Source organism: Ciconia boyciana, chromosome 18, assembly GCF_034638445.1.
Source record: "Ciconia boyciana chromosome 18, ASM3463844v1, whole genome shotgun sequence".
In the NCBI taxonomy this organism is placed as follows: Eukaryota; Metazoa; Chordata; class Aves; order Ciconiiformes; family Ciconiidae; genus Ciconia; species Ciconia boyciana.
In genome coordinates, this window is record NC_132951.1 from 5,644,584 (window position 1) to 5,751,540 (window position 106,957).

The 106,957-nt window shown below is 46.6% G+C and overlaps 3 protein-coding genes across 7 annotated transcripts; 2 read left to right on the top strand and 1 right to left on the bottom strand.

The window, feature by feature from the left end:
* The first annotated feature begins 7,369 nt into the window (after nucleotides 1-7,369).
* On the top strand, nucleotides 7,370-96,831 carry RAPGEF1 (Rap guanine nucleotide exchange factor 1). 3 transcript variants are annotated; one of them, XM_072882804.1, is made up of 25 exons: nucleotides 7,373-7,649; nucleotides 9,247-9,486; nucleotides 42,031-42,170; nucleotides 46,797-46,975; nucleotides 50,199-50,355; nucleotides 54,174-54,262; nucleotides 54,661-54,813; nucleotides 56,251-56,374; nucleotides 57,679-57,862; nucleotides 58,467-58,982; nucleotides 65,446-65,648; nucleotides 79,490-79,582; nucleotides 81,222-81,310; nucleotides 82,655-82,766; nucleotides 84,418-84,493; nucleotides 87,690-87,774; nucleotides 89,120-89,212; nucleotides 89,585-89,770; nucleotides 89,924-90,008; nucleotides 90,239-90,333; nucleotides 90,811-90,889; nucleotides 91,030-91,131; nucleotides 91,566-91,663; nucleotides 92,751-92,879; nucleotides 93,454-96,830. In XM_072882804.1, exons 2-25 carry the CDS (start codon nucleotides 9,468-9,470, stop codon nucleotides 93,602-93,604), a joined length of 3,237 nt encoding a protein of 1,078 aa, XP_072738905.1. In that variant the 5' UTR covers nucleotides 7,373-7,649; nucleotides 9,247-9,467; the 3' UTR covers nucleotides 93,605-96,830. The 3 variants fall into 3 exon arrangements, with proteins under 3 accessions (XP_072738904.1, XP_072738906.1, XP_072738905.1); XM_072882803.1 differs by lacking the exon at nucleotides 9,247-9,486 and having other exon boundaries at nucleotides 7,370-7,649; nucleotides 93,454-96,831; XM_072882805.1 differs by lacking the exons at nucleotides 9,247-9,486; nucleotides 79,490-79,582 and having other exon boundaries at nucleotides 7,370-7,649.
* Nucleotides 96,832-97,693: 862 nt separating this feature from the next.
* On the bottom strand, nucleotides 97,694-100,378 carry PRRT1B (proline rich transmembrane protein 1B). Of its 3 annotated transcripts, none has more exons than XM_072883024.1 (4): nucleotides 100,208-100,378; nucleotides 98,982-99,342; nucleotides 98,652-98,792; nucleotides 97,694-98,543 (listed from the first exon to the last, which is right to left on the bottom strand). In XM_072883024.1, exons 1-4 carry the CDS (start codon nucleotides 100,240-100,242, stop codon nucleotides 98,397-98,399), a joined length of 684 nt encoding a protein of 227 aa, XP_072739125.1. In that variant the 5' UTR covers nucleotides 100,243-100,378; the 3' UTR covers nucleotides 97,694-98,396. The 3 variants fall into 3 exon arrangements, with proteins under 3 accessions (XP_072739125.1, XP_072739127.1, XP_072739126.1); XM_072883026.1 differs by lacking the exon at nucleotides 100,208-100,378 and adding an exon at nucleotides 99,659-99,888; XM_072883025.1 differs by lacking the exon at nucleotides 100,208-100,378 and adding an exon at nucleotides 99,637-99,888.
* A 100-nt stretch (nucleotides 100,379-100,478) lies between these two features.
* On the top strand, nucleotides 100,479-105,463 carry UCK1 (uridine-cytidine kinase 1). The gene is made up of 7 exons (XM_072882815.1): nucleotides 100,479-100,579; nucleotides 100,889-101,048; nucleotides 101,910-102,006; nucleotides 102,128-102,270; nucleotides 102,369-102,463; nucleotides 103,540-103,588; nucleotides 104,010-105,463. The coding sequence occupies exons 1-7, from the start codon at nucleotides 100,493-100,495 to the stop codon at nucleotides 104,195-104,197; spliced, it is 819 nt and encodes a 272-aa protein (XP_072738916.1). The 5' UTR covers nucleotides 100,479-100,492; the 3' UTR covers nucleotides 104,198-105,463.
* Nucleotides 105,464-106,957: the final 1,494 nt, after the last annotated feature.

The window sequence follows — 106,957 nt, forward strand, 5'->3', positions numbered from 1 at the left end:
ATGGAGCTGGAGGTCACCCCGGGCCGGTTGCGGGGGGACAGAGAGCAGCCGCCGCGGTCACCATGGTGCTGGAAATATCGTGTCCAGCCAGAGCATTAGTTTTGTCTTTCCATTGTTCTGCTAAAGAAAGCTTTGTTGGCAAATGGACTTCATGGGAAGTTTATCTCCCTGCTGCTAACTTTGTGCAAAAAAAAAAAAAAAAAAAGGCAAGAATAAAAAGAATCCAACATAAATTTCCAGGCAGAATCAGGAGGTCAAGTTTAAAAAAAAAAAAAAAAAAAGAAGGAAGGAGGAAGAAATGACACTAAACAACCCATCAGTGCTGGCTTGACGACGAAGAGATGTGCTCTGGGCTGAGAAATAATGGTTTGACGTTCGCATCATTATCAAGGCTACGTGCCCCACATTTACAATGCTCTCTGAAATGTACGCAAGCTGGGACTTGTGCGGCCTAATGGAAGCTGCACGGGGGTGGGCCAGTCCCTCCTTCAGGGACAGAACAGCCAAAATAGAGAGTGGCACGAGACATTGCAGCTCATCACCCCGCAGACCCCCTGAGAGGGACCTCGGAGGGGCTGGGTGAGACTCGCCGGTTTATCTTTGTACCGGCTGCCAGACCGGCTGCTGTGCTCACAAATGAGGTCCAGAGGAGTCCGTGCCTTTCTTGTCTAATTGCAAAAGTGAAAGGGCCCTTTTACAAAAGGGGAAACTGAGGCACAGAGAGGCCTGCCTGCCTCAAGTTAGCTTTCTGCACTGAAAGTGATGCCCTTCCGCAAGCAAACACGGCTCCTCTCTCCCATGCACATCCTCTGTGCCGCTGCCACTCACTGCTCAGAGGGAGCGCTGCATTTCCCGAGCCTGGATCCTTTGCTCTCATGCAGTCTTCAGGATTCAGCACATCTCAATCCTGACCTGCCACAGTCTCTTTTATTCAGTGCCGGGCTCCCCAGGCGGGTTTGCCAACACGGCTTGTTCCTGCCCTGCAAGACCTCTGCTATTTCAAACTACGACCCTCTGCATCTCACCCAGCTCCCCCAGGTCCCTCTGCCCCATCCTTCAGGTCTGTGTGTCTGCTGTCAGCTGTACGAACCGTATGGCGCTTCAGTAACGTGGGCAGGTGACACTTTGGCTTGGGCACAAGGTCTCCCCACCCAGGATTGGCAGCAAGAGGAAATCAGAGCTGGGCTGTCACATCTGATTACATTTTTCTCTGGGTGACCTCTGTTTCCATAACACAATTTTTATTATTTGACTTTGGAATATTGATTTTGATTTCCTTTTCTGATTCATTTTGGTTTCACTCTTTCCTGCAGGGAGTGATTTGGGTCACCTTCAACTTCTGCTTGCTCTGTAGCGTGAGGCAGGAAGGGTCACTTGTCCATGGAAAAAGACCTGGAAGAAAAGCAAGGTTTTAAAGAGTGCTTGTGTATGGAGTGGTCACATGGAGGAGGGCTGGGTTTGCATATGATGCTCTGAATTGGGCCCCTCCATCCTGTCCCTCCTGAATACCCCCAGCCTACATGGTGGCTTGTCTCCCTCTCCAGGAGGTCCTTCATGCAGGTGGACGTGAAGTGCACTGCGATGAAGCAGGTCTGGATGTGGAGCTCCTCCGGTCTTTGTGGGCAGCAAGACCAGCTTCTGATCAAAAGGGAGGGTTTGCCACGGAAGTGTGTCCATCTCCTTGTGTCCCGTCTTCAGCAGTGACCTGTAATGATGCTTCAGATGAAGGAAAAATTCAGCTGTACCAGTCTAAAGTAAATTTCCCACAGAGCCGGTGCACCCGGCAGCCTGTGCCATGATACAGCAAACTTCCCTCTCCTCTGCTTGCTCAGCGCACAGAGGCTGGTCGAGGTCTGTAAGAGCTGGTGGCCGCTGGCTGTGGGCAACACACAGGTGCTGCTTTCAGTGGGCTGAGTTACTTCTCTTTCGGTTCTGCTGCCAGCGGACCACTGCGACACGGGGGAATGCCGCCCAGCTCAGCCCCTTTGCAAGAGCAGCAGCTGGTGGTCTGAGAAAAATCTCCACATTTTATTTTCTTTTTTGTTTATTTCATTTAATTCTGTAGCTCCAGCTAACAGTGCCTGTCTACGGGCTCTGTGATGCAGAGTGGCACTTGCTGATGTGCAAGCCATCCTACGGGGATGGACTTGGGACCATCTGTGTCTCTGGGAAGATGCCCTCAGAGTTTGCAAGTGGAAAGGACTGCCCAGGATATACTGTCCCCTGGGCTCTGAAAGCAAAGAGGGCTCTTCCCACCTTTCCTGTCCTCCGCAACACAGTCTCCAGAGCCAAAAGGTAACCCACAGCACACGAGTCAGGACAGGCTCCAGAGTCCCTGCTCAGAGCTGCTTTTTCTTTTCAGGGACAGCAAGGATGGACACATGATTTGGTCAGCGAAGTCAGCAGCTGAGATCCAGCCATGCACAGCAAAGATCTTTATTGAATTACCTGCCACTATCTCAATAAACCCCAAGAGGATGAGCTATCGATGTGAACCTCTGCGTGTGGTGAGGTGAAAGGACAGCCAGGCATCTGACCACTAAGGAAGTGCTGACAGAAACACCTCGGGGTACCAAACGGCTTGTTAGCCTCTCCAGCGTTAGGCGGTATATATTTTGTGGTGATTCGCATGCTTATTTTTCCACTGTGAAATATATTCCCAGTAGAGGGATAAGATTAAGCCAGAGAAAGAACCTTTATAGCCTTTTCTCCTTTCACCCCCACCTTCCTAATTACTTTAAATGTACAAGGGGGCTGTCAAAAGTTGTTAATCTCTCTCTCTCTCTCTGTTTTTCTTTTTAATAATCCCAGGGCCTGAAGTTCTTCTCAAGCCTTCCTCCTCAAATCCACCTCGTCCTCCTTTGGCAGCATGAGGCCAAAAAATTGCTTCCTATTTACTTACTTTCACAAAAAACTAAGAGAGGGACATCAGAAAGCTTCATTTGAAGCTGCTACTTTAAGGCATCTGAAAGTGCAATTTATTTATTTTTTGGTTAAACCACCTAGCCCCAGTGACCAAAGCACCTTTGGGTCTCTGCCCTCCTGCCTGCATGGCTGTCTGCGTTTTACAGGTGGGGAGGCATGAAACAGCGAGCAACACATCTCAAGCAGCCGAAGGATCTGTCGGTCTTGGACTCCTGAAGCCAGCGAGGAGTCCGAGGCAGGGGGTCTGCGGCTGCAGAGCCCTGCCTTGGCAGGGGCAGGAGCTCGCGGGGTTAGGCAGCAGCTGGGGAGCTGGGCTGAGATTTTCCGCGTTTGATTTCGGTGTTTCATTCCTTTTGAAGATTTGTCTAAGGAACAAAAAACAAGCAAACAAAAAACCAAACCAGAAGTCTGTGACCAAGCAGGGAAGGGACCAAGGTGTTTCAGGGCTGGGATGTCCCACTGCAGACAGGGATGAGCCCCCTCACTGCCCACTCCCATGTCTCCCGGTCCCCCTTTCCTGCGCTCAGATGCAGAAAGGACTGGGAGGTCAGCGCCTCTGGTGAGCATCCTCCCGGCTGCTTCCTGGGGATAACGAGTGCCGGGATTTGTCCCTGCTCCTTGCACCGGAGCGTTTGCTTGGCTGGGGCTTGCGGGGGGTGCAGGGGGTGTCAGCGCTGCGGCCCCCCCCAGCCCCATGTGCCGGCATCTGCTGCCCTCTAGAGTCAGCACCCAAACTTCCCTTTTTTTAAAGGAAAAAAGCTGGTAGAGAGCAACTCCTGTCAATCGTGTATTAGACTGAACCAGAGAAAAATTCCCTGCGGGGCTCGGCAGGGTGCGGGTGCAGGGTGAGACCCCCACGGGGGACCAGCCCGCACGGCCGCGGACTGCAGCGGGGGGGGATCCACAGGGGAACCCACGTCTCCGCCTGCCCCATCGGCCCAGACCACCAGCTTTCCAAATGATAGCTTGTCTCTCACTCCAGCACGTAGCACACCAGGGTCCGTCCAGCTGGGCCCACCAGCCAGGTACTGTTACCTGTTGCACCCAAAAAACCCCCTGCAAAACACTGAGGCTGCCTCAGGGATGTGAAAGCGGGGACGTACCCCGAAACCAAGGGCTCCCACTTGTGCTTTTTTGCTCATATGAAGTTTGAGGCAGCCCACAGCACATATGTATTTTTCCAGGGGACTGATACAGAAGCTCTGTCCTTGCCTACTTCAGGTTACAGCTCTGGCCCTTGCTGCATCGCTCCTCTGAGTGTTTCACCCAGAGCCTTCGCCCACGATCATGCTCCTTCCCTGAACAATTCCTTTCCTTCCCCATATACTGGCATCTCACTACTATTTTTTCCACCACTGAAGACCTCAGAGGAGTTGCACCCATTAACAGGAGGTGAGAATCTTGTCCTTGTGCTTTAGTTTGCTTGCACTCAATTTTTTTCACCTCTTCCCAGTTGCAAAGCTTTCCACCCTGAGGGTGGGAGCGTGTGTGGTGGCATCGGGTCACTGGGGTGTATCTGTCACTTGGGGGATCCTCGTGCATATTAAATAAGGTCTTTACAAGGAGCTGGTTGTGTCTTAACCAAATTGCAACCACACTGGCCAGCAACGTTATCAAGGCCAACGCTAGCTCAGAAGCCATCGTGCAAGAAGGTAGTTAGCTAAATTGCATTTCCCTACGTAATCCCAGTTATTCCCTGCTACCGAAACCCACTTGGACAGCTGTGTTTGGGGGTGAACGGCTGCTGTCTCCTGGCATTTCTGCAGGGACAGACACTGCATCCTCCCAGCCCCGGCCCCACAAGCCGGAGGAGAGCAGGAGAGCCAAGGCTGGGCTGGGAGGAAGCCGCCCGGGCGAGGGGAAGGGCACTAGAGGGCAGGAGAGCTCTTTTCTAATTGCACGTCTCAATAGTTTTATAGGCATTTCTTGCACAATTTCCCCTGTTCAGTGGGTCAGTTGTAAAGTTCAGTGACTCATTGCAGGAAATGACCCTGTGGGGCTGCAGTTTATATCTGTTGGCCTTCCCTTGCTGCTGTCAGCACAGGTGGGCAAGGCTGAAGCAGACTCGATCGGAGGGGGTTGCATGTGGAGAGCGACCGCCTGCCGAGTGTTGCGGGCAGGGTTTGCTGCCAGGTAGTGTCTCCCAGCAAAGAAACATTTGGGGAAGGAGGCTCCAGTTGTTGCCCCCCCCCCCCTTGCATGTCTCTTGCTGCAAGGTGAACTTTAGCACTGCACTCTCATCTGATAGCAAAGCAGGTATCCACATCAGTATCAAGAGCCAACATATTCTCCTTTTCTTCTTCCCGACGTAGCATCGGCACGTGAAAAACTGTCTCTTTGCAGGATGCTTCAGTATTGCTCCCTCTTGAAGGCAAGCAGCTACCGTCGTCCCCTGTCTTCTCTCTCCCCAGCCCGCAGCAAGAAACGTCCCTAGAGGATCTCACGCCACTCTGTACCGGCATGAAAATTCATGTCTCTCTTCACAGCCCTCCTCCCGCTCTCCTGGCCTCGGCTCTGTCCATAACAGCACATTCACACTGATGCGATCGGCTCTGTTTTTTTTTTTCCCCCAGCCGACTCAATAGGATATTTAGAAGCATCAGGTTTTCCCAGCGTTGTGAGCTACATCTTAATGCAGAAAGCACAAGAGAAACTCCAGCATCCCCCAAAGGCAACACATCATGGACAGAACGGGGCTTTTTATATCAGACTATGAAAAGACCTTCCAATTTAGTAGCTGTTCTGTTCATATCGCACATTATTGCACACACGCTGCTTCTTCCTTGCCCAAGTCTGAAAACGGAGGGTGTAAGAATAGCAGCTTCTTACTTCATCTGTCTGCTTCCTGTGTGTACTCACAGTCGGCTCTGCTCACATTAGCATCACCCACTACGGCTCCCAGTTACTACTGCTCACTAATATGAGTGAGTCAGCGCAGCTTGGCATGGCTACAAGACAGCCACCTTTTACACCTGTGTAAGCGAGAGAAGAATCTGTCCCCAAATCTTTTTTTTGTTTAGATTTATTAAGCAAATGCACTCAGGAACTCTCCACAAGCCTCTCCTCAAAAAAAAAATAAAAAATTGTGAGAAAAATGCATACTCTCCCTCTTAGAGATTTCCTCCTATAGCTTGTGCGCAGCCCCAGGTGTGTGCGATGTCGAAACAAGCTGATGAAGTCACTTCAAAAAAGTTGTGTGTGAAGCTAACAAAAATAGCAGCCTCGTGAATGATTTATTTGATAGAGGGGGAAGTAAACAGCCTCTGACGGCTCACCAGGCTTCAGAGATTTATTGGCCTGTAGCACAAGGCACTACCTGCAAGTCAAGGTACTGCTGTGACATTTATCCCTAATTAAGTCGTAGAAATGAGTTAATTTTCAAATAGGACCATAATCCTTTTATTGTTGCCTCGGGCCATCCTCGCCGGCTCTGTTGTCGCTTCCCGCTAGAGGGAACCCACTTCTCCCCGGGGGAGCTGCCACCGCTTTCTGGGCTGAAATTAAAACCAGCGCGTAGCTCAGGGTGGCAATCCCAGAGCTGTGGGCGTGCGGCAGCCGGGCGCTGGAGCTCGGGGCCTGTCCGCAGCTCCTGCAGGGCCTCCAGCAGCGGCGGTGGGCGGCCTGGGGTTTGCCTCAGCCCAGCCTGCCGTCAGCGCTGGCGTTGGGATGCTGTGAGGATGCTCCGTGGCAGCAGCACCGGTGTCTGGGCTGAGTGGAAAAAAACACGTCGGGGTTTGCGCAAATTCCACCCTCGTTCCCCTTTGGTTAATTGTAATTTTGCTGCCGACTCCTCTAAGAGAAAGATTCTGCCATAGTAGCAAATTTGGAAAAACGCAGCACGCCTGCGAAGCCTGATGAGTTTCTGAGGGGCCGGGGGCGCCGGCGGGACGGCGGGCCCCTGCTCTTCCCAAACCCGCGTACAGAGGGTCGCATTTTGGGGGGAAAACCGCCCAAGAGGCCCAGGGCTGCCCCCGGGGACGTCTCTTTCTTTCGGGTTTCCCCCATCCCCTCGGTGGAGGCCCGGGGAGAGGAGCTGGGCCCGCAGCAGCCCCCTGGTGCTGAGCGTCCCGCCACGCTGCCCGGCGCTCCACGGCCTCCCGAGTAGCCGCTCCTTGCCCCGCCACGCTGACGGCTCCGGGGACACGGGCGAGGGTTTCCCTGAGGACGCTGCCCGCACCCGCCGCGGCCCTGTCAGCGCTCCCGGGGGGCTCCGCCGAGGGCGCCGCCTGTCCCCAGTGCCACCGCCCGCGAAGCGCCGCCGGTCCCGGACAGGACCCCCTGAGGCGCCGCCGCCCCCCGCCCGAGCCCCCGGCGCGCCCGGCGATACGCGGGGCCCTGCCCGCGGCCCTGCCCGCCCCGCTGCCGGCGCGGCGGCCGGCCCCGCCCGGCGGGCCGTGGCGGCGGTTCCCCGGCGCAGCCGGCAGGCGGCGCTGCGGCCCGGGCCGGCGCGTGTGCGTGTGCGGCGGGAGCCCCCGGGGCGCCTCTTCCCCTCGCGGCCCGGCGGAGCGGGCGGGGGGCGGGCGCTGCCTGCGCCGCCGCCGCCGCCGAGCCCCACAGGCCGCCGCCGCAGCGCCTCTCCCGGATCGCGGCCGGCCGGCCGGCAGCAGGCGGGGAGGCGGCGGCGGCTGGCAGCCCCGCGCCGCGGCCGCTCAGCCGGCTACCTGCGCGGCCGGGCCTGAGCGCCGAGCCCGGCTCCGACATGTCCGGCAAGATCGAGAAAGCAGGTGAGCGGGCCGGGCGCCGCGGGAGGCCCGGGGGGAGCCCGGCGGGGCGGCCGCGCTCGCCGCCCTCCTCTCAGCGCCGCCCCGCCGCCGCCGCGGCCCGCCGGAGCTGCCGGAGCTGCCGGCCGCGGGCCTGGCGCGGCCCGGCGGGGCTGGGGGAGGCGGGCAGGGCCCCCCGCGCCCGGCGGCTTTCGGCGCCCCGGGCCGGCGGGAGGCTCCTGTCAAGACGGCGCGGGGCCCGGGCCGGGGCCGGGCGCGGGGAGCGGCGGGGGGATGCTCTGGCCGGCGCCCCCGCCGCCGCGCTGCCAGGGGCTGGTGCAGGGCTGCCCGGGCGCCGTTTGGGTCAGGCTTTTTGTCTTCTCCTCCGCTTTTTCCTTCCCCCCCCCCCCGCCTTTTTTTTTCCCTTTTTTATTATTTTCCCGCACCCCTGCCGTCCTTTCCGTGTAGCCGAGCATCAGCAAAGCCGGGGCGCTGCAACGCTTTGGGGCCTACACGCAACGATTAATTGCAACTTCTCCAACTTTCCTTTTCTGGTGTTTGTGCAAGATCAGAAAAGATGAGTCCGTGGGCAAATGTCAGAGGGAACTTGCTCATTTTTTCCTCTCTCTTGCAAAGCTCTCCCCTCAGCCTGGGGTGCTCGCCTAGAGCCAGAGCCGGGGGAGGCTGCTGACATCTCTTCTGCTCTCACAAGGAAACGCTCAAGCACGGATCATATTGTCTCTCTGTGCTTCTGGAGTCGTGTCTGGTTCTCAGTTGTCACTTTAGATGGTTGAATGCCCCTGTTTTTCTGTGTAGCGGGAGTAGTATGTTTAAAGATTCAATTAGTGTTTTGCAAATCAAGCAGTGAAGTTATTTAGTTTAATTATGTTGCATTTAATTAGCAGAGAAAAATCAATGCTGTTTTGTATTTTTTATTGTAAGGAATAGCTAGGCAGTTTCCTACTGGGGAACGCAGGGTAGCAGGCTGAGTCAGGATGTGCAAAGTACAGCGTTCAGGCTTTCCAGGACAGCAGCCACCGATTTAAGAAAGATTCCTATTTCAAAGGAGTTAAGTTGGTAGCAGTGCTTTCTGGTTTTGATCACTCGATCCTGGTTTGTTCTGGCTTCTGCGCTGCACTGTATGCGAATATGTTCTCCTGTGATATGGGTTCTGGAGCGGCCTCCAGGGATAAGCAGGCTGGCTGCCTGGCAGCCGGCTTTTAAGTGCAGTATGTAGGCATGTTTCCAGCTCCTAGCGCTAAGTTACTGTCTAACAAGTGTGCATCACATCATGGGACAAATGTTATTCCAGAAATATCATAGGTTAATCTGATGCACGATCCCTTACATAGAATCGCAACATAACGCTTTGCTTTGGGATTCTGGCTATGTCTTTTCAATGCTTACTGGTATATCGCTGCAACTGTTTGTCTGGGAAGCGGGTAACTGAGTAAGGAAGGTGTTAAGAACATATATAGACCTGGGGCCAGCTCTAAAATAATTGCCACTTCTTTATGCTAGAGGTGAATTTGGCTTGGGATTTTAGTAACTGCTGATAGCGCTATAGACAGTAATTACAGATGTATAAATAAGTGATCACGTTTTGTTTATTCGCGTGCAGTAAATAACCCTGTGAGAATAGTAAATATAACTCCACACCAGCGAAGCAGCGTGAAGAGTTCAAACGCGGGAAGATGACTCTCTAGACACACACAAACGCAGTGCGGTTCCATAAACAATAGAACAGAAAGGCCAAAAATACCATACAAAAATCATACGCTGCGCAACCTAGAGACCCGACCTTGCAACACACTGAACTCCCATTGAAGAACTCAAGACATCATGCAGGATCCATCCCCAGGTCAGTGCTGTAAATGTACAGTTTTGAAGATGCAATGGGTGAAGCCTTGATGTGGAGGCATTCTTTCTAGTGGGTGTGTATCATAGTGATGATTTGCTGAACAAGAGAAACTGTAAATCTGGGAAACTGTCCTCTTTCAACTGCTTGTACTTTCATTTCTTTAAGAAGGGTATTTAAAAAAAAAATTAAATCCAGTCCAAGTATAAACTGGAGGAGAAGAGACAGGGAAGGGGAGGGAAGGAGGGCTGGAAGCCAGCTGTTTCAGTGCAGTACAGTCTTGATCACTGTTTCTGAGTGTTTGAACTTCTGATTGACACAAACAGTTCGGTTAATAGCGTCACCGAATAAACACAGTCTGTAATACCGCAGAAATTCTGGGATAATATTTGTCAAAATGTATACAGGAGCAGAACAAAGGATACAGAGTCATGAAACAAACGCTGTGAGGTCTAAGGACTGCGTATTTGTGTACGTTTGGATTTGTTTTTTTCTTATGGGAACGGAAATACATGCAAAACCCATTATGTTGTAAATAAAATAGGCTGTTGCCTGATAACAAGCCATCTTGACAAACTTTGGAATTGGCTTGGGCTTTGGTTTGACTCTCATGTTCATCTAGTCAGGCTGCTGGGAAAAGAAGTGTTACCTTGTAGGGTTAGATCCCTAGAGATCTTACACACATCTGCTCCCTGGATCCTTAAATGAAACACCTTGTCAGCACTTAATAAAAAACAATAATAAATGATTAGAGATAACAGCTACCATGCTGTCCACCAAGAAGAGCGGACAATGCTCCCTCTGGAGCCTCTCTGTACTCTTGTTTAATCAACAGAAGGGTCACTGTAGAGCGATTCAGAGCACTGCTTTGGAGTGAAGGGGAGCCATCTGGTAATGTAGAACAAGACGGTATATTTTGTTTTCGCTAGTATTAGAACGCCTGTTTCGTTAGGCTCCAGCCAGGAGACTTACAAATACTTTTTGGAAGCAGAATCCCCATTGACTTGAAGAGAAGGAATGGCAGCCAGTGTTGGTTTTTTGTTACTGTAGAACTGTGACTTTTTGTCTTCACTTTCAGGAGATATTTGCTCTCACCCTAGTTAGTCTTATAGTTTTGATCTAAAATCCAAAATAGGGATGCCACGAAAAGAGTTGAAGAAGGTCACAGATTCTGCTTGGGTTTCCTGTTACCATGGCAATACACGAATTCCTGTATTTATTTACCTGCTGGATTACATGCTCCAGGGAGTTGAACTATTCTACATCATTCAGGGAGAATAAGGGAGCAGTTAGACACCATCAGGTCTAAACCCAAAAGCTCTTCCATGAAGCAGGTCCATTCAAGAATGCCCTTTATTAAAACCAAAGAACATATGGGTGCCATACTTGGAAGGTTTATTCTACTTGATGTTTTCAGTCTTAATCTTGTAATTTCTTGCAGGGTTTTCATGTCCCATGTAAGCTTGCTTTTTCAATAGCTGTCTGCTAAAGGTTGTTTGAGATAACTGTTTCAAGCATTAGCTACCTGGAGTGCAGTCAGTTATTTCTATTCTGCTCAGGACTCAACTGGATCTCTTTATTCCCAGCAGACTGAAAATGCTGTTGTCTTCACCTTTTACTCATATGCATTCGCCTGATAAGCAAATTCATCTCTGAAGTCTCCTCCTTTAGTGTTGGTGGTATAAACATCTAGGGGTAATCCCAGGAGAACTCTGTTCCTAAGGAAAATGGCAAAAGAGAAGAAACCATTCAGGAGGCCAGATTATTCCCATTTTTATAGGAACTTAATGCTTGTTCAGAGTCCTCCACGCCTATTTCCATGATTCTGAATTGTGCATCTGTGAATGTTGTTGTATTAACGTGAAGTTTCCCAGGGATCTTACTTTTGGGGAGGATATATTTTGAACTGTAATAATCTCTGGGATCATTCTGTGGAAATTATCCTGCATATTTTTTACACCTGTACAGTTTTCTGCAGTTTCTCTTTGTCTAAAGTATGCTTAGGTGAGTTACTTGGCAGAACTCTTTCTCGGTTCGGCTGTGCGTTCACCGCTGTACCATGTTCTTCAGTGTAAGTGAGGGCTTTCAAGTTAGAAGTTTTGCAGTTGACCAGTGTAAGTGCTGCTCTACTGGTGGTTTTCAAGCAAAGTAAAAATTCTCTGTGAAATGTCTTGTCCTGGAATCTGAAAATTAAACCCTTCTAAAGACTCACTTCACAACCCTAAAGGGAATTTGGTTCCAATTCTTCCTTACTTGGGCTTTTAGCACCTACTGCATTTCCTACTATAAGCCCCTCGGATAGTGGCATTGCATGTGTGTATTATTGTAACTTGTTTAAAAAGCATCAACAATTCAGTCTAGTTTTGTGTAGAGGCAAAATAGAGATACGAGATGATCGCTATTTAGTGTTTCCTACAAAATGGCACAAAGAGCAGAATTTTGCATTTTTTATAAGTCGGCGTAGGCTTGACAGGTGTTCTGTTGCATGGCTTCAAGATTGGAGTGTTCAGAAATGTAGCCTGTGGGAGAACTGCTGCACGATTGAGATGGTCATAGCAGTTGTAAGAAGGAAGTGGACAAGGAGTGGAGAAAAAAGACAGCTGAAGTCTACTGGAATGTGAAGCAGCTGGGTTGTGCCTTAGTCAGTGAAAAAGCGGAAACTGGAAACAATTGCTAAATTTATTTTCAGTGCAAGCAATCATTTTCCTTGAACCGCAATGACTAAATATATCTATTGGTGTGATTTTTATGTGGTGGTAACTCTTACTGGCTCTTGCTAACCTCCTGGCAAGCAGAGAGATGAGTGGAAGTTCACTGTCAGTCAAGATCATGACACAAATGTCCCTCATCCAGGTCCATTGCTTCACTTGCAGAGAACATTTCCTATTTGTAAGGGACCCATAGTCTATCAGCATGGCTTTACTTGTTGCAATGTATTGCGTGAGTGGAAGGAACATGGTATCTGTTCCTAGGGAAGGGAGTATATCTCTAACCGCTTTTTAAGGTTTCCTCGGGGTTTTGTTCATCTTTTTGGAAGTTTTGAATTGCAGTTGATACCTCAGCTGATACTCTAGTAACTCTATCTGTAAGTGCATCTGTGCTATATTAGAAAGACTCTGATGCAAAGGTGTGGGTCTTTTTTAAAAAAAGTACGTTAACTCCTTATTTATTCCAAAGTTGAAAGCCTGTGGGTAGAATTGGCAAAATGAGCTTTGCCATTGACTTACAAATCCATTGAACGGAGAGTGTTCAATTCCGAAGCTTATAGCGTCTTAAGTGCAAGTGGAGGAACATGAAGTGTTAACTTTCTAGACTTTATTTTAAAGAAACGGGAGAGATGTTATACCTTTCCCTGGCAGAGGCATTTGATGGGTAATCAGATGTAGTTCAAGCACTCAATCATTATGTGTGTTACAGGAGATGTCTAGATAGTTCTCATTGGGCTACTGAGAGGTGACAGCTGGAATTGTTAGTTATCGTAGCATCTAATTTGGAAGATCCTTGTACCCCAGCAAAGGTAAGATGATAGAGAGCATCTCCTGTCTTTGTGCCAGATAAAACTCCAGAAACGTTATAGTATATTAAAAACAACAAATTACATGTCGGAGCTACAGGTAAGGTGATTTAATAGCCGCCTTCCTCTCTCCTGCTCCTCACCACACCCATCATTTTGCATAGTTTGGATTGCTCCATTGTTCCATTTTCCAAGGCAAATCATCCCAGCATTTTTCTGCTGAAACTAGAGATCTGGAGTTTTGAGGTCTTTTGCCGGTTTGCAAAGCTATTGACCTCTGAGTACTGTTGCTTAGCAGTGAAATTAATCCTTCCAGTCTGTATTCTTCCTGTGGAGACTTTACATTATCTGGAGAAAAACCTGTGCATGGAGAGGGATCCTTCAGCTTCTCAAATTTGTGACAGAATAGGCTTTTCTCTCTGAAAACAACTGAAAATTTATTGTTCTGTAAGCACGTGAATATTTGGGAAATTCTGCTTTGGTGTTACATCTGTCTTTTTTTCTTTATTAAAGTTAGCAAACAATAGGATTCAGCCATTGTCATGGAAGCAGTATGGAAGGAGTATTAAAATCACGTAGCTATTGCAAGAATATTAGCTTTGTTATTTGTCAGTTTTGTCTAAATAACTAAAGCTTGGCTTTCGTGGTGTACGGTTGAGAAATATTGGAGAACGTAATGGGATGAGAGGATGGTAACAGAGAACAGTGTGTCATTCTCAGTGCTTTAGTAGAGATTAGAGGAAAAGGGAGAGCTGGCTGGAGGAAAACTAGATTTATTCACCTTTGCAAGTTTGAATTTGCAGCCCCAGAACTCCAAGGTGTATAGAAAGGTGGCCAGAGAAGGAAAGAGGGACATCACAAGTGGAGGTGTTGATGGAATGGTTGGAAAGACCAGAAAAGGAGTGAGAGGACGTGCAAGCCCTGGTTGTTAGAAGAGGAGGGAGTGGTGGGCTAAGTTGCGTGCAAGTAGAGCAGGTAGCAAAAGACAGATGGATGACAAAAAGGGAAAGCGGACAAAGAGGAGGCTCCCAGCAGCTTTCACGGGAGTCTGTTCCAAGGCAAAGAGACAGAAGATGAATTTCAGCAATCCGGAAAAGCTGCAGGAATCCTGCAGGTTGGGACGTGCTGCCAAAAGGAATGTTCTACAATTCTGCTATTCACGTTACTGCAGCTTGACAAATTCACAGCTATGTTACCTGACCCATAGCATCCACTCTCAAAAATACACTTCCGATCTCTTCTTGCGGTGCGTGACATTGATGCTGATAGAGGAAACAATTTCATCTATGTGAGAGAGAAATGATGTCCAAACATATTCTGTGAAGCAACCTGAGAAAGTTGATGGATCAGATTATTGGTCTACTTTTATTTGCATTGCATATTTCAGTTAAAGCTCTTCAGCTTTGAAACACTCTCTTGATGTTAAATCTGTTTGCTGTTTTAGTTGCTACCATAGCTCACCTTCTCTGGAGTTTGTAAGATAAAATTTTCATGTTGAGAGCAAGGAAGAAGTGAGTAGAAACAAGTATAAGAAAAAGATGGTCTGTATCAGAGCGTTCACTTACTCAGTGTTGTGGGAGATATGATATCGATGGTATTTGGGAGAATCGGTTCTCCTACACTTGCTTTCTATTTTATCATATTTAGGAAAGTAATCTAAAAGATTTGAGAATTGACAAGAGCTGTATGGAGATTCTAAGCCTTCGCTAGCATTTTGGTTTCACGTTTCCTTCATTTTTTTCAGTTCCCCTTTCATACCACTGAGAGGGTCGATTGAGCATGGGTGGCACCCAAATAAGAGATTTCTTAATTATGGGGCTGAGGCTCTTTGAATTAAGCAAATGCATGTTTTGCATTAGCTTACTTTACCTGAGTGACGGTCTCTGCTGCTTTGTGTAGAGCTTTTCCGGTGTCATGAAAATAACTGTGCGTTTTGTGATTCGAGTTAACATCTTGGTATGGCCATCAGTGCCTCTAAGGAAATATTAATTCATTATTCTGCTGAGGGAGAAAGGTTAAAGCTTGCTCGCACTCTCATGCTCTCATTCTTTCCCTCTGAAGGCTTCATGTGGGGATGCCCTTTGTTGCGTACTTAACATATTCACTGAACCAGTCCCATTTATATTCTAAACAAGATCTTTAATTTCATCCCTCACATGTACAAAAATCTTGGGTTTTGAAAGAAAATAGATGAGAATTTTCTTTTTAGGCTTCTGGAAAGAATGGAAAAAATCAGTAAAGGTTAAAATCAAAGAATAATTACCCGTAGCTGGTAAAGTTGGCGTAAGGAGATGCTGCAACTTGGCTGGTTGATTAAACCTTGATATAATTTTACCAAGAGACTGAGTATGCAGTTCTATATCTGTTAAACTGTAGTTTGCAGGTAGTCTTTAGTAATTAAAATGGGAGCAAAAGGAGTGTGTTCACAATGTACAGCACATGTTGTTTTATCCCCTACCTTTTGAGGTTTTTATTGTGCTTCGCAGTCTGCCAATCTGTCCTGTCCATACTGCCCAAGAGGTGGTAAAATAGCCTCAGGAATTAATTCCATATTTAGAAAGTTTCCTTTACGAGCCAAACATCATGTAATAAAGGGCACCCAGGGAAGTCAATATTTTAGTTCTGGTTATATAGTACATTCCAGCCAATTCTAGATCGCAGTGCTCGGTGAATCCGTCCGACGGTGGGCTTCAATTAGCAGGACAATACTGTTTAAAACACAGTTTTGCTTGGGTGATACACTACCCTTTCATTTTGTGCTCTAACTATATTAACTTAAATTTGTCAATTTGAGTATGGGGAACAAAGTGCAGGTGGTTCCCATCCACTTTTTGCTTAACAATGCAACCTTGCATTTCATTGCTGGGGGCGATGATGTGCTGCAACTTGCATATACAAAGAAATTAAATATCCCTATCTGGGTATATTTTTTCCGTGTTAATTTTTTTAAGTGTATGTTTTCTGCTTTTCTAATTAGAAGAAGCTTTAAGCTGAATTACATACAAGAATAATAAGTTTAGAGGAACTAGGGAGGTCTACCAACAGGTTTAGTTAGAGCTCATCTATGAATTTACAGGGACTTGCAGAAAACGTAGAGCATTGATTTGTGCAGGAGGTGGTTTCTTCGTATAAACATCCTTGCAAAGGTCACATGAAATTGTATGTTAAGTCTGATGCCAGATTTTTGATGGAGCATGGTAAGAGTGGTGCAGGGGTTGTTTACCCTTTTACTGCTTGGAATTGCTTCTGTGGGGCTACTATATGGGAGACATTTGCAGTACCCAGAAAACATTATGCATCTGAAAGTCACATGACTTAAAAAAACCCCAAATCTTGTCTCTTTATGAGCAATACCTAGGAGAACATAACTGACAGAAACTGAGGTGGGGAGTTTCTGTGTTTTCAGCTTAGTTTTTCTGTTTGCTCTGTGAATAGCTGTTTGCTCTTTATCACTGGAAACAGTGGCACTTCTGTCTCCTGCTCTGCCAGTCTGGTCTGGTGTAGTTTACAGGAGAGACACTTCAGAAATTTGTAGAACCACCCTATGAAAACGTTCTAATGAATATAAGAAATGCCGTTTAAAGTACATTGTTTACATTGAGCTGGCTCTCTCAAATATGGCCAATTTTGTGATATTCAGGTGTACAATATCCCTTTAAAGAAGAACCACTGAGTCTTGACGTGTAACTTGGCACGTCTGCTCAGAGGTAAGCTTGCTTCTTATGTCTGTACCTCTCTTAACTGTAGCATCTTTTCATAAGGAAGTAGTGATGGCTTAGCCATCCTCTGTTAGAACTCTTGGACCTTTTGGCCAATTTCAGTCAAACTTTGCAGAGGAATCAATATTAGGAATTAATTTAAATTTCTGCACATTTTCTGTAGAAGATGAGTAGAATGAAGAGACCACAAATAGTGCCTTCATTATGGCCAAAGGGAAAATGTAGCTGTCCCATACTCCGTTTGGCCATCTGGTGTCAACTGGTACACATGTCATTTCAGAATCTTTAACACACGTGGTGCTTCCTCTTCAGAGGGCTGCCAAGGGAGATGCGAGGAAGCTAGATTTCTTGTGTTGGAAGAAAAATAGATAGAGTTTCACTAGTTTTGCTGCTCATAGAAAAAGACTTTTTTTTTTTTTTTTTAAATAAGACCTGGATGATGTAGTTTGCTGTTTGGTGATTTAACTAAGGTTATGATCTTATGCTCATTCAGTTGCATAAGCATTTTGTCAGTCTAAACTTGTCTCATTAGTTTATCTTGCACTGTAAAATTCACAGGCAGGAGATAAATCTGACTGTATTTTGAAAAAAATATGAGAAAATTGTGCAGTGAGCTACTCTAGTTTAACCTCAGCTGGATTAATTGATGCAACCTTCATGTATAGGCAAGGTATAAGAATGAACAATATAAATTCTTTATTGCCTAGAAACTTCTCCTCATTCTCCACTAAACTCCTTGCACCAGCACACTTGTATTAATTAAAAACTGATTGCGTCATTTAAGCTTTTGCCTCTGAATTTATGAAAGTCAGATACATAAAAGGGAGATTTATGGTGATTTGAGAATATCCTTGCTCAGAATTAGCCAAGTTTGTGAAGCTGGCTCAAAATTGCACCTATACTGAAATAGGTGCAATTTTGTGTATAAAAAGTCTAAAATATTTTTTATTTATGTGTCATTTTTGTTCTAATAATTTCTAGTCCCTTGTGGATTCCAGCAGTTGTCAAAAGGATTTAATAATAATTATATTGGTTTGGAAATGCCCATCTTTCACCATCTTTTCACAGGAAAAGCCTGACCGTGACTAGCATAGACCATAACGCCTAGCATTTACCCAGCTAAGTTTGGGGGGATTAATCCCAGCCCTGGGCAGATTTCCGTCCTGTTGGGAAGCTGTTCAAAGAGATTTGAGATATTGCTTGATGCTATAGTTATGTGAAGCTGAATGCATTGATTTAGCCAACTGCTTGCTGCATCTTTGGTTGAGGCGGAGCTGGGGAAGGCATTCCTTCACTGCCACCCTTGCTTTGGCACGCCTGTTTCGGTGCTAAAGCAAACATGCTGTTTGACCATGGTGTTCACGCCTCAGACTGCATGACTCTCTGGGGAGGAAACCAGGGTTAGGAGAAGACCCCTTGCCTCCAAAAAAATCCCATCTCACATGCAAGTCACTGCTGAGAGAACTAATGGAAGAACCTACATACTGCAAAGGGGATGCCTGCAAGAGCTCACTTAATATTAACCCCACTGCTGGTGGCGGGTCTGTGAGCTGGCAACATCTTTATCTAATTTGCTGTTAGTTTGCAAAGATGAAACAGACACTAGACCTTTTAAAGATGAATTTCTTTGCTTTCCCTTGTGCTGCTCAGCCCAGGGAGATGGAAGGCATTGCGTTACATCAGCCGATGATTTGGCATCAGGCTGAAAGGTAAAAACACTGATAAAAAATATGTTTTCCTTTGCTGCTAGAACAAAGACTACTTGAATTATGAACTGGTTGGCCTGGAATGGGGAATGCCAAGGAAAAGCAAAATCCTTTGGAACAAAGCAAATATGTGGGTCTTCTGGGGACAGCTCAGAGGAGGCAATCGAGGGCAGGGAAGGGTGCGTTGCTCTTAAAAACCAAAGTATCATAGTAAAAATAGCAGGGCAAATGAACCCTTAAAAACTGTGTAAAGAGAAAATTTGATTCTCATTACTGTCTGTGTATATTTCCAGGTAGACTTTAAACAAAGATGGTTTTGCTCCTGTCTGTCTTGGGTAAAAGCACTTGTATAAATTCTTTAAATATGCATTGGCAGCTCTTCCTCTTAGGTTTTATCCTGAATTACAGCCTTGTTCATTAGACCTCAAATCTGAGGTGTACATTTCACTGTAATACTTCCAGGGCTCCCTGGAGACATCAGGTATACCGCAACTGATACACAGGAGAACTTCTCTGAGCTTCCATTTGGCTGGCAGCCTGGGGAGCGCCAGGGTCCAAGGGATCAAAACCATCGTTCGGACCAGGCATTGGTGTGACTCATGTCATTGCCTGGGGTTGTCGGGATTGTTGCGGCTTTTTACTATGTGCGTAAGGAAAAAATGCTTACCTGGCAGTTGACCACACTTATCTGTGTTCAAGGTTACCACCCAAATGTGTATTTTACACTTTTTGTTCTGGCTGAAGTTAACGTGATAGAGAAGGGAGAACTAAGGAAACATCGGACAGATTATTTCTGGCAGCTGGGCAGATGAGTTTATGTATAAATCCTGAGAGTCTCTGGCAACAAGGTGTGGAAGAGTGTTAGTAACAACAAAAATGATGTTGGAAGGCTGTTGATTGCTTATGTCGTTGTTTTCATATTTCTCAAGTTCTGTAAGTACTTAGGGCTGGTATAAATAATAGCATCTACGGTTACAGCCATTGGTCATCCAGTCTGTTGGAGCTCCACTGGCAATATAAAAAAAAAAAATTCCCCCATCAAGGGAAAGCATAACTGATTCTGAAATCATTCCCAGCATGCATGTGCTGTTAACATGGCTGTTGCTCGAGGTCCTGATCTGAGTCTGGCATCCAAAGTTGGTAACTTGTGCAAAACGCCGTTCTCAGCAACGTTACCAGTGCTGTCGCTTGTCCTGTGGGGAGAACAGGCTGTGGGTTTTATTATTACTATTATTTTCATTTGTTTTTATCATTTAATACTTCCTAGATGAGTACTTCACATCTAAAAGCTTTGGCAACATAGTATACTAAGTTTCAAATATTATCATAATGGAGAAAAAATTATGGTAGAAATACTAGTACTCAGTAGTATACATTTAACAAAATTGTTATTCAAAGCTCTTATATCCAGAAAAGTAACACTGGTTTGTGTTGATGCTGCACACTATGATTTTAACCTTTGGGATAACAAAGCACAAGAACTGGCTCCTCCTGCAATCCTGTGCCCTTGAAGGAGTCATGTAGTTAAATTCCTTAATATTTTTGCAGCTGTGGTTGTGGTTTATTAACTGATGCTGCCTTGAAGAAGAGCCCGTGTCTGCAGCAGCGTTTTCATTACTCATCTGTCAATACTTGCAGAGTAAAACAAATGGGTCTGGGTAGAGAGATTCCTCCTCTTCTGTGTAAATGGTTTCTTTTTCTCCATCCCTGCTATTTTACCCGAGGAGAGGATATAGAACAGTTTTGATGCGGTACATGGTTATACTGGATTGGATAGGAAAGTCTGGATTGGATAGGAAGGTCTGGCCTGCTTTGTCGGTCAGGATTATTTTAAGCTACGATGTTTAGATTTTATTAAATGAACCAGAGGGAATTAAAAACATCTCTCTTTCCCAAAATATTCTCACTTGTACAGCTGTAAAATGCCCTTTATCCTGAATCATACCAGCTGAAGAATCTCCAAAATTTCTCTTTTGCAGTGGGTAAAATATGATTTTTGGCCAGTTCAACAATTTGCTTGTCAGGAGAAATCCAGCTGAGTTTTGTTTGGTTTTGGATTTGTTTTTACATAGTCCTCAAAATTGAAAATTAGATAAACCAAAATTATTATGTTGCTGTGTTTACTGATGCAAACTGCAGGTTTTGCGGTAATTGCCTTGGCTTCTGGGTGAAATGCAGGAGGCAACTTATCTGCCTGTATTTTTGCTTTTTTGCATGATAATTGCAAATGAAGGACATCTTATTTTGAAGCCCCTGCAGAACAGGGACGTCCGCTTTGAGGGTTGGAGATGTAAATTAATTTCATGCTGGTACATAGTATGGGCGAGTGAATGGAACTGACTGCTTCTGTAGCAAATGAGCAGTCGATACAAAATGCTTTGCCAGAACAGGGCAGGGCTGTAGCAAAAAGATGAGATGTAATAAGTAGGGGAGAAGGACTTGCAGAACCCAGGGTATTGACTCACTTGGCCACATGCTCCTCTTGAGTTTCACTGTGACAAGTATCGAACAGAATAGCAGCAGGCAGGCTAGTGAGCAAGCGTGCTTAAGAGCCAAAAGTCAGTGCTGACCTCTTTCTGCTTATGTGTGTTCTGGGGGAAATACTGGAGTCCTAATGCCCTTTTCCTGTTGTGCCTTCTGGTTTTGCTTTGTTTTTATCCTACTTTATAAAATCATGGTGGGGAAGAACCACACACAGCGGTTCCTGGTGCAGGAAGATGTAAAGAACTAAGGCCCAGCCCAGTGAAGGGGATTCATAACTTGAAGCCTGGCTTTGTGCCTCTGTACCTTGGCTACGTGAGGTGCTGGCAGGTAAACTGGTGCCAGTTTCCTTAGCGCAGACCTGCCTTTTGTCATGGAGTTGCAATCAAACATATTTTTGAGACTGTTCTGTGTTACCGTGGCCTCCGGTGAGAGCGGAGGGAACCAAGATCTTTGCCAGCCTGAGCTCTTGACTAGCTGCAAGCATGAGGACCTAGTTTGGAGATAAAAACTGATTAGTGGATAATTCCCCTGGAATGAATAATCTCAGCCTTAATAGATGAATTGCAGATGGTTTTGGATGAGAGAGATATCGGGTTTAAAATGTCATTCTTTCAGTAACCTGAATCTACTGACCTTACACGGCATCACAGAAATCATTTCAGCCGAGTGAGAATGAAGGAGAGGCTTGCCTGTGGTGTGCGGCCAGTGCTTCCTGCGTTGGTCTGAACCCCGAGCCCCCAGTGTTATATTCTGCTGTTGGTTTGAAAGGTCTTTCACTCCTCAAGGTCAAGGAAAGCTTCCAAAATGCGGAGGAGAGCCATTGTAAACTGCCCAAGTGAGAAGGATTAGTATCCAATACGACTTTTTAAACAATTTTCAGATTGGTTACACATCTTTACCCATCTTTCACCTTTGCAAAGGTAACAGTATATGTGTGTTTGCCCAGCTTTGACTGGAAAGCTTGCAAAAAACAAGACTGAAACATAAAACCAAGTTGAGGACTATATGAGCAAGCTGTGTCAATGAAGACCATCATTTTGTGTAGCTGAGCAGCTTATCAAATTACTCCAGTGAGAGTCTCCTTACAAATGCTTTGGTATTTTATCTGTTGACTCATCCATCTCAACACTTACAGTAACATTTCAGTACTGTCTTATAAAGCCTGTGACTGAAAGAAGGCTGTTCTTGGGCTGGTTAATCAACAGATGCAATTAATACAATGATGTTTGTCTTGACGCCCTGTCTCACTGTGGTGGCATTGTAAGCAGCATTGCTAGGCGAGGAGATCTCTGTGGTTGGGAACTCACTGTACAGGCAGATCACTCAACATTTGTATTCGGCGTAAAGTCAACACTGAAAGAGTTTCAGACTTCTCCTTAGCTGACAAACGGTCTCACTGGTGCTACAAATGATGTTAACAAAAGGTTAAATCATAATGTGCAGCACTGCTAGTTTATTTAACAGTTTTATAAAATGCTGGGATTTTGTTCTGTTACAGAGCACCAGAATCATAAAAGCAACGCTCGGATGGATTTTCTTCTTGTGCAAGTCTGGGAAGGTGGTGAAGGAAATACGATTTGGACTCAGATATTTATTCTTTTAGTAGAACAATGTCGGTCCCAGACCAGTGCTTCTCAGATGTGTTTTACCCTGGGAACTTGTATAAAACGTCTTCCCTTTCAGCTATTTCATTTTTAGCTGTATAGAGGGTGTAACCATTGTTTAAGGGAGTGTCGGTGGCATGTAGCCAGTTGGTATCCAAACCCTATCATGAATTGTTTTAAAGAGAGTATGATTTTCTGTACTGAGATATATTGATGACTTTTTTCAAGGCAGGAAGTACATGCTGACTCCAGCAGTTGCTAGAGCAGCTGTTCATTATGAGTAAGCTGTATGAAAAATCTTGTGAAAACCTTAATATCAGTAGGAAGCAACGTGAGCTTAAATGATCAGCACCAAAGTGTGGTTAAGCTGTATCAAGAACTGCTTTCATATTTTCACTTGCTCAGAATTTTATATTGGAAAAAGTTTCTGGTTCTTATGGAATCAAAGTCTGTAGCATAGTTTACAGAGAGGTATTTAACTTCAGGCTAGTTAATATTTGTAAAGGCTTGTCTGGACACTCCCCAGACTCTTGCTCCAAAAAACCCAAATTAATTTGATTTATCCCATGTCAAGTTGATGTTGCAGTTTCTGTCTCTGTAAGTAGGCATCTCAACTGGCTCCATGGCTTTTAGCATTTCCTAGCATTGTAGCACCAGTGCTACTTAGACTGGGTTTCTACCAAGGCCTGTATTAGACATACTTGAAATACAGTCTTCTCCCTGTCCTGAGTATCCTAATCAGTAACTTGGGGCTTTTTTGTTACAATCTGTCTCTGTTTTTAATCACAGAGCTGACTTTTGTCAAGTCTGATACATAGATTTCCATAGCTTTCCATCAAAAAGTTTGTTTTGAATTAATGGACATTTCAGTGAATTTCTGTAGTCGACATTTTCTGGAAAAAGAAATTATTATTTTGGTCCAAAAACCTCTGAGCCATGCCAGCTGTGAGCAGCGGAGGAGGCACTGGGCTCCAGTGGGCTCTTCCTGGGTCTGGGTGGCCATAGCAGAACTGCTGACCTTTGATGCAAAAACAAAAACAAAACCAAAAAGAGTAACCAAGAAGTATTGTGCTCTAAACATGAACCTGTCGGGAAGCTGAGTATGCAGAGATAAGCCGCTGAAGGGGAAAACCCTTTCACGCATAGCTGAGGCATTGTACAAGTGAACCCAATGTAAGAGTTTCCTAGCTCAGCTTCTGAGATACTTCCAACCCAAGTTCAGTTACTTCCTTCGTTCTACATTTGAGCTCTGCATTTGAATTGCTTTTCATTTTTTATTGTTCCTTGTTGTCTTTGATACCAGGATACGACTTCTTCTTTGTCACCTCTCACTGCCCTTTGTTTCTCTTAGTTCACAATTTTTTTGATGCGTACACTCATGTTGCTTGTACTGCATCCTGAGAGCCTGTGTCACAAGGTTTTGATTCAGCGGGGTTGTCCTGGAGATATATAGGTATGTGCCAGCAAATAGTGGTACGTATGTCACAGCAAAGGAACACACATCCTGCCCAAGCAGTAGAGCTTCTTTTGCTGCTGAATGTGGTTTGCAGCCCATGGCTCATGAGGGTGGTAGCAAGGGGAAACGTGCAATGTTCTGACTTATTTGGAGAACAAAATTAAATTTTCCTTGATGCAATAATTTCATGAATCAAAAAGGAAAATGTGTAATGCTTAGTGTTTATCTAGAGCGTTACATTTTTAGAGCATTGTGCAAGCATTTATTCTGTATTTTTGACTTCATGATGGGTGGTGATGGAAAATGCTGTCTCTAGCGAGGTGAAAATAGTGAGTACAACTCCTGCCCTTGTTTCATTTACTGGTATGATTTAACTTGTTACTTTGGTCAGATGATGTGTACTTCTCCGTAAGCTTCTGTAGGCTTTTCAGTTTATCGCTAGAGCTGTATACCCTGTGAGTGGGTTGTTCATGTTTTTAAGGCATTTGAGATCTCATGGGGTAGTGAGAGTGGAAGACTGAGTGCTGTGTAGTTGTGGCATCTCTCTATCTGTGGGAAGATGCAGGTAATATTGTGTGCACAGAGCATGCCACCTAGAGGAATGGAGCAGGCCAACAAGGCTGTAGCCATGATTTGCTGGCAAAATTTAGGTGGCTGTGTGAATGGCTATGTTGAGACCTTCTCCAAGCAGTGCCCTTTGTGGCCCTGCCTCTAGTACCTTCACCAAGTCAAGTGTGAGAAGGTCCATGCACAGCTAGCTTTCCATCAACTCTTCTCAACAAACATTTCTTAACTTTTTACATGAGACTACTGTTCATGATTTAGCCTCCTGGTTACGTTGATCCTAATCTTTCACGGAGGCTCAAGAATCTGAAATTAAGTTGCGGATCTCACCTTATATTCTTCGGGAATTAGGGTGAGGAATCAAGTACAAGGTGTGATTTGATGGGCTAACGCTCTCCAAGCTCTGTGCTTTTTTTGGCTTGTATGTTGCAATTTCTTTTGCGGGAGACTAATAAATTTCCCAGAAGATTATCCTAATTTCCAGAGTCTCAAAGTCTGAGTTGTAATTAAGCACTTAATTTGATGAGGGTTTTTAAATGTGTTGCTAGTCTACTGGCAGCTTGGGGAAACGCTTCCATCTTCAGCCCAGCTTCCCTTGTGTAGGTTCAAGCTCAGAAAGCTGGTATATATTTAGAACTGGCAGAACTGCAGCCTGCCAGACAGGCCTCAGAAAATTGCTCCAAATCTATGCTTTCTGGGTAGGTTAAAGATAAATTTGAAAGAAGCCTGGCTTTTTTGAAGAAGTTGAAGTTAGGGTGATGGCAATTTGTCGTTAACAAATAGGCAGTGGGAAATTTTAATAATAATTTTATTGCTTACAGTTGCATTGAGTTCCCCCATTGCCGCAAATGACAGTAATTAGTATGTCCAACAGGGAAGCTATTATTTTATTTCTTGATCTTCCAGAGACTCATGATCATCCAGAGAGTCGGGGAGTTGTGTTGTCAGATAAGCACATGGCTTGACCAGAGGGTATTACCTCTTTAGGACAGAAATTCTATTTTGATCCACATTAGTCTAATATGTGGCACAGTAAGGTCATAACCAATGACTTGGGCTCGTAGGATTTAATACACAAATAATAATGGCTGAGTAGAGTTTTTTTCTTTCATGCTATTTGAGGTTATGGCTTCTAGTTTCCTCTGATTAAGTTTGTATCTTCTGCTAAAGTTTCTCTCTGCTGTTTAAGTAAAACATCTTTTCTACCCCTCTCTCCTGTGCTTCAACTTTTATGCTTAAAACCTCGGGAACAGTCTTGAAGACTTTATTACACTGTGCCTTTGAATTGACCCCCATGTATTTCCATCAAGACATTAGGATGGCCTTCCCATTTCCTTCTATTCTCAGTTTAAATTTTCCTGTTATGGGAATACTAAAACAAACAAACAAACAAACAAAATTGAATTGCAATTAGTCATATGTTAAAACAACCAGACTAAAGCCAGCAGGAAGAGTATCCTCTCAGTGTCAGTGTCCGAGGCCCTGTGTTAGTATGCCATTTCGGCTGCGGCTGGATCCCTCGCGTGTATTGACCACTCGTGCATTTAACAGACCCGTTCCGTGGCTGTCCCCATGTCTCTCTCCTTAACTCGTGTCCCTTTTTGCTGATAACTTTCTGGCCTCCAGGCTACTGACAGCTGTTGTCCACTTGCTGCTAATTAAGAAAGCAGCATGAGCGATGGGAGTGTGGATTGGAGAGATTGAACCCCCCTCTTCGCAGCAAAGCGTTTCAACCTGATTAAAAAGAGTCTGACTGACGACTGGTCGGCCTCTTTTTTCCTTCTCTGTCTGTTGAGCCTCTCTGTATATAGCCTGTTTGCTATCAAAACTCGCATGTTAGGCGCTCTCTGTGTCTCCGTATTTTTTTTAGATCCTGTAACAATAAGCAATGTCAGAACAGATTTACCATTGAAATAGTGGGCATGTGTGAAATTTAAGCCACTATAAAGCCACACATTTAACATGCAAAGCTTTGTGTACATCTGTGCTCTTATGTAGAAATTCACATGTAGGTTGTATTTTTTAAATAACACACACTTCATTGAAAATTTAGAACTAGCTATAAGAATCAAGATCATCATGAATTAACAGCACTTAAGTGGATGGACTGATGATTTCAAAGATTTTCCTTCTTTGTTTAAGGATTTTCCTTGTTCGTTTGGTTTCCTTGTTTGGTTTCCTTGTTTTGTTTTTCCTTGCTTTGCATCAGTTCCCAGTGGGTGACCTTTTGTATGATATGGTTACGCTGTGATTTTTCTGATCCAGCAAGAGAATGAGCTTCAACTCTGGAATTCCCTTTCTGGCCTGTGCTTCTGTGGAGGTAAAATGATAGACTGAGGTTAAGATAATACAAGATTGTTGTGTTAATACACAACCAGAAGATGTGAATTCAAGTGAGAGTGATGGTAATTTGCTAGAAGCAGCGTCCTCCTGTAACACTGATGCTCTCTGGAGCTGCTTACCCCCAGGAATATTGTGACTCTCTGTATTTCAGATTAGACCTCCAAAATTCAATCTGAATTCTTATCTGCAATCAGTGGGCTCTTCATAGCCCCTAGCATGCTTTGAAAGCAGTGTGGTTTGCTCTCATATCTGGAATATAATTTCTCTTCTTCCTGTTGTGATTTTTCTCATGCTTGGCTATTACCTTTTACCTTGGAGATTATTGTTTCTTGATACAGTAATTCAGCACAATCAGATCTTCTCTTTAAAAGCAGTATGTATATATAGGAGTAAAATGTTTATTTAAATATATTAAAAAAAAAATCACTGCCAGACTTGGCTCCTTAGGCATGTGAAAATCCTTTAACAAACCATGTCTACCACAGTGTAATTGAACAGTAGGAACATGTCGAGGGAGAGGAGGGTGTACTTTTGACTGTATTTACTGGTGTTCACCTTGTATGCACATTGTTTTGCCGCATGATCATTTTCTGAAAGAAGCCTTGGAGCATTTGACTTCAGCTTTTCAAATAAAGAAGCATTTTATATTTGTTTGAAGTTGAACAAGAGCTACTCTACCAGTCAGTGTTACCATATATTCAGCTAAACACTTTCAATACTAACATGGTAGGAAATGCAGAATGTAATGTGCTTGTAACTAACTGAACTAGGCAGACTCTTTGGGATATGGGTGGTTCAGGGTGTGAAAGTGCTACAATGTCCTTGGGCAGCTTTTTATTTTCACATGAAGAGAGCAGATGCTGACATGGTGCAAAGAGAAGAGAAATCCTATCACTAGATTGGCCCTGAGTCTCCAAGCTGTACTCTGCAAATAAAGTGATTTATGGGTATTATAGATGACAACAGTGTTTCTTTTTTCCCTCCAAGCAAAATATTATTTTCAAATAGATCATCTCATTATTGGACTCTGGTTTGGCTAGTAATTTTATAAAATAAGCCTGGTAGACTTAATGTTAGAAAATTAATGGGATGATTTCTCTACTAGTCAGAATTTATGGAGACTCCAAATCCCCGTCTGTCTTGCTGTGGGAGGCAGTTAAGAATACGAGGGAGTGGTTTCTTGGTTTGAAATGTTGAAAGCGACTGTAAGCATTTGTACTGTTACATCTGGAGAGCTTGTTAGGGATGGTGAGATTGGTTATGCTGGGTCATTTGCTGTGAGTATTGGTCATTTCTTTCACAGTAACCTGATTACTGCTTGGATAGCTTTGCCAAACTGTTTACTCTCTGCTGCCTGTTGACTGGCAATACGTTTCAAGCCGATTATAGGAATATTATGTGGCTTCAGGATCATGGTTAGTCCATTTGTCCTCTAATGCCACTCACGGTCACATCAAGAATTGCGCTGCCGCCATCCAGGTAGGTCCTCCAGCAATACTGACATGTTTTTGTGTCTGTTCTGCATTAGCTTTTCATGTGACTGATGTCAAGTGTCACTTGCTCTGAATCCCCACCTCTTATCCATTTGTGCCATGAATTTCTGGCTGTGTAAAATGAAAAACCGTCACACAGTCATTTCAGAGACACAGAGGTGGCAGTTTTGGCATTAAAGGGGCAAAAGAAACATTCTGCAAATTCCTGTGTAAAAACTAGATGCCTGTTTGGTGCTAGGTTAGGCTTTGTTTAGACTATTGTCTAAATGTAAGCCTAGAGCTTTGCTACTAGGTCTACAGTTGACTTCCCTTCCACTGGGTTCGTGAATGACAAAGTATTTCAGTGGAGCTGGCACTTCTTTGTTGGGTTGTTTTGCAAATGCAGGCCCCATTCTTAACAGGAGAACACAAAACAGGAATTTCTGCTTTACAATGGAAAGTGTTGGGTTTATGTCGTTGGAGGACCAGGTTTAGTTCCTCTGCTTTCCTGATTCCTTATAGTACCACAGGAGTGTCCTTTAAAGAAATAAAAAAAGACAAAATAAAACCACTCCTACCAACTGGGAAGAAAATACATGCAAACAATTTTGAGAACAGGCTGCTGGATTGTAGGGAGAGTGACTACAAGAAGTATCTCCTTCTTGGAGGTTTGTCGTCTACTTCTGTTTGACAAAGCTGCACTTTATCTGAGAAACAGCTTCCCATATGTATGAGAATTATCCCTAAATATTTCCCTTTATTGTGAATTTGGTTTCTAATTAGCTAAATCGACTTTGCAAGTGGACAGTGTTATTCCGAAGTAAAACCGTGTAGGGAATTAACTGGGAATATTGTGTGTGAGTTTCCAGCCTTCACCTTGGTTTTGATTAACTTTCCTGGATGGAAAAGCCCTCTCATTTATAAAGTCTGAGCTATAAGGTTGTTGTGGCTTTGAGTATTGGTATGTTTTATCATGATGTATTACTGGTGTATTATAGTTTCACGTGATCTCCCTAAAAGTATAGATTCGTACAGCTGCCAGAAAACCATCTCAGCTCTTCACCTGCTCTGTTCTCTACCAACGAATGGCAAATTAACTTGACTGTGCTTGAAGTATTGAAGTATTTTCTCTCTCTATTTTTTAATTCTCTTTTATAAGTGATTTGAATCCCTGTTGAAAATGTCTTCTGTGAGGGGCATCTTTCAAAGTTTCCATATGAGTGGGTTCAGTTTCATAATTTAACATTGTGACTGCTATATACAGTGTTGGTTTTTTATCAAGTAGCAGCAATCAAGCCATTATGGGTGTTTTGTACCTACGGCTTGTGTGTAATACCAGGATAAACACGGAAATGGCATTGTTTAAAGCCATATAGACTGTAGGAGCTTTCTGCGGAGGAACTCAGGTCTCTCCACACATTTTAATGAAGCAGGTTTTCCCAAGTCAAAGGCCTTTTCCAAAATTTGTTTGAGGCATCTTCGTGTTTTGAACTCTTTGCAATAGATACATAGCTGGTTTTCAGGTTACCAAAGAATGATGCCACATTTAGTGTATTCAGACTTTCCTGACTGCAGAGTTGCCAAAAATGAAGCAGGAGAGATATCTTCCATCTGTCATTCTTCTACAGAAATCAGCAGTTTAGAAGTAGATGTAGCTGAGAGTTTGTTTGCTGAGCTTCAGAGTAAAGTTCATGAGTACACAGAGGAGAAAAAAGGCAAAATTTATTTGTTTGGGAAGGGAGACAAATTGATTTTGTTGTGTAAATTTGTAAATAGGGTAGAAAGGAAAGGGAAGTTTCCCCAAAACACATGGTAAAATAAATGAAGTCCAAGCTCAGATTGGAAATCTCCTTGTGAAGTCGTGCAGGGTGTCACGGCAGAATGCTCCTTGTGGGGAGCAGATGTTTGCGGAGGTCCTGCAGTCAATGGCTGCAGTGTTCAACTCCTCTCAACCCCCTCCCACAACTCATGGCTATTTCTGCCCAGCAGCACCCCATCTCCTCTTCTTCCTCCTTTTTTTCCTCCCACACACCCCCCCATGAGTTTTCAGATAAGAATAGAGAGAATTGAAAGGTCTGTGGGGCCACTAGGCTGCCCTCCCCCCCCTTTTTTTTCCTGTTATTGAAGAGTTTCAAGACTCATACTCTCCTAGGCATGAGTATTTTTTAGCTCATGTGATATTGGATAGCAATTACAAAGCTATGGTTTTTAACTAGGCTGCCACAAGGCTTAGTCCTAGATGCTTCTTGTACTGCAAAATAATATTAATAAACATGGATTATATGTACAAAGTCAATTCTGTGTTTGCAACATTATAGGTGGTTGTTTATCAGTTGAAAGATGGTTTACAGCGTTTCTTGTTGCCTTACTGCACTGTAATTTTTTTGCCTCATTAGCTGGACCCAGTTGAGGACTCAAAATCCAGCAGGGATGAAGCTTGTGCAGGGCGGTTGTACATTACCAGTTGATAATATTAAGCACGGAAGGTCTGGGAGGCATTTACCCTTCTAATAATGGCACCAAAAGTATTTTTATAAACACGTCTTTATGTCGTTCTGAACCCAACTGCTATGACATACTAAATCCGCTGCAGAAATCAGTCGGTTATTGAATGTTTTTCACGGTGAAAGAGCATAAAGTTAATCACGCTGAAGCTCTGACGAAGCATCAGGCTTAGCCTGACCGAAGAGGCAATGCTCTCTGGACGTGATGGAGCGTAGCCTGACCCGACCCAGAGCCCTCCCGGGGCTGCCAGACCCAGTGTCGTGCGTCTTGAGGCTTCATGGAGCTGCATTTTCTCGTTACAGACTAGCTGCTGTTTTCCAAACGGACCTCCTAAGCTCCCAAAGTATTGCTCAACGTACCAGGAGCTGCAATTAGTATTGATTCACCTTTCAGGGCTGGACGGCAGGATCGCCACACAATCGCATATTGTGTTGCAGGGACTTAAATAGCTTTGGCAGTTGTGGTTTTGCTGCTCTGTCAAAACAAAATTAAATATAAATACTGTACAAAATTATTTGTTATTTATAGAATCCTAAGGTCTCTCTGCCACAGAGTCTGGGCACGGTGTTTTAAAACACGCTTTTTCACATGGATTGGATTGTGGTCTTTGAATGCATTCATGTGGCACCCTGTACCTCCCTGGCAGGTATGGCTCTTGGGCAAGACCTCACTTTTGAAACCTGATGCCATGCTCTGCATGGGATGGGATATGGTAAGGGAATGGGCTGTTAGTAAAAACCTCACTCAAGTAGCTGTTAATTCACCAAGATTTATTCGGTGATAAAAGAATTGTTTCAGCAGGATTGTAAAGAGATGCTGAGATAAGGTTCACTTTGTTTTTGGTAAAATATAGTCTCAACTTAGTTCCCTTCAGCTATCGCCCCGTTGTTGTATGTTAGTGTTGAAGGTGTTTCTTCTTGAAATGCAGGCCAGCTTCCTGTATCAGTAAACTGGAAGCTCATTACAAAATAGAAACTGATTCTTAGTAGGGCCCACTTTTGGTAATTTCCATAAAAGATAACAGTAACTGTTTAAATACAGATAGCCAGGGTGATGCAAGACATAATGTTGCACGCCAGCAAAGAAATAAGCTCCAAAGAAATCAGGCTCAGCTATCCCCTTAAGTGGGTTTCCAAACTTGTCACTGCATTAGGCTACATAATATTCCGAAATAGCTGGGGAATAGCTGCTTTTTCTTCAGCATTAAATTAACAAGTAAAATTCTAGTGACTTCCCATGCTACTGAAGCCTCAAGTCTTCAGTAGGCTTGGTTGTGTTACACAGCATGGATTCCTTCAGATTCCCTTCATGTTTCTGGTGACGCTTGTACAGATCTGCTAGGATTTGCTTCTGTAGAAGTTTCTTGTTCTATATATTTTTAAAGATTTTTTGTTTGTTTTAAAGTTTGGATTTGCTGAGGAGATTGGGGAGAACTGCAGGTGTTTGTAGTGGTATGCCTTCTCCTTGAAACCTGTTGTCTGTAGGAGCGATGTAACCAGGCGATTTCAATTTGGGCATGAGGAGATAGGATAAAGTAGAGAGCTGTCACAAATAATTGTTTACTCCTAAAGTAACTTTTAATGTTTATGTGCAGTAGAGTGAAAGGTAGACGTCCCACTTAGACTTCCTAAGCTAGCTTATGTTTCCTGCCATGATGGTCTAGGGATGTGCTAATCCTACAGCTAACAAAGACGAGGGCTTGTATTTCCTCTCTCTCCTGGGCTGTTCAGTTCAATTAACATCTCATTTTCCCCTTGCTGGAGGCACTGATGTTTCAAATTGTGCTTATAGAAGACTAAAATTTCCTACTGCCTGTAGGCAGGCAATAAAACTGGTGGTTTGGTTGCAGATCCTATCAGGTATAGAATACGGTATGGAATTGAGGATATGGCCTGCAGCTTCTTAACCCTTTACGCAAGCAGCACAACAATAATGTAAAAGCAGCTTCTAACCCGATTACATCAGAAATTTCACACCTGCGGTGCTGCCGTACCACTTTGCACACATGCTTGTCTGTGTATGTGGAGATAGAGAGCTGGCCCTTTGGGGCAACAGCGTAGTAGTACTTCAAAGTTTAGTGATTTGCATAGCCCTCCTGTGATGCCTTGTTTTATTGAGTAAGCAATATTAGGGAAGTTTACACTGGTATTGCAATGCCTCTCTAGGAGATTGTGCTGGCCTCGTTCCTGAAATTCATTTTTCTTTCTCTTGCAGAGTTGTGAGCCCCCAGCATGTTGCACTGGAATTGTGCAGGCATGTTTAATCTTACCAAACCGAATATCTGCTTTTCAGCATCTGAGCCCCGAGGATACAGTGCTAGTCAGAACAGTGAGAAATGAGGCTTCCTTGCAGATAAGTTAGCTCATCTCTTAACATGCATGGAAAAGAGCTTACATCACACTCTCACCTGGACTGTTGCCCTTAATCTATGGCACTTGCTAAAGAAGGAAATAAAATGGAGCATGTTTAAGCAAATGCTTTCCATGTTTTGATCTTATTTCTTGTGCTCAGCTCAGATGAGTGTGGGCGGTGGCTTTTGGGCCAGGGTATAAGGTTCCTCCCAAGCCTACTAGAAAAGAGGGGTTAGCTTTGCCATTCAGTCTGAATGTGCAAAGAGTCTGTAATCAGAGGTCAAAAATAAAGATGACTATAATTAGTAATGTCCAAAGCAACTGGAAATTGTGTCAGGCAGATCTGAGCCAGCTTCTCTTTTTTCCCATCGCCTAATGGATGAGAGCTGAGGCTGGTCTCCGAGGATGAAAGAAGGCTGAGTTTTTCCCGTTCAAAACTGGTGCTGTGGGGCAGATGCAAAGTCAAGACTCTCATTTACAGCCTTATTTTTCAGCTATTGAACCTTAGGCAGGTTGTGAGCAATTAGGCTTTTCCCTAAAGCATCTAAAATAATGCGTTTCTGCTTGCCGTCCTGCAGAGTGCCAGTGACGACATTCTGTCACCTTGGAGATGGATAAACAGCTTCAGCAACATCAGGTTATAATCTTTCAGGTCTGAGTTTCAAAGCTGGCAGCCGTACAACTGAAACCCAAGTCTAGCAAAGATTTTGCAATGTGGAAAGAGTCTAAATGTGCTCGCATAAAATGAGAGGAGGGGAGAAAGAGTTTAAGCGGAGCTCAGTGACAAGGGTTTTTACTTGGCCATGGCAGCAGTGTGAATGAAATGAATTAGCTTTGGCTCACATGCTCCCTACAGCCTGGAGTGACTCAGGTAGTGCGCAAGCATACTTGTGCCTGCAGGGCTTTATTTTTAGATGTCTGAATCACTGTCATGACTATAGCCTCATAAAGCCGCTAGACGAGTGGGGATGCCCACGGACCCCATATTAAGGCATGTTTAGTGAACAGAGAAGTTCAACAGATTCCCTCGCAGCCAGTGCAATTTCTGTGCTCAGAGCTGTTTGCTGAAGTAATAGAGAGGCTATGCCTTGTAGATGGATTATTTCTTTCCATTTAAAATTAAATGTTTAGTTAACAACCTTGGTGGTTTTCATGTGTAGAGCAGGGTGAGCATGGACCACAGCAGTCATGTTGATGTTGGAGGTTACTTGACTCTCTTGTTGTTTTAGTGTTGCTGGCACGGGGGAAGTTACGAGTCATGTTACCAGTGTTGTAATCCCATTAGTTCTCTTGGGCTTGCAGGGCTGTGCAAAATCAGTACGTAAATGGGAAATTACCAGAGACTCACCAGATGCCGCACAAAGGTTTGCTGGTGATTCGGTAAACGGCAACACTTCTGCTTGTGAGTTGATACGGGGCCAGTCTGCTGGAGCGGCTTTCTTTCAGATAAAACAGAGCAAAAGTCCTGTCTGCTCCTTATCAATAAATTACAGTATCTTTTTCAAAAGAAGTCTCAAAGCCAACTTTGGTGTGCTGGAGGAAACGGAATGTGGGAAGTGAAGTTCTACTCCCTTAAATCCCTCCTTGTTCAATTGATTGTACCTCTTTCCTTCTCCCCCCCCCCCCAAAATCGGTTGGGTGGCATTGCTGCAGTTTTCAGCAGCTAAAGGATTCCTGGTTTATGTGTCTGCGTGCAAGGAGATTTCTCTCTTCTGAAATACTTCAGGCTAAAAGAGGACTAGGAGGGAACCTGGCCAGCTGCTCTGAGCTTGCTGCTTGGTCTGGTGCATCTTCTCTTCCTCACAGCCTGAAGATTTGCTTCCGAACATGAAGCTCAAAGGAAGAAGAGCTGTAGTACTAATGCACCATAAAATTAACGTTGTTGACTGACCCAATCCTTTTCGCTGCAGTCGGGAGACGTGGCTGAATTGATAAGTTGCCCTCTGTGCCTCCCAGTTCCCTTGCAAACACTGTGAGCTCTTTCCACATGAGGTTGCTGCAGCTGGAGATGCCTCATTCATGGTTGCTTAGAAAGGGGGGGAAAAAAAAATCAAAATAAAAATGTGCTCTCTGACAAATAAAAATGTTTTGCTTCCTCTGGAGGCCCCGGAGGGCGGCATAAAAAATAATGAAGCCTGTGAGTCAGTGAGCACTGCCTGGCCAGCTGAGAGGGAACTGAGCCTCCCTTTTCCATAGAAGTTTGTGTGCTGTCATTGCACATCATTAATGCTCGCTGGTTTATGCTCATTCACTGTAATGTTGCCAAAAAAGAAAAAGGGCAGTCGGTCTTTCCGCTCCCAAAAGCTGGCTGCTTCGAAGGTGACGTGATGTTAAAGGAAAAGTTTCTTTAGCGCTCAAGAATGATTGTTTGATTCTCGAGCTGCCCTTCCTCCACCGTTTTCCTCTAAAACCTGGCGGCTCTCCTAGCCATCGGATTCCCCGGAGAAGGACTTGGAGCAGCTTACAAACAGCTCCACCTAAGGTACAAAGGTTAGGGTGGGCAAACTTCCTGATTGACACCGGTCCCTCCCTTTTTTTTTTTCCTTTCTGGATCCCCTACCGGGTCTTTTTTTGTTTCTGAATAAATTCTATTTGCTTCAGTCTCTGGGGGTAATGCCAAAGCTGAGAAAAGTAAACTCCCGGAGATGGAAGTGGTAGGTCTGAGGCTTCTGTAGCACCCATGATGCAGCAGTGATACGCTCAGACATTTAAAAAGACTATTTTAATTTTGTTCTGTCTCTTCTGTATTCAGGATCCCAGTTCATCCTTTTGGGAACATACAGCATCGCACAAGTGCTGCATAGCAGCATTTTTAGGCTTCTGAACATCCCCAGGACTTGTGGAGAAAGAGGGCGTGAAATGTAGCAGAAGGCTGTTTGCTGCGTAATGCGAGACCCGAGTTACACATTGCGGGTGTGAAAGGGCCAAAAACATAGCTGGGGTTCTCCTCATCTGTTTCTTCAACCCTCATTGAAAGCCTAGTGCTTCGTCTCCATCCTCATAGCTACACACGGGCATTGAACATTTTGTTCAAGACAGAGATGCCCTCCACCACAAAATTATTAAAAATTATTTTTAAAACTGCCCTGCGGTAGCTTTCTGTTGCCCACAGCCCACTGGTGAGCTTCACGTCGTTCCTCCTGCATCGGCTCTGCCAGCTCCTCTGCGGAGGAACTCGGCTGTTGGGAGAGGCTGTTTGAGTTTCAGGTTAGAGCAACATTTCTGCAAAGCTCAAAGGCTTCATTTTTCTGTCAATCACTATTATTTTAATGTTTGCATTACAGGAGAGCCCAAAAGCTGTAGCCAGGGCAAAGGCCCCACAGATCTGTGTTCTTACAAGTATGTAGTAGATAACAGCCCTTGCCTTAAGACGAAGGGAGAGGGTGGAAGGAAGATGGTTGGGAATTGTAGTAATATACATATAAAATCTTGAAAGATCTGTGCTTTGCAGCATGCTTCATGACTACTGTGGGAAGCTCTCATGTGCCCATCTGTCCGTCCTGAATTGCCTGTTCTCCTGTGTTTCTGACAGCAGACCTGGGTCTAGAGGAGCCAGAGCCATAGCCCCAGCCCCGTAGCCTCTTGCTGGGTAGCACATCGCAGCACCAAACAGAGAGCCTCAGTGGAAAGGTTGTTTTGAACTATAGCTCATTATTTTTTCCTTTTGCTTCAGAACTCTTAAAGTCCCTGTCAGCTAGGGTTTAGCTGAAGCCTTGCAACTTGCCTTTTGTCTTCCACAAATGATGGAGCTGAGCCCAAGGGAACAAATGCCGTTTTAATGGGCATCGTTGTGTAACTCATTACATAAGTCACCTCTGCCTTCAAAGGACTCGTGGCATAAATGGCAGGAGCGGTTGATTAAAAATGTGCACAATAGCTTCATTATGACATGGGGAGAGATGTCCGCTGTTATTTTTAATCTGATAGCTTTTAAATATGTGCATCCAGCAGAGACCCAAATGGCCTTTGAAAAGGGAACCATTTGTGGGATAAGATTTTTAGACTCCACTTCGTTCTTTCTAACGAGCCACAAGAGTCACTTCAAGCTGGAAAATGAACTATAACCCTTTTTTAAGGCTTTGTCTCCTCTAAAGCTGCAGGGTTTTGGTGGGTGAACACATACAGAGTGAGAGAAGATGGAGGGTTTAGGTTTTCAGGTGAAGGAAAGAAAAGGTACTGTATTCTAAAGTTTGGTTTTTTTAATTAAAAAAAAGTCTATCTTCAAATTGTTTACTATGATCCAAGCACTAGACAAGTTGAACAGTTAAATTGCCCATCCCTGCTGCTGGAGCCTGCCTACCACGGAGCTGTGCCGTAGTGACAAAAACATGACCAGGAGGTCCAGAAGCAGACGGGGCATTATTTCCCATCTCTGAAGCCTCCTGTGTGCTGGTTACGCGCAGCCGGCGTGGGAGGCGGCCGGCGGGGAGGACCCGGCAGCTGGAAAGTCTGCTGTGACTGAGCTCTGTAAAAGGCTGAACTTTCACTTTGACTTTAATTTGCTGCTGGGTTAGGTTGGTGGAATTCACCAGCGTGCACGTTTCGACTTAAATTTCTGGCGTTCGTTTGAACCCGAGTGGAAAGTGACCATTCGACTATGGCAGCGGTGGACGTTGGGCTTTGACTTGCCAGCTTTCTCCTAAGCAGCCTAGCTTCTTTGCCCACAAGCAGATAAGCTGATTTATCTGCCTTCCCTTGTGTCTCTTAATCCACTGTTGTTTAAAATCTGCAGTTCTTTCCTCACCAGATGTAGCTTTCTGTCAGCAAACTGGCAGGCAGCACCGCTTTGCTGGAGCTGGTGGAGCTGCCGGGGGATGAGGTGTCTCCTGACCGGCCATGGCCTCCCGGGGCTCGAGGGGTGCCGAAAAAACCCTCCGGCCACACCCGGCAGTGGAGCAGTGAAGCAGCCCGCTTGGAGCAGGATGATCTCGTGTTGTGTGTGTGGTCGGACCCCAGACGCGTGCCGTTCAGGGGGAGATGAGCCTGAGAGCTGAGCAGGGCTGTGACTCAACAGCTGGAGCGCGTTCAAGCACAACGGAGTGGGAGCCTCATTAATAGGGGGATGGAATTAGCAATGAAAAGAGTGATGTATTAAGACTTCCAGTCAGAAAGCAAGAAACTCAAATCCTTAGTAAAGTAATTTTGAAGGGATTTTTTTTCCAGTTGTGTGCAGCAGCAGAGCATCCAGACAGATGAAATACGAGGGGACGGAAAGTCAGCAGTTCCTTTGAGACAGAAACACTTCAATACAACAATTTATTTTTTTTTTCCCCTTCCAGTTGAAATCACTCCATTGAGTTTATTACCCTGTCTTTTCCCATTCATCTTACAAATACTTGGACACTGCACAAAAGTCAGTACGGGGTGTCATCCTCCTGCGCACCAGAAAGGAGAAAGAGAAGTTGAGAAAGCCGGTGCTGAGACTCCAGTTAAACACTGCCAGTTATTCATCAGTAAGAGGCGAGGGTAATACGATAGAACAGTTTCCAGCGGGCAGACTACCAAGCTCAGGAACAATCTCAATGCTGCATTAAGGGGTTTGGTTACTGTAGACAGGCAGGAAGGAGCAGAGGGACAGGAGAAGTGGTTTGAGCACTGCCATGGCTCTGTTCTCTGCTTCTCTCTGTACGTTATCAAATTATTTGATCTGTAAAGGCATGCTGTGCTGTTTGAACTTTTTAACTGGACAGACATAGGACATGTTAGATATTTAAATTAGAATATAGCGTAAAGAAAATGACTTTCTCAAAGCAGACCAGTGCTATGGTAACCAGTCTAGGAAGTCTTGCTCAGCTGTGCTTTTTGCAGGAGAGTTTCAGTCTCATCTACACCTTTGAGCTAGAACACTTTCCTATTTAGGTGTAACTTCTCTTTTATACCACTTCATCTGGATTCATTAAAATGCAAATTCTGTTTATAATGCTTGAATGATGTATCTGCTTGAAAACCGTAAAGCCCATCATGCCAAATATCTGTTGGCATTCACTAAATGTAATCACGATAGCTCCACGGCTTGATTGATGAATATGGGGAGAGGGATGAGGGCCTGCAGTCTGATGGAGATGCTGTACTGGAGTCACTGACTCACCCTCTGCTCTGTTTAGACAAGTTACTGCACCTTTGTGCCTGCTTCCCATCTGCAGAATAAGGTTAAGACCTAACTGTTCAAGGATGAGAAAGATACGTTTGTAATGTGCTTGGAACAACAAAAGCACTATTTTAAGTGCTAAGTGTAATTGAGTGTAAGAGAATATTGGTTTGTGACTCATTTGTTTAACTGCAAATGCATCAGAAACTTATGAGCAGATGAGCTCTGGAAAATGCTTGTTGTAGATGGAAAGACATGGTAGTAAAAAGCTGCATTAATTTGTGATCTTCAAAGCAGGGCTTAGCAGGGCTGTTCAAACAATAATGTTTATTAGTTTTTGCAAATGTCAGCTGGTTTACTTCATTAGTACTATTTTAAGAAGTTCCTATTCTGCTCTAGCCACTTGCTCCTGTCCTCCCTCTGTAGGTCTGTGTCCCCTCGGAGCGTGGCGTGCAAATGACTCAGTGTTTGATGTGACGGAAGGGTAAAGAGAGCGAAGGGCAATGGTTAGGCTGGTGGTGGTGGTGAAGGGAATCTGCTGTCAGCAGAAGAGAAACTTTCTCTGCTGACAAGACATCTCCTTTTGGAGGTTCCTGACCATGCATACGCATTGGTTCAGTTGTTTGTGTGCTTGCCCCATAAAGGTGGGTAAGGATGTCTGGTGGGAAGGAGAAAAGGAAATTGTAGTCTTCTGAAATCTTGCTCCCTTCCAAATTTCTTGTCCCTACAAGGCAAAATTATCACCATAAGCAAGCGTTTTGTAGGTATTGAACATTTTCTTACTCAGACTAGCAGCTTGGATCTCACTGCAGCCCGTGGAGGAGCCAGGCGCAATTTGTTGCTGCTACCATTATTTCCCTGTAGATTAATTATTGTAATTGTTTGCCAGGTCTTGAAAAATAAATTCAGAGCCGTGACTTCTCTTGGCAAGCGTGCATGCATGTGCATGTGTAGAAATTCTCATATGGTGTACAAAATAAATACGAATTATTTTTTGGGAGGGAGTGCAAAAGCATTATCACAGCAGCCAGGAGCTGTTTTCAGTGGTGACCTTCAGCACCCTGTGGAGCCAGAAAGGTTTTAAAGGTTTGGAGATCTCCTTGTGGATGTAAAGCAATGACGTAAATTGTTGCTAAGTTAGGGTGCCAGCTGCTGCAAGTGATTCTTCAGAGGCCAACTGATACGTCTGGATTTATCTGCAGTGACCAAGGTTCTTAGTGCCTTCCTCCTCAGTGCATTAAACAGGACTTTACGATACAAAGAAAACTTTGAAAAACATTTACTTCTGTAAAGAGAGAACAGGTCTGCAGCCAGACTAGATTAGAATCGGTGCTGAGGCAGCTTCCATTAATAGGATGCCTGCAAAATTTTGATCTAGAGGACGTAACTAACCAGAGTTTTGGCTCTGGTGAAGATGTTAATAGCAGTGTCTTAACACACTACCAGGAAACCAAGTTTAAAGGGAGACAGCCCTTATGGGGAGACAAGCACAGGTTCCTTCCCTTGAGTTGTGGTTAGGTAATTTCTGAGTATGAGGAGCGGTATTTGCACTGCAGTGTGGTATTTAGCTTCTGGGTGCTAGATTTGACTCAGCAGCCTTTTTTGTTTGCAGTCTGCATGCTAACAAGGTGGTGCAGTGCTGCATGCATGGGACTGTGTCGTTTTGACTCATTTGCCAGTGCAGTCAATTCCCAAATAATCTAAAAGAAAAATGAAACATATAGCAAAACTGCTTACTTTTCTTGATAATGTTCGGTATCTTCTGCTGAATTATCTGGGTCACTAAAGAGCAATTCAGACCTTCATTTATTAAAGTGCTCTTTGCTCAAAATACATTCTAAATTGCTCTCTACAAGGCAGCTTAGTTTTATTTAGCTTCATGGCTAAACAGATAAAAATACATTTCGACAGTAAGTCTACATATGGCATGATTGCAAACCTTTGAGACTTCTGCTTTTAGATATTAAAAACCCCATGAAAATACCATTTTTAAAGGGCTGAGCTGTTCTGTAATTAAGCTTCTTCAAGGATGCCCCAGTATTGAAGTGGTTCCTCTGTTCTCTGGTTTGTCTGGTACATTTGAAGTGAAACCCATTGCGAATTACAAGGGCTGGCATTTTTGTTCAGATTATCCATGGAGCCACATTCAAAGCACATTCAAAGGTGATGCTACCAAGTGGATAGAGGTAGGGATCAGCAGCCTGGGAAGGGCATTACATCCGAGTGTGTTTTCCTTTCCGGAAGCAGCCACCAGTCCTGGGTACGAGGCAGAGCCCTGCCCACACACCCACGGTGGCTACTGACCACCAGCCAAGGCACGGGCAGGAGCTCTGCTCTGCCAGCGGTCTGTGAACAAGTCACTTCATCCCCTTGACTTAGTTGCTCATCTGCAAAAGAGGGACGATGATTACCTCCTTTGTAAAGTACTTTGGGATCTGCTGGAGAGAAGTGCTTTCAAGAGAGGCATTTTTCCTTTTCTCTCCAAGGCACAGAGCAGTAGCAATCCCACTGTTCCTGCCTTAGCACTGCAGCCTTGCTGCCTCCGAGGGGAAGCAGGAAATGATGGTGATATTGTGGTTGGGAACATAATAGCCACAATTTTTTTTATCCTGTTCCACTCAGTAAATTTACATGGTTGCAAAGTTTGTCGTGGGCTGGTCTTCCAGATAGTGCTGTAACACAACTTCCCTGGTTTCAACAAATTTACCCTAATCCAGTAACACATTTCTGTGTCTTTCTAGATTCTGAGCGTTCCCATCTCTCCTCGTTCACTATGAAGTTGAAGGGCAAGTTTCATTCACCAAAAATAAAGAGAACCCCTTCAAAGAAAGGAAAGCAAGCTGACCTGACAGTGAAAACACCAGAGAAGTCAGCGAACAAAGTAAGCAGACGAAGGACATGTTCTGTTAGTCTTGCTGGTTTCTTGCTTGCTGGTACTCAGTTTATCAAAATCCACAGCCCTGCTTTCAGTGTGTGACTTTGTCCTCTGCAGAATTCTGCGGATTTTTCAGGGATTCTCAGGGTTACTTTATGGTTAGTTATAAACTGCGCTGTGTAGTATAAAATAAGAGCAACCAAGGCATGTACTTCCCTTTGGAGAGCCTGATGAGACCTCCTTCCATAAATGTTTAAATATCTCATTATGGAATGTAGTTTATGGCCTGACACATCCTCCCCACATGCACACCCTATGGTTATGCTTACAGCTTCCAAATAACTGCCTGGTTTTGGGGTGTGATCCTTTTAAAAACCCCAAAACCCAAGCGAGCAAATCCTTGAAGCTGGTCCAAAGATGTGCTCAATCTCTGATGACATCAGTGGGAAGAGTCAAACAGATGCGTTCGAGCAGCTGCTGATTCCGGCACACCGTTCCTCAGACCCAACATCCTTCAAGTCCTCCAAGAGCTGAGGTCACCACTCTTTCCCAGCACAAACCTATCAAAGTGTTATCTCCTCTGCTGTTGTGACCTGATTATATCTCTGTAACAGCACTGATGCAGTCAGTTTTCAAGTATAAATCTAAGCCAAAAGTTAAGAACAGTTGAGGTTGTTTATGATAATTCAAAACCTTTCCCAGTTGTTGTTGAAAGTCTCATCCAATGTGCAGCACCAGACATGCAAACTTTTTTAGGTTATCTCTGGTGAGGATTGTTGTAGCGTTATTGAGAGCAGTCAGCAAGATACAGTTATCTTCCGCTGTGTGATGTGCTTAACACCCAGAGAAGTCGCTGCAGGGCCTCCTAGCCCTATTCTGCACCATCAGGTGGAAGATGATGAGGCTTTTATTTCCCAGGCTGTAGATTTTTTTTCCCTGGGAGGCTATGGATATGCTTTCTAGGGAGCCGAGCCCCTTTTATTGCTGACTGCTACTAAAAAATAAAAATTAAAAAAAAAAATCTGGGACTACTCCTTGAGGGCTTTTAATTCCAATGTTGTTTCAGGATGGTATATTGAGATAATTTAGAGACCTTCCTTTAAACTGATATGTGACCACATATAAAATAAATTAGAAAACGAAGAGCCCTTTTCAAAATGCTATTCTATAGCAAATATGTATTAGTATGTTAATAATAGGTGAAGTTCTTGCTTTTCTTTCTTTTCTCTAAAAAACAATGCAAGAGGACTTACTGATAAGGCATGCTGAACATGTAAAACCTTTTTTTATGTACAGATTAGGATTTTTTTATTGGGAAACAAAACACTTGCAATAATTTTTATTATTGTACATGATTATTTAAGTTGTATACATTTTTATACTGTGAAATATTGTTGATTTCTGGCTCATTCCTCACCTATTTTAATAGCTACTGTCCAACTAATCAATTATTTGGATGTAGTCAGCTCATTAGCTTTGTGGGGAGGGAGCGGAGAAGAGGATATGCCTGGGTTGTCACCACGTTCTCACTGGAATACAGATATCAGTTGACAAACAGGAGATTTTCAGTCAGAAGACACACTTGATAAACCAAATATCCTCTTTTCCTCCCTCTTAAGTACTCAAGATGCTATTTTTGTATTCTTGAAGTAGATAATCACTGTAGAGCAGAAATAGCAATACCAAAAATTAACATAAAATCACTATGTGTAACCTGAAGGTTATGCTCAACCCATGCAGACATCTTCTTCCCCTTCCCCTTTATATCTAGATGTGGGCAACATAGGGGGAGTTTTTTTCAGAGCCTCCTTTTGTCCCCTGGACCCTGTCTTTGATTCTTATCATAGGGCATATTGTAGGAACAGTAGTGTCCTTCAACACTATATGCAAAGTTGTAATAGGTTTTTCACTGCCAAAATGCAGGAAAAAAGGGACTGTTCCAGCTTTTGTAATCGGGTGTATTCTATACAGCTCACTGTAACCCTTTCTGGGTAAGGTGTATCTCATGCATGATGCATTTGTAATTATTATTTAAGGGAAAACTTCAAAAATCATGCAAAAATATCTATATGTGTCAGGCAGGCGGGGGAGTGGAGAGGAGATGCTGTTTTGCCTGAATGTTAAGTTTATCTCTTTTAATGCCCAAAAGGGCAATGGGTGAATTGAGTGGTCCTGCCACTCTAGCAGCTCCCGCAGTTACCGATCTGCTCTCTCGCTGGGGTAAGGTGCTGCTGGGGCAAGTTCACCTCTACTGAGGCATGAAATGAGAGATTAGTTCAAGTCCTCTCTGCCAGACCAGAGGGGTACCACTGCATGTTTACTTTGGCTTTTGGAGCACACTAAAATGTTTGGTGGAAGAGCTTAATATCATTAGTCTTATGAGATGAAGACACTGGAATGTATTAATGTCCATCCATCCCACCAGGTTATTATTCCTTTCTCTAGATTTATTGCTGTTGTTCTCAGGCCTGAGTGAATAAAACACTGAACACCAGAAACTTCAGCCTCATAGCAACAACTGACATTTCTATATCTGAGCTCTGTAGCAGAACCTGCAATCCTGTGTAGGATGTATAGGCTTTCTTTGGGTGTGTTTGTGTGCATGTGTATACACACATATATATGATACCTCTAGACCTCAAAAATGGATTCATAAAAAATGCTCTTATGGGATTGTTACTCAAACAGGTAATAGGGAAGTTGCAAAAAAAGGGCTGTGTCCCAAATAGTGTCCGGTGTCTGGATTTGCATGCGTTGATGTGCTCAGCGAAAGGATTTGTGTTTCTACTTGTCATTCTCAGCCCTGAAGTCTCAGACTGAAGCCCATCCCTCCTCTGCACTAGGAGAGTGTTTAAGCTATTAAGTCGCAAGCTTTTCTACAGGAAACAGTTATTGAATGAAATACATAAACAGCCATCAGAGCAGGAACTGCAATCCACATTTTTTCACTTCTGTTTGAGAGCTCTGACCGCTGGGCCATAGTCATACTCGCTCGGGGAATATACAGGCTCTCTCATCCCTGAAATGTGTGATCATTTCATATGAAGTGCAAAACCTTCATGGGAAGGACTGAGCCTCTCCGTATCCTGGAATAAACTGTGCAGTGGTGAGGGCACATGCCTGACAAATGGGAAATGTCATTTTTGACATCAGCAAGTTGCCAGGACGCTCCTCAGCAAGGGAGTTTGGGGCACTGTGGGCTGCAGAGCAGAACTTGAGGTGCCTGGCAAGCAATATTGTCAAAAGTGGAAGCAGCAGTAGAGTTTGGGCACTTCCCAGATGAGATGGAAAATGACAGGGTGGTTTCCAGATCTTGGATTGGGACTTCTAAAGTTGGACCTAGATGGGACTTGGGACTCTAATCCTTTTATGCAGCTGGCCCCAAATTACTAACCAGTGCTGCCTATATATTGTTCTTCCTAAAACCTTTTGGGCTGCTGGCCTGATTTTGCAGAAAAGCAGCAGTTTAACAGCTGACAAGAGTATGGGGAGCACACAATGCCCCATAGGTCATTAATTCTTGAAGCTGAATTTACTGAAGAGATAATGGATGAAACCTGACTCTGCTAAGCTCTCGGCTTCTTTTCTAGCAGTGTTCAGTAGTTAATTTAAATCTCACTTAGGAACTACTTGTGGCACTAAAAGTCCTCCAGGCATACTCTGGTAAACTTTAAAAAAATATCCTTGTCCAGAATGCCATTAAGATATCATGTATCACTTCTGAATTTCCTCTTCTAGTGTTGGTGGTGGCACGGAAGTTGGTGACCACAACTCAGCTTTATTCCAATGAATTGTTCCCTTCTGCAACATTCATTCACTGATGCCAAAACTTAGCTTTCACAGTCTGTCCCCATGGAAGGCGTGTGAGTTCCCTTGTTGCAGCAGCATCACAAAATGACTTAGGTTGGAGGCTGATCAGAATGGAGTTTTTTATTTGGGAATGGAGAGACAAGACTATCACCCACTTTCATACAAGTAGGCATATTGGATTCAGCAGAATTACTCAGAATAATAAGGGTGAACACCGCATATGTCATTGAAACTATCAGGGATGGGTACAAAAATGGAGGCATCTTGTTTGGATTGTTCTGGAGTCTGGAAGTTTTTCTGATTGTGGTTTGTTTTTTTCTTTCCCTTTGGCTGATCCACTGCATTTGCTGATTGAAAAGATCTTTTGATAGCGAGATGTGCTTAAGGTAAAAGGATTTTGGTTGCATCAGAGGGACAACTCCATTTAAAACCAGTAGTTGTTGCTTCCTTTCTTGCATTATCATTACTATCTGCAGCTGGTATATTTTTTTTCTTTCACCCACCCAGTTTAGCTTGTGGGTTTCAAAGCAGTGCCCTTCACGTCATCAGTAGTGTTAATCTTGGCCTAAAACTGATCAAGATTAGCCTTCAGTTTGGAATGCACATAATTCAGAAAGTTAAAGCGTGGGTGCAATTTTGCACTGACTATTCTTTTGAAAGAGTAGTAATTCAATTTAAAACTGTTTGTGGTAGAAGGGGTTTTCTCCAGTCCTCTTGGAATGTACCTCATTCAGTGTCGCCATACTTCAGGTAAGTTAAAGTAACCTTGCCCTTAAAAATCCTGAGGTTTTAACATACCTCTCCTTTTTTCCTCCTCTTTAGAATGTATCATGGCTAGAGGAGAAGGAGAAGGAGGTCGTCAGTGCATTGCGCTACTTTAAGACTATTGTGGACAAAATGGCAATTGATAAGAAAGTATTAGAGATGCTGCCAGGCTCAGCGAGTAAAGTGCTGGAAGCCATCCTGCCCTTGGTGCAAACCGATCCACGCATCCAGCAAAGGTAGGTTTCCTTCTTGGGTTTTGGGACTAGGACAGACCAGCAGGCTCCCAGCGTCTTCCCTTCTTGTGTCTGAAGAATCACAACACGCAGGAGACAGGAAATGCTGCAGTGGCTAATGAAGTGACTGCTATTTTTACTAATTATGTGGTAGTTTTCAAACATAATTTAAAAGCAGATTCCCTGCTGCGAAGAAGCCTGTGCTGTGGAAAGATAAAGCAAATCAGAACGGTTTCAGAGAGGAGGAAGGGCTGATCCTTAGCATAAACTTGGAAATTCATCATTTACTAGTGGGAGATTCTCCTCAGATGCTGTAGTGTTTCTGCAGTCCATGATGGTATCCTAAAAGCTAACAAATCCAATAGCTTTTACCTGAAAAAGAGTTTATCTTCAGAGCCATCCCTCTGTGTTCAGTTTATCCACCCTGATACCAGAGAAGTCTGAGCCTGCACTCTTAACTGCGTTTTTTGATTTTACTGGATCACATACAGAACAGAAGTAAGCAGATGTACTTCAGTAGATTAACCAGTCCAAGTTCCTTCCTGTGCCCTCTCAACAGATTATTTATTTCATGTTTTAACAGATTATGTGTATTATGTTTTAACCAGTTAGACAGTGGGGTTTGAAGCCAGAAAAGAAGTAGAAATTTGCCACAGCAAAGCTCAGCATGGGTTATAAGAATTTGTGGAGTTGCCAAACCATAGAGATATAGCTGCTGTTCATCCCGTAAATGCTGGAGCAATTGATCTACACAGAACAAGCAAACGTCGTTGAATAATACAGAAAGAACAAAATAAGCACAGGCAGAGAAAAGCACAAAACTAGGCAGAGAAATGCAGGTATTTGGTTCCTGAAATCCTGCCAGTTTTTGTGCTGTTCCTTTTTGTTTTCCCATTAAGTATCTCCAAAATTTTTGTTTCAAGATGCTTATTTTAGTTCTGGTGCAAGAAAGGTTTATAGTGTGGTTGAGACAGCAGTAGGGTGCCAAATATTTTGCAAACAGAGATGCTTAGCTGTGTTTGGCCCTAATGCATAGGCCAGGGTTATAGCTGACAGTACAAAAGGAAGGAGGCAATGGGTGAGTATCAGAGCTGTGTCTGGGACAGGAGAGATTCAGTTTAGGTTAGATCTGTAGAACTACAAAAGCAATAGCTGTTAGCATGGGAACATTCATCAGGCTTCTGGATACAGACACAAAAGTTTCTTCAGTTGCTATCAGGTTTCCCACAGCCATTAAATTCCTGACAAGCACCTGCTTTCACTTAATAAAAGAAAGAATGAACTTTCCCCTTACACCAGGAGAACATGTAAAATGTCAGCAAATATTTTTAGGATAGAACATGTCATCTTTATAGTCGCTTGCTTTGATTTGTGTATCCACTGGGTGTTCGCTGGGTGATCTTTCCTTCCAAGGATATATTTGGAAATAAATATCAACTAAGTGGTCTTCAGCAGCAGCAGTATTTCAGACAGTTCTATTCTTCAAATTCCTTATACGCTCTCTCTTAGTAGTGAACTAATGCAACCTTGACAGTTGGATATCCATATTTACCCATATAAGCAGCATTTTCATAGTCAGTAGTCAATGGAGTCCTCGACACAGTGATAAGTCTCTCTTTCTGGAAATGGTATGTATTACAGCACAGATCCCGTATGTATGTTCTGCCTTGTTTAGTCTCACATAAAAAAAGGGGATCTGGCATTCTCAAAAAGCCAGAAGGCTCTCAAAAAGCACAAAAGGACACCTTTCGTGCCTACCTGTGCACTTTATTTCTTTTGAGTAGTGGCAGGACACAAAGGGGTGATTTTGATAGCAAATCTCCCTCAAGAAAAGTGAGCAAGACTTGTGTCAGTGTGGAAGAAAGCCTACAATTATTGTTGGACTTCTTTTTGCTTTAGGGGAAGCATTTGCATCAAGGAAAAAAGTAATTAAATCTAGCACAAAATGGGCTTTCAATTACTGCCTCCTTAGAAGGAAGCAGACTGAAGATTAATGGCAAAGAAATCAAAGCCTTAGAAAGAGATGGGGGAGGGCCCTATTTAGGAAATATCTCCTACCAAGCTAATTTCATTTGAAATGAGAACAAATGGCAAGCAGCATGCTTTAAAAAAAAAAAAGCCAGTCAAACAAAAAAGTACTTGCCGTTGTTTGTATCCCCCTGGTTGTAACTTGACAATAGTTCTTTCCCCAGTCCTGCAAACTTCATTCGCCTAAATAATCTCATTGAAGCTTGTGGGCTTGATTCTCTTCTCACAGATAATGAAATTACTGGAGTTCAGCCAGTGTAAAATGGGTACCAAAGAGAAATGGGAGATTCGGAACAGTCGTATCAGTAATGATTGCAAGATTACACCTTCTCTTATCTGTTTATGGTTTTGATGCAGTTTGGAACTGATTTAACTTTAGGAAGAATTGTTGAAGCCTTGCCATCAGCAGTACTGTTAACACACCTTGTTTAGTAATGAAGTAAGTGTTTTCAGAATGGCCAGGAAAATGCCTGCGAGCACTGTTGTTACAGTTAACTTTTATTTAGACTTGTCATCCTTCCAAAATTCTTTTTTTTTCCCCTGTCAGAACAATAGCTTCAATTCTGTTTCTCATTAAAAACAAAACAAAGCAACACCCTTCCTCTTCCAAACCTGACATTCATTCAGTTCAATTTCTGTAAAGAAGCAGGTTTTAATTACATGTTTTCAGGCATTATAAACAGTGAGGAAATGATTTGTAAAGGAATGAATACAGTCAGCTTGCAATTATCCAAGACATTTTGGGGGAGAGTTAATAAGGAAGAAGGAAAGCATAGATAAAACTGAAATAATATAATTTAGACTTAAATACAGGACTTAAGTATTTTGCCTTTGAAGTTAAGGCATAGGATGGAGCTGTAAATTAAAATGGAAAGCACGTTCTTTTTAGCATTGCTGTGTTAACCTGCAGCCCAGATAATTCATTCTGTTAACTGAGAATGAACTGTTGATTGTTTGTACCTTCATACTGTCGTCCCATTTGGTGCTGGAGAATGGGAGAGCAACTGCAGCGGAGGAGAAACGCAGGCTTTGTCACCTGCTAAACACAAATTCTGAATGTCAGAGAGAAAAGGAGAACAATCACATTTTTAACAGTGTGAAATGCACTTTAAATCAAGCACTCTCGTAACATTTGATAGTATCTCCGTAATTTCATTTTGCTCTTTTTTTCTCAACTATTTCCTCCCCTGCCGTCCAGTTCTGCCATCTCGTCCTGCTATAGCCGTGTGTACCAGAGCCTGGCCAATCTAATTCGCTGGTCTGATCAAGTGATGCTGGAAGGTGTGAATTCAGAAGACAAGGAGATGGTGACAACAGTGAAGGGTGTCATAAAAGCTGTTCTGGATGGAGTCAAGGTACATGAGACAAATATTGTAAATTATGTTGTATATAATAATGTATTTTAGAAGAGACCTAGTTGAAAGAGGTTTTTAAGTGCAGGTAAAATATAAAGATGATATTCTTGCCTTCAGTAAACTATCTCTTAAATCATCTGCTCCATAGGTGAAATGATCCTGCTCAGCACGCTGGTTAAAGACTAGCACAAATGGTTTGGCTACTAGTGTGCACTTCTGAAATGCTCACCCTGGCATTTGGATGAATTGGAAGACACAATAAATCTTTATTGAGCATTGCATTAAATTTTCAGCAAGTCATTCCCAGTCTCCCAGTCTCCCATGCAGATTACCAGACAGAGTTTGCATATTTTCTGTCTAGGCAGAATATAATGGAAATGCTTCCTGTCAATGCCCACAGAGGATCAAAGACTCCAGCTCCATCTTTTAACATAAATTTCAAGGGATTCGTCAGTGATACATCACCTCTTTCAGCAGTCGGATTAGGGTGTGGAACAGGTGATGAGCTAAGCTCAGTTTTCTGGAGATTAATTTTACGTAACTAATGGAAACGTTTAACAGAAACCTTTGTATCCTTTGTGAGACCTGTTTATAGCATTCCCTCCTTGCCCCACCCAGGGAAAGCTGTTGGCTTTCCTTCTGCTTCCCAGTAAGCTTCTGGTACCCATTATTTCTGTTTCCCAGGCTTGTCTCTGGGCTGATGGCCGCAGAGACTGTTCATTCAGCTGTCCTAGTACTGCAGTTAAATGTTTGCTTGACCTGGGCTCAGGGCACCAGCGGAGAGACCATCATATCTCCTGGGAACCTTATTTTGCAAACTGTAGAGAAAGTTAAGCCTCTTTCAACAGCAGGGCTGAATCTAAAGGGGAATATTTAGATCAAGTGCAGAAGGAAAGCTGGGGTAGAGTTTTAAGAACCGCAGCAGCTGTTTCACCTGGATTAGTGTATCAGGAACAGGCGTCTTTCACTGTACTCAAACTCAGCTTAGTTTTTATTAACTGGAGCCGAATGCAAAAATGAAGTGGATCACCCATGGTTTGACTGTCACATTTTCAGGAGTCTCGGTGTGGTGTTTGCATGCTCTGAATATCTCTTTAATATTGCTCAAACACAGATACTAAAATCTACTATTACTTATCGAGCCTTTTAAACAAAGTATCTTTGAAATAAAACATTCCCATCACCTAAAGAAGACAGATTTTCCAGGATTATTTTGCACAATATGCCCTTTAACTTTAAGCTCCAGATTTGAAAAGTAAAGCCGATCTTAAATTTACACAGCAGGAAGGAGAAAAAGAGGTTAGGGTAAAGTCTCAGCTGCTGTTAGTGTTGGAATTCAGCAGCAATTTACAGGACGTGAAAATCTGCACTGTGGTATCTGAACTGTAATACCCCAGCAAATAGCGAGACCGTTCATTCTGTTGTCACTTAATGAATCTGCACAATCCCGTGGAGAGCTGTGTTATCCCCAGATCCAGGATACACTTGTGTGGTCTCATTGCATGAGACTTCGACACCCACTGTCCTTTCACCTCAAGTAATATTTCAACCCTCGGTACCTGCTGCTTTCCAGCCAAAGTAGCGTGCCTGTGCGGATGGGTGGAAGGTCTCGGATGCCTGCTCTGCCCGCGCTGCGAGCCAGCCTAGACTGGAAGCGATGCAGGCATGTCCATACAGTGCTAAGCCTGAGCTATTAAGCCCCACTGAGCGATATGGCTATATCGGTCTCTGCTTTGTTGTTAGACTAAAAGTTATTTTGGCCTTCCAGTTGGAGCTGGCTTATGTCTGGTCAGCTCGGAGCATGGTTAGAGCAGATGTGTGGCTGTCTGGGTAGATGTGAATGTGTCTGCCCATCAACAGGTCAGCATTTGGAAGCGGTGTGCACTCATCTCCTACTGCATAGTGAGGAACAAGGTTTATTTTAGAAGGGCCAAGCAAGCTTTCAGATCTGGAAGCAGAACTGAGAAGTTGGACACTTCTCTGCTGTGGAGAGCCTTTTTTGGTTTTCTGGCAGATCACACAAGATCCACTTCCACATTTCAGTGCTTACTTCCCCCTTTATTTTCCGAATTGAGCATAAAGGAGTTGCTTGTTCACTTGTGTTACTTGCTGTTTTGATCTCAGGTTTTAGTGCCTTGCTAGGCATATATAAAATGGAAAAAAAAATAATCCTTGTTATGATTACATAACTTTGTAAAAATCCATCTCATTTTGGAACTTCCAGCTTGCTGAAGTAGCATAAGTTTGTAGAGAGGCTTTAATTATCTCTAATTACTGCTGCAGGAATCTCTCTACTTGCTGATAAGGAATAGCATAATGTGCATCTGGCTCAGTTGCGTGCTGATTACCTTTGTGTGTACACTGAAGATCTTGGCTTGATTTTCAAACACTAGTTCTCATTCTGGGGTTAGAAGAGAGGAGAAAAAGTTAGGGTCCAAGGAATCTGGTGGTATTTGTCAAATTTTAGAGGAAAAGGGATTCTCATGTATTGTCAATCATATGTTGTCTCAGCGTCTCTGGTGGGAGGTGCTGTGTTTTGGGGTTTTTTTCCACAGCAGCAATGGTTTGAATCATTCTAAAGATACTTTTGAGCCAAATTCGATTGCTTTTCTCCCCTGTTGTGACCTACACTCCCATATGGTGGACAAGCATGTGTCCATTAGGACTGGCAAAATAGGGAAACTGAGCGCTGCAGCCCCGAGTGTCAGGGGCTCATCAGCGCTGCTGCGGCACAGCTGCCACCACCGCAGTCTGCAACCCTGGCCTTGCTTTGGTTTAAGGTGTTAAACGTGGTGAAGAAAGGTGAAGAAAAGGAGACGTTACTTTTTTCCTTTGACAGTTGTTTCCAAGCTCAAAAGACACGGATGTGAAGATAATACTGGAATGATGATGCTGTACTTCAGGCTGCTTTAAAAAAAAATTTAAAAATTGATCCCATATAGTTTCCTTTGCATAATATACTGGGAAGCCAATACTGTCAGGAAGCAGTGCCAGTTTTCCAGCCTGCCTGTAAGAGGGCATGTGTTTGTATCTGTGAGCAGTAGATCTATTTGTCGGCCTCAGACATCCATAAAATGTTCTCTCCATCTTTCTGGCGTGAATGATTGTTGTTTTGACTGCTGGCAGACTTGTAGTTCAGGATTATCATGCCCTTATCTCTTTATCCAGAGCCTTATCTGCCTACAACAGATACACTACAGTAGTTCCTTGAACGATTAAGACTTCCATTGCTAACATGTTAAAAGATGGCTTCAGGGGAAGCAGGCCTTTTAATAAAGGTGTTCACTATTTAATTTGTTGTTGGGCGTCTTACAGAAAACTTGCTTTTTGAAACAAATACATACTTGTTTATAAAATACAAAGTAATTATTTAATTCTTCTACTGGCTAGGTGAAGTACTCCACTGTGTCAGATTTTTCTGTACTTATATTCATGTATATGAAGTCAGTTTCCCATTATGTAGGGTGTTGTGGGGACCGGAACATGTTTGTGACAATAGAGGAAAGAGGAAGCACAGCAAAAAGACATATATGTGGGTTTGTGCAGAATCCCCACAGGGCCAGGGTTTATGAACTTAACTCAAATATGGCTAAACTACTGCTGGGTGCAGGCTGTCCCTTAGAAGCAGTGCTGCATCATTTGTACACTCTGTGCCAGACTTACACCCAGCTCAGCTTGCTCTGTGTCCGTGCCATCGTTAATCCATAACCTGGGTAACCAAGAGTTTACTGCAGTAGCATCCCTCTCTGTCCTAGGGTGTTTGAGTGCAGCGTTCAGCAAATAATGATTATTCTCTTTTTCTTGTCTCCATCCATCAGGAGCTGGTCAGACTCACGATTGAAAAGCAGGAGCATCCCTCTCCCACAAGCCCAGTTAAACCCAGTTTACCAGCATGTAAATCTGACAGGTGGGTCACTGACAAGGACTTCCTCTGTGTGCAGGACTAATATAGATAGAAGGGATAATTTCTGGCTACTGATAGTTGAATTAAAGCATTCAGTTGTTCTTCACAGAGGGTAGCGTAGTGTTCTTTATGTAGCCTCAGCCATTACACTAGGACCACTTAAAGAGAACAATATGCTATGACAGGGAAGATACCAAAATCTGGTAATGAAACATCGCTTGGCCATGACACATGCCCATTGTATTCTGCATATACATGGAATTCCACCTGCAGATGCAAATTCTGCCTTCTGCTGTAGGTGCCTCTCTTATTGCATATGATTTAAAATATGCATTAATCAGTCAGCATGCTGCATTCCAGCTGTGTTTTATGATCTACAATCTGTATTTTGCTTGTTGCAGCCCATCAGAACTTCCCCTTACAGACCGGGAAATGGAGATCCTCAACAAAACAACTAATATGACTCAATCCAACGAGCTACTGACTGACTCCATGGATGAAGAAGTTGCACCTCCTAAACCCCCTCTGCCTAGCATTCGTGTGGCAGAAAACAGGTAATACTGGCCAGCCAGCTGACCGAAGAATACCAGTGGCTCTTACCAGCTTCTTGTTTTTTAAACAATCTTGCAAAATGTGCACGAGAGGTCATGAGGAGGGCTAGTGATGCCCCTGAATTTCCAGTCCTCCAGAGTAATTCTTCCCTGCTCCTGGACTCTGTTTATGACTTTGTGTTCTCTCTGTCTTGTTTTGAGCAATACCCTTCATCATCTGTGTTTTCCTTTCCTTCTTTTTATGTGAGGATAGTGCCTTGCCCTGAGATCTGTGCATGAGAGGCATCACATAAATGCATAAGAACCTTATTTAAAACTGGGTGAATACCACACTGTACAACAGTGTCTTGTGCTGTTGTATGCAATGGGAAATGTTCTGTTAACCTCAGCTGGCAGTTATCAATCTGTCCTGCACATCCAGGTTGTTCTGCATTGCTTATCAGCTTAAGAGTGAAAGGAGCCAATAGTGCTTGAAAAAAAGCTTTTACTTGGTGTTCTTACCCTGTTCTACGAGTAACCACATGAAAGTTTCTATGTTCTATTTTGAGAAGGAAGAGAAAACCCCCAATCTGCAGGTTTTTGATCTGTGTGTATGATATTGTTCTTCTCTAGTACTGGTGCTAATGGATGGTGTGAAAAATACATGTTGTGCTAATTTGAAAATGCGGCATCAAGGGTTGTGGCTGGCAAAAAGAATCACACCTCTATGTATATGAATTCTCATGGTTTATATAAAAATTTCCTGGTATGTTCCAGGAACAGAATATATGTGCTCTTGGGAACCTTGCAGGCTTGACGATTACCAGAATTATGTGTCATTAGAAGCAAAAACTAAAAGTACAGTGGCTAAAATCTCACTAGTTACTGCTAATGTGTGTATCTGAAACAGATTCATGCCAAAACGTGGGCCCTCACAGTATACATGGTGAGAGCAACACTGACCGTCTTGTTCCCTGAAGTTCACCAGGAGGATAAAAGGGCAGAAAAAGAATTTTCCTGTCCTGTAAATTTTTGAAACTTTGAACATTTTTCAAACCTGGAAGGTTTGAGGAGGAGGGACTTCTGTGAATGGAAACAATATTCGGATCAACCAAAACATTTAATTTGGATTTTCACCACTTTTATTAAGAAATAATTACCGTGCTAATTAGCTCCATTAAAATAATTTTTAACACAGCAATTGTTTTTGTTTGAGAAATACTAACTCTTTTCCAACCTTAAAAAATAAATCCCTGAACAGGACCTTACGTGTGAGAGTATTCTTAAATTGATGTTTGTTAGTAGATACACTTTGCTGAATAGCTCCTGGCCAGCTTTGGACAAGAACCTGTGAGCCTGAGCCTGGCAAGTCAAAGGCTTTCTGGAAAACAAGCTCGTGAAGCCTCTACAAGTCTTTTTGCTGGAAGTAATGGAAGCGTCAATGCCTGTTGTGTCTTGCAGCCCTCCACCAGCATTGCCCCCTAAAAAACGGCAGTCGGCACCTTCCCCAACCAGAGTGGCAGTTGTGGCCCCCATGAGTCGAGCCACCAGTGGGTCCAGTTTACCTGTTGGAATCAACAGACAGGTAATGGCATAACCCCTTTGTGAAAGCCAAGGGAAACGTGCTGTGAACTGTAGCAAAAGCTCAGAGAGATGTTGTGACCTGCAGCCGTGCAATTCCCTGCACGCCTGTGCTCATCCCTGTACAGGAGAGCTCTGGAATGGGAGTTTTAGTGGCAGGAACATCAGTATAATAAATAATGTGAACAGCTTAATTTTTTTTACAGTGCTGTTGGAGTTAATTAACAAATTGCTACAAACTTTGTTGCCTTGAGCTGTAGCAGAGTGTGAAGATGTGAGCGGCTGAGTGTTGCCGTGTTGAATAGATCAGGGTACTGAGCGGCTGGCTGAGCTTACTGAGATCTCACCGAGGTTTACTTACAGGCCAGGGGAGCATGTGGCATATTGAGATCAGACGTCTGTCTTCATCCAGTCACAATTTAAAACATCTTTTAACCCAAGCAGTAGTTTGAGCAACTGCTCTGACCACTGCTGGTGCTTTGGGGAAATTTGTAAATTTTCTGGTCCAAAAATGGAAAATTTGGGACTGTGTGTGTTAATCATATTCCGTCGCTTGTGCTAGTCTGGGGTTTATGAGGTTGTAAATGGCTGGGTTTGCTTTACACATTCAGGAACTTACTAACTCAGCAGTGAGGACCTGAATCATATTAAATTGCACCAAAATCAAATCTTGTCCTCATCCCCAAGCCTCAGCTCTGGCTTAGGGAGCCTCTGCAGTCATTTGACTGACCCAGATAAAGCTGTGGCAGTTCTTCAGTTACTAGTACAATCACACTTAGGTTGTTTTGCAGGAGTGGGAATATTTGAGGGGTTCACTCACAGATTGATAAACTTGAGGTAATTTCCAAAATAGAAATGTAGCCATAGGCACAGAAAGTTGTATCTCACTATAGCTTATTTTCCCTTTGCATGCACCTGAGCTAACCAAATACCTGCTGAAGCCCCAGTTATTTAATGAGAAATCTCGCAGTCTGGTTACCTAGTATCAGTGTCTTGATGAGCGGTCATCAGATGTGTGTAGCAGTGAGGAACTCGGTCATCTTCTCACCATCTTGTGAAGTCCACTGTGGGTCACAGCATGCCCTGCCTGGAAGCAAGAACACACAGAGCTCCCTGGCACGGGCTCTTTACCAAATCAGAGGTTTTCTGTGGTCCTGACGAGCTTGTCTAACTAGAGAGGGCTACTAGCACTGATCCTCTCCCCTCCTGGCTTGCTTAATGCAGCTGTGAGGTGTTTGCTCCTCGAGCTGCATCTTACTTGCCAGCGAGCTGCCAAGAATGATGCTGATTTCGTTTTTTTTGCTTAAGGATTTTGATGTTGACTGCTATGCCCAGAGAAGGCTGTCAGGTGGAAGCCACTCCTATGGGGGGGAATCTCCTCGCCTCTCGCCATGCAGTAGCATCGGCAAACTCAGCAAGTCTGACGAGCAGCTCTCTTCTCTGGACCGCGACAGTGGTCAGTGCTCCCGCAACACAAGCTGTGAAACGTTAGGTAAGCGAGGGGTTGTCCGGGGCCACTGGAGGAGCCTCCATCGCTCTCGTTTGGGAGCTGTCATAGCTGTGATGCAGAAGTAAATGGATTGCGCTTGCAACTGTCATCTTGTAGTTGCTGCAGGCAGTTCTATGCAGAATTATATTCTGTCGGATAGGAAAAAGCCCAGGGGAATGTGTTTCCCTAGCTATAGATGATTGTGTTCAAACTCAATTCAGCTCTCAAGTGGAATGTTTTGTTGACTTCAGCCTTGTCTGCAGACATCAGTAGGAAATGACAGTCCTGATAGACTAAAGCGATGTTGTTTCTATGTACTAGGGAAGAAAATAAAAGTATAAATATGAATTTTAAATAATCTCTGCAATGGTCTACCTATTGAATTTTTGTTATTTGTTTGCTAGTGTAAAGAAATAATGATAAGAGTTTTATTAAGGCTGGACTTTACAGAAGGTGTAGCAAGATGATCCCTGCTGCAAGGAAGTACCACTCTGATTAAATGAACTGATTAATTAACTGATGGAATGGGAGAAGCAGAACTGAGAAGGGCTGAACAGTGAAAGAGAGGAACTAATGCATGATTCTTCTGTCCTCTCTGTTTAACTAGATCAATCAGATCACTATGATCCGGACTATGAATTTCTGCAGCAGGACCTCTCCAACGCTGATCAGATACCTCAGCAGGTACCAGGTATCCTCAGCCCATTGCCAGAGTCCTTGGGTGAGTCTGGCTCCCCTTTCCATGGACATGCTTTCCAGCTCCCACAGGGCAGCTCTCCTCCACTGGAATTCTGCAGCCTCACAGGAGCAGCACAGCCAACAGAGACTCCTCCAGCTTTACCAGAAAAGAAGAGGAGGAGCGCAGCCTCTCAGACTTCAGATAACTTAGGCTGCAGGGTGTCCTATGAGAGGCACCCTTCCCAATACGATAACATCTCGGAGGATGACATGCAGAATGCAGCATCTGTCCCATCAGTACCCTTCACGCCGTTTGCTGCTGTTTTGCCTTTCCAGCAAGGAAACTCTTCAGCACCAGTTGAATTCATTGCTGACTTTGCTACTCCAGATTCTAACAGTGACCCAGAGAAGCCACCACCTCTGCCAGAGAAGAAAAACAAACACAGTAAGCAAGTTCTTGTGTTTGGGTTTTACTTTTACCTTTCCCTTTCCTTGCAGTTGTACTTCTGATGACTACTAAGTAATGGTGACCCCAGGGTAATGCCCTTGCTTATGTGAGGCTGTGCCAAAATCGGTTAGTCAGTGTCAAAGGCATGGAAGGGAAGTGTCAGTCCTTTGGCAGGCAGGGAGTGACTCTTGGAGCCAGGGACAATCCAGGCCCAGGGGAGCTGGCATCACGCAGCATCTTCATTACTATAGTGAGACCATTTTACTTCTCTGTTTACCTGACTGCGAATCTTTAAGAACTCTGCCTTGCAGATCTTCCAGGTTTATCCTCCCTTTTTATGTCCACTCTTTCCCCCCTGCCCCCATTTTATAAATGTTTTCCCACTGCAGAAAAGAATTGGGTACTCTCCAAGAGCTCGGAGAAAGGGTTGCTTTTCTGTCCAAAATCGAGCATTGCCAGAGCAGTTATTTGGCAATAGGAACATAGTCACCCACATAGCTGTGCAAGACAACACTATTAACCGATGTCCAGTTCTGCTGTTTTGCTATGGGATCTCATTTCCTTTGGATGCCTAAGAATTTCCCACATCGTTAAAATGAGCAGCCTCTAAATGCGAAGGCTCGCCATCCCCAGCCAGACTCCTGGCACACCAGTACTGACTGCGACTCAAGCTCACAACCTTATTCTGATTTCCTTCATGTTCATGGCTGAAAACATATGAAACCTCTTGCCAAAAAAGCAGCCATACTGATCTGCCAAGGAAGGCTGTGGACTACATAGTGAGATCCAGCAGATGTTAGTTTACTAGTCACTGGCTTGCTTTGCAGTTGTACCTTGCGTGAGGAGGTAGCATATACAAGATCTGGATCACCAGTGTTACACTGTGTGGCTGGCAGCCCAAGTGAAGAGCTGATTTGAAAGTGCTGAGTTGGCCTTCTGACTCATTTCTGCATTTACAGTCTTTTCACTGAGAATAAGGTGGAAGCGAGATCGGTGTGTCGTGCGGCAGGGTCAGTATTCTGTCCATTTCTATGATAGTTTACTGTGCCAGTCACTTTTTTTTGAAAGTGCATTGGCTAAAAGCATTTCTGTTATCCCTGAGTGACCAGTCCACATTTGTAACCCTTGGGATTTTAATCGGACCACAAGGCTTGACCCACCTGAAAGTGAGGGTCGTCTTGTAGTTCAGTGTCCCCATACACAGGAAATCACTTTTGTCCCTCTCTGGTAAGCAAGCAGTTAAAAGATACTGAAAGCAGCTAAAAAGGAGCTTAGATGTTTGCTTGTAGACAACAGAAAGGAAATAAATGCTGGCACAGGGCATAGCCAGGGTTGTTTGTTGTGGCTCGTGCTGTTCAAAATACTTGCCTGCAGTACCAGCTGCAAGGGGATGTGATACAGAGCCTCCTTACTGTAGGATCAGGTCCTTGTGGGCTCTGCATATTAATAACGAGGGCTGGGTCCAGGTGGTTTTACACCATGCAGACGGGGATGGATGCAGGGAAATGCGCCTCTGTACACGTAGGCAGCTTTAGTAGGGGGAGATGCCTGCATGGATCTTGGGTAAGAGGCAATTTGACAGTTGAAAGAGACACCTTTGTTTTCTGTTACCATATGAGATGTCAAGGAGTTACTTAAAAACAATTTTAAAAGTTGCCCATGCACACTTTTAACCTCAATACCAAGGCCTTGTTTGTGAATTTTCTTTGATGTTAGAATAGAGTTAATTGTCATCTGGCACTACCAGAAATTCTTGGAGTATTGATCAGATTGCATTGTTAGAAAAGGTAGAAGCTGTTATCTAATGTGGTGTCAGCTCCGGTGGTTTGATAAAGCATCCTTGCTGCGAAGCTTGTAGTAGTATTTGGGCTGTTACTTGACTGCTGCGGATATTTTAATTGCATTCATGTGACACTGACAACTTGTTTTAGATTGCCTTTACTCCACACTATATCACACCACAGATCTGTGGTTGTTAGTTTTACTTGTATTTTCAACATTAAAAGGGCAGTAAAACATTACTCAGGCTGTGTGATAGCACCCAGGATTTTTTTGCCTGGAGGCTGATGCATGTAGATATTCTTGTGTAATCACATAGGTGAGGCAGTGCTGCTTCCACAACCCCAACAAGCTCCTGGGATCCAGAGGAGTTGCATGAATTTATTAAAAAGATCTAGAGCTCTCACAGATGGGACTTGGTTGTAGTCCCTTTGTTGTGGGTCATCTTTTGGTAGTTGGCAAGAAATGTTGCAGCAGAGACTTTAATGGTCTTTTATGGATGGGTACAGCAAATCCTGCTAGGGTTAACCATGTGTATTGCTGTGAGCTGTGCTCAGAGGGACCTCCAAGAGTTGACTTCTGTATAATTTAAACAGAGGAGTGGTAAACCTTTTAGTCTGGCATGAATTATTGTTATTTTACTGTGCTGTAAGAGTACATGTTACTGTGCTAAGGGCAAATTACTCCAGACTTCTCCATGAGCACCAGCATCGTGCTCCTGCTGTACAAGACGCAAACACAGAGCAGCTTCTGCCATGAAGAGCCCAGAGTCAGAAATAACAAGATCCTCCCCCCAAACAGCTTGCAAACTAGAAGTGAGGCACTTATTCATGTTTCCCTCCCTGTCAGTGAGAACAAAATGCAGCCTGGTGCCCTGTAAGCAGCTGGTATTTAACTGCAGGAACCATGCTGAGGGCAGCCTGGGCTTAGCCAGCGGATAATGCAAGCTCTTTGAAAAACAGCTCTCCTCCCAGAGGTGACAGCAAAGACTGGCTTATTTGACCTTGACTTCTCCAGTGAGTTGATGTGCGGTATAGCTTAAGAATTTCCATTATTTTGGCTCTTGCCCATGCACGCAAATCTGTTGCGCTTGTTCGAGGCCAGTTGGAACACAGGCTGCTGACACAGCGCCAGGAGTTGGGCTAGACCTTCAGGGAGTCCTCCTCATCGGGTGCTACTATGCCTTACCTATACTGCAGATATGCCTTATTGCTGATAATCTTCTAGCAATTCCTTGCAGCTTCCAGGCGGCTGGCGAGCTGGCTCAGGTGCTGCTGGTGCACTCTGAGCAATACCTGTGACTTCTACCATGTGGGCAGAACTGGTGTGTGATAGAAATCCCTGAGCAGCTTTAGCTCCTTCAGAAATGACAGCCAAGGCACTGCAAGCAGATTGCTGGGATGATGTTCCTAGCCTCAGTCTGAGATTGGATTTTTTTTTTTATTTCAAATATTTTCTGTCTGGGTTCAGAACTGACATAATCTGGGCATGGTACTGTGATGGGAGAGGTTTCTCTCTCCCGGGGTGCTGCCTTGGGACTGTGTCACTCCACCCTGGCTGCTCACCGTGGAGGTTGCAGCCCCCACCCCTCCCTCTGCACAGAGTCGCTGCAGGGCGTGCAGCCCGATCAGAGCTGGTGATGTAATTTCCCATCTGCTTTTTAAATTTCTGCCTTGTTAAATACCACAGCGGAGAGGGGAAGGGATGGAGGGAGAGGGGGGAGAGAAGACCCTTTGCAAACAGCAGTCTCAGGAGTGGTTCTGCTCCCTTACTCTCCTGTTCAAGATTGGCAGCATTTTAATGATGCCCATTTTAATTTGTGCTCTGCAGTCTCTACTCCTGAGCCAGGTTTGTATTTCACCATCCCAACTGTTTTTTGCTTCACCTAAAAACAGAGAAGACGACAAAGTAGAAGCAGGGACGTGTTCACCCGCCCTGGACCAGTTGTAACAAGCAAGGCAGGGGAGCTGCCATGGTGATGGGATGCATTAGCCTCATAAAGAGCTGAGATAAAAGAGCTCTTCATTATTCCCTTGCAGATTGAGTTAAGGCTCTCAACAGCATTCAGGCTTACTACCTTGAGTTACAGTAATTTAATTTTACACAAGTGTCTAACGTGATACCCTTTTCACCAACACTTCCCGAGTTATAGTGTCATACAGACATCTGAACCCAGAAACTCACAGCTATCGATCCCGAGTATTGTCTTCAGATCTGGATGTTCAGTGAAGCACTGTTTTTGTAGGTAACTCCACATGAAGGGTTGGTCTGAATTTACCAGTCAGCTGCATTATACCAGGACTGCTGAGCCTGAATTCTTGGCTTTTGTCCTGCTCAGTTGATGAGCTCTCAAAATGTGGTCTTTTCCCTCAAGCTCTTGTCCTCTACACTTCTCCAAGGAGTCTTGATCCTGAGTTCACTCCTGCTGCTAGAGAAGTATCTTTCATAAGCCTTCTTTAGATCTTATCCTCTGAAGTTGTTGTATGATACCAAGGCTTTTTTCAGGGCACAGGTATTAATAGGAGTACATTAGTCAACTGAATCACTGATATTTGAAAACAGTATTTTAGCAATTCTGTATTTTCTACACCAAGACTCCTTCCCTATGATGTCAAATAAGACAATATTGCCACAATATGCTGCTTCTCACTGTTAGGCCTTAGGCTGAAATTCATGTGCGTGAGCAAATTTGATCTTGGCTTTAACACGAGTGCCAACACCAGCAGATGAGGGGGCACAAACACACACCAACACACACACCTGTGCAGTTTGAAACCTCTGTCACACTCCCTTCAAAATGGAGAGGCCGGAACCACCGAGGGTGGTGACTTCCATCGGTGAAGTGGTGCTGGGAAGGCAGGAGGGCATCTGAGGGAGGAAGCGGAGCAAGGCTTCGGTAGAAGGGGGTATTGGGGGTCATAATTTCAGCAGCCTTGGCAGGGCTGTGCAGGAGCTGGCAGTACTGCAGGACACGAACAGGTTGTCCACTGGCAGCACCGTGTGGGGTCACAGGATGGGGACAGCAGGTGTTACCGGTCGGGATTGAAATCCATCAGCTGAGGTTTCCTGCGCTCCGATTGCCATGCGCTTTTTTGTTTTTTCTCTCTTTATTCTGTTTTTTTGGAGGAGGGATATCATTCTGTGGGCAGGGGCAGCTGTGTTAGCTCCATTTCTAAATGGAGTTTAAAATATTAGAGGAAATCTGAAAAAAGGTGCAAAAGACAGGTGTGAAGCAACTCCTTCCTGCCGACACATTTGCACGGCTGCATCCTGTTTGAAATAGGCTTGCCTGTAGATCTGCACTGGCAGGTGAACAGAGGGCTTTGCCTTGTAGCTAGTGTGGGAACCAGCTTTACGATGTGCAAATACTGCATTGTGGTCGTTGTATTTATAGCTTTCACTGAAGTCATCCATTCATTTCAGCTGTACAACTGAAATGCCAGCAGAAGCTGAATAATTGCCACCTAATGACCAGATTTACAAAACCTGACAACTGCTTGTTTATCAGGAAGAAGGGAGGAATGATCACAGAGTATCTTGTGCATGACAGCATATTTACAAAAAGGCCTTGGTTAGTCCTTTTTATGGCACGTAAATACATCTCTTGCTCCTGTTCTCAGGCATATAGAAGAGTGTTCTTTATTTATTTTGTATTTATTAAGTACACTTCTGATCCTTAATAATTCTGGGGGTTTGTAGTCTTTCTGTGACACTGGGTGTCATTCTCCCCCTCCAACACTAAAATATTGCAGCAGTAACTAATCCTCTGTCAGAGCTGCATAGGCAGACCTATGTGGGTTTTTTCGTAGATTTTGGAAGGATATTGTACAGATGCAAAGGTCCTCTACATGAGATTTGATCCCATTTAATATTTCCATTGAACCACATCTCAGAAAAGCTTTTGGATCGGATTCAAGAATTGGAGATGATAAGATGCTTTAAAAAGGAATGGGAGCGAAGGGTGTTGGATTTGAGCTAAGGAGGTAGGAAGGCACGGTCAGTGGCACTTTTAAAAGGTAAGTCTCTTGTGCCAGCATTGGCAGTGGCATATAAATAGCTGAGGGAGAGGTACATCCTACACTCGGTAGGTGTTTTCCGGTAACAGTTTTATTAGCTTACTAGAATGGAGAAAGGTTGTAAGTCTCCTTGTTCTAGAAATCTTGCTGACTACAGATATGAAACTTGTAGGCACAAGAATTATTATAGATTTATTGTCAAGGCTGCATCTTTGTACAAGATGATTTGTGCCTCTAGAAAGCAGACTGAAGTTATTCTGTTTTTTTGGTCACTTTGGGCATTAGCTATTGAGGAATATTCTCAAAATTGCCATGGGTTACATGAGGAAGGGATTTGGGCTAAGAGTTAGTGAATCAGAGTTCTCAGGTAGCTGTTTGGAGACCTCACTCATTCCTTAAACTGTTGTCAGATGTGTTTGTGGCCTGTGATTATGTTTGTTGTGTGCTGGCTTGCAGGACGGGATATTCAGATCCTTTCCTGCAAGGTAGACGGCAACTGACCGTGTGAGCTACCTGTGAACAGGGCACGGATGCCTTGCTGCTCCCGGCCTGCAGCAAAGCTGACTAAGAGCAGCATGGCCTTACTCTTACTTTACTTTGAGAATGCCTGCTTGTTGCAGCTGCAGCATGCGGACCAGGAGCAGTGATGTGACCTTTTTTTGCAGTGACGGCATATATGCAGTTTGTGGAAGACTACTCAGAGCCACAGCCATCCATGTTCTACCAGACCCCTCAGAACGAGCACATCTACCAGCAGAAGAACAAGCACCTCATGGAAGTCTATGGGTTCAATGACTCCTTTATCAGCTTAGACCCTTCTCAAGATCTGGCACCTCCTCCTGCTCTCCCACCGAAACAGCGGCAGCTGGTGAGTGACATCGGCAGTGCCCTCCCTGGCGGGGCACGCCAGCCTCCCAGGAGCAGCTCTATGCTTGCTGCTCCTGTTTCTGACAGGCTACAGTGGTGGGAGGATGTCTCGTTGGTGTTACCACATCATGCCCCTTGTTGTCTTGTTAACATGTTTTTAGGCATTTTGCATCATCTACTTTGAGCTCCTTTCTAACCCCACGTTCAGACTACCCCATAAGCTCTGAAAGTCCTAAAATGCCCTAGAAATGAAACGTTAGTCTTCCACATGGCATGGCTGAATCTATGCCAGACTACAAACTTGTGTAATGACAACTGCTTTGAAGATTTTGACACGCTGGGCAACACGATTTTCAAGAGATTGCTGCACTGTTGTTCCCAATGCTGTTTTGAAACTGTTGTCAAGGATGCCACTAATAATAACCATTTAAACATAATAACTGCTTTTATGGCTCAGTCTTTGCCAGAGACACAGAACTTTGGTATAGCCATTATTTAACTCGTGCATGTTTTCTCCACATCAGTCCCCTTGTGTGATTCAGGATTTTACCTGTTTTTCAGTGTTCTGCTGGCCCTCCCAGACTCCCAGCACAAAAAGGCACATCCACATGTGTATGTGTGGTGGGTTTAACAGTACCGTGAGTGCCATTTTCCACGTGAGGGATGAAATCCTGGCCTCAGTGATGGCAGCAGCAGTTTTGTTTCCAGCCTCAGTGGAGCTGGGATTTTGTCCTATTTCTTTTTAAGGGTCTTCCTTTCTTTTCTCTATTTTTTTAACTCCAACCTTAGGGGGTTTGTTTGTATTAATTATCTGATTTGCTCCATTTAAAAAAAAACAAACATCTTTTGTGCTGATGTAGCTAACTTAAATTGGCAATGGCTTTAACAAAACAAGAGGAAATGTGGGAAGAGAGCCATAGTCTTACCATCATGAGGGCGATTGTTGCAGTATTTCTTCATGTTATCTATGCTAAAGTTTGACTGTCCCAGGGTGTTACTTTTTAATCAAATGGGAAAAGCAACTGAGAACTCTAATTTTGGGATTTGCATAACTACATTCCTGTGATGCAGGTAGGAGTCCTAAAAAGATAAAGTAACATTTCCAGCTAAGCTAAACTGAGTATTATGCATTATTGCTGTGTGGGAATGAGACCTTAAACGCCCATGTCCCATCTGGTTTGCAGGGATGCTGAAGAGTCTACAGGACTCCTCGCTGAAGGATCAGGCAGTTCTCCAGAGTCTGTGGTCCCCTTGTCAGCGTGATCCTTGCGCTGTCACTTGTACCTTGTAGTCCCTTGCCCTACCTCTTCCTCCTAGAGGTGGCTACACTCTAGTGATAGTTCCCAGTGGTGACTTGGTTTACATGGTCATGAGAGAGGGTGTGTAAAGCACAGATTTACTGTAGCCATTGTGCAGGAGGGGAATTCTGCTCCTTCTCTGAATTTGTCAGCTGAAGCAAAGCATTTCTTTGCTGCCCTTTAATCATTATCTGGGCAGCCAAGTTGTCACTGGTTTGCCTGCTAGGCATTCTTGTAGTCTTGCAAGCTGGTACCATCAAGGTGTTGCTTGCAGTTCCCCTGAAGCAAAGGTGTCTTTGAGTGCAGCCTCCCACCCTTACCTTCATCTCTCTGTTGGGAAAGTGGAGCAAGCAGACGATGGCTTATTCAACAATCATTGTAAAAGCCACCAGACTCTTGTTCCTCTGCTCCTGCTGCCGTGAGAGTTTCTGAAACAGCAAATCACATGGGCAGCAGCTGCTCTAGCAGTAGGCTCCCTTTGCTGGATGGACTCCTCTATAAAATAGTAATTAGGAAGTCCTTTCTTGTGAGCTTCGGATCTTATTTATGAGACAGTTGTACGTTATATTCAACAAGTCAGAGCTGAGAAAACCTAGATATACCTTAGCCTCCCTCACACTCCTTACTATAGTGGAATTCAGGAGAAATTCCTTAATGGTATTTGTTACTCACAGTCTAATACCTCCCTCTTGTGCAAATGATATATCATTTTGGATTGGACTGAAAAATGGCTGGACATCACTGTTACCCAGTATCTCAGCAATACCAGTGAGGGCCCATAGATCACACTGGAAAGACCAAATTCCCAGTCTGCAGGTTGCCCCAGAAAAATAGTAATCTGCAAGAGTCGGCTGCTTAACAGCTAGAAGTGAGAGCCAGTTCCTCCTTTGGGCATCTGCCCCCCACACCATGGGGAAAAAAGGGCAGTGAGGAACAGCTTGCCTCTCCCCGCAGCAGCTGTCCATGGGTGAACTGGAAGGGGGAGGCGGGAGTTTATTTTTAAGGGATTTGTGAAACAAAGAAGATTTGAACTGTGATTTTTGTCATGCCTCTTGAGCTCAAGAAAGGCATATTGGTGTGTCTGGCTCTGATGAACTGTATGAATAGCTGTTTGTTTAGCAAGCCATTATATGCATTGTTTTACAGTTAGCATTTCTTATCCTTTATTCATAGCCTTTTCTGTGCTCTCTTTCTTTGTGTCTTCTGTCTCTTGCTTTCTTCCCCCTCTTCAGCAGGCCTCCTATGCTGCCTCTTCTTTCTCTTCTGTCTCCTACTGTGTCCAGCAAACTAAAGTGCCCTTCACCCCCGAGGACACCGGTGCCACTCAGGGCCTCACTATGTCAGTCTCTAACTCCTTTCTCAACCGGCACAGCTCCTTTCCTGTGCATTCGGTGAGTTGCTCTCCGCACTTTAACACGTGTGCGTATTTGTGTCGGTGAAACGCTTGTGTGCAAATTCTGTGCTTACGCTCTCAGTTGCAGGTAAAGGTGAAGGTTCTTTTGGGGGGCTTTTGAACTCATGTGGTAATCAGCTAGGTGAGAAGAACTGTGTGTAAATCCTACCAAATGAAGCACAGGAGAGGTGTGGCTTTCATTACTTTATATACACGTCGGTATTGACATTTGTGGCAAGGGACTGACGAAGGAGAGCTGGCCTGTGTGCCCAGGCACACTCCTCTGACCTACATGTTCCCCAGCCTGCACGTTGGAGCTGCAAAGTCGTCTTGTTCCGTTGCATAATGTCAGCGATGTGGATGAGTCGATTAAAGGCTGCTGTGTGAGTCTGGCCTTTGGAGAAATAACAAGATGCCGTCCCCAAAATACATGGATTTAGTCAAACGTATGGAACAGTGGCTGCAGCTCCTTAATTTTTTTTCTAGACGATGGCCTCTGCCAGATCTTCCATCTCATATTTGCTTGTCTGCTTCCCTTCACGTCTCTGTGGTCCCAAACAAGCTCAGTAGGCTTGTATGGTTTGCTGACGAATGAGCAGGGTTTTCTCTCCTACAGCACTTGTGAGCAATCTGAAGAGAGAACGGCAGGAGGAGCTGAGAAAGATTTAAATCAAAATGAGAATAATCCTAGAGCACTGCTTAAATCTGTGATCAGCTGCTTAAATTAAATGGTAGTAATAACAAAGTGTTAATATAATGAAATTAAATCTAACCATGGGATTCCACCAGCTCATCCGTATGGGGCTCGTTTGCATGTAAAACTGTGTGGTTATGCTCTGATTGCCGTGTGATGACACCTGAGAATACACTATTTTTTAACAGTGACCTGGATGTTTAGTAAATTAGACCTCTTCTGGAGAAGAAATTATCAGACAAGACTTGAGACAATTCGAAGTGTTCAATTAGTTTAATATTAAATGTTTGAAAACTGTATCCTCCCACTGTGCCACTGCTATCTTCCCATTTCAACACTTACTCATTCCCTAAAAATTAGCAATAATCATTGGTCCGAAGAAGAAGAAAGTATGCAAGTACTTTACAAGTAGTGCTACTTCACAAGCAATTAATTAAAGCTTTTGGCTTCCACTTGTGTGAGAGAGAGCAGTACCATAGTTTTGCTGCACAGATGAAAAGGCTGGGGTGTGGAAAGGTTAGTGCTTGCATAAATTTGTGGTAAACAGTTTTAAAATTGGAAGTAATGCAAAAGTTCTGAATTGTACAGCTCTCTTGTTTGATAGTGATCCTTGCAAGCAAACCACAGAACTGTAAGACTAGGTAAAAGCACTTGACTATTTTTGTTTTAATTGAGAGGCTACAAGTATGATACTATAATGTTCTAAAAATATGTGGGCACTTTCATTTAAAAAAGCATCCTGGTTGGATTAAATGGTTACTACCTACTTAGTTGTTCTGACCTGTTCTCATCTTGCTTTGGACTACATTAGTGTTAATATATTATTTTATGAAATGTTAAAACTTCATTAAAAAAATCTTTACTCATTTTTGCAAGGATTTGGTGAGGGGAAAATAAATGGCTGGAGCATGAGGAACAATGAGAACAATTAGGCAGTACACTGTCAAATGCACAAAGGAAATAAGCTGAATTTAAAAATGGTGATTTTTCCATTAATGCCTTTAAATTATGATAATCTCATAGTTGCTCATGACTCTAGCTGGGCTATTTTTTCACAGGCAAAAATGAGATTTTTCACTATGACAGTGTCTCTTTGTCTCCGAGCTGCAAAACACCAATGTCCTTACATGCATTGTAGCTGACCCACGTAATACCATAACCGTGGTTTATCCCATTTTCCCTATCCCTAATAAGACAGAGATGTGAAACAGCTGTCAAGGTTTGGATCATTCCCAGGGTGACACCCTGCATTTCAGCACTAAGAAGGACCAGGGCCCCTCTTGCAATCTGCTCCCGAGCATTGGCTGGGAAGACCGTCCATTTTCACGCAAGGGATGCTGTGAGAGCTGCACCAGTAACACTTTAAGCACATAGCTCTGCTCCTCTTAGTCTCGTGTCTTCATTTTTAACTCTCTCACCAAAGAAAGGCCACTCAAGTGAGCACTGTGGTGAACAATAAACCTGTGAAAAAATAAGCTGTAGCTTTCCAGCAGCTCCAGCAAGGGAGTTAATGCTAGGGAGAGCACACCTTTCGCATACCAGCCAACTGAGGAGTTGGCCTCCTGTGTACCCAAGTATCAGTGGTGATTATCAAATCTCTTAAAATGATATGTCTCCTACATTAATCATTATCCATTCTGTACAGGAAGCAAAAACCTCCTTAGATCAATACCAGGAAGTCAGAGCTGATAAAGGAAATGGCTGTCTGTTGACCCAACGTGAGCAATGCATTGCAGGTTTGCCAAGCTTAGCCAATTTTCAGAAAGTGCCCTGTGCTTTTTTCCTTCCCTGGAGACTGGCCTGGGGTGGACAGCAGGAGTCAATCCCAGAGGGAAGACCTGGCCCTGGCCCCATCTGTTCACGTGCAGGCAGCAGGAAAGCTGAGCCTACACCACGTTTTGCATGTTAGTCCATTAGCTCTGTGCTCCAGGTGAAGGACTAGTGCCTTACGGGGCTTAAAAAGTAAATCCCTTACTAGTGATTTACGGGGCTTAAAAAGACTGTTTTCAGACAGTGTTTTGAAGCAAAAAAAGAGATGAAGTTGTTCAGAGCATCTTTACTCTTAATTTTTAATGTATAAATTTATTTTGTAGAACCCTGACTTTCTTCTTTCCAATCAGCACTGCAGACACTGCTGCAGTCCAGAAGCCACCACTGCTCTGTCAACCCACTAATCGCGCTTTTCCCTTCTTTGCAGGAAATTGTGTCAGAGGTAATAGCTTTTACTGGATAGAGGCAGATCTTGAGCAACTGGATCAAACCTCATAGGTTTGGCAAGTCGAGCGTGTTTTTTAACCGGGTCTGATTCGCGTCTAGCTTCTGTGCCAGCAAGGGTCGTGTTTGTAGTGTGGGCTGATATTTTAAGGAACTGCAGCATCATATTCCCCATCCCATGCACAGCTAAGCTGTTAAATGTCACATCATGGGGACAACTGGATTGTACTGTCAAGAGTCATGTTAGGGATTCCCGTCTCTCCTGAAAGTAATTTCTGTTGCTAAACACTGGAAAATGAGAGATGCAATAAGAAATCACCCTCCTTGGTAATTGTTGGCAGTAGTTTTTCTCTAGCTGGTCACCTCCCTCCCTTCTTCTTGTGAAGACAGAGATACTGTCCTTTGGTTTATTAACTCCTCGTGCTGTTTGACTGGAAATGGGTGGGCAGGTATCCGAATGGCAGGAATCAAATCTTGAAGTCTCCTTACTTCCTGGCAGCTGGGGAACTCTGCACTGCTAGAGGAAATCAGTCTGGTGACAAGCTCTACTGCTATCCATCCACATATTTTCCACCAAAGACTGCAGGAAGTCTTGCATTCGGTTACAGCTAGGAAGCTTTTCCTCGCTGAAACAAGGAACGCAGTTTTTTCTCTGAGGCATGTACATGCCATTAGTGGAAATTTGCTGCATCCTCCACTATGGAGAAATAACTTGCCTTTCTCAAAATGCTGTTTATTCTTATGTTTTCTTTGTAATTAAGAAACATTTCCAGTAATTTTTCAGAAATCAAATTGTCTGTTGGATTCCAGCAAAAGGCGCAAGTGGTTTCCTTATGAAAGCTCCAGTTCAGCGTTTCTGTTCTCACTTGTTCCCACTGTTCTTGAGCAAATTGAGCAAGCGCACAGAAAATTCACAGCAACTGTTTTTCTTTCTTGTGTGTGTGCTAATGTATGTTCAGGAAAAGGAGGGTCAGATAAGTGTTTAAAGATGCGCGCGATGCAGACATGTGCTTCGCATGTTTTCCCCGCCTCACTCCGGTTCATGTAGCTCACTTCCAGTCTGCAACACACGCCGCAGCTCTGGCCCTCAGCAGAGACTGAGCTGTTTTGATTCATTTGGTGGTCCGATGGTGGGAGCCACGATCAAACCAGGACTGGGAGATCATAGTGTGTGAGTTCGTTTCTGTCCTAAGCAGGGTTTGGCTCCTTAGTTTGGAGCAGAAGGAAGGGAAAAAAAAGATTTGCACCCATTTAAGCAGCTGCTGAGGTCTAGGTATTGTTTTGCCTTTCCTGTTTAGCATTCCTTCTGCGCTTGTGTCCGTTTCTACTGCCCACAGCAGGCCTGGACAGTGTTATTAATAGTGCTGTTGCATGCTGGCATCACTGAATCCTGCTTCTGACAACCACTTCCTCCAGTGTTTTATACATTTTTCTTGCAGTTGAAGCACTACCTGTCTCTGTGCAGGTCTCTCTAAACGGTCTCCTTTGACTTCACAGGTCACGGTTTTTGTGTGACTGACTTTTTAGGAGCCTTGTCTTTGTCTCCAGGCTCTGCCTTTTAAAGGTCTGCTTGCTAGACATGGTGGTATTGTCTACAAGCTAAACAAGAGTTGACGCTGTAGATGGGATCAGATTGAATTCTCCTGGTAGTTTCAAGACAGAGATGCATGATACCATGGTTAATAAATCTTACAAATGTTTTCTTCCCCCCCTGCCCCCTTATTTGTTTTGTTGCAAAGGTGTACAAGGATCCCTCTCACTTAAGGAGAAGTTTGGATTTTGTGTTTTCTCATGCAGAAGCCGGGAGACGCTTTCCCAAGGGAACAGCAAGGCCCATCCATCCATCTGCTATGCTAACCATCGCTTAAAAAACAGGGAGGTCAGCTGTGCAGCCAGGTCAGAAGCTTTGCTGAGAAACATTCAAGCATGAGGAGTTGCTGCCTTTCCTGTGGCAGTGCTTGAAGCCATTCTGTTGGCAGCTTGTGTTTCCAGCCATTCATTGTAGGAGCATTTCCTTCCTCATTAGCAAAAGTACCTGGAAGCCCAGCATTGTGTCATGAGATAGGAAGTCTTTTCCAATAGTTGTCTATGCAATTACATTCTTAGGGTGTAGCAGTTTTGTACAACACCCAGTATTTTGTGAACATAGCTCTCTACTGTTAGAATTTGGGCATCCAGTTCTGGCACGTTGCCCACATCGCTCTCTTAATAGCATTAGCAGAGGAGATCTAAAAGATTGATCCTTTCCTCTGATAGCTTCATGTTTTGGAAATCTGATGCTCTATCTGATCTGGGAGTGTCTGGCAGGATCGCAGATTAATTTGGCAGAAGTCCTTAGGGTAACTGAGAAGGTTGTGCTTAAAAGGTAAAGACTGTGTCTGCTGATGCTGCAGATGCTCTGACAGCCATATAATTGAATTCAACTTTGAATTTAGGATGGAGACTGCTGTAACTCACAACCAGTGACTCCCTGCATATAAACACCCTGTCTCCCTGTTACTTGTGGTCAGCCATGCCTAGTGAATGTAAAGGAGCGTCACTCTTGAAATTAGTTTTCTATTAGAGTGCTTATCTCCTGCCATCTAATCCAAATAAACGGTCGTAATGTCATTGACCTTTGGGACATCCTGTAACACCGCTGCCAATGATGGAAAGCTGTTCTAAAATATTGACCATTACAAAAAATCAAAGGCAGCAAATTGAAAATCTTGAAAGATGCCATCTCTGGAAGACCTCTGTGTGTCAGGGTGTGTGGTAAACATGCAGGTCCAGGCATGTTAGCTTACCCAGGAGACGAGATTGCTCTGAGCTCAAAGCACACTCTGTGGAAGTACTTCCCAAGTGGCAGATAGGGTTTTTTAAAAATCCACTTTACTGGTGAGAGGAGAGGGGTCTCTCTTTTCTCCCCGTGTTGGCCATTTGCCGTCACAGGTCAGGTTCGCTCGTGCTGGGAGACCATCTTCTGGTCCTGTGGTGGGAGCCTGGCAGCTTGGCCGGAGTTTGGAAAGAGGAAAGCATCCTTTCTCAAAGGATCTGGTTGCACCCTGCTTTTTAGCTTTCCCAGAGATTATTTTGAAGTACTTTACTTAAAGCAAAGCCATGGAGTAGGAGGCCTTGCTGACCTCCTACCGAGGCCTGACCTGCACAACCGAGGCCTTGCTGACCCTGCAAGAAACCTCGAAGAAGCAGATTAAAACAAGCGCTGATTTGTTTCCAAGATAAACTGTTGCCTGTGATTTCTTGGGGGCAGGACCAGAGGACAACTGGTTTGCTTGTGACAGTTCTGTTGAGTGGACTGTCCCCTCCCAAAAAAAGTATGTCTTTTAAAGGATGACAGGGCTTCCAAGAGATGTACAACACCCAAACCCCATGGAAGCCATTGCCGCAATTCCTGCTGCAGCTGCTGGCTGGGCTGGGCTGGGTCGGACTGGGGAGCAGCAGGAATGGGTGCCATATGGACATCATCTCCACCGCAGGGTGTTTTTTTCCCCCTTTAAAAGTATGCTTCATTCTTGGCTCTTGTCCTAGCACGGCTGCATAGCTAGAATTCCAGAGCTGCTTACAGGCTCCGGAGGAAGGAGGGGGCTCCCTGGCTCGCTTTCTACAAGATGCAACTTTACAACAAGATTGGAAGTCGAGAGCAGCCTGGCTAATTAATGCCAGCGCACCAAAGGCTTCTCTGCACTGTTCCCTTTGTTAACAGCATGCTGAGAGCATGTCTGCGTTGTTAAATGATTCTTTGCAGATCACATAATGAAGATTAATGCATTTTCCTGGGTACCTGGGCCTTAAACCGGCATTTTCAACACATCTCATGCTAAGATACTGTTTTGAAAGGTGTATTGATGAGGCCAAGGAGAGATGAATGTATAGAGATTTTCAGTAGTAACATACCTGCATTCAAATTTTTAGAATTGATGCAACGTTCTGCTATATTGAGGTCTAAATTGCCTTTGAATTGGGATTAATGTCTCTGAAACTATGCAAGGCAGAAGCTGTGCAAATTTTGCTGCCCCAGAAGCAGAAATTCATCTCCCCGAGCTGCTAGCTCAGCCTGCAGGCAGTGCACCAGGCAGCGTCTCAGCTGCTGAGCCTCCCGGCCGGCGTTTGGCCTGAACTAACCCTGCCAGCACCATCACGCAGCGTGGGAGCTTCGCAGGGTGCTGCTTGTCCCAGAGTGACTTGATTGAGGACAGTGATTTCCTTTTACTCGTGCCCTGCATGAGCTCCACTGCTGCTTTGCAAAAGCCTGGCTTTTTCTCTGGGTTCAGCAGGTCAGAGACAAAAACCCTTGGGACTCCTTGGTGGAAGATGTCCATCAACTACAAAGTGAAGGGCAGCGTGTGCTGCCTGTCTCACGTGGGTGCAGGAAGCCCAGCTCTAGGGGAGCTGGCACATAGGTTCTGTTTGAGCAAATTATTTCCTTTACTGGAGCAGAGGATCTCGTTATCGGGACAGGAGTTTGTTGAGTACCTTCTTGAGCCATTGCAGCAGCGGTTGGTGGGAATACACGTTCTCCATCCGCTTTGCTGCTATTCTTTTTCTGGGGTCTAGCCTGGGACTTGGGGTGGTAGTTGGCATATTGGCGCCGATGAGATCATGAAATACCAGGGAGACGGGGCAGGCATAATGAATCTGCTGAGCCAAGATGATGTCATGAGCCTGGCGTCTTACGAGGGATTTAGTGTTTTGTGCCATGCAAGTGAAAATGAATAAATGTAGAGCATTTATCCAGGCAGAAAGTAAATACAGAGATTAGACTTGTCATTGTTACTGAGGCAGCACCAAAAGCTGACAGTGTCCCTGGAGCCAGGGCTGCTCATCCGGAAAGAAACGGGCAGGAAGAGAGAGGAGCCTGTCCTAGAGCCAGTCTCCTTTTAGCCACAGGCATGTGGTAGGGATTTGCATTTTAATTATTTTTCAGTAGTCTTTTAAGCTCTCTTTCCAAAGCATCTCCCTCTATTCCTCTGTATTATGGCCTGCAATTTGTTTTGGGCCCTGAGAATACACCCAGAGCGCTGCCGGACTCCACGCACAGCGGAGGGCAACCACTCGAGGATTAAGGTGGTGGAAGGTAAAGTCTAGCCATTGACCTTTACATTTCCTTTCCTTTGTAGTGGAAAAGCTTTTTTGCCCAGGCTTCTGGCCTGAGGCTGTTCTCAGTTTAGATTTTTAAGCTCACGTCTTTCCTAGGTAGAAAAAAAAATGCCAGTGTTGAACTGGATGCTGCTGCCGTGGCTCAGGTTTGCTTTTTATCACCCGCTCAACCCTCCTGAGAAAATGTAGCCTGAATTCTCCGATTCATGCCTTTGTTTCCCCTTCTCCTTTTTACATCACAGCGGTGTCACTTTTCAGCCTGGTTTGAGCAAGTTGTGTCCATGCTTCTTGAGAGCTCTGTAACGCACCAGCCTTCTGCAGCAGATCTCTCAAACGAGCAACTGCCACAGCTTCATTTCAGCGTGGGTTTTTTTGGGTGATGTGATTCTTCCTTCGGTCCACTTGGCTACGACACAGACTTCACTAGTGGTTGAGCTCGACAGGTTTTAAAATAAACTCCTCTCCAGCAGATTTAGCATTATTGTCTTTTTTTTTCTTTTTTTTTTTTGGTGGGTGTTAGCTTTGTTTTGGACTTACCCTGATGGCAAACCTTACTAGCACCAGATGTTAAAAGACAGAGGGTTGCTCATGTTTTTCTTGGCACAATATATTCCCACTGCACCCTGTTTAATATTATCTGAACAGTAATCTGATGATTAGGAGAGATAGTGAAATAAAGCTTTACGCAGATGATCTATTTTCATCTCTTCAGCTGACTCTTCGAGGCACTGCATTAAAGGATTGGTTTGATAAGGAATTCATTGCTCCTGAGGGCAATTATCATTTTTGCTCCCGATGTTTCTCAAATGGGAAGGAGTAGCAGCATAATCTCCTTTATCCTTCAGTGTAACTTTGAAGACAGTATCCAGCCACTCCTCCCTGGGAGCTGTGTGTTCTGGAACAGACTTGACACAGTAGCTGTTAAATTACAGGGCTGGAGCAAACGGCATCTTAAATTTGGATTCTGTGGAAAATCCCAGAAAAGCAATAAGCACTCAGAGTACTTTTCTCTATCTAGATATTTCCAGCATGCTCGCAGTCATGGCTTCTGTATGCCTTTGCATCCTTTCATCCACTCAAGTGATTTTCAGGGTTGCTGTCATTAGCAGTACTGAGATATCCAGGCTTTCCCCCTGCCTAGCGAAGGCTGGATACCTGCAGGTAAACACCCTGGTGCCCACTTTCCCTCTGTGAGATGAGCAGCCCGGTTGCTGTCTGTGCAAGAACATGCCTCTCTGTGAAAAAAACTGGCTGCCGTGTCCCAGGTAGCAATTCCTGCTCTAGCGTGTGGATGATAAAATGGTGCTGCCTCTGTCAGAGAGGTGCCTGTGTTAGAAATGCCTTGTGCTGTCACTGCTACGCTACTGCCGATCTAATTACTTTTTCTTTTGTCTGTCTCTTTCCTTTCCCCATCTTCCTTGTTTTTGTGTTGTACATCTCCGCGTCCTGTAGTACAAATCTGTGTTTAGGTCCTACTCCCAGGACTTTGTGCCTCACAACCAAGTCTCCATACCTCCTTTCCTCTCTTCTACCTCCTCCTCCTGCTCCACCCCACCTTTTCCGCCCGTCCATCCATCTCAGAGCTCTGACCTAGCGGTGCCTGCTGCAGCCAGCCAGTCACCCAGCACTGTGGATGTGCCAAACTCCTCTTCTCAGGAGAGCAGCTTTAACGGGAATGCTCCTGTCTGCCTTCCTTCTGAAACCTCTTTCACTGATTCTCTCCAGACGCCTTCGGTGAGACTATCCAAAGAGATAATGCACCTTAACACAAGGCTGGGTTTTGTTTTTTTTTTTAAAGAAAGTGTCTCTTGTGTTATACATGCTTAATGTGATCTGGTTTCCAAATGTGTGTGAATCGCAGAGAGGTAATTCCATATAAAAACGGTGGCTAGAAAAAATTAACAACCTCAGCAGGTTTGAGAAAACGTTAGCACATATGTAGGAAACATAAAATGTCAAATGCTGGTGAAGGGGAGAGGAGAAGTTGCTGTAGCTTCCTGCAATTGTAATACAAAGCTGAGGAAGGTACAGGAGCGTTTTGTGAGGTTGGTTGTTTCTAAACACGGGCTCCTAACAGTGGTTTGCATCCTGCAGTTGCTGCCATGGCAGGATTTGGTGATTGCTGCCATGGCAGGATTTGGTGATTGCTGCCCTGCTCCCTCCTAAGTCAGTGGTGAGCCCCAGGAGCAGTGGGTGCAGTCCAGCTCTGTCTCTCCTCCGCATAAACCTGTTGCTCTCTCCAGGCTCCTGCTCTTTCCATTTACCAGCAGCCCTAGCTGTGCGCTTGGTGGCAGTGCACGTTGGTGGAAAGCATCGCGTGTTGGTGAAGTTAGACTAACGCAGTTCCCACACTGATACGGCACTACTAGTTTAAGGTCCCAGATCGGTTTTGCAGATCGCTTGACAGGTTTGTGCATTACAGCTACTTGTTTAAACACCTTTTCAAGGTGTTTTTGAGGCAGTTCCTCTTTTGTTTGCTGCAAAGCCTAGAGTTGATGGGATTAGAGCTGTCAGCACGGTGCATGGCAGTGCTCTTCACAAAGTTTGGAAGAGGGACACAGATTGCAGAGTAAATGACCAGGTTTTCATACTTTGGACCTGACCTTGCTGTTGCATCTTCCTCACGTCAGGTCCTTGTTACAGCCCAGAAGCCCTTGAATTTGGTTGAGTTGGGCATGATGGCTCTAGTCTGTGCTTGTAGCATGGTTTGGGAGACACATTTGATACCCTCTGGCCTGCAGGGCTGATCGGTGTTCAGCGGCAGGACTACAGCGTGGGTCGAACAGGCGCTTGTGCGTCAAGCTCTGAATGCTCAGCTTCCGTAACCTTGAAATCCGCACATGCATATCGCACTTTCGCAGTCTCACGTGGAGTCCATGGCAGCTCTTGCAAAGCAGTGCCTGCTGCTGTCCTGCTGCAGCTCGGGGCCTTCAGGGTAGTCCTCAAGAACCAGAAAATAATTACCTCCAAGAAGGTACAGCCTCGGTGGCCAGTGTTGGCCGCTGAGCTGGAGGCAGGGCTCCCAGTTAGGTGACAGCAGCCGCCAAGAGCACTTCTCCTCCCAGCCCGTGGGCACGTTCACTCACTAACATTAAGTGCTGGCGGCGGGCACCATCACGTATTTCCTTTCATCCTGTCTCCCTTAGAGTGAAAACGCCAGTGAGGAGGCTGGTGAGGGTGAATACGTCAATCTGTATTCCTCTGGCCAGAGCAACGGGGAACTCCCTCGCTCTGAAGGAGTAAGTAACCTGGAGAGGGCCGGACACCGGGAAGGGGCTGCCTGGTGCATGCTGAGTTCACACCGGGGCTGACGCGCTTGGCACCGGCCTCTTCTGCACACCGTGGAGCTCCTGTGTCCATCCTGCTGCCCTGGCTCCCTTGCTGGCAGTCCCTCTGCTTGCCCCTTCCTGGCTTGCAGGCTTGAGTGGCCTCCTGGTCCGGGTGGAGAGCAGGCGATGCTTTCAGGGTCGCGGTGAGCCCCGGCAGGAGGTAGGGACGGCTTTTCCTGCCGCGCTGTTTCGTTTGTGCTTTGCTGCCTGTTTGGAGCTGCTTGCGCGAGGTTCCCTTCCAGAAAGCTGCACCCTGACCAGCGCCGTCCTGGGGCCGTGTCTATTCTTGTAACTGCTTTGGCTTCCCTTTTTTAATACAGAAAGCCTTGTGCTCTAAATTTTTTTTTCCTTCACCATTTGGATACAAAGTAAGTGATTGATTTAGCATTGTAGTCGCACGCTGTTTCTTCCTTTACTCAAGCCTCGTATCTTAGATATTTCCTAGAGGAGACAGGGCGTTTTCCATTGCAGGGAGGTACCGCCTTCCTGTTGGGTCATAGGAAACAGCGGCAGAGGTCTGTGGCGATCTTTTTGCCTGTCCTCATCTTGGAAGGCACATCTCCTGCAGGATGTCTCTGAGACCTTTATCCATGCTGGTCTTAAATACGCCAAGAGATAGCGCTCCCATCACTTCCCTTCAAGAGACACATCTAGGCAGGCCCAGCCTTTTGGGCAGCTGCGAGCTGGTTCTCAACTTTGAAGCAAAGGGCTTTACAGATATAGTCTGGAAAAAATCTGTAGACACCAAGAAATCTAAACTCACCAGTGTGTTTTCCAGGCCGAATGGATAGTGTGTAGGTGGTTTCAGTCCAGCCTGTTCAGTAGGTTGAATTTCCAAGTTTCGGTCTGCATGGTATTAAATAACAACACTGTTAGATTAGTATTCCCATTTGCCGTTCATGCGTATTTTTCTCCTTAATAAATGGCTAATTTAAAATGCTGTATCTTTGCTTTGAGCTCTCTACCTGCTGTTCCATGCCGCAGGTTCAGATGGTTCTGCTTTTTTGCATTAGCCTCATTTCCACAGCCGTGAATTGTGAAGTGAAAACGTTGCATCATTGCGTAACCTCTTCTGATGGGAGAGAAGGGAGGTAGGAACAGCAGTGTGCATCCACCCCTTACGACAGGCTGGTTTTGGGAGCTGTGACTGGGAGGGGAACTGAAACTGGAGAGCTTAGAGCTGGCTGTGTCCATTTTGATTAAAGCAGAAGCCCAAGTGTATTTCAACAGTAGGGGCTGGAGGAAAAACAAAAGTTGTGAGAGGGTTAAAATCCAAGACAACAGCTGACCTGTGTTGTAACTTTCAGCATCATTTCACAATGCTAAAAGCAAACAGTACTAATTACACTAGTCTCCAGAGAAGGTCCCAAATTTCCTGTCTAATTAACTTCTGTGTTTTCCTGGCATTTGGCATTAACTTGCATCAATCTTTAACCGCTTCGTAGGAATTTACAGTAAAGGGCCATTTAGAGGCAGTCAGACTGTAAATGCAAGGCTAGCTGTGGTGTAGGACCCCACATAATAACGAAAAACTTCCTTCTCTTTGCAGGAATCTCCCTCTGTCAAAGACGGCCACTCCAAAGATTCCACTTTGAACAGCGGTGCCATGGGGAAGGAAGGCAAAGATGGTGCTGAAAGGTAAGCCCGACTCCCCTGGTACTCCTGCTTCCCAGCCTCGAAGGGTACAGAGTCTCACCAACGTCCCGGTAGCCCTGCCCTCTACCAAACCGTCCTTGGGGCTGCCTGTTCCGCCCTCAACCTTCTCGATGTTCTCTAAACTTTAAGCCCGCTTTTTTTGCACAACTGGTGAGCGGTGGGATCCTGCTGAACAAGGAGGATCCTGGCAAGATGTCGTCACTTAACTCAGGGAGCCCGTAGGGGTTTATGCAGCCTGTGTTAGCCATCCTAAGTCCATCTAATTGGCAGTCCTGTCATTGACACTGGCTGCTCCCTCCTGCTTCCAGGGAAACGTGCAAAAAAAGTCTGTATTGCTGTTGGGAAATAGTCTTCCAGAGGGGAATTTCTTTCTAACCCTGCTAGTTAGAGGCTGGCTGAGGCCCCGAAGCAGGAGGCTTTATATCCCTTCTAATGCTCTTAGCTATCATTTGTCTATGTAAATGAAGAGGTGCAGGCTGTAACAGATGGGCTTCAGGAGGAGTGGAGTGAGTGCTTCCCTGCTGCTTGAGATTGCTCTTCAATTGCATTTCTAAAGCAAAAATAGAGAACAGCATTGTTTTGTGTGTGACAGTCCACTTCCCTCCCCCATTTTCCTGCAGTTGGTTTGAGGGTTTTAATCCCTGCAGTGAAGGAGACAATGCAAGACTGCTCTGCAAAGCTCACTATCTGCTGCATGGGATTTTGGCCTGTGCCTGGGGAAAGCTGTAAAGAACATGTATACTTTTTTTTTTTTTTTTTTTTTTTTTTTTGGAATACAGGCACAGAGAGCATGTGTCCAGGCACAAGAGTACCAGCCTTTGGGGGCAGGACTACTAGAGTTGTGGATGTACACCAAAAAAGTGGTCAGAGCTTTCTGCTCTATCTTCCTGCAAAAAGAGAGCCTGTCATCTCCCCTTGTAGCAGCACAGTGGGTCATGAGCTGACTGAGATGTATACATGTAGAGTACGCTCAGTCTCTATACATTTGAGGAAGAGCTTAGATTTGTGTGCACTAGAAATTTGGTGGATTAAGGAGACATGGAAGCGTGTACTTATGCAGGGCATATTAAAATCCTGTCTGCCAGAAATGCAGGCAGACAAGTGTTCAGGTCCTAAAGGTTCATCTTTCTCTTTTTCAAGAGATGCACAAAGCAACAGAATTAGAGCTGGACATTTGGGCTTGTTTGCAAAAGATTTACCTCCAGACTGTCTGTGTACTTACTGTCATTTGATGAAGGTTTGTACACTGAGAGCTCGGGTGGACCCAGCATCTCTTCCCCGGGATGGGCAATGACACTGATGGGTATTTGCCTTCTTTTTTTACAGGCAGCAGCAGTCACCAGATGCTTTGGAATCGTCACAGTTGGAGGAAGAGGTAGATGAGCTATCCCTTATCGACCACAGTGAAATTATGGCTAGGTTAACACTGAAGCAAGAGGTAGGTGCATTCCGGGTTTGCTTTCATACTCTTCGGTTTATGCTGTACTGCAATCTGATTCTCTGTGTGCACAAGCAAGGCATCAGGTTTTATTTGATAGGAAAAACTAGGTTGCAGCAGAAGTGGTATGCAGCTTTATGTGTGCAGGCTGTTGTGAAAGTGTTGAGATGCTGGTACAGGCAGGGAGCATCAGCAACGAATGAGGGTTTAACAAAATGTGAGATGTCTCTCTAAAAACCAGCGCATCTTGTCCCCTTTTCCCAGTCTGCTCCTTCCCACCTCTTCAGCCTGCGACAGTCTGAAATGAAGCACCTGAGAACCTGAGCACAATAAATCCAGGTGCAGGTTTATGGTGTTCGTCTTTCAGTCTGAAGGCAGGTTTAGCAGATTTCCCGAGCAGGACGTTACATTACTGATGTGAAAGAGCAGCCAAAGTAACTGTTTCTGTATTTGAGAAATGGCTTTTTTTCTAGCCTTGGGTGCGCTCCCAGACAGCTTTGCTCACTATGCTCTTGAACCAAGCTGTCTTTGACATGCAGCTTGAGGGAATATGCAGGCTTTTGAAGCTTTCAGACTGTCAGGCGGCTAGTCTGAAAAAAAGAGAGAATGTATCATTTACTGGCACTTTAGGAGTGTTCTTTGGTCAGCCGAGATGTGCAGGAGAGAGTGAGAAGCTATTACTCATTTCTTAAGTAGTATTTCATGAGTCTTGCCAGAGGGTCACCTGAAAAATTCACATCTTAGACATAGCTGCTCCATGGCTGTAATCCATGGGTTTTTCAGTGTTTTGCGTATTGAAATGACAAAGACATTGCTAAGGGAAGCCAGACATGGCTCCAGTCTCCTCTGCAGGAATATTTCCTTTAAAAAACAATTAAAAATCAGTGATTTCTGAACATTTGGGACTAGCAGATCTGTGTCAACCCTTAACTTATTTTTTCTTCCATTTCTTTACGGTCTACAAGTTTGAAAAGGTATAGAACTGCCACTGGGAGCCATTGCCTGCAGCGTGGGAACCACTGGCTGAGTGATAGATCAGTTTTGCATATTTTTAGTTGTGAATTGCAGTAGCTAGAAGAAAGATGGTTTTAGAGAGTGGTAAGGCAGGGGTCAAGCAGTTTAGCAGGGCTGTTTTCTGCTCCCAGTTACTGGATCGCTTCAGGTGACCTCCAGCCAAATAGTTCCAGATTAGGGAATTAACTTGCTATGTTTTGATGTTCCAGGAACATGGAAGTTGAATGCATGACCTCTCACTCCACAGCCACTGTGGTACGTGATCCCGCACTTTGAGACAGTTCACACAGTGTTACTGCTCTGTTAATGGTCTTCTGGGAGCGTTTGGGAGTCTGGGACATTTCTGTTCATTCTTCTGTGGACAGAAGGTTCAGCTTTCACTGAGCTTCACAGCCTGGCCTTAAGGAGTCAGAGACCCTGAGTGAGGATCAGCCCAGATCCTCATCTGGGACACCGAATGCTTTGTTCAAATTCCAGGATTAGCCCAGCACTGAAGACCGTGTCCCAGCTTGCGCTGTGAGCAGTGCCAGGAACATTGCGTACTCTGCCAGTTGTTGCTGAGCTTGAACCCCAGAGATGGTAAACCAGGCCGAAGGGAGCTTGGGCCATGCCTAACATGTTTCTGTTCTTGTTGCAGGGGGATGATGGGCCAGATGTTCGTGGTGGATCCGGAGACATTTTGTTAGTACATGCAACAGAGACCGACAGGAAAGGTACAGTGGATGCAGGGCTGAGGAGCGCAGTCTGGCGTGGCCTTTTCCTGCTCATCTTTTGCCTCTCTGCAGTGTGCGCAGTCGTGATGTGGTTGCAGACTGCATGCGTGATCCTCCGAGTTGCGGGGGGGGGGGATTGTGCTTATCTTTGGTGAAACGGAGGTAAGCTGGATAAGCGCCTGTTTGTTCCATTTAGCAGCAGGGATGGTATTAACTCCTCGTAGCCCTTGCCCAGGTCTGGAAGGCGAGGCGCACCAGCGGTGTGGGTGACAGTGCTGTGTTGGTGTCTCCATGCCTGCTGAGGTAGGCCACTGCCTTCTGCGAGTGCAGGTGTGACCAGCCTGTTGTGGCATGGATCCTGTTTTCAGAGGTGCTCCTTGCCCTTGGAACTTCAGGGCAGTGGTGATGAGTTGCTGGAGTGACTGTTGCATCAAAGTAGGAGAGGAGGGATGTTGGTATGGGTCTAATGCAGTACCCATGGGCATCGGGCAAGCTGTCCAGGTGCTGGTCTGCTGACACCCACCCCTTATTTTCAACTTACTGTGTCACTTCCTAGTCCCACTCTGTACCGCTTGCATGCTGGTAGCCACCCAGACCAGTTCAGAGAGGGAATCCACAGTACAAAAAAGGAGATGTGGGGGAGGAAAAGGGAGGTTTGCAGCCCTTAGCTCTAGATTTGTTAAAATCCCACTTTATCTCTCCAAACCCAGTCACCACCCACATTGAAGCAGCTCCTTTCCAAGACCTGTGGCAAAGACAGCCTTTGCAATGCTTCCAGAGAGTGATTCTGAACCTGCCAAACACATTTGTGCTGATGGCCTTAACCAGAATTGATCTCCTTATCTCCTGGGATGCAAGGCAAAATGCACTAACCCGCTGAACCACTCAGCGCTCATATTTTAGAGGTTTGATAGTCAAAGGGGAAATGTCTTTCATGTGCATTTTTAAATGGCAGAGCTTTTACTCTAGCATAAGGTGTTTGCAATTACTTACCAGCACCATTCAGCTAGCAAGAAAATCCTTCCCCTGACAGCTATGTTTCCCTGTTTACATTGGGCATCGAATCCAGGCAGAAAGGACCAAAGTTAGGAATATACTAGAGAACAGGAGGCAATTGATTGTGCCAAAGCTAGATATGTATATTTTTAAAAAAATAGTCTAAATGAGATGGTGGAAATACCCCTTATAAAAATGCTGAAACTGGAATAGAGAACTCCTGCTGATCTCCAGAACAAGCATCCCATTGGAAGAACTTCGCTACTGTTTCTGTTGAAAGACAGCTACTTGGTAAAGGGATGTGTGCGAAACTTCCAGTTCATGAACGGGGAGCTCTGAGGGTGCTGCAGGCAGTGAGGTGAAAGCCGTGGAGAACCTCTCAAGACTAGGAAAAACTGGAGCAGGATCTTAAATGCGCGGTGGTGCGGACGGGAGAGCGGCTGGGTGGAGGGCGCTCTGGGCGGCACGTTTCTCAGAATAGTCACAGAGCTTAGCCTCACGGGCTCTGCCAAGCCACTGAGCTGAATGGAGCACGGAGGAATTTGTGCTATGCTAACCCAGTGTTTGGGTGACTGAGAGGGTTAATGAATTAAGCTTACAATGAGAAGAATTCAGGGCTTGTAAATCAATCAGCCAAACGGCACAGAGGGGTATAGTTAAGAGGCTTTCCTTTAAAGATGAATTTCTTGGCAGCTTCAAGTGCCAGAGCAGACCAGCTGTATTACCTCACGTTGCCTTTTGGGCAGATGGGAACCCAGAATAAATGTAACTCCACGCCCTGTTGCATGATGCTTCTTGTCCATTTGAGTTTTCTAAAAAAGCTAAATGGAATAAGGGATAAAGAGAGACTTGTGGCCTTTAGGAATAAAATCCATGGTCAGTTAAGTGCTCAGAGCCATACGCGCTTGCTGTGAGTGCAGGATGACAGCTGGACGAGGCCTAGGACTCACCCCTGACGTGACCACCCAGCCTCCGGCTTTAGAGCTTATTTCTGATTCTCTTTAACCAAAAGGCAGCAGCGCACTCTGATTTAAGAGCAGGAGGAAGCGGCGTCTCTGCCAGGCTCCTGCCAAGAGGCACACCGCAGGCAGAGAGGCACAGCTAGCACGCCGTGCCCTGCTCTTTCCCACCCTCCACGTGCAACGGATGGATGTTACGGCACGTGGGTGTGGGGTGATCCCTGTCCTGGCTGAAACAAGCTTTAGATGTACAGCCTAGCCTGGGCAGGCACGGCAGAAGCTTTTTCTCCCTGTCTGTGCTAACAAGGCTCTGCCAGCGGTTGCAGTGCACCGGGCAGCAGCAGCGTGCCGTCCCACTGCACGTGCTGCCTGCAGTGCTGTGTGGTTTTATACTGGGGCTGATAAGTTTCCGTTTTGACCGCTGCTGTCCGCAGTGACCAAGCCTTGCCTGGAACTGCGAGTGTACTGCAGTCTTGACCTGAAATCTTCTTTCCCATTTGCAGTTTCTGCTTTTTCAAATTCTGTCCTGAGTGTCCATGACGATGGCCAAAGCCTTCGCGGTCCCGGGGCCTGTAGCACCCACTGCTACAGATTAATAAATAGAGGTTGACTGCGTGCACCGTGTCAGCATCTGTGTTGTGGCAGGGTCACGGTCGTGGTAGCATCAGTTTTTGCAGTGCAATTTACTCTTCTTTTGGCAAAAAATAATCTTATATTTACACTGCCCTGGGGCAGATTTCCTGGAACATAGCAAGGGCAGAGGGTCTGCAGCACTGTATCATCATGTTGAAACACTGCGTTCCTGACCAGGAGGGAAGAGTGACCATGTCTTTCTGCAGGGCTCTATGCTGCCTAAGCAGTAAAGACAGAGAATAGCCATCAGATCTTTTCTTTAACGTATCCCCAAGGTGTAAACCACATTTTTCCCTGACCCATTATTGAAAGTTCCTGTCCCACAAACAGGTGTTTTTCACTGACCCCTTTGGTGGTTGCGTAAGCGAAGCAGCAAGCCTGAGCGCTGCAAATGGGAGCCAGGCCAGGGGGGACAGGGTGGTTTCACTGTTGCTCTTGTGCCATAGGGTCCATCTGCTGGTAAGAAACAACAGCACAGCATTTCTGTAAAGTCCATTCGTGTCAAAATGTGTCCGTGTCTTCTTCCTGTAAGACTGGATTCAACCTTGCAAGAAGCTTCCTTTTTCTGAAAGCAGCGTTGACTGAGGCTTTCTTGTCTTTCTCTGTAGATCTGGTGCTGTACTGTGAAGCCTTTCTGACTACATACAGGACATTTATTACCCCTGAAGAGCTCATCAAGAAGCTGCAGTACAGATATCCTTTGTGGCAGTGTGGCAGTTCACCCCCACCAGGAATCAGAGCCGAGCAGCCATTGTGGAGGGAGTTGGTGGCAAGTTGTTTGGTCAAAAGCCTGCTGACAATGCGGTCAGTGATGTGCTTGCCCTGGAGGTGTCCCCAGCAGGACTTCCTTCACCTCTGCACACTGCAAATGGGAAATGCTGCTGGGCAGGTCCAGGCAGGGTAGAGTACTGGACCTGAGAGTAGTCTCCTGAGGGCCCTGGCAGGGGGGAAGAGCAGCTCAGATTTTCTGTACATCACTGGGGAATTGGTCAGTTGTTTGGGACATCTCGTTTGTAGAATGGGGATCACGCAGCCTTCTGCCTTCCGGAGGGGCCGTGGGGATTGCCTGCTTGGGCAGGTGTAGTTTAATACTAGAGATGAGTAAACCATCAAGACCTGTTCTCTCTCTTATTACAAGAAGCGCAGAACAGAAGATAATGTCCTCTTGGCCTCCCAGTTCTGAACTGAGCTTGTAACTGCTAACGAGGCGAGGGCCCTACGTGGCAGGGTGAGCATTAGCATTTCTGGCAGAGTATGGAGAAGGCTTCTTGTTGAGCACAGCGCCTGCAGTTCCTTCCCCTTGGCTCTGTTCCCGTGGCTCCCTTCGCCGTCAGCTGAGCGGGTCAGTGTCTCGGTTCAGGCAGTGCAAAGGCCTCGTGGGCTTTGGTCCTGTACATGCACGTCAAAGGGAGCCTGACGTCACCCTGTCCTGCGTCGCAGCTCATCACTGCCATCTGCAGCAGAGCCGCTGCTCCCCTTGCTCCTGCTGGGATCAGCGCGGCCAAGGGCACAACAAACCTCACTGCAGAGTGGTTGTCAGTGAAAATACTGGCTGGCGCATTCCTGCGGGCCCTTGTGAATACTTGACTTACCGATAACCTTTTTCTCTTTCCCTTTGTCCACCTGGCAGAAGCTTTTTCAACCTGTGCTCTCTCCCCTGCCACCATTCTCCTTGCAGCAAATTGGGCAGTGAGGAAGGTAGAGGTGACATCTGAGATCTGCTGAGGCCAGATGTCACAGACCAGTGGGGGAGATGACAGTAGAGGGGTGCTGCTCATTAACAGTTTCAGGGTACACCTGCTCTTCTAGCATCAGTTCTTTGAGGCGTAAGTACCTCCTCACACCCCTGCTACCTGCAGCTGGTGGCAGCTTAATACCATGTTAATTAGAGCCATATCGGTGTCCCTTATCTCCTGGAAATCGAACACCAGTTTCAGTCAAGACAGAATAGTAGCTATTCTAATGTTCCTCAAGGCAGCTGTTAGTTGCACTGATGCTCGTCTGACCACTCTAAGTTGATTCTTTAATTTGCCACCACATATGAGAAGTTTTGCCACTTCCCAGACACATTTAAGAAGCGAGTCAGTAAGAACACCTTCTTCGTGCTGGTGAGAGTGGTGGATGAGCTGTGGTGAGTTGCCTTCTTCGTTTCGGGATGGGAGCTGCGGTGTCAGTAACGATACAGAAGTCTGGCAGTTATGAAGATGTGTTGTTTAATCCTCATCTATGATGACAGCTGAAATCCCCTACCCTGACCACTGAGACACCTATAGTGCTGAACCCTCTTGTTCAGCAGGTTCTCGGTGTGTCCTATCTCTGTCAGTGATGTTAAAATAACTAGTAAAAGGGGAATCTGTAAGAAGGGAAGAGCTGGGAAGGGGAGGAATTTCAGCCACTCGGTTCTGCTTGTGGGAAAGAGCAACAAGACTCAGTACAGATACAAACTCTTTAGCCTAGGCGTCTCTCTCTGATGCCTTCCCCGGGTTTTTCATCTTTCTCTCAGCTTAGTGGAGTTGACGGAGGAAATTCTCAAGCTGCTGATGGACCTGGTCTTCCGACTGGTTTGCAATGGGGAGCTGAGCCTCGCCAGAGTGTTACGCAAGAATATCCTTGATAAAGTGGATCAGAAGAAAATGCTGAGCTATGCCAATTCCATCAAACCTCTTGCAGCCCGTGGGGTGGCAGCCAGGTGAGGAAAGTTGCCTGTAATCATATCTTGGTCCTTTAAGAGACAGGGCATCCCTTTCTTGTGGACACGAGAGTTTTCTTAGTCCAAAACATAAGAAAGAAGAAAACAGGTCACATTTTCTGAGCCTTTATATTTCATCCTTGTTTTCTACAGGCCAGGGACCCTGCATGATTTCCACAGTCATGAAATAGCCGAGCAGCTGACCCTCCTAGATGCCGAACTCTTCTATAAAATTGAGGTACAGAGATGAGGATGGGGTAAGGGCGGCGGGAGGGATTCGGACACATACCCTCTGCAATCTCTGGTATTCCCTGCCAGCTCTCCAGGCACGCCTGTTGCATTGTAGGAGACAGCTGAACTTGTGTCAGCAAGCGGCTGTGACCACAGACTGTGACTGGGAATCTTGAGGCAGAAATGCCATTTTAATGTGTGGTATTTTCCCACCCCTCTCCTCTTCTTCCTCGGCAGATCCCAGAAGTTTTGCTTTGGGCAAAGGAGCAAAATGAAGAGAAGAGCCCCAACCTGACACAGTTCACAGAGCACTTTAATAACATGTCCTACTGGTAAGGAGCTCAGAACAACCGTGGCACTGAACTGTGCTTAACCTCCAGTGCCCTACAAATACTCAAAATACTCCTTGCAGAGTTGGGTTCCCTTGTTACAAGTGGGATAACATATATTTTTGGCCAGGAAGTAGATGCAGAGCACTCATCAAAGACCCCAGAGCACATGAGTAAGAAAATCAGGGGGGTTGTGGAGGGCACTGTGACCTGGAGGAATTATTGTCAGTACCACTGAGCCCTTCAAACAAACATTCGCCTTGCAAATAAATGCACTCTGTGAAGGGTGGTTGTGGTCATCCTTGAAATGATTCTGTCTTTGTTGTGAATTAGAGTGCTCCATTTAAGTTGGAGGTATCATGAACCTTTGAGTATTGTTGGCCCATCCTTATCAGTTACCAGTGTTTTAAATGAAACAAGAGGAAATCTGAGATCTGCTTAAGTGGGTTTATCTTTTTTTTTTTCTGTCTGTTCTTCCAGGGTCCGTTCAATAATTATGCTACAAGAGAAAGCCCAAGACCGAGAGAGGCTGTTACTTAAATTTATAAAGATTATGAAGGTATCAGCTACCAAGCTGTGAATCACACACACTGCTCCTTAAAGGAGCTGGGGAGTGGGAGCTTCTGGTTGGTAGAGCTGTTTGATGCTAGACGGCTTTTCAGATGTCTAGAATAACTGGAATATTTTCTCCCTTCACAGCACTTACGAAAGCTGAATAATTTTAATTCCTATCTGGCCATTCTTTCTGCACTGGATTCTGCACCCATCCGAAGGCTGGAGTGGCAGAAACAAACCTCGGAGGTGAGGAGCAACAAGGGCTGTCATCTTCAGGGGAAAAAGATAACTGTGGTTACGGTGTGAAACAGCTGGGTGGTTTTAACAGCTCAGCAACGTCCCAGGGTGGAGGGATGGCAGATAACTGCTCTCCAGTGGGTATAATGCCACAGCGCTGGAAGCCTGCAGCGTGGCTGGGCATTCTGACAGCTGCAGGAGTGCCAGCGCAGTCATGGGTGAAAACAGCCTCCTCCTCCTCCTTCTCCCTGCAAACTGAAGGCTCGGTGAGGCTGAAGGCAGCGAGGCTCTGTGTATACACCCTCGGGGTCAGGCTGAGTAAATCAGTTGGAGGTGTTTGCAGGATGGCATTAACTCCCTGGCCTGCGTGGCTTTCTGGGGAGAGGTTACAAAGAAAACGGGTTTGCAGCAGTGGTGTCACCGTGGGCTTTGTGTTCTGCCAGGGCCTGGCTGAGTACTGCACACTGATTGACAGCTCCTCGTCCTTCCGCGCCTACCGAGCAGCTCTGGCTGATGTGGAGCCTCCCTGCATACCTTACCTGTGAGCTGATAAGTTTCTTTCCTCTGCCGTTACTTCTGCACGTTCAAATGGTTCCTTCAAGGATTTCTCAGCAGCTTCTGCTCAGCCCAGCACTTGCCTTTTGCCCTACATCTAGAATAAGACGGCAATGTGCCACAGCAACCCACGCACCCTCTCTGGAGCAATTTGTCCTGTAGCAGAGGAAAGCAGGGTGGCAGCTGTCTTGTAAAGAAAGCTTTTGTGAGTTGACTATGGCAAAGGAAAGGTCAAGTGCCTGGATCTTTAGTTGATGCTTTCTAACTATATTTTCTTTGGGGTCTGTGTGCAGAAAGACAAATTTTCCCATGAGGTGCAATGGATCCCACAGCTTCAAGCTGCTGCTTGCTCCTCTGTGACAGCTCTGGTTCTGCTGACTGCAAGAGCTGATAAATGAGGACTCTGCCTTGTCAAACATGCTGCTTCATCCTGTTCTAGCTGAAAGGTTGAAGCCATTGCCCTTCTCCATAAGGGCCTTCTGCTCTAGATACCAGATTTGCTCTGGGTTTACACCAGTAAAACTTCTCCTGGTCTTGCTTTCTTCCCTGGAAAGAGTTCTGTAGGAGGAGGTTGCATAGGTACATGGCATCTCATCTGGCAGGGGACCACAGCAGGACTGTGCAGAGGCATGGCTGAGCAGGGGAGGCAGAGGGAGGAAGGGAGCGCTGACCCTCTTGCTAGTGAATCCTCAACGTGAGGGAAACCCTCGTGCATAAAACTGGAAGGAAGGTTTAACCCCTGCAGGCACTTCCCATTGCGACCTTCTTCCAGCCTGGCCCTCCTTTCCATGGAAGGTGAAAGAGCCACCTCAGCACCCTTAGTGTGACCATGAGTGCCTCGCCTCACAGGTCCCTCGGCTCTGCATGGTGCGCGCCTTGCACCTAAATACCTTTGGATCTGCTGCTGGGGGAGCGTTTCCCTCCAGTTTAAAGTTGCCATGCTGATGGTGGCAGCAGCGGGAGGCTGTTCGATTGCGTCTGGCTGCCTTTTGGCTGGCCGTCCTGCCCCTGTGTGACTAACTTCTGTACTTGTTTGCCTACTCCCTGGCCTGCTGCCCCTTTCTCTCTTTCAGAGGCCTAATTCTGCAGGACCTGACCTTTGTTCATCTGGGAAACCCTGATTACATTGACAGCAAAGTGAACTTTTCCAAGCGCTGGCAGCAGTTTAACATCCTGGACAGCATGAGGTGCTTCCAACAAGTGTAAGTGCAGCAACAGGGGGGTCAGAGCTGGCTTCGAGGCACCACCGTGGGGACTGGGGGGGTCGTGGCTGGGGCACGGGAGCCCCCGTGGAAGGGGAAGGGAGTCTAAGGTCACAGCATCGCGATGGAGATGAAAGGAGACCTGGGAACGACAGGGCTCTGGTCACAGTCTCCTTCCCGCTCTAGGTTAGATACAACTAAAAGTTGTGAAGACATTTTCCTATATTAGTTTTGAGATCCAGTGCAATAAAGTTTTGCCGCTACTCTCTTTCACACAACGGTTTTTCCTCCGGGTTTTGCTGTTGCTGGTTCATGGGTTCTCTAGGTCATGGTGGGTTTCCCAAATATTGTCTTGCAGCAGAGGCACCAGATCTAACTGCTGATTTCAGTGTGATTAGGGTCTTTTTTTTCCCGGTTCAGCGATGGGCATGATGGTTTTTCCCCTCTTTGGTGTCACACCACCGTCATGAGTATTGGGCATAGACCTCAGCGCTGGATGTCCTTAGAGCAGGGTGGGGGAGAGGTCCCCAGGTAGCCCCTCGCTTAACTGCAGCCCTCTTCTGTGGTCTTCCAGACATTACGACATCAAAAGAAACGACGACATAGTGTCATTCTTCAACGATTTCAGCGACCACCTGGCTGAGGAGGCCTTGTGGGAACTGTCCCTCAAAATCAAACCTCGGAACATTACGAGGCGGAAAACAGACCGAGAAGAGAAAACCTAGGAGGAGGGGTTGTGCGAGCGAGGAGAATTGCTCCGCAGACGCACCGAGGGCAGCTATGAGACTGGAGTTCAATGTTTGTACCTGTTACTGGATGACGCACCCTCCCTCCCAGCTGGCAGCGATCTCTGGGTGTGTGAATGTCGGGCTCTCGCAGCAGGCGAGAAGTAACCGTGCGCGTCAGCCGCCAAGGGCAGAGATCAGCCGGTGCTCGCTGCACTCGCCCTCCTCCTCCCGTCCCTCTGTGCCACGAATCAGCTTTAAACCCGGGGAGAGGGCTTTGTGGAAGGGGGGTCCCAGGCAAGCGTGTTACTGGTTTGCTGGCCAATTGCATCTGGAAATACCCGGGCTTTTGTTTTCGTCCACGAAGGAGGGTCAGCAAGAGCTCCGCACCCACAAACTTGTCTCCGGAGTGGTGTTCAGCAGGCAGCAGCCGTGGAAGCCAAGGGTTTGAGTCTCCCCTGCAATGCCACCTCGAAACGTGTTCATCCCTAGGAGATGAGGATGGAAGAGTCTCCCGCTGCCTGCCAGAGGAGCTCTGCTTTCACAGAGCTGCTTGTGTTTACAGGGGTCTTCAGTTTACCCCAGATTTCTGGCGCCTTCTTCATGGGAGGAAGGCACCGGTCATAGATACGGAAGAGGCACTGAAATTGTGGGCAGGGACCCGCCATCTCCAGTCATCGTATTCCCCTCCTCCTCTCAGATCTCGTTATTTAAGCAACGGTAATCCCTCCAAACCCTGGAAACATTGACTACTCGAGGTACTGCGGTTCACTTGTCCTGTGAACCCGTATCTTTTAGTGATGGTACTAGCTTTTGCACAGTAAATGCTGTAGTATATGAGACTGTAAATATTAGTATTTAGAATTCATTTGGGACTTTTTTGATGCATGTCTGAATACCAATGTGTTTATAGGAAAGAAAGTGCAAAACTATGTATAAAATTCACAACCAGTGACAATGTTGTTCCAAGTGCTGGAAGAAAGGAGGCTCGGGGCGGCCGTGTGGGCGCTGGCTGCAGAGCGGGCACAGGAGCCAGGCAAAGGAGCCAGCGGGTCCATTTCTGGGGTTGGAAATGGGCATCGGGAAGGAGCCCTGTGCCCAGCCGAGCTGCCCTGTCCCCTCCGCCCCCTTCCCCTCTCTTCTCACTGTTGCCAAATGGTTTTTTCAGGGGGTGCCCGTCTGACTGACCTTTGGTGCTGTGCTTCGTGATCCACGCTTTGGCAGGAGCCCCAGCAGGTCCCCGTCCCCAGTCCTGCCGTGCCGGAGCCAGCAGGGCAGGGGCAGCCCGGCATGGAGGAGCGAGGGGGGGGTCTCATTTCCCACACACGCAGCGTTGACCCCAATCTGTTTGGTGTGCCTTATTCAGCCCCTCTCTCCCCTCTCTGTGTCCCCCCCGGGGCATCCCCTCCAGCGCAGCCCCAGCCGGACCATTTCACGTCCCTCTTCTCTGTCCTCATCCGATGGTTTACAGCATGGAGCGTGGGTTTGAGCGTATGCTGCACGTTTTAGCAGCCTTGCGAGGCCTTTCTCAGCACCGTGTCGCTTGGTCACAGGTTTTTTACAGAGTTTTGTCTAACAAAATCCTGCAGTTTTAGGGCAGCGGCTCACAAGGAATACAGACGGGGTGTTTCACAGAGCATCCTTAACTTATTTCTCAATAGCAGCTCTGTGTTTGCTAAAGCCTCTGTTTATTCTGGGTGAATCAAAGTTGCAAGCACTTCCTTCTACAGATTGCAGAGTCTTAGCCAGCTCCCTGCAGACGGCAGCTCTGCCTGACGGCAGCAGGAGGGAGCGACAGCAGCATTGCCCCGTTCGTAGGATGGTACCCAGCTGGGTTATTTTCCTGAAGCTGTAGGCACAGGACTCGCGCAGCAGCCAAATGGTGAAGTGCAGAGAGACCCCCCCCACCCATGAGGGCATCTTCTTGGGGAGGAGAGCATAGGGTCCAACACTGGTTTGTGCTGTGCAGCCCCAGAGCGGGAGGAGCGGGGATCTTCCTGTGCTGAAACACGGCATCTGAGCCAGTACACTTCAAAACCAGTTTATTTTTATGGCGCTAAGGGCATTGGAGCCATGTGTCATGTCCAGCGAGGCTCTGCAATCCCCAAAGGCTTCCCAGCCTTCCATGCAGGCAGCAATTTCTTGAGTTTTCCTTTATAAATAAGATTTTTTAAAAAGCCCAACATGGAGAGACTCTGAAGAAGCAAATACACCCCATGTCTGGTGCAGGCTTCCCCCCGGCCGGCTCCGAGCACCTCCCTCGGATGGCGTGCTGTGGCACGGGCTGTTTCTAGGAGTGTCGTGTGTGGCGGTAGCACTAAAACCACAGCCCGTCGCTCCGCTTTCCCCGTGCGGGGGCCTTGGGGGTGCAGTGTTCATGGCTGGGGCTTGATGCCATGGAGGGGCAGGAGGGTGCACCTTGTCTTCAGCCCTGCCGGGGTGCTCACTTCCTCTCTCGCTGGCGAGCGGGAGCTGTTTCCAGATTCTTCCCTGCACTTAAAACCATGAGCCCTCTTCGTGCCAAAGGGGGGTCTCGCTCTCCACCCTCCACCAGCCCCCCCCAAATCCGGAGGCTCAGCCCACGGCGTGGGGATGGGAGGGCTGCACGGCCGCAGCACCTCGTCCAGCACGGTGGGGCCGAGCCCCCAGGTTTTCCTCCCCCCCCTTCTCTCCTTTGCTCTGCGGCCATCCCCAGCCGAGCGGGCTGTCCCGACCACAGCTCCTGGCTCGTGTCCCAACCTCGAGCCAGGCTCACGGGGCTGGAGGGACCCTAAAGAAGGGTCTCCTTGCCCAGAGCAGCTTCAGGTTTGCTGAGCAGGGACCCCCCCTCTCCAAGAGCAGCACCCCTGGGGAGCAGAAGCCCAGAACAGCAGCCGTTTGCAAGACTGGCCATGAGCACGTTCACATGTCTTGCAGGCAGCATCCTTGAGGCCGTCACCTCTCGTTTTGGGGGGAGGGAGAGGCCTCAGTCCCCTCTCCGCGCGGGGCAGGGAGCCGGGAAGAGCGATGCCCCCGGTCCGCAGCCCCCTGTCCTGCTCCCAGGCCTCTCCCCACGCCCAGCTATTTAGTTGTATTATATATTTACCACTAACGCAGACCTGATGGTGGCATTTTCCTGCAAACATTTCGGACCTGTAACTTTTATATTAAAGACAAATAAACACCAATAACAAACCCGCCTGATGATCCTGTTTACAGTGCATGCAGCAGTCTGTGGATTAAAGTGACAATCGAATCCACTTCTGGTGCTGGTGTGGCCTCATGTTTTCTCATGTGCCCCTCCGAGTTCTCCTCTGCCCTTGGCCCTTTTCCCTTTTACTTTTCCCCCATAAATCCCTTCCTTACCTCCCAGCAAGACGGTCTCACCCCAGTACGAGCCCAACACTTGGGGGGGGATATCCACTCCTGTCCCCTTCCTCCGGGCACTGGTGTCCCCCGTGTCAGGGGGGTTCCGCCACCCAAAACACACGTTGGCAGGCACGTGCCCGGCCACAGCCCAGCTCGTGCAGCAGCCGTGTGCCGGGCGGCTGAGGGCTATAAATAACCCCTGCGGCGGCCGAGCACGCTCCCACGCTATTTCAGTCCTGGATGGGGTTCAAAATTCCTCTGGAAATAATCTGCATCGGCCAGCTCGGGAGGAGGATGCCCAGACACTGACCGAGCACATACCACCCGCTCGCTCGCTGGGGCTGGACCACAGTGCCACATCCCACCGGCCCGGCAGAGCGCGAGGGGGTGCGGGGTCCATCACCCCCCCCCCCCGCCCCAAGACGCAGACCTGAGCGCGGCTGCGAGCAGAGCCGGGGCCTGGCACGGGGCACGCTTACCTCCCTGCTCGGCTCACCGGAGCAGCCTCTGAAGAGCCAGCGGCTTGTCCTCCCCTTCCCCGCAGCAGCTCTGCGAGTGGCACCCCCGGACGCCCCTTCCCCGGGGTCCGGCTTGTGCTGGAGCTCCAGCACCCACCTGCTTTTGGAGGAAACCCTCATTCGACCGATTGCAGGACAACTTACCCTGAATTTCGTGGTGGACAAAAGCCACGGGGCGGGGGGAAGGTCCTTGGTGTGCAGAGAAAACAGAAGCTTTGGCTACACCTGTGTTTTATTTCAGTCTGGAAGCAGCAAGAAGGTGGAGATACAGCGCGTGTGTATGTGTGTGTGCAAAATTACCGTAGAAGCTAAATACGTGGTTTTGTATTTTCTCACATTATCAATTACTGGTGAGGGCTTCTCGCACGGCCAGAGCAGCAGCTGCCGGCGGAGCGGCTGCACGCTTTGGCCTCTCTGTTACGCCTTGGCCCTTTGCTCTGTCTCCAGCCCCCGCTCTGCGAGATGCTCCCTGCGACAGAGTCCCGTTTTGCATCTCCAAGTGACAGTCTGCGGTACCGGGATTCAACCTCCCGCAGCAGTGCCCGATCCCGTACGTGGTGCCGCTGCTCCGACAAGGCTCCTTGCCCAGAGCTGGCTCTGGCAAGGCATGCATGGCACCGGCATCGCTTCCGTCTGGGTTCGTCCTGCCCGTGCCACAGCTCTCGGGGCTGAGAGCAGGCGGGCGACGGCGCGTGTGGCTCCAGAGCGGCTCCTCACCCCCCCAGGAAGGACAGACGCTGCCCCTCGGCCCCGATAACGCTTCGTGGTCACCCATCGGTAACGCTTTGGGGTCGCCCATTTCCCACGGCAGCCCCGGCGATGCCGTGCGGGGGCTACGGCCGCTCCACCTGCCCATGCCCCCCGGGCCGTGGTGAGCCGCAAGGAGCCCCCGGCACGCACCGTGTCCCTGGGGCTCGGGGCCCCTGTCATAGGTACAGGGCCACCAGGACGTAGATGACCCAACTGATGGAGGCGAACAACCCGAAGAGCAGGCTGAAGAGGACCAGCGACTGGGCCTTTTTGGATGCCACATTCGCCTGGGCCACGTCCCCACGGCTGAGCGCAGCCCGGGTCTGGCACAGGAGGAGAAGGGGAGAGGTTAGAAGTGACCTGCAGCAGCGGGAGGGGGGATCCGAGGCACCAGGCGGGTTCAGTGCAAATCAGGACCGCGCCGTCCTTACCTCATGGGAGTAGACGAGGGCGATGACCCCAGTCAGCAGGCAGCAGAAGACGGTCACCAGCACCGACTCCACCATGTAGTCCTTGGGCAGGCGCTGCCCGCGGCCGGCGGGCGATGGCCCGGTGCTCTGCTGCCCATCGTACTGCGACGGGGAGGGGGGGGGGTGGGGGGTGGTTAGCGCTGCACGACCCCGCCCCCCGTGCCCCCCCGGGTTGTGGAGCTCGAGCATTGCTCGAGGCACCGCTTGGGACCCCACAAACCCGGGAGGGGGGGTAAGGGGTGACCCCGCCGCAGAGCTGGGCAGGGACAGGTCGGGGTGGGGGACACGTACGGTGGGGTAGGGCAGGGGTGCAGCCGGGATGCCCTGGGGCGGGAAGGGCCCCGGCCCCGGGCCCGGCTGGTAGACGACGGGCGCTGGCTGGGAGAAGCTGGCCGGGAACGGCGGGTAGAGGAGATGAACGCTCTTGGGGTCCGGGGGCGAGTAGGGCGGCGGGTCCCCCTCGAAGGCCGCGTTGCTGACCGCCGCCACCACCACGGACCCGTCCCCGCGGCCCGCGGGGGGGTCCCGGCGGGTGCCGGAGCCGGGCTGCCCCCCGGCCGCCCCGCCGCCACCCCCCCGCTCCGCTCCCTCGGCTGCGGGGCCGCAGCCCCGGGCCCCGGCCGGCGCGTCGCCCTCCATCCCGCGGAGAGGCCTGCGGGGACAGGGAGGCCCTGGGCTGCCCCGCTGCCCCCCAACCCCGCCAGCGATGGCCGGCGGCGGGGCCGCGACCGGCCGGGACGGGACGGGCACGGCCCCGGCCCCGCCGCCCCCACCCCCCGCGGTTCGGGTCGAGAGCGGGGTGGGGCCGGGCCGGGCCGCCCGCGGCAGCCGGGTGAGCGCAGCCCCTCTGCCGGGCCCCGCCACGGCGGGAGCCCCGTCCCCGGCGCCACCCCCACGGGTCCGTCCCCCCCCCGCCGCCGCCGCCGCCCTCGCCGTCCCCACTCACGTCGGTGCCCGCGGGGTCCCACCTGCCGGACGCTCGGGCCTGGCCCCCCGCTACGGCCCCGCCGCGGCCCCCGGCCCCCGCATGGCCCCGCGCCGGCGGCCGGGAGCGCAGCGCAGCGCAGCGCCGGCGGGACGGGCGCGGGGCCGGGCGGGTTAATCATTGACCGGCTGTTTGCCCAGGGCCCTGCGCGGGCGAGGGCCGCACCCGGCACGGCCACCCCGGCCCCGCCGCCCCGGGGCGGCCTCGGAAGGGGGCGGGGCGGCCTCACCCCCCCCGGGCCCGGGGCGGCGGGGCCGGGGACCGGGGCGGGGGCGGCGGCGCGCGCGCTCGGGTGCGCGTCCACGTCAACGGCTTTTTCACGTATGAACGTGCGGCCCCTCGGCGGCGTGAAGCACCGTGCACGCGTGGGGAGCGCGCGCCCCGTGCTCCCGCGCCTGACGCCAAAGGCACGCGCACGGTGCGTCCCGTAGCTGCGGCCGGTGTTTAATGTGCGCGTGTACATGTACGTATATGCCCGCGCGCACGGGGCGTGCGCGCGCTGCCGCACGTGTCCTGCCCCGCCCGTGCTCACGTGTCCCGGTCCCTCGCACGTTCCCGGTCCCGCATCCACGTGCGCTCGCGCGAACAGGCACACGCGCACGAGGGTGTACACGCGCAGTGTGCGCATGCGCCCCTGCCCGCGCGCCGCGCGGACCGGCGGCGCCGCCCCGCCCGCGGCTGAGGCCGGACGCGCTCAGCGCACGTGGCCCCGCCCCCACCGGCCCCGCCCTCGCCCCGCGGCCCCGCCCCGCGGACTACACCTCCCGTCAGCCCCCGCGGCAGCGCCTCCCCCCACCCCCCCCCTCGCCGCCCCGCCATGGCCTCCGCCGGCGGCGCCGAGCCCGAGCGGCCGCACCCCAAGCCCTTCCTCATCGGCGTCAGCGGCGGCACCGCCAGCGGCAAGGTGAGACGCCGGGCGCCGCCGGCTCTGCCCGGGCCGCGGCCGCTGCCCAGCGGGGCGGGGGAAGCTGCGCGGGGCCCGCCGGGGCATCGCCGGTGCCGGCCTCGGCCCCCGCGTCCCGGGGCAGCCGGCGGAGCGGGCTCGGGCTCGGGCTCGGGCTCCAGCGGCGAGCGCCGCTTCCTTCCTCCGCGGCGGCAGCGGGCGCCGGTGGGGGGGCGGGTCGCGGCCCCGCTGCCCGGCGGGAAAGGGCTCGGCTGGGTGCCGCGGCGGGGGGCGGCGGTTCCCCCGCCCGGCCTGAGCCCCCCCGCTCAGTCCACAGTCTGCGAGAAGATCATGGAGCTGCTGGGGCAGAACGAGGTGGACCGCCGGCAGCGGAAGGTGCTGATCCTCAGCCAGGACAGCTTCTACAAGGTGCTGACCGCCGAGCAGAAGGGCAAGGCGCTGAGGGGACAGTACAACTTCGACCACCCGGGTGAGGCTCGCCCGCGTGGGACAGGCCCTGCAGCCTTTCTCCCGTCTTGAACGTGGCTGAGGTGGTGGCCGGAGAGCAGCTGGGGCTTACGGAAAGGGCTTGTAGAAAATGAGAGGTACTGGGTAGCAGAAATGCTCGTTCCCCCACCGAAACGTCTGTTTCTCTGCGTGTACGCATCGCTGCCGTGGAAGCTGCGCTGCTGCGGGCGGTGACGGCCGTGTTTGTTAGCACACCTCGGCAGAGCGCGATGCTGGGGAGTCGGAGAGCACCCCGGCTTGCACGGAGCTCTGTCTCCTCGTTCTCAGCTGCTGAGAGGATCCGTAATAAACTACGTCATTCCCTAAATCCTTTCCTGATGTTTCTTGTCCACATAAACAGCCGCTCCCCTCGCTCGGGGCAGCGCGGTGGGTTGCAAACGGGACAATGATCTGCCCTTGGCTGAAGCAGAGCCTGCTGTCGGTTCACCAGGGCGGATAATGAAAAGCATTAAAGATGCCTGAGGTTTTCTAAATTACTCTTAGCTAACAGACTAAAAGAGTTGCACAAAATTATACAATTACCAAGCAGTTTGGTAAAATTATACAATTACTAACTTCACAGCTGGGTTCTTAATGTCATTGTATTGTAGTTGCTTATAAACAGCAAATTCTCCCTTCCTTGTCTCTGTAACCAAGTATAGCAGTTCTCGTTTGGGCGGGAGCATTGGGTTGCTGCTGGTAGGAAAGAATAAGCCGTAAGTTCCTTTTCTCCTGGCATAATACTGGACAGAGATTGTTTTTTCCTTCAGGTCTAGAAAATCTGAGCAGAACACTGGATATAGCAGCACCTGAACTTCTTCCTCTTTAAACCTTCCTCTTGCAGACGCTTTTGATAATGACTTGATGCATACAACCCTGAAAAATATTGTTGAGGGCAAAACAGTTGAGGTACCGAGCTACGACTTTGTGACCCATTCTAGGTAGGTTTCCGGTTTGTGGGAAGCCTTGGGGTGTGTATGTGGATGTCTCCAGCTGGGCCTGGGGACGGACTGTGGTGCGAGACCCATTTAGCAACGTGCTCTGGGTGTTTTTTCCTGGCAGGCTGGCAGAGACGACGGTGGTCTATCCCGCAGACGTTGTTCTCTTTGAGGGGATCTTGGTTTTCTACAATCAAGATATTCGGGACATGTTCCATCTCCGGCTCTTTGTCGACACGGATTCCGACGTCCGGCTGTCCCGCAGAGGTAATGCTCTGCCGTCACGGGCAGCGTCGGCCAGCTCGCGTTCCTCATCCATCCTCTGCCACCTGGTGAAACTCATGGGTTTTATCTTCCCGTCCTAGTTCTGCGAGATATGAAACGCGGGAGGGACCTTGAGCAGATCCTCACCCAGTACACCACGTTCGTCAAGCCTGCCTTTGAGGAGTTCTGCTTACCGGTACGAAATGTTTCCCTAATTTGATTTGTGGTTTTTGGGGGACGAGAAGGAGCAGGGTCGCCTGGGGATTAGCTGCACTGTAGATGCAGCAGTGGTGGCTTTTGATACTCGTATTTCACGACTCCCACGCTGTCCCCTCTGCCTCGTCTATTTAACCATTACAGGCTGCTTGTTTAAGGAACTTAAATGGTTGGTCCCTTCTGCTTGCAAAGCACTGTGGAAATCCCTAGAGCCTGCACATGTTTTCTCGCTGCCATGGCTATTTTAGCATGGGTCCCTTTGACTGAAACACTCCCACTCTGCGTTTATTCTTAAGTCTTGCAGGAAGAAAGAAGAGCTTGGTTTTCAAGAGACTCTCAACAGCGAACACTGGTGAAAACCTGGGGCAGACCATTATAGTGTCTGCTTGCTATGCCATATAATGTGGGGCCAGTTCAGGTGCTCACATAATCAAATTAATTTGTAAAAAAAACCCTTTGAGAACAAAATCCTGTATGTGGATTAAATAAGATGGAAAAGCTCTAGATCAAAGCAATTCTGAGATTGTAAAAGTACTCATTAGAAATGCTGAATTTGCTAGCCTTTTTATAAGTAGGAGGGGAAAAAAAAAGCAGGGGCTCTATGGTGGTAAAGATCAATAAAATGTTATCAGAGGCAGGAAGGAATTTCACATGCACATGGGGTACCTTGGCTCTCGGCAGAGATTTAGCAATGGCTTGTGAAATGCTGATTAGAACCAGCTCTTAGCAAACAGACCTCAGCCTTGAAGCGGGCAACCCATTTGAAGGCAGCGTACTCTTCAGAAGTGTAGAAGCAAGTACTCCAAGCTTGACCTACTGCTTCTACCTGGTGATTCACTGCAAAGGGACAGTAAGAACAAGCCCTGACCGGTGTGGGTTAGCCAGTATGACTTCTCAATTCATTTAGGTGTTACCATGACTGAGAGCTTTTAACTTGCAGCCCTAGAGCACAGAAACCCCTCCATCTTTGCCCCCAGCTTTCTGGCGTTTGGTAGCTTCTTGCTAGAATAAAGCTGACTTTTCCCTTTAACAGTCTCCACCACTGTTGTTTTGCAGACAAAGAAGTATGCAGATGTGATCATCCCCCGAGGAGTTGACAACATGGGTAAAAGGGAGCTCAGTTCTCTGCCTGATTTCTCTGGGGAGACCACCTTTGGGGTTGGGAAGAGAGCGGCTGGCACACCGCTGCCTTGTTTGCATGCTTCTAAGGAAAGGTGTTTTGCTGGAAGGCTGTAGGGGAGGGAGCTGTGCAGAGCCTGACCGGGAGGGATGACCAGCTGCTCAGCCTGCGGAGGGCTGGAAAAAGTGACGTGGGATTGGAGATGCAGAGCAGGACACCGGTGTTAAAGCTGGTGCTGCAGTGGCTGGTTTCTGTTGAGGTCCGACCTCACTGCAGAGGGCAGGCATAGTTTCATTTAAGGGATTGTTGTTAAAACTTGAGCTGAACAGGGGTGGGTGCTCCGCATTTTCTAGATAGCTCGGCCAAGAAAGCCCTCATGTCCTGTATTTCCCGTTCCTCTCTGCAGTTGCTATAAACCTCATAGTGCAGCACATTCAAGACATCCTAAATGGAGACATCTGCAAGTGGCAGCGAGGGGCAATGAACGGACACGGTCGGACCTACAAGCGCCCATTCCCTGAACAGACAGAGAGCAGCAGCGTGCTGGTGGCCGGCAAACGCTCCCACCTGGAGTCCAGTAGCCGTCCGCACTAGCCTGTCGGTGTCTGAAGGAGTTGCCTCTCGTCCAGACCAACGCTGAAGACAACTTTGGGAAAGGACTTCAACAGAATGGTTGGTGAAGTGCCCTTTAAATCATCCTAGCAGCGGAAGGGATACTGGTGGAAAATTCTCGCAGAGGGGAGAGGAAAGAGTTGGCCTGCTGCCCCTCTCCCCGCAAAACCCTTCCCTTTTCTCCTACAATGTCTGGAGTTATGATGTTACTTGATGAACCAAAGGCAGTGCTACTTGCCTTTTTTTAATTGTCAAAATGAGATCCAATGCCAAAGTCTCCCCTGAAAATTAAGCTCTACCAGGTGATTAGCAAGATACTCCATCTCCCTGATGATGATCTTCCTTAGCAGGAAAATTAACTGCCTGTTTTTTTCAAAAGAAAAAACAGTCACTTTATCCAAGACTAGCTCACACCCTGTTAATTTTAACAAGCAGGTGCAGTCCTCGCTCTTCTCCACCTTGTTGGGACCTTGAGTTCTGGCATTGCTCTCCTGCCAGCCAGCCTCCTTTTTAGCCTGTGGTAGCATGGGGGGGCAGAAGGATTGACCTGTAGAGGAGTCTCTCCCCGAGATAGAGATGAAACACAGACTGTCTGGGACAAATGGGAACTTGCAGTTTGTCGGGGACACAGGCCCAAGAAGTTGTGTGATTCTGGTTCCTAACTTATTCCTTTCTAAGCTCCTGAACCATGTTACGCTGTATGATTATTTTTTGTACCCAAATAGTCTCCTTTACCACAGTTACTGAATGTGTGAGCTCCAGCTGGATTGAGTTGCTCATGGAAATGGTAGCCTGACCTTGCCAGTATTAGTGTCTTTTAGGGCATTTCTGTACTGCTGGTTGCAGATTCTGCTGGGCGGAATCCATCCACTTGCAGAGCTGGGTGGTTAAGATCAGCAAGGGGGAAAGCTGTGAATTGGAAGACCCTCCTTCTGACGGCACAAACAGCTCTCTGGACGTGCTTCCACCCTCAAACAGGGTCAAAGCGCTTGCCTTGCACTCAGGCAGTTTAAACTCAAGAATGTCTGGTTTTCTAAACAGCAGACAAGAGGCTGGAAGTATAAACACTGACATCCCCGTTTACCCCCAGCTTACCCCCCAGATAAGTGATACTGCAGCAACATGAAGTTTCTGGGAAAAAAAAATTCTGAAATGAAGTGCTGGTTGGGCCTTTGAAAACGTCCTTGTGGTAGCCTTCTTGAATCTGGACTTAATGGTGTAATTTTAAGAAGGGGGGGGAATATTAAGAGGAACTTTTTCATATTTGCTAGTTTTCTAAAACCAGGGTCTGGCTGTGTTGGTTGTGGGTGTGTTACTTTGGCTAATAAACAAATGAACAAACAGTGAGCAGAAATGACCATTTTATATATAAGGTATTATTTGTGCTACTTGCACTACACCAGCATGAAGGTACAGAAAGGAACACTTCTGGAGATGCTCTTATACTCAACAGTTCTTTTTCCCCTTAACTCAGAATTGTTAGCTTTAGTTCTGTAATGGTCGAAGCTTTAGAGGGGGAAAAAAAAAAACCAACCAACCCTTAAAAATGCAGTCTGCGCTGTCATCCCTATAGTCTTTTCAACACTGGAAATTGGTAAAGGTTCGTTATCTATTAGTGATCACCCCAGTTCAGTGGTACATCTCAGTAATGCTGAGGAGAAAGCAGTTCATTTCCTAACTGCTGCTGGGTGCTGTTTAGCTCAGGGTGACAGACTTGGAGTATGAGCTACTGCACTGAGGCATTAGCTATTGGGGCTGACTTAAGTAGGAACAAAATAGTCACTAAAACCTACTTTGAGTGACTGTGGTGTTTGATCATACCTTCCTCTGGGGGGAGGGGGGCAGGGAGCTCAAAGCAGCCTCGAACAGCATTTGTTAGAGCAGTAAAAACCACCTGGGTCTGTCTAGGACTGCTGGTCTTAGCTTTGAGCTGTACTGCAAGATCCTGCTGCTGCTGCAGCCACGAGACAAAAATCAACTGTGGCATAGGTACTATAACCCTTGTTATATCACAGATTTCCCACGGGGAGATCCCAGTCCTTCACTTGCACATACGCCTACCCTGTGAATTCCTCTGCTGGTGCAAGCCAGGGCATGGGCTGGGTTACCTACAATGTTTTTACCCTGAACCCACGTGTACAGGTTAGAGCAGGCTTCCTTGTCAGCATGATCAGTTCTATGCTGCTTAGAGTTCCTCTTCCTATGAGATTTGAGGTGTAATGCTGCAGCCCAGTAAATACAATACTGCCATTGCTAGTAACAGGCCACAGGCTTCATAGGAACACCGCAAGGCCAAAGGATTCTTCTGGCTTTGGCTGACTTCCTGGCCTGCCTGAAGCTTTGTCTTTAGCTTGCTTAGCTGTAACAGCTTTTTTTTTAATGTCTATTTGTTTTATTTTTGCTTAGCTTCATAAAAATTATGGTTATGCCAAATGATTTTACATAGATAATAGTAACAAGTCATTATTCTATGCAGAATGAACGATTTATAAATGTAGCTTAATGCTGTAATGTAATGAAATAGGGATGATAGCAGAGCATTGAAAGTGGGGGCAAATAATGCACTGTTGAGGAATATAGTCATGGGATGAAGCTGACTGCAGAGCCAATTACTGATAGTTAAAGTTGTGTAAACTTTGGAGCTGGGAAAACCCAGTTTTTAGGAGTAACTAAGAAAACAGAGAAGTATCCAATATGTTGGAGAGTATCCATTTATAGTAACTTGTAACATGGACTTGCAGA

Excerpts from the sequence above, each read along its gene's own strand:
- RAPGEF1 (XM_072882803.1), top strand. The coding sequence starts at position 7,625 with ATGTCCGGCAAGATCGAGAAAGCAG. Across the intron at positions 90,009-90,238 it reads AACTCTTCTATAAAATTGAG|ATCCCAGAAGTTTTGCTTTG; the intron begins GTACAGAGATGA and ends CTTCCTCGGCAG. Across the intron at positions 92,880-93,453 it reads ATGAGGTGCTTCCAACAAGT|ACATTACGACATCAAAAGAA; the intron begins GTAAGTGCAGCA and ends GTGGTCTTCCAG.
- UCK1 (XM_072882815.1), top strand. The coding sequence starts at position 100,493 with ATGGCCTCCGCCGGCGGCGCCGAGCCCGAGCGGCCGCACCCCAAGCCC. Across the intron at positions 101,049-101,909 it reads GTACAACTTCGACCACCCGG|ACGCTTTTGATAATGACTTG; the intron begins GTGAGGCTCGCC and ends TTCCTCTTGCAG. Across the intron at positions 102,464-103,539 it reads TTGAGGAGTTCTGCTTACCG|ACAAAGAAGTATGCAGATGT; the intron begins GTACGAAATGTT and ends GTTGTTTTGCAG.
- PRRT1B (XM_072883024.1), bottom strand. The coding sequence starts at position 100,242 with ATGCGGGACCGGGAACGTGCGAGGGACCGGGACAC. Across the intron at positions 99,343-100,207 it reads CGTGCGAGGGACCGGGACAC|GCCTCTCCGCGGGATGGAGG; the intron begins GTGAGCACGGGC and ends CTGTCCCCGCAG. Across the intron at positions 98,793-98,981 it reads CACCCCTGCCCTACCCCACC|TACGATGGGCAGCAGAGCAC; the intron begins GTACGTGTCCCC and ends TCCCCGTCGCAG.